Consider the following 144,179-nt stretch of genomic DNA (forward strand, 5'->3'; position numbering starts at 1 on the left):
ACCGAACCGGTCCATGGAACGAAGAACCAAAACAAATACCGAAGCGTCCCATCGGAGGAGAGCCACTGACAGTTTGATTAAAGTAGGCGATAGTGTGCTGGTAGAAGATCGCCACCCAAGGGGAAAATTTCGACTGCCTTTTGAATTGGACCCATGGATCGTGGTCCACGTCAATGGCACTATAGTCACCGCATCCCGGAGGGGTGAAAGAGTCACAAGAAATGTGTCATTCTTCAAAAAAGTCCCAGTGGATGAAGACAGAGAATTCCCGGAAGCAAGAGATAACCGTCAGGACACTCCACAGGCCCCGAGAGAAACATCTAGAGGCGACCACCAGGACACTCCACAAGGTCCAGGGAAAGCGCGGGGGAACGATCTGCTGCCCAGGGCCTCCAGCCCAAGAAACGCCCCCTCCACGCAAGGTTCTGAAGGAGCCCCACCGCCAGGAACACAGAGCAGCGTGGACCTGACAGAGAGAGACTGTTCGGAGGACTTGTTCCAAACCCCGCTGAGCAGGGGCAGTCAGGGCCGGTACCACCTGCGGCCCTGCCCGCAGCCCTCCCAGAAGTATCAAGACTTTGTTGCCTGCTGCCGCCTGTGGGAGAAAGACGATCCAGCCTACCTGCCTAACCTAAGTAAGACTGTTCTAGTTTGTCTATGGAAGTTGCAGGAAGTGAAGTATTTTGAGATGACGATTTAAAGAATTGTTCTGTTCTTTGATATGATGGTTTTTCTTCACATTTCTAGGTAAAGGAGGAATGTAGTGTTTCAGCCTCGTAATGGGCTCACCTAAGTGGGTGCTGTTTGTAGGGGTCTTTGCAACCACACCCCCTCCTGCGTATAAGCAGTGGGCCGACCCTGCGTCCGCGCAGGCGGCCCGCTGGTGTGCTAATAAAAGCCCAGGGACCTGGGCGTGGCGTCAGGCAGCAGCCGGTCACAGTAACTACAACACGTGTGCTGCGTACACTCATTTAAGTCCTAGTCCAGACATCACAGCCTCCTCTGTGGCATACGGGGCCATTCACCTTCAGATTGTGTATGCTAGGTGCCCTACACACAACCCTCGCTCCTTGGCTCATTCAACGCTGTCCCCACCTGGCTCCTATTGCTAACAATTTATATAGAATAGGCTACTTGTCTTCCTCTTTCAACCACTGTCTTACATTGACCAGTCTATTTAAGTTATTGTCTGGAGGCTTTGGCAATCACATCTTGGCCCAGCCAGAGGAGTATTCATCTCTCACTTATGCTATTGGTCACATGGTCGTATTTGTCTGCACCACTCCAATGCATGCATTGAACCGCATGAGGGACTACTTTACAGCAATAGCCCCCTCTACCGACACCTGCTGGCTCCCTCGTGGATGACTCGCTCTAATGTGCTATCGCTGCATGCATTTACACAATCCTATCCTATTCCGCGCTTTGTACTTGGGATTTATGTTTATATTTTAATTCCATTTCCGTTTTAGTAAGCACACAGCAATGTCGTCATGATCCCCGTGATTAAACATTCGTTCTGTGTGTTCTAAAACAACTTTTTATGGTCCCCTTATACACCACGTCATTCTGAGACAACAAATATCTCCACCAATATATATATGGAAATTGTTCTGCCTCCACCATACCATAATTCTTCCTCTTTTAATCGTAAAACTGACGTCATAATCAATTAAGGGAAATCAATATTACATGCATATAGATACAGAGTAACACCAAATGATCAGATATTAGACATAAATTAACGACATAGGTGCCAACCTTTTAAGTGATTGATGAGGAAATGGCTTGGAATTACAGAACTAATTAACTTTTATCTCACAGCTGAAGAACCGTGTAATCGAAACCCACCACAGCACGTGCATTTATTAGGAGTTATTCACAGATCCGTCTCGCTCACATTATCAGATCGTTTTGCTTTTGATGCGCGAAACTGAAATCTAATTTCAAAAGACGGTCAGGTGAAGGTAGCAAGAGGCAGAGCCTTTTCATTGAAGGGCTCGTTATAACGTGGGCGAGCCAGAGCAGACCGTGAACATTGCACATTACCTTCCCCCTGGCTTCGGTTTGAAGCAAGAAGTTCTTCCATTGCTCCACACCAGCATATTTGCTCGATTTAACCTCACACTGTATACTAAATAAATATCCCTCAAAATGTCCCATTTCTTAACTGATACCTACACTATCTTGCTAGGATCATGAGTTCCTTTGATGACACAGGTGGCTTTGTGTGTTCACAACATTCATTTTCTAATCATGTATTTCTTTTTGGCGTTGCAAAAGATGCTCCTTCAGAAACCAGTATTATCTGAATTCCTCTTCACGACCTTCTTATTTCCTTATCTCGGGTTTGAGCACGAGAGCTGTGAAATATCAAAGGACCTGAATCCCTCGCCTTTTAAGGGGAAAGTAAAGTGTATTGTTTGACGTCATAAGATGCAAGAACCAGCTATTCACTGACCCGAAAGAAGAATTCACCTTTTAGGAGTGCTTCTTTTCTGTTTATAGATAACTACCAATGAAGGATTTTCACAAATTAGTCCAATTTTGCTAATTTGACCTGTCGCTGAAACAGTTCAAGCACACTCTAATTAGTATTTTGTTCATCGACATGGTGATTCTAAATTCAACCTTTCTTTTGCCTCTATCTGCATTTCCTACAATGATGACGGTAGAAATTATTATTTTAAATAATAATAACATTGGGGCATATTACCAAGCAATAGCGATATTTATCGCTATTGCTTGGTTAGAGACAAAAATTTACCGCTGAGCTGCGGTGATATTTATCGCAGAAAAACCTTGGTATTACAAAGGTTTATCGCAAATGCGATAAAAATCGCCGCAATGAATGAATATCGCTGAAAAGTCAGCGATATTCATGCATTACTGAGCTAATGCTCTTAGCCATGTTATCCACCTCCCATTGGATAACATGGCTAAGAACTGCTCAGGGCAGGTGTTAGCTTTTGGAGATATTCACGCTTAGCGTGAATATCTCCAAAAGTTGGTAATAGGAGATAGCGATGTTAGCGACTGTTTTCAGTTGCTAACATCTTGGCACGCCCACTTTGCATGTCATTAGTGATAAATATCAGTGACATGCAAAGTGGGGCCCAAGATGGTCGCTATCTCCTACTAGCTGTCGCTAACTGGTGTTAGCGACAGCTAGGTAATAGGGAGATAATTTTATCTCCACTTTCTTGGCTTTTAAAGCCAAAAAAGCAGAGATAAACCCCCTTGATAATATGCCCCACTATTCCTTTTACTCATTTTTTGGGGAGGTTTACATCATGCCTGGACACATAGGATTAATATGAATCGAAGGTGTCAAAGTGTCTGTCTGCTACACGTGAGGTTACTGAGATAATGGTAAAAAAAGTGTGACGCTTAGTGTGTCCAGGACAGAAGTTGTACATTTAAGGGGTTGTTGAGTGTAGATGTCTTGGCTGTCATCTAGATGATAGTTTTGTTAGCTCGTTTTCGAGCAGTCTCTTAAAAAGTAGATATTTAATGGCAATATTATTTCTGGTGGGGAAACTTTGTAAAACTGCGAGCTTCATACTCGTGGGATCTGTCTCCTTGAGTTAGTCGTTTCATCCTTGGTGACAGATTTTCTGTGCATTCTGTAAATTTTTTTAGTTAACCGTGCACGGTGCCTGTCGGTATTCCAAATATGTCTAACATATTCCCTTGTGCATAGTTTATTATTCTCTTTGGTTTCATGGTGGGTTTACACACCTCTGCAGGGGGTTTTGTAACAGAACCCTGAGATCGCCATTAAACCATATCAAGGAAGATAACCCGCTCCTGCCGTAAACCCTTGTGCCTTTAAAATGGCATCTATATATGTATATCTATAGGACACTGTAGGCGTTACAGTGGATCTAGGACATCCTTTTTGTTTCACTGGAATTGTTATACATTGTAACCTGTTAATTCTATTTTTCTGTAGTGTAACCGGATCAGTGTGGCAGACACACAGCCTCTACATAGGTGACAGCACAATATTGCCAACGCCAATGATGTTTCCTGTATAACAGAGCCTGAAATGAGAGGTACTACAGCTATAAACATTGTCATTGAATCTTTGTTCCAGTGTCAGTGATTTAGTTGTTCCCGTACCTAGCCAGAACTTCTCTAGTGTCTGTCCATCATTGTGACTGTTTCCAAGTTTCTCTGTCCCAGTGGGTGTTTCCCATATGGCACACTTATTTGTAGTAGCGCAGAATCTAAAAAAAGAAAGCAATCCCAGTTGCTGCGTTTACACTGTCTGTGCTAAATGGGCTCTCAGAATGTATTTGCTGGCTAGTCAGCCAGATAGTTCATTTTCATCATGGGAGACTTCTGGGACAACTGAAAAGTAGTGACTAATAGAGAACTGAACATTCTTAGCACAGGGAAAGACCTTATCTGGCATAATTCACCAGACCTCTTACCCAGTAGTAGATCATCAACAGCATCAGTGCCTTGCCACCTGTGACTGACCACAAAATTAACACAGCCGCTGCACACGCCGCTCTTTATTTCATTTAGCAGTTTTAAAGAAATTCGAAAGTTCTGGTTTTCATGAGCCCTTTCAGTCCACAGGCGCACTCTTGGCCTTTTCAAGCACCTGATGACGGGCTGAGGAGAGTCAAGGTGCAATCCTTCGGCAAAAACTGCTTAAGAATACAGTACATTGGTAAGTGGAAACTTAGACATAGTCTACCTGGGGGATGTGTGGCGGGGCTCGGCGATCATATAATTTGAAAGCTGAGAGTAGGAGTTTCAACTTGCGGAAACAGAGCAATATAAGTTTATGCAATTAAGACATGCACTTCGCACACATTTCCTTGAGGGGGAAAGTATCCCGGAATATAGTCCATTGGAGGATCATCTTCTATTGGACCCCATCCCCGAAAAGGCACTATCCTTAACATATAAAAATATTGTTAATAATTCACCTGACCCCTTAGGGACATTGAGAGAGGCCTGGGAGTCTGACATCGGGTTACTAGATGATGATGATTGGGTGGAAGGCGTGCAGAGCCCAAGGGAAGTTGTAATTCAGGCACAATTTAGGCTGCTACAGTTGCGGATCCTCCACAGGTCCTACTCCACGAGCACACTTATGCATAAACTAGGACGCATACCCACAGATACATGTATTCGGGGCTGCAGCAGTACAGGTACCTTTTATGAGAATGCCCTCTAGTGTATTGTTACTGGATGAAGGTAATACAAGTTATGTCAGATGTTCTGGGACAAGAAATCCCCAGAGATGCCAGATGGCACATACTGTGTGTAACAGGGGAGCAAGTATAGCCGCAATACCAAAAACCCTTGCTAATTGTGGCGACGATGATGGCCGAAAGGTATATTTCCCGGGCGAGGGGGCGGCTATGCCACAGAGTGTGGATCAGTGGAAATCTGACTTAGATTGGTGCTATATAGCGGAACAAGTCATATATGAGAGCAAGGGCTGCCCCAAGAAGTGGGAGAAGGTGTGGCATCATTGAACCGCTCATAGGGGTTTGTAATGTAACAGGCAGGGAGGCGTGAGTGGGGGGGCGGTAGGACCACCAGGTGGCGCAGGAACTTTAGTAACAGCCTGCACTGTACTGCCAGTTCGGGGATCCAGCAAATAGATTGCTAATGAAGAAGTAATGTATTATACAATGTTTTGGCCATCTATGCTCTTGATTACTGTACTGCGCCCTGTACTTTGTTTAATGTGTTCAATAAAAAGACTTGTTAAGAAAAAAGAATACAGTACATTGATTTCATGACTGTGCATTTGTGAGGATGTACTTCATCTATGTCAACTCACACAGACACAATCCATATTATTTAGCAGACGCACTGTTTACTCCAGCAGAGCAGCATATTTGCTAAAACTGAGCTCCTATGGCACTCATCAATGCATCCATGTGCCTAACTAGAATCCGCAAGGTGCAACAGTGGCGGGACCCCATGCATCCTGGATTTTAAAATTACGGGCGACTGAGACGGAGATAAACGTGGACCATGAGATGCATTATTTCCTAGGTAAATGAACACACCAACACCTGAATCCCACACACACTACCTTAATATTGCAGTGAAATTGAATGGGACATGCTGATGTTTGATGCAACTATGATACCACATACCACTAACATAGCAAGAATGTATTAATATGTTATTGCGTGTAATATGTTCAATCATGGTTTTTTGTTTTATAACTGTCACTCACATGAAATAGTCACTGACAGAATTATAAATAGAATAAGACATGCACACAAACATCAACAGGTATGGACTTCTGTATTTAGAATTTGTTGGCAAATGATGCACTACATTGCTCAAATAAGAAGTGACTCTATTCTATAGCACAGGTGGCTCAAAATGCAGGCTTCAGACATCTGAAATATACCTGGGCCGGAATATAGGACTTTTTTACTCGGGAAACTAGTTCATGACAGTTTGGGTTTTTTACCCATATACCCATATCCATATACGAATAGATGAAATGATATTGACATTTTGGGGGGGACGATGTGCTCAGAATGCTGTAATGGGGTAATTACCAGATTTCAGGACCGTAACACAATACACATCGGCGGAGGTGTAGATATTATTTAAAAAAAAAAAAGGGAAAACAGATAAGGATAGAGTTTATTTATGTTTGATGGAGCGAGAGGATGAATGAAATTTCGTTCAAACTCGCAAAGTTAAACTTCCATAATAAATGTAACAGTACTAATAGCATGCGTTGAAATAAATAACCAACTTAGTTTAAAATTGCATACATTATACACGGGACTAATGTGCTTTTATGTTGCATTTGCAAGTGTGTGAAAAATAATAAACTAATCTTGTCTATTGTTATTGTCAGTATTAAATGCGGCTGTTTTATTATTGGCATGTGCTATATTCGTGTGCATGTGTTTTGTCGTGTCTTTTCTGTGGCAAAGGCTCGTGGAGAATCCTTATGGCCTGAAAGAAGAAGGTTGATATACATGCTACTTTATGTGCTTAGCTAGGTAACATAATTGATGAGTTAATATTTAGCAAAGGGGAGGGTAACAGATTGGGTCTCAATTCTCTAATTAATTGCTGTCTTTTGTTTGTTTAAATAATAGTTTCGGTGAGAGGCCTTTTGGGCCTACAAAAGATGCTGTTTTTGAAACCTGTCCAGAGAAGAGCCTTGCACAACACGAGAAGTGGAAAGTTTTACCACGTTGACAATTTTGTCAGAAATTACTGTTGAATAAAGACGTGCATAATGCGCTCATGGAGTTTTGTCCAAGGACAGGAAGCGGCAGGATTGCCAAAGCAAGGAAGCTGAGAACTGTAACTCGAATGAACTAATTTTGAAACATTTTTGAGGAAACGAAATGACACGAACAATAGGGCTAAACAAGAGCCTGTTCTGGTTTGAAAGTGGTGATGACATGGAATGGTCTGACATAAGCCAGCCAATGGGAAATCTGAATGGCAGAAAATATGAACATTTTGAGAAGATTAGCTAGTTAGAGAGGTATAAAATCTGGCCCTACAGGCAGGAGGGGGCTTTTGCTTCCTGATTCCTGAATGACGTGCTGTTGGACTTCTGTTGCACGTAAGGACATCTGTCTTTATTAAATATTCTTAGGTGAAGAGAGTTATAGACAGGGAAATAGAATTTTGGGAATGGAAACTTTATTTTGCTTTAGTTCATGCTAAATGGTTTTCTTTAAATGTCAGACTAATAAGCCTTTCCTTGAATGAAGCTTTCAATTTGCTAACAAAATAAAGATTTATGAATAAAATGCTCTTTTCCTTGAAATAAATAAAGCTAATAAATTAGATTTTTGAAATGACAAGCTGGTCTTGTTTATTCATGGTCTAGTTATCATTATTAGATCCATTCTCCTTAGTGACTTAATTAAATGTCGTGAGATCAAAACCATGGTAAGAAATGATAAATTATAGTTGTATATATTATTATAAATAGTTTATATATATAGAGTGTTTAATTAGGTCACATGATTCAGTCGCTCACAAATTGTCACATTAGTTATGGGCCTTAGTAGTGATTCATGATTAATGGTGAGTATTGTAGAGATGAGTTGTGTTTTTGAGACAGTTTTGCATTAGGAGCGCTGGATCAATTACTTGGTAGCAGAGTTACGGTTACTATGGTAACTGACATGTTACATGATAATTACATAGGATACATGTGTAAAACTTGTTAAGTTTGTTCAGTTGTTACATGTAGTTAAAAGGTATTTTCCAGCAGTGTGAACATTCCTAGTTGTTCTGGCCAGAGTAGTGTGACAAGTGAGGTTACACAGTGCATTTGTTCTGTTTCAAATAGTGATATTGTCATATATCACTAGTGTTGTGGACGTACAGTACACGTTTAAGGATCTTAGGTATGTTAGGTAGAATGTATAGTGAGGATTGTCTATGAAATTGTAGCTTTTGAGTATAGGGACAACTGTCCTGTTTTTAAAACTCACTGTGAAAAAAGTAGTAGAATTTATCCAAACTTGAGTGAAGGGTAAGGAGGCGTCGTCTATTCTTACTGGCAAGTGAGGATTTTTATGGCAAGTTAAAGTCCTACCAAAATTTCATGTATGAATGGTTAGGGATTCTTTTGTATGATTGCGTATGAAATATTTTGTGAAAATAGCGTCGTCTATTTCACGTGAAAGAATACTTGAATGGTTGAAAAGCTATCACTTTATTTTAGCAAAACAGACAAATGGTTTGTTTTTGTGAAGTTACTAACTAAATTCATTGAAAGTTTTGTAAAAAAATGGCGCTGTGAAAATATTTTGTAAAGGAGGGGTCAGCTTGCGGAGTGGGACACACAGAAGCTGCAGCGGCAGTATACGTGACAGAGTTCGCGCTGTGATTGGCTAATATACGTCACAGTGTTCGCGCACCGATTGGTTCATGTGATTAGACAGACTTGTAGCTGATTGGCTCATCCAGAAATACTGTAATTCTGTTGGCTGAGCAAAATAGTGACGAGGCATAATCTGACTGGCTTGTTGGTGAGTTTCGCGCACGGATTGGCTAGGGTAGCGGAACAACAAGGAAATATTTACGATCTTTTCTAAATAAGCGGAATTGTTTAAAAACATGAGTTATTATTACATAGAAGAGGAAAAAAAGCCTTCATGGTTTCAGAAATTAAAAAATATTTTCAAAAGTGACAATAAAATTGAAACGCGAGGTGGAAAATTACTTCATAAGTACAAAACACCTGCAGCCTATATGGAAGGTGAATTTGGTTATCATACTGGTCTTTGGATGGAGAATTGGATGGAATATACCAAAAATGATTGTGTATTGGCATGGCCGGAAGATGGGTCATTTAACATTAAGGTATTGAAAAATTTGAGAAAAAAAATGATATCTCTTGTACCAAAACCCAAACCTACACAATTTGAGGCTTTAGCTGAATGGGAGGATGAGATGTTTGATTTAGAACAGGAAAACAGAGGAATAACGAGAGGTACTAGAATGAATATTAACATAGAAACTCATGAAGATAGAATGCGTCGTTGGAGACGTGCAAACATGTGTAATGCTTTATATCCAGCAAGATTTACAGCCTGATTCATGAAAAACGGGATTTGCGATTCTCAAATAGCGAAAAATTGCGAATCGCTATTGAGAAATCGCAAATCTGAATTCATGAAGATTAGCGATAAAAAAATGCGATTCGCACGCGGGCGCAAATTCCGTTTGTGATTAACGATAATCGCAGAAAAATCGCTATTTCCGGCTACCCGCGTCGGGATTGCGAACTCACAAATAGCGATATCGCTATTTGCGATATCGCTAATTGTGAGATCGCAAAATTGCGAGATCGGGAAAACGGGAAGTCGCATTTCGAGCACAGTGATGACATCACAACCAGGAAGCAGCCAGTTCCCACCCCCATTCACCACAGTGAGGCAGACCTCGAGGGAGCAAGTGGGAGAGCTGCTGCTATTCTACTGGTGATTTGTACTCTGCAACAACTTTGCTGCCATGTCAGAGGAACCTGTTCCTGGCCCCAGCAACCATGCCAAACTGTTTGGCAAAGACTCCAGGGGGGTCCCGGAGCAGGAAAAAAGGAGGATCTGGCAGGGAATAGCCTCCACCGTCAACTCCGTGGGTGTGGCCGATAGGTCACTAGATGAACTTAAAAAAAGATGGTATGACCTCCGAGGTCATGCCAAAGAGAAGGTGGCGGAGCGCCTTGGAGAGGCATCGGGCACTGGAGGTGGTGGACCTACAGTCCCTCCTAACACAGCCTTGGAGGACCAGGTGGAAGACACCCTTGAGAGGGAGGCGTGCATTGGCTTCACACATCTGGACTCATCCCGCCCCACCCAAGACACCCAAGGTAAGTGGCATGCGACTGCGACCCTGACCCCTATGAATGTCCATGACCATATAGGCTCCCATAATGTCCCATAGTCATGCCATTGTTGCACATCAGGGAATGCCCTGAAGCATTGTGGGAGATGTAGTGTGGCCACAATGTAGTAGTACCACAATGCAGCCAGACAGGTTCCAAAGTACGCAAAGCCACAGCCATTCAGGGAATGTCACCCAGCATTCATGTAGCAACTGCATGTCTGACAGATACATGCAACTAATGATCGTCCACTTACCCTCACAGGTGGCGCTGAAAGCAGCTACAGCGAAAGGCTGCTAATTGATGAGGAGGCCCAGGAGGAGGATTTGCCACCACAAACACAGGCACCAGCCCCTGCCGCTGCAACAACACCAGCAGCCAGGTCCACCAGCAGTGTGCCCCCTGCGTCTGGCGCACCACCTACAGCCACAGCCAGGCCTGCGACTATTGTGCCCCCTGCGTCTGGCGCACCACCTACAGCCACAGCCAGGCCCGCGACTATTGTGCCCCCTGCGTCTGGCGCACCAACTACAGCCGCAGCCAGGCCCGCGACTAGTGTGCCTCCAGTCCCAGCCGCACCAGCAACGCCTGCTGTGACACCACCAGCAGCTGGTGCTACAACATCTGGGCCCGCTACAGCGGCAACACAGCGGCCAGCCACAGTGTCAGGCCAGCAGAGCAGGCGTGGCAGGTCTCGCCAGCACACCACTGCAGCAATCAGCAGGAGGGGCAATGGACAGGGGCTGGCGCGTATGAGCGTCGAAAGACGCATATTGCGTATCCATCAGCGCCAGGCACGGCAGCAAGGTGCCATTCAGCTCCAGCTCTACAAGATTGGGCTCAATGTGGCCGGAGTGGGTGACCGCATGGACCGCATGACGGCGGCCTTGGCAGGTGTGGGGGACCGCATGGACAACATGACTGCAGCCATGGCAGGTGTGGGGGAGGGAATGGCCCGCATGACTGCAGCCATGGAGGCCAACACTGCAGCGATGACTACTCAGCGCAGTGCAGCACGCCGGCGCCACCATCAGCTCATGAGCCGGCTGGCCGCCTACAGCAGGTCCAATTATGTTGCAGCCAATGCAACTTCACAGTTGTCGCGGCGGTCCCTAGCACAGCAGCACCAACTCATCCAGTGCTGTGAGGATATGACCAGGGTCCTGGAGCACCTGACCACGGCGGTTACAGCACTACACCCTCCTGCTCTACCTGCCACTGTTGGGGGTGATGATGTCAGTGAGGGGGCATCCAGCATCAGCAGCCACTCTGCCTCACAAGTCCCGCCACTCAGGCGCAGCACCAGGACCACGGCAGGTACAGGCGCCCCAGAAGAGGATGAGCCTCAAAGGCGCTTGGGTGGAACGCGCAGGAGGCGCAATTGACTACATATGACAATTACAGGCACAGGCTGACTATAAGCCTGCCCTGTCCTTTGACACGCAAGAAGAAGAATTGCTAGCCCTCCCAAGCGTTTAGTCTCTCAACACTTTGCGACTACAAACAAAAATGAGTCATTTGTTTGTGTGGGTAATTTTATTTAACCCTTTTGAACTTATTTTGATAGTATTTATCTTTTTCAAAGGCGAGAAGAACACTTTACAAAAACCTTTACAAAACACAATTACACATATTTGCAACTACTATACAATTGACATATATACAATTAAGCAAACAATTATACACAAACTTCTTTTACAAAAGAATATAGTGATTATGTATCCACAAATAATTACTCTTTGCGAAATTTCAAACCACTATTAAACCCATAAGGTTAAAGAATGGCAACAAGAATTGAATTTTTTGTTTAGCAATCAATTCAGAGATAATGAATAATCCCTTCGAGGGCAGCCCTCCCTCGAAAATAAGTTCAAAAGGGTTAAATAAAATTACCCACACAAACAAATGACTCATTTTTGTTTGTAGTCTCAAAGTGTTGAGAGACTAAACGATTGGGAGGACTAGCAATTCTTCTTCTTGCATGTATATTTTCGGTCCAGCTGACCCTCGTCCCAGGACCAGACTCCGTTGTTTCACAAACTGTCCTTTGACACAGCAGTATGCAGTAATACTGTTAGTAGAAGATAGTTGAACTGGTACCATTTTTGTGATTGAAACAAATATATTTATTTTGCAGCACACATTTGCGTTGTGTCATTATTACATTTTGCATGCATTAGTGATTTGTGGGGTGAGGGAAGAGGGTGCACTAGAAACTGTTCACTGTGATGTGGTTGCGACGTCTGTGGCCTTCAGCTGGGTTCTCCCCGCGTGCATGGCGCGCATGTGCAGGTGGCCGGTTGTCCACTTCAGATTCACTGCCAGAGATGTCGACAGGTACCCGGCGCTTGGTTGCAATGTTATGTAGTATTGCGCAGACAGCCACAATGCGGCAGCACACTGCAGGACTGTAATACATGGCCCCACCTGTCTTGTGCAGTATGCGGAACCTGCTCTTGAGCAGGCCAAATGTCCTTTCTATGCAATTCCTTGTCCGTATGTGTGCTATATTGCAGCGCCGTTGCTGGGGTGTAGCAGGGTTGGGGTATGGGGTGAGGAGGTATTCACGGAGGGCGTTGCCACTGTCAACTGAATGAGAGGAGCAGAGGGTGATTGCCTGTGCTGCGCTGCTACCTAATTGCAATGTGACATTGTCGACAAAGTGTACTTACCAAGTAGGTGTCCTTCCCCGAAGTCTCCCCTGGCCAGTCGTGTGTGGAGGCCGCTGTGCCGGAATATGAAGGAGTCATGGCTACTCCTTGGGTACTGGGCCACAATGTCAGTGATGTATGTCTTAGCATTGCAGACCATCTGTATGTTGAGGGAGTGGTAGGACTTGCGATTGCGGAACATATACTCCGTGGCAGCTGGTGGGCAGATGGCGATGTGGGTACAGTCTATGCATCCGAGTACATGTGGAAAATGGGCTACATTGTAGAATTGTAGCTTGGTCAAGTCCAAATCCTGTTGGCTGGTGGGAAATGTGATGTGACGGTGTAGCTGGGTGAGCATGGCGTCAACAAAAGTCTGGAGGCAGCGTGCCATGGTGTGCTGGGATATCCCCCCAGCAGCCGCTACTATCCCCTGGAAGCTCCCGGAGGCCAGGAGGTGCAGGCTACACAATACCTGCACATGTGTAGGCACCGCATTGGTACGCCTTGTTGGGTGCTGCATCAGGGGGTCAAGGTCCTGTATTAGCAGCATTATCATTTCCCCATTCAGCCTGTATTTTGCATATATCTGCTCTCTGGTTTGGCCCAGCAAGGTGACCCGCTGGCGGAAAATCCTGTCCTGGATCCTGCGTCTCCTCCGTGCTGCTCGCTCTAGCCTTCGACGCCTGACCACCATGTACATTCCTGGCATTGTGGAACTCCTAATGCTGCTGCTGATTGTCCTTATGTGTGATTGGTCAGGCCTGTACCTCTTACTGATTGGCCAACGTTTTTTTAAATGGAAATTTTTGATGGCTTTTATGGTTACCACCTGCTTTGAGTTGTCCTTAATTTGCGCCGCGCAAACTGCGATTTTTGGGTTTTTCGCAATTTGCGATTTTTCATGAATGCCGATTGCGATAGTAATGCGAATTCGCAATTTATTTAGCAGAATCCGTGGATTGTCGCTTTTTCCGATTCGCTAATGCTCTCCTACCGGGATTCTGCGAATATAATTGCGAATTCGCAATTATGGGTTAGCGGAGTCGCTATTTTCTTGTTGGATCCCGATTACGGATATTGCGCCCGCAATTGCATTTTCGCAGCGATTGCGGGCGCAATTTAGCTTCATGAATCAGGCGGTTAGTGAGGAAACAGGTTAAAAGAGTGCTGCTAAGAAAAATAATGTTGGCAAAGATAGTGAATTAAAAGATTCAGTTTTAGAAGAAATCTATTTAACAAAACTAAAACCGCCACCTTATCAACCAGTTTGCTCATGGTCTACCCCGAGAATTCCTCAAGGAACTTCTCCAAGTGCTCCTCCTAGAGACATTAATGATGAAACTCCATTTAGATCAAATCAAAATAATGCAAAATTTCCTGAGAGAGTAGAAACAAGAACTAATTCTAGTACATCTAGAGAAAGTAGAAATTATACTGAAACTCCAGTTCAGAGAAATGATATCCCAAGAGATATAATGAGAACCGAAATATCAAATGCAGAATACATTCGATCAAAAGAAGAATTAATACAGCAGTTAACTAAAGGCATGGAAGCAGTAACGATTCCAGTAACAATTGGACCTGTCTTTCCAGTTTTTGACCAAAAAGAAATCAGACATTCAGCTCTGACTGTCCCTTTAAATGCAGAAATTCAGAAAGTGGCTGAAACATTTTGTTCAGATTTAACAGAAATTCATAGAGAGAAAAAGATGCCAGACTTTACTTTTAATCAAAGTTTTTCAAATGGTCAGACTCCATCTGTTGCAGAATCTGATTCAGGAACACCAGATAGGAGCATAAATAAAATAGATTTAACACAGACACCACAGCCCCCAGAATTTAAATTCCTTGATCTTGCTAAGTTGAAGGCGGATTTGGAGGAATTGATTATTAGCACAATTGGACCTGAGAGTTTGAAGTTATATCAAGATGATACATTGTTGTTCATTTGTAAAAGCATACAATGGAAAACGAAAACCAAATATGATCAGCTTGAAGAAATGGCTGCTGAATTAGAAATAGATTTGAGTAGACAGAAAAATGTGCAGAAACATTACAGAGTAGATTTCTCTGAAAAAGATATTGAAAACATGAACACCACAGGAAGGATAATTCATATAAAAGAATTAATAGTGATTCTAAAAAGATTAGGGGAATTAAGCAAATGGAGAATGAAATGGACAAAGAAAAGAGAGGAAGACAAAAGAGAAAGAGGAGAAATAGCAACTGAATATCCAATGAGAGAAATAGCTGGTGGAGGGTATGTTCATGTTCCGTGGACGAGACAGGACATTTTACTTTTTACAAATTATTTTCCCAGACTGAGAGAAAAACCTGTGGAATGGTATCGACAGGTAGAGAGATTTGTTAAGGTTTCAAAAGTTCTGTGGATTGATCTTGATGGATTCTTTGACATTGTTGTTCCTTCAGATCTTTGGACAGAATGTAACATTTCTATAAATTGGCCTAAAGAAGAACCTATTCGAGATAAAGTAAAAGGTGCACCTTCTCCTGATGTTATAAAGCTGTACGATAAAGTGATTGTGTGGCTGAAAAACAAGATACCTCCAAAGGAAGTAGATTGGGTTAAAATTGACAGAACAAATCAAGAGCCAAAAGAGTCAGTACATTCATTCTATGAAAGATTACTCCTGGTATTTAAACAATACAGTGGTTACAAGAAGCTGAGTGAGAAAGATATGAGCCATATTATATACAGATTTGTTTATGGCTGGAGACCTGAGATTGGTGAGATGATTAGATCAGGAATAGTTGGTTGGCAGTCACTCACAGTTGATGGCATCCTGAGAAAGGCAAATATTGCAGTGATGAGATAGATGCCAAGGAAAAGAAGCTGAAAGAAAAAGCAATGTGGGCACAGGTAAAAGTGGCTGAACAACAAATTGCAACATTAGAAAATAAAAATGTTCATCAGAATCAAGGGAAATTTAAGGGCATTTTTAATAAGCCAAAATTAATGGGTAATATTGAAGAATTAAAGCAGAAATTGCCATGTTTTAATTGCGGCGAAATTGGACACTGAAAGCGCGAGTGTAAGAATCCGCCCAGAAATTTTAAAAATACATCATTAAATCCACAGATGCAGAATGAGATAAATCAACAGCAACAGCTACAGCAACAGTTAAATGAGTTTAATCAGCAGCAACAGCTACAGCGACAGGTAGTGAATCAGCAGAGTCAGATTCCACAACCGCCACTTCCTAATTGTGTTAATGTCCAAAGATACAATACAGAAACAGGATTCTGCGGAGGTGAACAGGAAAACAGATTGCCAAGAGTGAATGTGTCAAATGTTTCTCAGCAATATTGGTTGAAAGAAAATGAAGGAAGTGATTCTGAGGATTACTAATGACGGTGCCTGAGAGAGGACGAAGAGTATGTGCTTGGAGCCACTCTTGAGGTAGATCAGTCTGGTCCGTTTATTAATGGTTAAGTGAATGATGTAGAAATCACTTTTCTTGTGGACACAGGTGCTACCCGTTCTACTGTTAGATCAGTGGAAATAGAAAACCTACCTTTCTCTGGTGACACCATCCAAGTAGTTGGCGTAGCTAATCAACAAATTAAAATGGATTTAACAGAACCAGTTAAAGTTTAAATTGGTAAATTTAAAGATAAACATAGATTTGTAGTCTGTGATAGCAGTCCTGTAAGCTTGTTAGGGAGAGACATCCTTTGCAAAATGAATTGCAAAATATATTGCTCACCGGATGGTATTGAGCTTCAAACTCCAGAAGAAGAGGATGGCCTTTATAAATTAACAATGTTAATGGTTGAAGCAGAAGAAAGTAAATCATTTCCTGCTTTTGACAAAAATGATTTACCTGAAGAATTCAAAGAGACAGTCAATACTAAAATGTGGGACTTATCTGGAGACGAAATGGGTTTGATGAAACATGTAGACCCAGTACAAATTACAGTAAAACAAGGAGCAGATTATCCAAATATTCCTCAGTATAAAATGAAAGCTGAGACAATTGAGGGAGTAATTCCTGTAATTGAAAAATGTATAAAACAAGGTGTTTTAAAAGAAATTGAGTTTTTTATAGAAACAAGGGGAACCCAATAGATAGCTAAGGACCATGGGTATAACTCCGTTATAGGAAACAAAAGGTGCTTAGCTTATTCAACATACATACAATACAGTATAGGAACACAATGGAATGCTATACGGTTAAGGTTTCCTGACCCAGCCGGGAAAGGAATTCATTTTCAAGACACATTGTCAAATATACAATATAAATCGAAATAGCATGACACAAGCCTGTGCCGTACCGAGAGGAAAGAGGAAGGATAGGAATGGAGTGAAAGGGGTGGAAACCGTATAGCATTCCATTGTGTTCCTATACTGTATTGTATGTATGTTGAATAAGCTAAGCATTAAAAGAAATTGAGAGCAGTCCATGTAATTCACCGATTATAGGAATTAAAAAGCCAAACTGAACTTTCAGGATTGTTCAAGACCTGAGAAAGGTTAATCAAATAGTTGTTCCATTTTGCCCAGTTGTACCAAACCCAGCGGTAATTTTATATCAGATTCCGCATGATGCAGAATGGTATACAGTTATAGACCTTTGCAATGCATTCTTTACTGTTCCATTGCATCCAGAAAGCCAACAAATGTTTGCGTTCAGATTCCAAGAGCGTATCCTAGCATGGTGTTCGTATCCCTCAGGGGTATACAGAAAGTCCATCAATTTTTAATCAGTTCCTCAAGAAATCTTTGGAAAATCTAGATTTGCCAGGAAATTCGAAATTGGTCAATACATTGACGATCTTCTTGTAGCTGCAAAAACACAAGATAACTGTGTGACAGATACTATTGCTCTTTTGAATCATTTGGCAGATGAGGGACATAAAGTGTCTCCTGCAAAATTACAGTTTTGCAAACAAGAAGTAAAATATCGTGGTCACAGAATTGCAAAAGGAATTAGACAGGTAACAATTGAAAGAATAACAATGATTCAAGCAATGCAACCTCCAAAAACACAGAGACAGGTCAGAATGTTTTAGGAATGGTAGGTTATTTCGTCAATGGATTAGTGGATTTTCAGTAATTGCAAAACCAATGCAGAGGCTAACAAAAGCAGACATAAAAGACCCGATTACCCTAACAGAATCTGAGTTAGATGCTTTTGAGCAGTTAAAAAAGAGTTTATGTGAAGCACCAGCATTGGGAATGCCAGACTATGATAAGGAATTTGAGCTGTATTGCAGTAAAAGGGAAGGATGTGCATTATCAGTTTTGATTCAAAGACATGGAAAACTGAGAAAGCCAATTGCGTATTTCTCAGCAGTTCTTGACCCTGTTGCGAAAGCATTACCGGGTTGCTTAAAAGCAGTAGCTGCAACAAGTGTAAGTCTGAAAGAAAGTGAAGGGATAATAATGGGGTTCCCTGTAAAAGTATATGTGCCCCATTCAGTTGAGATTCTTCTCACCAGGAGCAAAATTCAGCATTTAACCAGCAACAGATTAACAAAATACTAAAAAGTTATATTGGGATCAGATAACGTTTCCATTTCAAGATGTGTGAATTTGAATCCTTCAACATTGTTGCCTGATGGTATTGTCACAGAAATCGGAAATGAAAATGATATTGACCATGAATGCCTGGATGTTTTAGAATATTGCACCAAACCTAGACAGGACATAAAAGACGTTCCGTTGCTGGAGTCTGATTTTGTTTATTTTTGTTGATGGCTCATGCTTGAGAACGAATCAAGGCGTTCTGAGTACGGCATACTCTGTCTGTACAGTTGCAGATGTGGTTGAAGCTTCTTGTCTCAAAGGAATTCGTTCAGCTCAAATAGCAGAATTGATTGCTTTGATTCGTGCACGTGAAAGAGCAACAGGATTGAAAATTACCATAGTGACTGATAGTCAGTATGGGTATGGCGTAGTTCATGACTATGGCCAGCTTTGGTCTCAAAGAGGTTATTTAACTTCTGCGGGAACACCTATCAGAAATGCAAAATTGATCAAAAGGCTGATCGATGGCATTCAGCTGCTAGAGAAAATTGCTGTAGTAAAATGTACAGCACATAAAAAGGGAAATGATTATATGACCAAGGGAAACGTATATGCTGATGAAATCGCCAAATTTTGCGCTAAAAATAATATTTCCATTAATCGAGAAAAAGACAAAGAACATGTTTTGAACTCACTTATGCTAATATCTGTAGTTGAGACATGGCAAGGAGTGAAAGATTTACAAGATGAGGCAGATGATGTGGTAATAGACACATGGCTAAAAGCAGGTTGCAGGCAGCGAGAAGAAGATGACATTTGGGTATACAAGGATGACAGACCAGTAATGCCAAACTGCATGATTGCTGACATGGCACGAATGTATCATGGTCCAGGTCATATAGGCAGAGATTTGATGATTAGGTTGTTTAGGCAGACATGGTACAACCCAAAATTCAGGATTATTGCAGAATCTTTTTGCCAAAGATGCTTGATCTGTCAACAGATCAATCCGAACAGAAAAAGAGTTGTAAGCTTGGGAACCAAAGGACGGGAGGGTGGTCCTTTTACCAGGTTACAGATGGATTTCATTGATATGCCTCCTCATAACAGATTGAGATATGTCTTAGTCATAATCTGTTTGTTTTCAAGACGGGTGGAAGCTTTCCCGACTCGTCACAATGATTCAGTTACTGTGGCAAAATTGCTTTTGAGGGAGATCATACCTAGTTATGGATTTCCAGTGACGGTTGAAACTGATCGCGGCACACATTTTAAAAACAGATTGTGAAGCACTTGGTATAAAACAAAAGCTGCACTGTGCTTACAGACCAGAAGCGTCAGGTGTTTTTGAACAAGTCAATGGAACAATCAAAAATAGGCTTGCGAAAATGTGTTTGGCTACAGGAATGAAGTGGACTGATGCACTTCCACTTGTCTTAATGTCTCTGAGAAGTGCTCCGGATAGAAAAACTGGTTTAAGTCCGCATGATATACTCATGGGCAGAGTAATGAGACAAGCATTTGCTCCAGTTGAAAAAGTGATTAGTGCTTAGTAGTGCAGTTATGGAGTACTGTAAAAATCTTTCTGATGTAGTAACTTCTATGTTCCATCAGGTGGGAACTGAGGTACTTACAAGAGAAAAAGAACAGGCTCATGATCTTTTGCCAGGAGATTGGGTGAGGACAAAGGTTCATCGAAGGAGAAATTGTCTGGTACCCAGGTGGCAGAAAGCAAGACAAGTGATTCTTGGCACAACAAATGCAGTAAAGTGTAGAGGTCTGAAAAGGTGGATACATGCTAGTCATACCATTCGAGTACCACCACCTGAAAATTCTGATGAAGAAGGTGATACAACAACTGATTGAGACTCTGAAGAAGAACCTGAAAGAAATCCAGATCCTGAAGATCGACAAGAAGGTCGACATCTGGAAGATTCTAATGCGAATGAAGCATTGCATGAAAAAGATCTAGAAATTGTGATAGTAGACTCTGAAAATGATGAGGATTTACTAGAAAAAGAAGCAGAAAAAGAGTCTGATCAAGAAGTGAATCAAGGTCAGGAGAGTATTGAAAAGCAGATTGGAAGCTCTGAAAGAAGGAACGAACATTCTGGAACTGGTGGATTAGAAGTAATTCAAGAAGAAGACGAATTACCGAGTACCAGCTATAAGGATGATGTTCCTAACAGAGTGAAGCTGCCGAGTAAAGAAGTACCCGAATCTAAAGCTGATATCACAGAAAGTGAAACTGATGAGAGTGATGATGAATCAAATGTGAAAAGATCAAGAAAAAGAGCTTGGAGAGTTGAATGCAATCAGACTGAGCCAAAGAAGAAACTCTCAAGAAAAGGAGACAATTGGCGGAATGAGAATGAGGATCTGAAATTCAAATTAGTGAATACATCAAAAGAACAAATTAATGACATTTCGAGTCAGAAAAGTGAATTGGATAAGAAAAATCAAGCAGGGAAGAAAATAGAAGTGATTAGCATTAAAGCAAAAAGAGTGTTAAAGCCTAATCTAAAGTGTAAATCACCTGAGTGGACCTACATTATAATTCCACCAGTAGTGGAAGTAAGCAGTAGTAGCCAAGAAGATATAGATGACCCTAGTGTCAATGACTGATTTTGTTTTCATTTAGGATTAAAAGTTGTAGGTGACATAAGGTCGAAGAAAATGTGTTAGGTGACACAAGGTCGAAGAATTTGTGTTAGCTGGAAAAATACATTGTAAGACGTAAGGTCGAAGAAAAGTTGTTAGTGGATTCTAATAAAAAAAATAAAATAAAAGGGGGGTATATTAATTATTTTAAATGTTTTGAATTTTAAATGTTTGTATTTTTTCTGAAAGGCTCTTGTCTCAAGTGGAAGATGCCTAATTCTAATAATAATTCGAGATGCTCTATTTTAAGAAGATGTTGCAAAATGTCTTCTATTTGTGAGATTCTAATAATTTTGGTTTAGTTAATTTTGGCCGTCATTTTCCCATTTGGGATTGACAAAGAAATGTATAAAGCTAATATGTCTAGTAAAGATGAGGTTAAACAATTTAATCATGATGCATTAGGTAAAACTAATAAAGTTATTGAGCACAAACCAGAGATCCATCAAGATAGATCTGTTTGTGATTTTACTAGTAATACCTTTTCTAGACTCCTATCTGAATACGTTAAAGTAAAGTGATGAATGTAAAGGATTGTTACATTTGTGTGAAATTACCTGCTTCTGTTTCTGAAGGGGTTACCTATAATATGCTTCCTCTTACTTATGGCATTACTTGCAGTGTATTAACTAGTTTGTTTTATGAAACTGGTCGGTTGGAATATTATTATTCTGACTTTGATGAGATTTTTGCTAATCTAAAAGTTGTAAATAGCTTAAATAAGGTGAGACCTGCGAAACAGATGAGGGAATTTTTCTTAGTGTCTGGTGGACTCAATTATGAGTATGCTTTTAAAAATAATTTAACATGTAAGTTGAGAACGGAAGAAAAGACATTGTTAAACATGGTGGAAGAGAGAAGGGCAATTTATAAGAGAAATGTGATGACGAAACATGCTAAGTCTAAGTTTTGGCAGATGGAGGACAGGAAACTTAATGGAAGAAATGAAAATGTTGCTATTAACATAGATAAACCTGTTAGTGGAAAGCTTTGCATTAGGAGAGATAATACACTATATGATAATTTCTTTGTGGGTGCAAGTCAATGTGAAGATACTTATCGTATTACAGGGGGTTGGGGATTTAAACTGGGTAAATATCCAATTTTTCCTGGAATTTATTTCATTTGTGGGAATAAAGCTTATTATAGTCTCCCTGACCATTGGTAAGGGACCTGTTTTATTGGTTTAGTTTTTCCAAACATATTCCATGTAGATAGAAATTCAAAGAGTTCATTTGAAATTGGTAATCAACTGAGTAGATTTAGAAGAGAAAGCTTTTCAGAAATTATAGGAGATATATTTGGTGCAATAATACCTATGGTGGGAATTACTCTGAATGCAAATAAAATCAGAAAAGTATCTACAATTGTTGACAGATTGTCAACAGACACTGCAAGTGGATTTCAATTAGTTGACACCGAACATGTTGCCATGAGATCCATGGTAATGCAGAACCGTCTTGCTCTAGACATTCTGCTTGCAAAAGAGGGAGGAGTTTGTGGTGTATTGCATGTCCAACACTGCCGTACTTTTATTTCAGATAAGAGTAGGGATATAGAAATGTATATAAAGAATTTAACAGAATTACATGCTGAAATTGAATCTGTTGAAGATGAGAGTTTTACAGAGCGCTTGGCTAAAAGATTCGCAACAATCAAACACTGGTTCCAAGAGATTGGTAGTTCAATCATTGGGAAAATACTTTATCCTGTAATAGTTATAGTCATAGTGATACTTTTGTTAAAAATTAGTTGCATGATACACAAGAGAAAGAAATTTGTGTGGGAAAACAAAAGAATTTATAAGCTCAGAAAAGAACAGGAGAAGGAAATAGAACTAGAAGAGTTTCGTAGAGCTCAATATGAGAGTAGTAGACAAACTGTTGAATCTAAGCTTTGGAAAAACTAATACAGTGGACGTTCAAAATATGTTCTGATAATTAAAATTTGTGCTGAAAAATTTTTGGGAGTAGTTTGGTGATTTAGAAATCACCAGATGAGGAAGTTGATGGAGCGGGATGTTGAATGAAATTTCGTTCAAACTCGCAAAGTTAAACTTCCATAATAAATGTAACAGTACTATTTGCATGTGTTGAAATAAATAACCAACGTAGTTTAAAATTGCATACATTATACATGGGACCAATGTGCTTTTATGTTGCATCTGCAAGTGTGTGAAAAATAATAAACTAATCTTGTCTATTGTTATTGTCAGTATTAAATGCGGCTGTTTTATTAATGGAATGTGCTATATTCGTGTGCATGTGTTTTGTCGTGTCTTTTCTGTGGCAAAGGCTCGTGGAGAATCCTTATGGCCTGAAAGAAGAAGGTTAATATACATGCTGCTTTATGTGCTTAGCTAGGTAACATAATTAATGAGTTAATATTTAGCAAAGGGGAGGGTAACAGATTGGGTCTCAATTCTCTAAATAATTGCTGTCTTGTGTTTGTTTAAATAATAGTTTCGGTGAGAGGCCTTTTGGGCCTACAAAAGATGGTGTTTTTGAAACCTGTCCAGAGAAGAGCCTTGCACAACACGAGAAGTGGAAAGTTTTACCACATTGACAATTTTGTCAGAAATTACTGTTGAATAAAGACGTGCATAATGCGCTCATGGAGTTTTGTCCAAGGACAGGAAGCGGCAGGATGCCAAAGCAAGGAAGCTGAGAGTTGTAACTCGAATGAACTAGTTTTGAAATATTTTTGAGGAAACAAAATGACACGAACAATAGGGCTAAAGAAGAGCCCGGTCAGGTTTGAAAGCGGTGATGACATGGAATGGTCTGACATAAGCCAGCCAATGGGAACTCTGAATGGCAGAAAATATGAACATTTTGAGAAGATTAGCTAGTAAGAGAGGTATAAAATCTGGCCCTAGAGGCAGGAGGGGGCTCTTGCTTCCTGATTCCTGAATGACGTGCTGTTGGACTTCTGGTGCACGTAAGGACAGCAATCTTTATTAAATATTCTTAGGTGAAGAGAGTTTTAGACAGGGAAATAGAATTTTGGGAATGGAAACTTTATTTTGCTTTAGTTCATGCTAAATGGTTTTCGTTAAATGTCAGACTAATAAGCCTTTCCTTGAATGAAGCGTTCAATTTGCTAATAAAATAATGATTTATGAATAAAATGCTCTTTTCCTTGAAATAAATAAAGCTAATATATTAGATTTTTGAAATGACAAGCTGGTCTTGTTTATTCATGGTCTAGTTATCATTATTAGATCCATTTGCCTTAGTGACTTAATTAAATGTTGTGAGATCAAAACCATGGTAAGAAATGATAAATTATAGTTGTATATATTATTGTAAATAGTTTATATATATAGAGTGTTTGATTAGACCACATGATTCAAAAATTGTCACATTAGTTATGGGCCTTAGTAGTGATTCCTGATTAATGGTGAGTATTGTAGAGATGAGTTGTGTTTTTGCGACAGTTTTGCATTAGGAGCGCTGGATCATGTTCAATAGGAACGTTGCTACTTAACAGACACAAACCTAAATATAGTAAAGTTTCATATGTAAACACGGCCGCTATCACCATCCATGTAGATTTGTAATGTCTCTTTCCCAGAGTGCCCGTTGGGCTGTGTCAGTGGAGTTGTTAACGAGTTTCTGATGTGTAAGCGAAGTTTCTCTGAGAGTTAAATGTTCTTCTAGGACTCTACATTTCATGGTGACGTCACTGGCAAGGTTGGCCCAAGGGGCATCACTGTCTGCATGGCATGGCAATTATGTAGGTATCGTAAGGTTTCAGTGGGGGCAAGGTTGTGGTTGTGTGAACGATATTATGTCTGGCCCAATGTGAAGGTCACCCACTTGCAAGATCCCAATAAAGTCCCATTTGTCAAATCCTTTTCATGCTCCCATTGCTCCTAGCTGTTTAGATTCCCATAGGGGCATTGCCCAGGTAGTTGTAGTCTTTCATCCTAACGTGGAGAGAGTCGAGTGCCATAGGCGGATTGACAGACCAATGGGGACATTCAGTGTTGTAGTAGCTTTTAAAAAAAAAAAAATATTGTGTGAAACTTACTTTTGAAAATTAATGGATTAGTGATGTATTGAGTCGTAACAGATGAATTATTGATGTTGCACGTGAAACAAGTTTGTTATATCATTTGACAAATTAATATTGTGAGGTAGTATATGCCACATTTTTGTATGTACCACTATTTTAAATGGATGCAGTTTCTTGTGTTCTGCTTTTTCTCCTGCTCATTCTCCCTCCCATTCAGTGTCCCACTGCAAATCTTTTTTCTATCATTTCCACGGAGCACCAAGACAATAACATCAAAGATTCAACTTAGTTAGAAAACCTGTATTGTGAATGAAACTTCCATCATGTAGCCAAAGTATCATTTTCAGGGACTTCTGCTGGTAGTTACATTGTAGGCGTGCTAAATTTACATTCTATTGGGTGTTGTACATCCCCGGAGTGTGGTTGCTGAAGGAGCAGGTGAAATATTTCTCTTAACTTGAGAAATAGGTTAGACCTAGTGAATTAGAATATTATGTTGCTGTTTCAGATTTGCCAATGCAACCCTACACATGATCATACCAAGGTGAATTTGCAGAATCTACTATTAGTATGGGGCTTTTCTTTTATTTATGTGGGCTCATGCTGTTGGGCATTTTGTTTTCCTCCTGGGACTCTGTCTATTTGTTCTTAGTTTTTCTGTTGGGATGCTGTCAGTACTCTTTTTGAGTCTGACTCTTAAGTTTTACCTAGAATTGCCTATCTAGAAGGTTTTTCTAAGTTGTATGGCTTTGTATTTCTGTATTTGGGCCTTCATTATGATCCATACATTTTTCTCTGTACTATATTCATCAATGTTTCTATATTAAATCTAGTTTTTGCTATGTTTCTGATCTAGAACTTACGGCCTCATTGTGATGGCAGAGGGACTGTCACTGACAGGCTGTCCGTGGTGGTCCCTCAGCCATCACAATGCGCTTCCCCCGCCATATTATGATGGCGGGGGAAGCGTGGTGGTCGAAAGACTGACCTTCACGGTCCAGATGAGCAGACCCAATCCGCCCGCCCATCTGACCAAATGCAAATTCCTGCATTGCGGTGTTGCATGCCAGACACTGCCGTAGGGATTATGATATCCCTTTCCCCTTTTCGTTCTGCTGCTGTCAATCCGTAGCAAAACGGCTGGTGGAAGTGGATTTGGAAGCCTGTAACAGGCCCCCCCTTAATCCCTGTGACAGGGACATGTACCCTGGGGGGCACCTTTGGTGCCCCCTACATATCCCTGCACCATTTGACAGGCACGTAGTGCAGGGACATGTCTGCACCCTAAGTTTTGTATTGTGGTGGGGGCTGCTGACCGCATCCCCGCCACAATGCAAAATATAGGTAATGCAACCGCCATAGTGGTGGTCGCATCATTATATATTATATAATATTATTATCATAGGCGGCCGGTACCTAATCCGATACGATGGCAGATGAACTGAAGTCGCCCGCCATTGTAATGGGACCCTCAGTTCTTTATGCATTCATATTTTATTCATTTGTATTCTGATCAATTATGTACATTCCAATGAGGAGTGTAGTTGTTAATGGCAAAAGCAATTGCAGATTTTGGAGTTAAATCTATTAGTTAAAAATTGAGGTATTCAAAATATTGGGATTCATATGATTATTGGGGTCTGGCTTTCATACTGGCTACTGTATAGAAAGCCAAGACATCTCAGTTTACGTGATAATGAATACCAAGCATAAGATACCTGGCTGGTAAATAATTTGCCATCCTAGCAATAATTTGTTATCTTAGGGATGGGAAGAGGGAGAGCTGATGAACAATGTAATGTTTTATGAGTACAGTACCATGAAAACTGATGTTAACCAAAAAAAAGGGTCACAGCGAGGAAATGCCTTTAAACAATGCAGAGTCTTTTAAAAAGAATGTACGTGAGAATGGGTAGCCAAGGCAGTTTGCACAAGTGATAAGAGATCGAAACATGGTGTGGTAAGATCAGAAGCTGGTGCTCAACACCATTCATAGAAGTTAGAAATAAAAGTGCTGGAAGAACGAGAAAAAGGGCATTGGAGTCAAATTGGGCTTTAACTGTGACTTCATTAATGGGAATGTGTGCGTTTTGAGTAAAAAAGTACGAATTTTCATTAATATCTTGGGGTTTTGGAAATATGAAGATGAAACTTTCTTTATTGGAGGATGAAAAGATGCTATTTTGTCAAACATACCTCTATATTTGTTGAAGATCATACTGAAACGGTACATTGTCCAAGAACATCAGGTCACAAGTCCGAAGAAAGAGCGCGCACCATTATAAACAGCTCGGTTCGGTCGTAGTCTATCTTTTTTTTTATGTCCTCATTCGCCTCCGATCTCACTGCAAATCACACCCTAAATGTCTGTGCTCACGCTCAAACAGCTGAGAGGCGTAGGATATTGGAGAGGTAGACACACCATCTAGTACCAGAAAATCTTGGGGATGAATGAAGGAACCACTGAGATCCCTCTTCTGCCAAGCTCTAGGTGCTAGATGACTTTCATTGAAGAGTTGCCATATCCGGCACTCCTCTACTTAGCCCGAAGAGTGTTAATGCATAATCTTAGGACTCAGGGGAAAAAAAATTAAAATTACATCGACTCTACCCCATCTAAATTGCAGAAGGTTCCAAAATGCTCTCTTCTTATTGCTTCCTGATCTGGCAAGATCCATTTTGGAAACCGCCAAGACTGAGACTGCCAGTCTAAAAAGGTGGTAGGAGTCTATTCTGTCCATCTTATACAAATTTGCCTCCTAGCTAGGAGGATAGCATAGAAGAGCAAAGCTCCTGCGGGGCCAGTAACTTTTTATGCAGAGCAGAATATAATTAGGGGTAAACCTATGTTGATAGGGCAACCCAAGGTATTTGTTAAAAAATCGCCAACACTTCCCCAGAAGGCAGCCAGAGATGGACACTCCATGAACATGTGGATGTCAGTAGCAGCAACCTGACCACATTTCTTGCAACTCACTGGTAGCCCCTTGATGATTTTTGACATTTTATGAGGGGTGAAGTAGGCACGGTGAATGGTAAACAGGTGGTTTCTTTTTGACCAAGCTGGTTTCACAACTTTGTGAAAGGTCTTACAAGAATTCATCCATAGTTGAACACAGTCCTGTGCAGGTAGAGAGCAACCCCACAGTTCCTCAGCTAGGTTAAATTCCCCATCTACTTCCTCTAACAGAGATTAGTACCAAAAAGAAACTTCCCTCCTCCCTGGGGGTTTTGTTACAAGCTGGCATTCTAAAACACTACCACAACACACTGTGTTCTTACAATTTAATTTAGGTGGGATTGATAATTGAAAATATTTAAATCGGAAAGGCCTGCACCCACTCTGTGTACAAGATATTCCCAGGAAACAAGAGTACCTCCAGGGAGGAGGTCTCCCCAAACCGTCAGCTTAGCGTCTCTCAAAGATTTTGCCAACATGTCTTTTAAACACTCTGGAGTTCCTAGAGAATCAAAAAGGAGGGCCAAGCTGGAAAAGTACCCAAGCGCCACCGAACCCCTCAGTTTAGCCCAAGTATTAGCCACACCATGGAGAACCTTCAGCTTAACCTTTTTTTAAAACTTGGGATCCCCAAATTTAAACAAAAAACCCTCTTCTGATAATTTGGCACCCCTAAGCATAGCCAGAAACATCCCTCTAGCACCTGTATTCAAGGGCATTTTTCATAAAATGTGTGAGTGTGAGAGTTGGAAAGCCCAGGCATACAACTGAAGATCTGGTAAGGCTAAGCCTCCCTTTTCTCTTCTCTGCCTCAGATTTTTCCAGGCAATCATAGGTAACTTGGATGCCCAAACAAATGAATTACTTTTGCTCTGCAACTTATCAATCATAGCTTTTTCAAAATACAGGGGGATACAGTTGAAAAGAAAAGTAATCTTTGGGAGTATTGACATCTTAATCAAATTGATTCTGCCAAAGATAGATAGAGGAAGTAGGGCCAATGATCTCATTAGCCTCTGGAGGTCTCTTGGCACTATAGCCATGTTGGTATTGGCAATCTTAGTGATGTCCTGAACCACATAGACTCCCAAATATCTCATTTTGGAACTAAGCTGGCTCTGATGTTGGGTCTTTACAAGGTTCCAGGTCATGATCTCCATCTTTGAAGCATTGATTTCATATCCGGAGACAGAACCAAACTCCTGGGCTAAACTGATGACCGCTAGAAAGGCTGACTGTAAATTAGTAGATAAAACCAAAATATCATCAGCGTACAGGGCTAATTTCCTTTCTCACTCTCCATACTTAAAAGGCAGAATATTAGCGTCATCAAGAGCCATTGAGCAAATGGCTCGATGTAAAAGTCAAAAAGAAGAGGGGAGAGTTGGCAGCCCTGCCTGGTCCCTCTTGTGGTCTTGAAAGGGTTTGTGATATTCCCATTAACCAAAAGTCTGGTATTTGGGTTCTGGTAGATCAAGTGGACCATTGTACAAAAATTTTCCCCTAAGTTGAATTTCCTTAAGACCTCTGACAGATAGATCCAGTTCACATTGTCAAAGGCCTTGGTGGCATCCAAAGTCATGGCTGCCAATGGGAGGGAATATGTAGAAGCGAGATCAATAGCACCAATAAAATCTCAGGTGAGGAAGCTGCTGATTCCTGATGAAACCCCTCTGATCTGAATGAAGGACATCCCCTGCCATAAGGCCTAATCTTGCTGCTAAAATTGAAGTAAAAATGTTATAATCTACATTGAACAATGATATGGGTCTATAAGACCCGCAGCTTCATGGAGATTTCCCCAGTTTCAAAATCAAGAATATTAAAGCATCGTTGCATGAAGCTGGGAGCCCAAGAGCGGGCTCCAACACATGATTAAAAAGCAACGAGAGAGTGGGAATGATTTTATCTCCGAACATCTTATAGATCTCTCCTGGGAGGCCATCAGGACCCGCTGCTTTCCCATTCTTACAATGTTGAATGGCTTCTCTGACCTCAGTTTGAGTGAAGACATGGTCCAATTGTTTTTGATCAGACCCCAATGAAGGAAGGGGGATATCCCCAAACCATGTCTGAATACTGAGGTCTCCAGACTTTTGTCTTCACAATAGATGTCCTGAAAGTAGGTCTGAAAGTCCTGACTGATTTCCCCTTCTGAGGAGAATGTATTGTTACCACTAATAATCTCTTTAATATGATTCCTTACCAGCTCAACTTTGGATTTCAATGCGAGAAGCTTTCCTGCACCTTCACCATATTCGAAATGGGCAATTTTACTGGCTTCCCATCTACGCATAAGCCTAGAGTGCAGAATATTCTCTAACTGCCCCTTTAAGCCGTCCCACTCAGCTTTCCGATCTTGCTGTATTTCAAGAGGGGCTTGGAGATTTAAATCAGCCTCTAGAGCCTTCAGCTTCCCTTCTATAGAAGATACCTCCTTCTTATACCTTTTATTTCTAAAACATGCCCTGCTGGTAATTTGTCCCCGCAAAGATGCTTTAAGAGAATCCCATACATTAATCATTGAAGTTGACCCCAGATTCGTTTCCAGAAACCATTCTGTTTCTTGTAGTAAAAAGGACTTCTCTTCCTCCTCCAGGAGTAAGCAGCGGTCAAATGACCTTATCTGGACGGGCCCCGCTAGTGGACCCACCTGAGATAGATGGATCCCTGAATGATCTGAAAGATGCTTGACCAGAAATGAAATTTCATTAACTCTGCCTCTCAGCAAATTACTTATCAGCACATAATCTATCCTAGATTGGTGCAGATATTTATGGTTTCGAAATGATACACCCGGTTGCCGACCCAATCTCTCTCTCCATATATCCAAAAAAGCTAATTGTTCCATTGACTCCAGTAAAAAGTAACGATATTTTGAAGGGACCATAGCCCTACTGTTTGGAGATTTGTCCAACGCAGGGTTCAAGACTATATTAAAGTCCCAAGGTAGAATTATTGGTTCAGGAAGATCTAGTAAATGAGAGGAAATGGTCTTAAGACTAGAGGGATCATCTTGGTTTGGTCCATGATAACCAACCATTATTGTTCCCTGTGTTCAGAAAGCATTCGCTCTTCAGCACATGTAGAAACTCTCGGTTACCCCCTTTCCCTCTTCTTTCTTCCGGTATTTTGACCATCCTGTCCTGTTTTCACTTGTCACTTTATTTTAATGTTGATCCATATAAACTTGCTCTTATACCCAGGGTCCTGTGTAGACCACCATCATGAATGGGCGTGTATAAAGAAACTGTAACTATTGTTCAACTATGCTTTTAGTACATATTTGCGTTGCATTGGTTGTTGATTGGTTATCATTGTCGTAACTGAATGCACACACTCCACGGGTTCTTCAATGATCCACAGATGTCACTTTTGCTCTTTTCCGTGATGTCTAATGTTTTTATTGTACATGTCACCTTGGGTGTTTGGTTGCACTTGAATCACAGTTTTAGCCTGTAAATTACAGCCCCACGCAGTATGTAACAGTGTTTGACACTATGCCATTGTACATCCTTTAGCCCTGAAGAAGTCGTGGGTCCAATACCCTGACAAAACACGTGTTGGCTGGGTATCTGATCTGCATTAAACAAAGAACAAACGCAACATTAGATTACTGTGATTGTTCTGTATTTTGTTGTTTTTTGTACTTGTATAGCGCACAGCTACCCACAGTGGGTTTCCCGGCGCTTGTACGAATACCGCAAGGGAACCCTTCCTGGCTTTCCCTGTGAAGTGTCCACTCCTGGGCTCAGGGTTATCCCCCCACCTGTGGCACCGGCGCCAAATGACATTTGCAGCACACACACGTACACACGAGCAGGCGCCACCGCATACATGTAATCATTGCTGATGTCTTCACCATCGGCAATAACATGAACAGAGATAAGGCAGCGGAAGAGCTCTTCCAAAATTTAGCAAAAGGCCACACAGTGGCAGCTAGTGTGAAGAATACTAATCAGACACAAAATAAATGAAGGATTGAGGGAAAAATGTGTTAAACTAGAGAAACTGAAAAATTAGAATATTAAATGGTGGGACGGCATTACTCTGAGGCAATATCTCGTGTTAGAGAGAATACCTAAAGGGCTACGCGCACAAATCTTTCCCACCTATGACGAACTGGATGATGACTTGTTGAAACTTTGGGAAGAAACACTTACCTCAAATTCAAGGATACTGATAGGCATACTCATAGAGAATGCTGACCGAAAGGTAGCAGAATTTCAGATATAGATGAACAAGCTGGAGGGGGAAATCAAGGATTTTGCCCTGCAGAAGCCACAGAAAAGAACTATGACATCCTTGCCGGAATATTAGCCAAACACGAGTAAGATATAAAACAACGCAAAGCAAGAAAACTTAAAAGGGATGAGATAGACTACAGTGAGGGTAGAGTTTTTATCTACCCTAAGAAGTACGATCAAATTCTATTGAATGACCAGGATAAGATTAAACCGGGAAGACAGCAAACTATTTCCATCTCTTCCAGCTCCACCTCCCTGAGTATACCAGTGACCAGTGACGGTGAGCTAGACAACCCTCCAACCTTGACCGACAAGAGAACTCTTTTTTAAAAGAAGTACAACACATAAAAAAGGGCAGCAGGGTACAACCCAACAGTGGGGAACAGCTAAGAAAACCAGGAGAGGCAATGAGCAGGTCGCAAATAACTACAGGAGAAATCTGAGGTTAGGGGACAGGAAAAACCGACAGACACTCAAGACTTGGGGGTGAACATTATCAACTTATCCGCCCTCACCCTCACTGATGACATGATATCCTTCTCAAGAAAGGTTTAGGACATTGCCCCGTGGATAGGGAGAATGTATGCAAAGCGAAAATTGATCTTATCAAATTCATTAGAAATCTAAAATTTAAAAAAATGTTTGTGAATAATCCTCTTGTCAATAAAAATACTAAGAATATCCCTATGTGCGGTGTGTCGGATGTACTCAGTATACAAGACTTATGTGATACTCAGCTACTATTGTCCATCACAAATCGGGAAGCAACACCAGATGACATGAGCCACCTCCTCATTGACCTCAATGTAGACAAAGAACACACACTAGCCAATGGACTGAAGTCCAAATCCTGGTGGTCACCCGTCCTACCTGGGGGTAACACTATAGATACCTTTAACAGACTTGTCTTACAAGACATAGATAAACATGAGGCCAAGAAGACATCTGTCAGGAGATACACTCAGGACAACTTCACACAAGGGGAACGACAAGCTCTCACACTCCTATCCACAAACATATCGATCATTATCAGGGAGGCTGATAAGGGGGGCAACCTAGTTATCATGGACAAACAGGACTACAACAGGGAGGTCTTGTGTCAACTTAGTGATAACACGTACTATGAAGCCCTACTAACTAACCCAATAGACACGCTCACCCTTTTGTTTAAGAAGCATCTTAGGGGCAGATTTATGTCGGACTTGCACCACGTTTACTCCGCCGTTGCGTCACTACTCCAGCAATGCACCGCCTTTACACCACAAGATGCATCACGCATCTGCCCTTCCTTGCACCATGGTGCGCCGCATTGTAAATGCGGCGCATCTGTGGTGCCGCAAGGAGGAAATTGCGTGACGCATCAGTTCTGGCGCATCCCTGCTGATTTGCAGAGATGCGCCAGAACTCATAAATCTGCCCCTAGGTTTGTGGCACAGAGAGGGAATGCTGAGTCAAGATGAATTTCTTTATCTTAAAGTGGAGAGACTTAGATTCCTGGCATTATACACACTCCCCAAGGTACACAAGAACCTTACCTTCCCTCCAGGAAGACACATTGTGTTGTGTATAGGGGGACCATCTGAGAGATTAGCAGAATATGTAGACATGTTCCTGCAACTGATTGTTCAGAATCTCCATGCATACATTAAGGACACTAAACATATCCTCAGCATACTCACGGATCTCACCTGGCAAAGTAATATCCTCCTAGCCTCACTGGACGTAGTCTCCCTTTACACTAACATCAATCCATGCATTGGCTTACAAGCCATGGCGTGGCATTTCAGTAATAAACCAGCCGCACATTGGCAGCACACAAGAATGCTCCTATACATGACAGAACTCATACTCAGCAACAACTGTTCATGTTTGAGGGCCAGTGGTACAAGCAAACACGAGGAGTAGCAATGGGCTCCAAATTCTTGCCCTCCTTTGCCAACCTCTTTATGCTGTATTTTAAGGCAATATGGATCTGGAGCGACAGAGGCAGCCCATTCAACCAATACATCATTTACGGGGTAGGTCTACAGACAATTGTCTGCTACTCTGGTCAGGGACAGAGTTGCAACTACAGGAGTTCTATCGATACTTGGATACCAACACATTAGGAGTACAATTCACACATCAACACAGCAGGAAACACCTCGTCTTCCTGGACATGGAACTGTATGTCCAAGGTGGCTCGATACATAGCAGGCTGTACCGAAAGCCCACTGCATGCAACAAGTGTGCACCCCATACATCAAATTAAGGCCATCCCCTTTGGGGAGTTCACTAGAGCAGGGAGGAACTGCAGTGAAGATAAAGAATTACACTCACCATGAAAAATAGGCCAGAGGCTATCAACAAGCAACCCTGGATAGGGCTGAAAGACGCATTTTGGGTCTACCCCGCACAGAGACATTAAGAGAGAAGGAAATCAGGAACACACCGCCACAACCCTTGAGATGCATCACTAACCATAATCAGTGAACAGACATTGACCAAGAGCATGCAGAAACATTGGAAAATTTTAAGAGCAGACAAGTCCCTTGACACATTCATGTCACGCTGGCCGCTCATCACCTACCGGAGGGGTACCACATTGAGAACCATTCTGAGTCCCACCATCCACAAAGTCATCAGGGAAAACGACTGGCTCACTAGATGTACACTGGGCTTTCATAAATGTGGGAGTTGGTGTGTGTGCAGATGGGCTGTAAACAATACCAAAGGATTCCACAGCCCGGATGGCAGGGAGAATCAGAATAAACAAAATATCAACCGCATGACACGGTTTGTTGTTTACATCATAGTGTGCAAATGCATAAGCAATACGTGGTTAACACTATTTGCATGCTTAAGGAACATATTAGCGAACATGCACGGGCACTCAAACAAGGTGACACCAGATACCCTATGGCAACTCATGCCATGAACTGTAAGGAACAAGGTCCATACAAACAATTCACCTTCTTTTGAATATAATTGATCCCTCTGAATCACAGGCGTGGAGACAGAGAATTGGCATTACACCGTGCAGAAGTGACCTGGATCATGCGTCTGAGAGGGGTTGAGCTTGGACTCTACACAAACTATGAGCTACAGATTTTCCTGGGCGACTGATACAATATACACATCTCTAGTACAGATCAGTGCATGCATGATTAGCCATTGTTGCTGAGGACCCCTTTATCCATTGTTTATATCCTGTTTGCGGTTCGCCCCATACACTGTACTAGCTTGTACCTAAATATGTATATGATTTCTGTGTCTACTCCATGAAATAATCTGTGTGTTTTACCTACTGCCCCCAAGTATTCCGACTCGAATGCTCCCCTTTGGGGACGTATTTTATTTTCGGATGTGTGTTATATAATGTTAGACATTGTGATATATAATTCATTCTGGAGAGGAGTGCATTATCCTTTTCTGAAGAACAGATAGCTTAACAGCCTCGTCATGACCTCCTCTTGCTTGTGCCTACTGTTCTAAACCACTCTATATCCCTCTTTTGCTATTCTGTTGCATTGCCCGCTTCCCAGGTTCTAACTTCGGATGGCCTCATACTTGGGAACCAGGCTGCAGTTATTTCATTGGTGCACATCCTTTAGTTTTGCGTCTTATGAGTTACTGTGCTGACACACAATGCATGCGCATTACACACACTCACTTCCGGGTTGCAATCGGGAAAGTGAGTTAGCGGTGCAGCCTTTTTTCAATTCCCATGACAAATAGGCGTGTCCACGAGTGAACCAGAGTTTTCATCGCAGGTCCTAGGATTTCCTCCGCGTACTCGCTGTCAGGCAGTTGCACGCACTAACAGCTATGAATCCACCATTGTGTAGATCTGGTGTCCACCTTCATCGTGTAGACAGACTTGTTTCTGCATGCGTCCTGCTCTAAATGACGAACCTCGTACCAGTGAGAATCTTTGGCTTATTTGACTTCTGGGAGGCTGTTTTTATGTGCTCGCTTTGTGCCCTGTATTCCGGGCTGTGACTGTTCACTCTGCCTTTCAACACGCCACTTACAGCCAGCATACCAGCTGTGTGGGATTTTCTCCCCTGCGTATTCACTCGACCCAGACTTACCTGTCCATTGTGTCATGATTTACCTAGTGTAACCTTACAATGCACTATCCTTGGCTTGCTCTCCTTGGCTGCACCAACATGGTTCCCCAGCCTTTATCTTAAGACGCGCGCACCCCTTTACCACTATATCACTTCGTCATAAGTTGGATGCAGTACATGGCACCAGCACTTCTGCTCTGTTCTGATCTGTGTTGTTCCCACCTTGCCCAGAGTGTGCTCATTGGTGGTGCCTACTACCCCATGCTTTGACGTCCATTTTTTTGGAGATACTCACCCACTGCACCCGGAACGGAAGTACAACCGTCGGAGAGGAGGGCCTCCATACTCTTACGCTCTCACCCCCATATTAGGACATTCTTATTGATTTTTAGCAGGGTAGATTAGTTACTGAGTTTTATAAGCTCCTTGAATTACAGATAGATCTCCACTCAGCTCTTCTGTCCAATAGGTAAACTCAATGATGGAGTGGTGGAGTGGTGTGGCTCACTGATTAGAGGCGACAGACCCGGAAGCAGAGAACGGCCCGGGACCAGGGTTCAATGCCCGACGCGGCAGGGTCGTGGACCAGGGTCAACGGACTCGATTATTCTCGCCTCAGTGCCTACTCTAACCAGGGATCACACTCGGCAACTCTGGGCATTAAGCTTGCCTCATCTCTACAATGGCCCCCACAGATGCCGGGGATGCCTGGTTTCACCTTGGAGATACCCAGAAGGGACCATCTCACAGGGAAAGCCAGGACGGGTTCCCCAGCGGTCTTCAGCGCCAGGACACCCCGAGATGGGGTAACAGTGCGCTTTACAAGTATCATCATTGCATCATTACAATTTTTGTTCCCTGTGTCCAGAGAGCATTCTCTCTTCAGCACATGTAGGCACATTTGGTTACTTTATTTTAATGTTGATCCATATAAACTCGCTCTTATACTCAGGGTCATGTGTGGACCATCATCACAAATGGGTGTGTACAAAGAAACTGTAACTATTGTTCAACTATGTTTTTAGTACATACTTGTGTTGCATTGGTTGTTGATTGGTTATCATTTTCGTAACCGAATGCGAATACTCCACGGGTCCTTCAATGATCCACAGATGTCACTTTTGCTCTTTTCCGTGATGTCTAATGTTTTTCTTGTACATGTCACCTCGGGTGTTTGGTTACACTTGAATCACAGTGTTCGCCTGTAAATTACAGCCCCATGCAGTATGTAACAGTGTTTGACACTGTACCATTGTACATCCTTTAGCCCTGAAGAAGTTCTGGGTCCAATACCCTGACAAAACACATGTTGGCTGGGCATTTAATCTGCATTAAAAAAATAACAAACGCAACATTGGGTTACTGTGATTGTTGTGTATCTGTATATCTGTACTCTGGACTCGCAGCACTCGCTCTGCAGACATAAAATTACGTGTGCACAGGCCACCTGTATCAATCGTTCAGAGACCTTGTGTCTAGCTTGGGGGTCAGGGTTATCCCCCTGCCTGTGGCAGTGTCTCCAACTGGCATTTGGTTCACACACACTTACACACGAGCAGGCGCCACCGGATACCGTAACACTTTAAACCCACGCATGATTGTCTAATATATATATATATACTTATATATTCATATATTATTTGATGAGTCTGCGATATTAATCCGGCTTTTATCTCCCGGTAATCAGTTCTCGCAGCTTCACAATCTGGTTGCATTTCAAATCATTTTATTCAATTACTGTGTTCCATGAAATTTGCATCTTTGTAGCTATGAAGATATATATAGTGGGGCAAGCGGTTAATGCCCCCCTTCCTGAAATATCCTAAAACAGCTCGCTGTCAGTAGGTGTCCCTACCCTGCAGGGCGGTCGTGGCATGCGGGAAACAGGATTTCCCGTACTTTAACATCCAACACAAAAAAGCACCATGACCTGGTTCTGGAGAAAAAAGCTTTAATTAAATTGGAGCAGGCAACAACAATGGTGAGGCATATGACGCAGTTCAGCTAATTGCCTTCCTCAGAGGTGCATCACATGTGCAGTGTCCCATGTGTGGATAGTGAAATCACCTGCCTGACTGCTGTCGTACTGCAAGTCCCATAATTCATCAGGAACCTTCAGTGGAATACTTGTGCAGTCATGGTGATGTTTGCCCACTGTCAGTTCCAGCGTGATGTTGCAGGTAGGTATGGCACTTAGGCAGACACTGGTGCACAAAAGCTCTTTGTGTAGCCCAACAATGTCCATAAAGCGCTGTGTCCAGAACCCGCCAAGCAGAGACATCAGCCTCACTTGGCTCTCTTATTCGCCTATCACTGTAAAAATTGCCAGTAATTCCTTAGGCTCACAGTGGGGCAAGTGGGTCATGCCCCCCTTCCTTGAATATCCAAAAACAGCTCACTGTCGTCGGGGGCCCCCAACCCTGCAGGGCAGTCGAGGCATGCGGGAGACAGCATTTCCCGTCCTTTAACATCCAACACAAAAAAGCGCCATGACCTGGTTCGGAAGAAAGAGGCTTTATTTAAATTGGCGCAGGCAACGATGGTGAGGCACCTGACGCATTTCAGCAAAATGCCTGCCTCAGAGGTGCATCACATGTGCAGTGTCCCAGGTGTGGATAGTAAAATCACCTGTCTGACTGCTGTTGTACTGCAAGTCCCATAATTCACCAGGAGCCTTCAGTGGAATACCTGTGCAGTCATGGTGATGTTTGCCCCCACTGTCAGCTCCAGCGTGATGTTGCAGGTAGGTACGGCGCTTAGGCAGACACTGGTGCACACAAGCTCTTTACAGTACGGCAGCAGTCAAGCAGGTGATTTTACTATCCACACCTGGGACACTGCACATGTGATGCACCTCTGAGGAAGGCAAATCGCTAAAACGTGCCAGGTGCCTCACCATCGTTGTTGCCTGCGCCAATTTAAATAAAGCTTCTTTCTCCAGAACCAAATCATGCCGCTTTTTTGTTTTGGATATATATATATATATTCATTGAAAAAACCATAGGTTTCACACGTTAAAGTTAGCTGAACATTTCTCTTATACAAAACCTTTGAAATTCCTCCGTTATAGTTAGCTCAGCTAACTATAACTTGCGAGCCCGTAATGCACTGCTGATGACGTCACATATTACATCACTCAGGACATAGTCAGTGACATCACTCATGACATCACTGATGACATCTCAAATGACATCCCTGATGACATCACTGATGACATCATCCAGTGAATGTGTGCCTTTCTTAAAAATATATATTTTTTTATATATGTATACCTAAAGGTCGAAGGAAGAATAAATGAGTAAATAAGTGTCTAATGGATGTTTTTTTTGTAAAATTGATTGTATAACTGACTTAATAAGTATATCTTACTGAATAGGTGTACTAGTGAGTAATCTTTAAATATTTAAATATCTGTATCAGTGTCTCACTTTGTATATAAGTGGCTGCATGGGTTGGTGAGTAGCTACAGGAGTGTGTATATGGGTTATTAGTTGGTTTTTTTAGTACCAAAATTAGTGTTTGTGTGGTTCGGTGGGGAGTATTACTTAGCGCACAGATGCATGAAGGACTGACTCACTGTTTGTATGTGTTTTGAAGACAGTATGTGTGCAGGACTGTATGGGTGAATGACTGTTTATGGGTGTGTTAGTGAGTGAATGACTGTCTCAATAGTATTTTTATGAGTAACTACATATGTTTTAAACTAGTATATCTGAATATTGATGTATATAAGTGAGTATATCTGAGAGCGACAGATTCTAAGACTTCCTGTATAAATAAGATGTGTTACTATAACTGATTGTTTAAGAGAGTAAGTATGTCTACGATTCTGTCAAAGTTAGTGTAGTGGTGGGTATATAGCTGTATATGCAAGTAAATGAATATTTGATAGTTTATTTGCATGTGTGAGTAACTCTATAGATGAGTGTCGGTGTATAACAGGATATATAGGTGTATGAGTACAGATGATGAGTGAGTACATGTATGAGTGACTATATAGAACTGCTGGTGAATGAGTGGATGTTTATGTAGATTTTGGGATTACTCAATAGGTTGTTCTAACTGGAATTGGTATCTCCATTTTTTTGAAAATTTTAGTTTCTATTTTTGATCGTGTGTATCAAAGGTTATATCACAGTAAGAAGAGGTCTGCCACAAGGATGAAGTCATCAGTGATGTCATCAGGGATGTCATTTGAGATGTCATCAGTTATGTCCTGAGTGATGTCACTGACCATGTCATGAGTGATGTAATATGTGACGTCATCAGCAGTGCATTGCAGGCGCGCAAGTTATAGTTAGCTGAGCTAACCATAACGGAGGAATTTCAAAGGTTTTGTGTGAGAGAAATGTTCAGCTAACTATAACGTGTGAAACCTATGTTTTTTTCAATGAATTTGCATGGTTTTTTAAATGCAAATTCCTAACTATAACCTGTGTGAAACCTATGGTTTTTCAGTGAATTTCATAGGTTTTGTAAATGGTAATTTATAAATGTATTAATTATTATGTCTTTCTTTTTACACTAATTTCTTATATTTTTAATATAAATATATATATTTATTTTATTTTTTAGATTGTATTTCATATTCTTATTATAAAATAATAACAAAACTAACTTGCAAAGTAATTTGTGGATGAATTATTGCTTGACGTCGGTTGCAAGTATAACACAGCTCCAGCAATTCTCTTTGGGCCCTATGCTCACAATGCTGTATCAATCCTTACACCTGCTTCAAGCATGTGCCAGGTCTTGACGCAGCATAAGCTCAAAAGTCACTGAATAAAATGTTATACATTTCACTCAGTCACTTTTAATAGGCCTTGCTGCACCCCCTTCTGCACAAGAAACCCTCTTCTGGCGCAGCGCTTTAGAATGTAATACACCCTCCAGATGCGTCACATTGTTAATACCACACACCATGGCACATCTTTTGCACCACCGCTGTGTCACTAAAGTGACACAACGGCTGTGTAAAAGAGGCACAAGGGGATTGTAAATCCACCCCTAAAACATACAAATTCACCCAGGCACTTTCACCAGCAGCGCAAATTTAAACATAGACTTGTGACATATTTATGTACATATGATACATTCAAGTGCTTTGGACATACTACAGTATACTATAGATAAACACCGTATAGATTTATGCTGTAGCAGTTCCTTATAGTTCTGCACTTTCACATTCTCCATACACTAGTAACATATTCATTCATTCATTTATGAACTACATATTCATTCTGACAAACCTTTACACACTAACATAGAAATCTAGTTCTTTCTTTCACCAGTGAAAGTAGTTCTAAAAAGAACTGTTGTTTTGCTTTGTATTTTTTCGTGTTTTCTCAACAAATTCCAAGCGGAACAAAAAAATGAAAAAAAGAACAACTAATGTTGAAGACAGCAATGATCCTGCATCCTGCGTTTCATCAAGTCTATAGACTGTTCCCCATAACACAACAGTTTATCGCAATAAATGCATAGAATTTTAACTTTAGCAAAGTCAGAATCAATATGTGGGTCTGGACTGCTTGCTGAAAATGCTGCTGCCGCAGTTGATGTGCTTGGTGTAGCAGCAGGTGGGTTCTCGTGCAACCTCCGTCTTGCAGCTCGAGCAAAGTTCTTGGGGTGCAAATTCGTCACGTGTCGCACCATATTTGCTGTGCCAAAGGAGTATTTTTTACATGGATCACCCCTTGAAAGAGTTGTTTCGCAAATTTTACAAGTTACTTTTGGAGCATTAACCTTTTTTTGACCTTCTGGAGAAGTGAAAAACTTCCAAATTAAACCTTCTTTCCTCTTCTTTGGAGGTTCTTCAGGAATGAAATCTCCCTCTGAAGAACTGCTGGAAGATGACTCCATTGCTCTTATTATTGTGATCTTCCTTGTATTTGAGAAGATTCTCAGAACAAATGCTTCTTTTTAGAAAGTCAAAGTCGAATAACTATAATGGGACAGAACTTTCAACAGTCGCAATAGGAAAAGTTATGAACCAATCAAATCTCGACTTTTTAAGTCACATGGCTTTGCGTACGCTTATGATGCGCTTGCGCAACTCTTTCAATACGAGTACGCATGATGTTCTACCGCGATTTGTGTAATTCTTTTTAAAAGTAATATATGATTATTACAAGTATTAAAAAAATCATAGTTATCCCAAATGTCTGCCCTTAGTATGTACATTAAATACATACTTGTTTTAAACCAAGTATAAACCTTGCCACCTTTCGCATACAGAACGCCGTACATGACATCACACCGAAGCTTTAATGCGACGCGTAACGTCAAAGCATATTCGTACTGTATGCGCGGGTACACGCTGAGTATGATAAGCAGTATAAACTATGGTGCGATCACCCTCTCAGTGACAAATCAGAGCTCAGGGCGCGCTAAGGAGAATGATTAGAAAAGCTGACTCATTGCAGATCTGATTCTGGACCTGCCTCTGCTTACATTATAACACCGCGCCCATCTCTCTCTGTTGTTAATTGTTAGTGCACACACTCATACTTGCACATGCACTGTGCACACCCGCCCACACTACAAACATGCCACCATCAAGCATGCTTGCTATCATTTAGCCTGGAAACCAATACATTAGCCAATGGGATGTCCCCCAGGCCATCATTCTTGCAGACCGCGAAAACGCTACCAATGACGGCCCTGGGCTTGGTTTGGTCAGCCCCCGCGGTTCCCATATAATGCGGGCACTGACGTGAGCATGCTCTTTTTTGCCTGCCTCTGCTGCGATGACACACATACTGTCAAACACCCATGACTCAGTGAAACCACAGCCTTTCAAGACACGACAAAAGACGACAAAAAAAGTAAGAGAAGACGTCACAACATCAGCCTCCACTGTAAATTGTATATGCATAATATTATTTTTTTATCCTTCATTTGGCTTTCCTACCCCTCAATGGTTTGAAATTGTACTTACATAATTGAAATATTTCTTTATAAGTCACGAGTTCCTATACACTTCTAATCTTAAAAATTGTGCATGCATACATTTCTGTGTCGTATTTCTGTACTATGCCACATGCTTAGGCCTCTATTATTATTAATTGTGTGTCCATGATAGTATTTTTTTTCTGCGTCACAAGGCCGTCCCAGGCCTCTATTAACTTATTGATCTTCCTTTGTTTGCTGGAGCTGCAACAGTCTTAACTATGGAATACTAAGAACCCACATTAAAATTCACTTTTGATAGTAGTTACGCAACTCCGTTTACGATGACTAATCAAAATGTCCTTTTGTTTTCTTCAGCAAACATCGTTCAGAAGCAACTAGGGCCTATCAAGCAACAGCAATGGAATTCTCTGCAACTTATTGAATATACTTGGACGTATAGAAGCAGAGTTCAAGTGGAGTGGTGAACTCCAGTGGCTGCACTCTTTATACAAGGTAAGCACAGCAGCCTAGATCTACAAAGCCTTCATAGGAATGCATTAGAAATATGTCGCCATAACGGGCGTCAGTAACGCAGTAGTCACTTCCATAGAGACACCACTTGAACGCGGCACTATAACAACTGAAATATACGAGGTACACTGCACTCGTAAAACTGTAGTATTAGCTTTATTTGTGAAACGAGAGAGGGCCATATTATCATGCGTGGGCGACAAAATTATCGCCACTTTATCCTCAGGAAAGTGGCGATAATGGGTTTGATAATATGCACTATAGAATTCCAACTGAAGCTCATGTTAGATGTGAAGGACATCGGACATGAGCTTCGATTGGAATTCCATAGAGCATATTTTCAAACCCATTATCGCCACTTCAGCGACACTTTCCTGCCGTTAAAGTGGCGATAACTTTGTCGCCCAGGCTTGATATTATCGCCCAGAGAGCATACTGTACAGCAGCTTCTTTTTAAATTCTATAATTACCTCCAAGCAGTGACAACAGATAGGTTACAACAGTCTGACAAACAAATCTACAACCTTATTACGCCACTTTTGAGTCACTTTTAACATGGTAACATGGTTAAAGTGATGCAAGGAACAAATCTCAACTCCAGACTCTGCGACACAGTTTTAATGTTGTTTTCTCTCTCTCTCTCACTCTCTGTGAGATCATTTCTCTTTCTCTCTTAAACTTAGACACTGCGGTCTGCTTAAGCATGTAGAAGAATTGTTGAAATCAAGTTGTCAAACCAACTGCCTGAAGTGTTTGGCCGCAAGGTTTCTTCAACGGTTAGCACAGAGGCCCAAATATACAAATCCTTCATAGGAATGCATTAGAAATAATTTGGCATAACGGGCGTTAGTAACGCAGTAGGCACTTCCATATAGACACCACTTGAATGTGGCACTATAACAAATAAAATGTACGAGGTACACTGCACTAGTAAAAATGTAGTGTAACTTTTATTTATGAAAGGAGAGAGGACCATATTATCAAACCGTGGCAACAAAATTATTGCCACTTTATCGGCAGCAAACTGCCGCTAAAGTGGCCATAATAGGTTTGATAATATGCTCTATGGAATTCCAATTGAAGCTCATGTTAGATGTGAAGGACATCTAACATGAGCTTTGATTGGAATTCCATAGAGCATATTATCAAACCCATTATCGCTACTTTAGCGACACTTTCCTGCTGATGAAGTGGCGATAATTTTGTCGCCCGGGCTTGATATTATGGCCCAGAGTTTTAATGTTTTCTCTCTCTCTCACTCTCTGTGACATCATTCCTCTTTCTCTCTTAAACTTAGACACTGCTGTCTGCTTGGACGTGTAGAAGAATTGTTGAAGTGAAGTTGTGAAGTCTACTTCCTTATGTTTTTTGCTGCAAAGTTTATACAACGGTAAGCACAGAGGCCTAGATCTACAAATCCTTCATAGGAATGCATTAGAAATAATACGGCATAATGGGCGTTAGTAACGCAATAGGCACTTCCAAATAGACACCACTTGAACGCGGCACTATAACAAGTAAAATGTACCAGGTACACTGCACTCGTAAAACTGTAGTGTTAGCTTTATTTGTGAAACGAGAGAGGGCCATATTATCAAGCCTTGGCAACAAAATTATCGCCACTTCATCGGCAGCAAACTGCCGCTAAAGGGGCTATAATGGGTTTGATCTATAATTACCTCCGAGCAATGACAACAGATAGGTTACAACAGTCTGACAAACCGATCTACAACCTTATTACGACACTTTTGAGTCACTTTTAACGGCCCACAATAAAAATAATGTTGAAATACTATAGTAAGCTAGTCAAGACTAGGATTGAAAACTACTGAGTTCTACTAAAATGGCGGTGGACGGAGTACGTAATCATCGTTTGGCTCCTCGGCACTAACTTTCAAATAAATATATAAAAAATATGACTTTTAATACTGCACAAAAGTACAGCAGCGGATGACACACGAACCTGCAAAAGAAAGCGACAGATTTACTAACTGATATAAAGAAAGGTTTGCTTGTTAAACTTGAAGAAAAAGAAAACGTGGGCTTCGAAACGACGCTGAGCATGCAAAGACAGTACAACTGCTACACCAAAAAAAAAAAAAGGAAAGCTTTTCATACTATCATTGAAATAAAGGAGCATATTATCAACAAAAGGCGATACATTATCGCCGCTTTATCGACAGGAAACTGCAGATAAAGCGGCGATAATGTGCTTGATAATAGGCTCTTGTAACTTCCCATAGCCGCCCAGGTTCTGGTGTTAACCTGGGCTCCTATGGTTATTCACAAGGGCATATTAACAAGCCCATTATTGCCGCTTTATCAGCAGATTCCTGCTGACAAAAAAGCGACAATAAGGTATCTCCTCTTGTTGATAATATGGCGCATTGCTCTTCTTTTGACCAGTAAACTTAGGTGCATATTATCAAAGACCGGTGTTAAAATTATCGCTGTTTTATTGGCAGGAAACTGCAGATAAAACGACGATAATGAGCTTCATAATACGTCCTTGTTATTTCCCATAGAATATGACTATTAATACTGTACAAAAGTACAGCAGCGGATGACACACGCGAACCGGAAACAGAAAGCAACAGATTTACTAACTGATATAAAGAAAGGTTTGCTTGTTGAACTTGAAGAAAAAGAAAACGTGGGCTTCGAAACGACGCTGAGCATGTGAAGAGAGTACAACTGCTACACCAACAAAAAAGGAAAGCTTTACATACTATCATAGAAATGAAAGAGCATATCATCAACAAAAGGCGATACATTATCGCCGCTTTTATCGACAGGAAACTGCAGATAAAGCGGCGATAATGTGCTTGATAGTAGGCCCTTGTAACTTCCCATAGCAGCCCAGGTTCTGGTGTTAACCTGGGCTCCTATGGTTATTCACAAGGGCATATTATCAAGCCCATTATCGCCGTTTTATCAGCAGTTTCCTGCCGATAAAAGCGATGATAATGTATCGCCTTTTGTTGATAATATGGCTCATTGCTCTTTCTTTGACCAGTAAACTTAGGTGCATATTATCAAGGACCGGTGTTACAATTATCGCCATTTTATTGGCAAGAAACTGCCGATAAAACGGCGATAATGACCATGATAATACAGCTTTGTTATTTCTCATAGAAGCCCACGTTAACACCAGAACATAGGCTTCTATGGGAATTTACAAGGACGTATTACCAAGCCCACCCTCCCAACATTAATAAAAAAACTTCAGACAATGCAGGTACCTGGAGCTGGAAGGTCATTTTACATATCACTGACCCAGAAATGCGGCATTCCCCGCGACGTGTACGGGGAGAGAGAGAGAGAGAGCTGAAAACATATCTTTTTTTTAAAGACCCAAGGAGTGCCGCTCACCGAGACTGCGGGGATTACGACCTTAACCCCCCCCCCGCATACTTCAAAATAAAACCAGAGGAGTTCCGTTCCCCAGTGCTCAGGGCACCTTACAAGCCCCTATTATGCAGATAAATTGCCCCCCTAATTTGCCCCCCCGGGACTTAATGAATAAAACGGACTTCTACTTTTTTTTCACCTTTTCCACCGCGTACAACTACTGCACAAGTACCCCGCCATTTTTTATTTTAAAAAAATGATAATAATTGAACCTAAAGATCCATGTACCACCCCCTGACCAAGACTATAGTATCAGAATGATTCTACCCTGCCCCGTTTCCTTATTTCTCAACTTTGTTTTACTGTTTTATTCTGACTCTGTTCTCCCGACAAACAACATGGCTGCCAACACTTCCTGGTTTGGAGTATTAACAGCCAAACACCATGCAGCTCCTGCTCGTAATTGTACGTATTTCCATACGCGTACGCCACGATTTTTCTTTAAAAAAATAAAAATAAAATAGAGCCTAAACATCCATGTACGACCCCCTGAGCAAGCCTAGAGGGTCAGAATGTCTCTACCTAATCCCCTTCCCTTATTTCTTAACTTTGTTTTACTGTTTTTATGTGACTCGGTTCTAACGAGGCACAAGATGGCCACCAACACTTCCTGGTTTCGAGTGTTGACAGACAGTTCACAGCCAATCAGCATGCAGCTCGCGCTCGTAAATGAACAAATTTCAGTACGCATGCTGAACTCTGTCTCTTGATATCACTATGATTTTACTTGCAATTTTCTCAGAAACTACAGAACGGATTTACACCATTTCACAAAAAGCACAATCTGCCAACAGAACTCTACCTCTCTGCCAAATTTCGTGTAATTCCGTTCAGCCGTTCGGGCTGCAGCCCTGGCTAAAAGTCCCTATAAAAAATTGCATGAGGAAAACACGTTTTGGGACCCCCCTTTTTTCTCGGCCCCTGCTTGATGAATCACCCTAAAAATTTCAGGGATGGAGCAAAACTGAGCAGGCCATTGTCTTGGAGAAATTCACTAATATTCGTCCACCAGCACCAAAGTTATTCCAAATAGAATATTGTAGATTTCCTTTGGAAACTAGGTCCCAACTATAACTACCTACTGGCGACCGCCAGTAGGTAATATATATATATATATATATATATATATATATATATATATATATATATATATATATATATATATATATATATATATATATATATATATATATGCAGCAACCACTCACACCAACAGCGCTAGCAATCCTTGCTCCACCAGGATACTACCAGCACAGGAAACGAGAGCCAACCCAGGCTTGTGGTGAATAAATATTCTTTTAATTTTTTTATATCGCTACCAGCATAACGTTTCGGCCTGCCCAGAGGCCTTGATCACATGATATATATATGTATGTAAAAGCAATTGTCCCTTCTGGGAGGAGCAGCAGATGGCTGGTGCCTGCGGCGAGGCAGAGACAAGCTCCGCAAGAATTTGTCTGAGCAAAGTTCAACAAATACGCCGCACTCTCTTTGGATGAATTAAACACGATTTATTTCACTCTGAGGCTTCCTCCATCACCTACGCATTTCGAACTTTCAGCACTTCCTGATCACGGTAGTAACAAGTCCTTCATTTGTTTCTGATTATTTATACTATGTCACCACTTACATTTAAGGTGCATTGTGGGCTTAGTAGTTCAAGGCGAGGCTATCTATTTCATTAATAGCCTATCTGCGTTCTCATTCTGTCGGAGGATTTTGAACACTCCCCAGGACATATTTTACTGTGTTATTTAAGTGATTTAACAATGTCTCCACTTTATGGTGGCATAGGTTTTAGGCTGAGTGCCTACTTAACCTATTTGCCGCTTATATATCTGCTTCCCTTGTGGTTAGGGGAAACCAAATGTAAATGTAAAGACATTTATTGTCAAATACGTTTTGTTCTTAATCTGTTATTGATTGTTTCTTGAAGCTGAGTGCTTGAATAGGTCCTTTAGGTCAATGTTCTCTTCCCTCACCAACAGAACGGCATTCGCAGATCCAAATATTTACAAAAGATGTATACTATTTAAACACATTGAAGATATCACTGCCTCTATTTACATTTTTCAATAAGCAATTATTTCTATCTAATTCAAAAACTTTTGTTTGAGGCTGGCACAATTGTCGGAAATAATTCCTGCAGAGCACATGAGTCATACGTCAGGCATATTCTCCAGTTGTTTTGCTTGGTAATCGCCTGTAAGTACTATAATAATTTGGTGAGAGTTTTTAAAAAGTTTATCTTATAGTTGTATTCCAATCTTAGGCTTCAATTCTCCATTTACAAGTTTTTCTGTCTGCTTTCTTTAGATTATTTACAAATTACAGATTTTAATGTTCTCTAATCAAAGATGTACGGGCATTTCCTCGTCTCCGTTTAATCCATTCAGGATCTTAGTTTTGAATCGAATGATTAATTTTGATTCTAGCCGTCTTAATTTTTGGAGTCGACTGCCGCCTCTTTCGTGTTCCGGCACCATAGCTATACCAGAGTACTTTAAGTTTAGCTAAGATTTGTTTTTGTGACTCAACATATGTTTAGCTATTGCATAGGTTGTATCCTTATTTTGAATAGCACGTATGTGCTCCAGTACTCTTTTCTTTAAGGCACAAATTGTTGATCCAATATATTGCTTTCCACAGTCACACTCCAATAAATATACTACAAAATATGATTCACAGGTGATTTCGAAAATTTGTCCTTTGGGGTCCTTAATGGATTTGAGATTTTTACCTACTTTACAGGCCTTACATGAAATGCATTTCGTAAATCCTTTCTGTCTCTTTTTACCCAAGTTTCTTTTTTCTTATTGGAGAAGTGACTGTTTACTAATGTGTCTTGAAGAGATGGTGCTTTCCTGAATGAGATTGCAGGTCCATCGCCTATTAGGCTTCCTATGTCAGGGTCCTTTTTAAGTACATTCCAATATTTGGTTATGATGTTTCTTATTTTGAAGCTTTCTTTGGAGTAGGTGAGTATTAGTCGAGGATTGTCTTCATTACTTGCTGACTTGGTTTTCTCGTCACGATTTATAGGTATAAGAGTGTCTGCTCTGGTTTTCATCCGGTTGAGCGTCGTCGTAAGGTGCTGGAGGGCATCAAACGCTTGGGGAGTCTCCCGAGTAAGTTATGTATATACTTAAGTGTACATAAAACTCATAGATTCCATGAGTGACTGTATGGATAATTGTATATTTGTAATAGTGATTTCATAACACACATACAGGTACATGCATCAATCTCGGCATTTGCAATTCCTTAATTGCGATTTTTAAGGAATCGCAATTAAGGAATCGCAAATGCCTATGCATCAAGAAATCGCTAAATAAATTACGATTCCTTAGAATTCCTTATTTGCGATTAGCAATTTGCGATTCGCAATTAAGGAATCCCTTCCCATTCATTCCTATGGGCCTAGAGGCCCATAGGAATGAATGGGAAGACAATCTCAATTTGCGATTCCCAATTAGCTAATCGCAAATTGAGATTGCGATTTCAAGGGTGCAGGGGTGTCCAAAGGACACCCTGTTGCACCCCTGAAATCAAACAATGCACATATGTTGTGTACACACATGCCCTAAGGGCATGTGTGTGCACAACATGAAAGTTAAAAATATGAACAAAATTGCATATTTCTAACTTTTTGCAAAATTACCATGAGGTCCAACCTCATGGTAATTTTTTCTCTCTAATTGCGAAATAGCAATTTTTTTAAGTTTCATGCATTGCTTTTAAGGAATCGCTAAATTGCGATTCCTTAAAAGCAATCGCACTTTAAAAAATCGCTAAAATAGCGATTTCTTCACTTTTAGGTTGATGCATCCCAAATAGTGATTTGGGAATCGCAAACGGCCGAATTTTGCGATTCGCACCGTTTGCGATTCCTAAATCGCTTGATGCATGTGCCTGTAAGTATGATTAACTATTTATATGAATAAATGAAGTGATATTTGTATCAGTGTGTAGCGGAGTAAATGTAAATAAGGTACATTGTTTGCAAAAGTGACTAGGATGACTGCATAACTGAATAGGATGGTCTGTAATCTATACTACTTTTATAAAGAGAGAACACAAACTTTTGAGCAAGGTAACCTCGAAAAGTACACCACCAATCAAAACACCCAAGACATCTTTTAAAACCTCAGGGCAAGCCGAAGGACATAGGCTATTAATGATACAAAATATAAGTTGTTTAAAAAAATTCGAAATAAAAATAAAGTAGTCCCTTGCAAGTAGCGCCGTCCGTGACGTCTGCGTGATGACATCATTTGCGTTTGCGCTCCCTAGCAACACTTCCGAAAATGGCGCCAAATATCGCGACCTGCTGGGAGGACTGCCGCGGCCCTGCTTGCTGCTGGGCGAAGTGGCGGCCTGTGCGGGCGGGGCGCATGGAGAGTGGCGGCCTGTGCGGGCGGGGTGCCTGGAGAGTGGCGGCCTGTGTGGGTGGGGTGCCTGGGGAGTGGCGGCCTGTGCGGGCGGGGCGCCTGGAGCGGGACCAGCGGCTCAGGTAAGGATCAGGCTCTCTGGGACACGGGCGGGAGGGGGCCGGGGCGGGAGGGGGCCGGGGGCAGAAGTGCACGCAAGCCTCAAATGCTGCCCCAGCCCCATTATGCACCAGGCAACGCTGGGGCGGGCTGCTAGTGTTAATATAAGTGTATAAGTATATTTGATAGTGTTCTATTGATCATTGGCAACATGTATGAGTGAATCTATAGGTAAGTGATTACATGTGTGTGTAGATCTAGGAATTACTGAGTGGGTTTTTAGATACTTGTATTGCTGTGTCAATTGATTCAAATATGGTACTCTGTATTTTTCAGTGAGTGATGAAAGGTTATAGTAGTGTATGATGAGGTGTATCTTATTGTCACGTGGATGATGTCAACAGTGATGTCATCAGTGATGTCATTTGAGATGTCATCAGTGATGTCATCAGTGATGTCACTGACCATGTCATGAATGATGTAATATGTGACACCATCACCAGTGGATTGTGGGAGCAGGAGTTACAGTTAGTACAACTAACTATAACGGAAGAATTTCAATGGTTTTGAATGAGTGAAATGTCCAGCTAACTATAACACCCCTGAAACCTATGTTTTTTTTCAATGAATTTCTAAGGTTTTTTAAATATTAATTCCTAACTATAACATGTCTGAAACCTATGTTTTCTTCAGTGAATTTCAAAGGATTTTTAAATGATAATTCCTAACTATAAACCTGCCTGAAACCAATGTTTTTTTCAGAGAATTTCAAAGGTTTTTGAAGTGACAATTCCTACTTATAATGTTGACCACTTCCCCATATTTCGAACAAGAAACCAAGGGGCATATTATCAAGGGGGTTTATCTCCGCTTTTTTGGCTTTAAAAGCCAAGAAAGCGGAGATAAAATTATCTCCCTATTACCTAGCTGTCGCTAACACCAGTTAGCGACAGCTAGTAGGAGATAGCGACCATCTTGGGCCCCAGTTTGCATGTCAGTGATATTTATCACTAATGACATGCAAAGTGGGCGTGCCAAGATGTTAGCGACTGGAAACAGTCGCTAACATCGCTATCTCCTATTACCAACTTTTGGAGATATCCGCGCTAAGCGCGAATATCTCCAAAAGCTAACACCTGCCCTGAGCAGTTCTTAGCCATGTTATCCAATGGGAGGTGGATAACATGGCGAAGAGCATTAGCTCGGTAATGCATGAATATCGCTGACTTTTCAGAGATATTCATGCATTGCGGCCGATTTTTATCGCATTTGCGATAAACCTTGGTAATACCAAGGTTTATTTGCGATAAAAATCGCCGCAGCTTAGCTGTAAATTTTTGTCTCTAACCAAGCAATAGCCATAATTATCGCTATTGCTTGGTAATATGCCCCCCAATCTGCAATGCAACCTAAAAAATCAGGCAATAGTTCCACTTACCACATACCACTAACAAATTAACATCAACATTTAACTAATGTAAGAACGTTGACTATGTACTGCATGAATTACATCCAACTCACACCCATATTTAAAGATCAATATGTGATAGAGGTTCTAATTATACACTTCTGTTATGGCAGAGTTTTTGGCTTTATTTAGCAGTGATATAGATCATTAATCTTGCTCGCATCTAGTATAGGTATTCTTAGCCTGTGTTGGCCCTTTTAAGCCCTTTTTCCAGACCTATAAGAGGATAGCTGCTTAATATGCCTTTATTCTTGACTTTCACCTGTCTATTGCCTATTGGCTTTGACATATTAGACACATTGGTATGGTTTATGTAGGTATTCTGACAGAGCTAAGGAGCATTTCACCCCTTTCAGGCCTACAGGCCTAGAGCTAGAGGGACTCCATCTTGATGAAGCAGAGAGGCTTTTCAGGGCAAAGGCAATGTTTATAGTTAAGGCTGTTTTGTGCTAGAGGGAAATCCAGTTAGGACTGCTTCTTATCCGAGAAATGTGTTTTTCTCTTGGGCCCAGACGTAACAAGCAGATGGCCACTGCGGTTGCGTGGAAGCCTGGGAGCTGGCACAGGAATTCGGTAGGAGACAGCCCTCCGGTGGAAATTTCCATGAGGGGAGAGGAATCCATAATAGCAAGCTACAGGAGAGGAGGAGTGGTCAGTTCAGTTTTGGAGGTCAGTCCAGCGTGGTGTGCAGTTCAGCGTGGTGCTCAGAACAGCTTGGAGCACAGAACTGCTGGGAGCTCAGAACAGCTTGGAGCTCAGAACAGCTTGCAGAGAGAGAGAGGATGTCTGCTGGAGCTGCAAAATAGAGTGCAGTTCTTGAATGGAGAAAGAAGGCAGACGATTGCTGAAGATGAGGAGAGAGAAAGCAGTGCAGAGAGCATCAAAGAAGGCTGTCAGCTGGAGCAACTGAACCAGAGGCGTGGTGATGTGGTGAAGGAGGGAGAGACAGAGAGAGCCCTAATCCCACCAGAGGCAGAGAGAGAGCCCTAATCCCACCAGAGGCAGAGAGAGAAATCTTCCTTCTAATAGGTGAGGTAGTCTGAATTAGTTACACTTACACTTTATGTCCAATCTTTTCCCTTTCAGCGGAGTGTTCCTGTTATGTTTAATCCTTCTCTTTCAAGCGGTGTGTTCTACCTATAGTCTTTGTCAGTTCTGTGTAAAGGTTTATATTGTACTAATAATAAATGACCCCATTAATTAGTGAATTAGTGTGCATGAGTTCTTTTATGATAAAGTTATCCTGGCTTCAAGCCAGTTGCTGTTGAGCCACTGATGGATCAAAAAGGGGGGTAGGAGCGCTTAAATCAAGAAATAACTCAGTCACATAGTGTGTATATCTTTATCCCCATACAGTGAGATTAATCACTCCTGGTAGGTATTACTGTTTGAACAGATGCTACCCCTGATCAGGTAAGTAATAGTGAGGGAGAGAGGAGACTTGCAACCAAGGGACTAAGTTAGTACACCATCCCATAATATTATTGTAGTAGCAGACCCTTAGTGAAGAGACTTCCCAATATATATATATATGTATAGGTGTTCATAGGAATGTGGTCGTCGTTGATATGCGGCGTTAATGAGAGCACTGGGGAGTCGAACCAGTGTGTATACCCACTGGATTGTGGCTTGAATAAGTGAGAGCGTTAGGAGGTCGAACTAACGTGTAGTTTGGCAGGATTGCGAACAGTTTGGAAAAGGGAGCATTGGGTTCTGTAGGCCCGTGTGTAGACGCACCAGATTGTGTGTCATATCTGCCCTAGGGTAGAACGGTCTGGGTCAGGGTGGCCGCGAGACCAACTGATGTGAATAAGTGTGGTGTAGGGTATGGATATCCCTAGTAATCAGTGAGTATTCTTAGTATCCCTATAGATTTAGTGGTGTTCTTAATAATATGAGCTTGTATATTGCGAGTTCCCCATCCTCAGGTAGGTACCAGGTGCCTGGATAGAGGTGGTCCTGAGGAGGGAAGGTGAGTACGTTCTGGCTGGGTTGGAGGGGCCCCTGGGGCCTGATCCCACCTACTCAGAAAATCCAGCCATTACAACTTCCGACACCAAAGAAAATCACAATACCCAATGCCACCACCACCACAACCACCCCCCTGAACCCCTCCCCCCTACTACCTCAGAGGAAGCACAAAACAAGACAACAAACCTTTCCAAAATAATATATCCCCTCAAAAGTACACTAGCTTAATCCACAGAGATGTGGCAACCAAGTATGTATAAGGAAACTCAATCAAAATGTACACAACACTAAGACTACCAGTGAAATTCTATACACAATTCACTATACAAACCTAAAACTTTTCAGTGTGTAGATATACCATTGATACGTGTAGTGTACTGAATAGTAAACGCAACCATATTATCTCAGACACTGTGGAATATTTCGGTCATGTAGCTGTGTTCACCCCCCTCCTTTGAAACAGAATCGGAGTGGGCTAGTCCAACGTGAACAATGTCAACGTTAGACTATAAATATTTAGGCTACGCCTTGGGCGTGGTTCACTTCTGCAAAGAGAAGAGACTGCGCCACAGCGAAGGCCATGCCACCATGATCGCGTGCCTCCTCGATATAGACCCATTGCGATCTCAGCGCCACAGCACCACAGACTTATGTGTCTATTGACTACTGTCTTCGATCAACTCTGGAGACAGCAGGGTTTACAACTTGAATTCAACTTTGGATCTAAATTTGTCATCGGTATCTGTGCTGAGTACTGCCTTCAATCTACTCTGCGGTCAGTAGAATTGACAACTTGATACCAGTTGTGCATCAGCACTACAGAAAACATTTAATTCAGTCTCGATTTATTTAAAGCAGAGACAATTGTACCATGTCCTCAGATTTTGTTAAAGTTTGAACAGTAGGAAATTCAAACCTTACTTATTTAGTGCAGAGACAATGACGCACAGAATTTAAGTTAGACTTGATTTATGTAAAGCAGAGACAATTTTGTTAATGGATGCCACAAAAAACATTCCTCAATGTCTCTACTAAGTACTGCCTTCAAATGTACACTGCGATCAACAGAGTTCACTACTTGATACCAGTGGCCCATCAGCACTACAGACAACATTGAATTCAATTTCAATTTATTTACGGCCGAGACAATTTTACTGTGTCGTCAGATTTTGTTATCATATGTGACAAAAAAGCATTTGTCGATGTTTCTGTGGACTACTGCCATAAATGGACTCTGCGGTCAGCAGGGTTCAAAACTTGAAGTCAGCTTTCCATTGACACTACAAACAGTAGGGAATTCAGCCTTGATTTATGTAATGCAGAGACACTTCTACTGTATGTGTTCAGATTTTTTTTACATAAGTTGCAAAAATTATTTGTTGACATCTGTGCTGAGAACTGCCTTCGATCTACATTGTGAGGACTCACAATTCAGGTGGAATGGCGATTGCACATGACGCATTCCAATAGCCAGGAGACATTGTACCAGTGCGACCCGCCCGAACCACGAATCATCGCAGGGTTTGCACACACTGAGTTCTAGATGTACCACTAACTCACTGCACCACAAGTCATCTCCACATGGCCTTATTAAAGCAGAATTCACTAGGCAAAAAACATTGCTCCTAGTGCAGCCTGCCCGGACCACGCATCATTGCAGGTTAGGTACACGCTCAGTGCCAAAGGGGCCAGTAACTCACTGTACCATAATTCATCGCCACGTGGCCTTAGTCAGGCAGAATTCAATAGAGAAAAGACATTGGTCAGAATCCGGCCCCCCCTTTACTACTTATTATCGCAGGGTACGTGCAAGCTCAGCGCCAAAGATACTACTAACTCAGTGCACCATAAATCATCACAAAGAAGAGTGAACAGTTTTATGTCAGCGATGTGGCATACTATTACTTTTAAATGGAATTCATGCAGAATTCAATCAACAAAAGACATTACTTCAATTACTGTGCTTTCCCCCAACAATGCATCATCACAGGGTACATACACGCTATGCGTCAAAGGTACAACTAACTCAGTGCACCAAAAATCATCGCCACATGACCGTATTGAGTCGGATGTCTTATTTGGAAGAAAATATATCATAGTTTTTAGAGATCTACTGCAACTTACCCCCGTGAAAGGACAAACAATATATATAAGAAAACTTGATTTTAAAGACTTTGCTACCAGTGCGTCCTGCTCGGAGCATGAATCATTGCAGGCTTCACAGAACCTTGTTGCTTCAGGTGCCACTAACTCTGTGCACCACTTATCATCGCTGGCTGCACACACACTAAATTACCAATACTGTGCAGTTCTAATCTTTGCCAGATGGTTGTGGGCTCTTGCTAACCACTGCCTCCTGCCTTCACTGTGGCCATCAGAGCTCACAATTAATTACACTGTTGATTTATTATTTGCAGAGTACAATACCAAACTAAGTATAACATTTATCAAACCCCATGCAATATCCCTTTATTATGCTTCCTTTAACAACTTCTTTTATATCACTTATAGATTTAATTGAATAATAAATTTCATACTGCAAATGCTAACGTACACTTAATGATAGTCTACACTGTGGATAGCATAGGTCACAATTTGAACCTCACTTTTCTTCATTGGAAACATGAATTTCTTTTTTGCAGCCAAAAATGGCTACACCACTGATCCTGATCATTTTGTTGCTGAAGAATTCATAACCATCGATAGTACTTTTTTTTCCCCCTCAAAGTACATACAGTCCAGTATGGAAAGGGGCGACCACTAGGTCCCCCCGAACGTATGGTTGGGGGCCCGGATCCTCCCGGGAAACCATTTTGGGCGGGGGGCGTGTTTCGGCTGGTATGCCCGAAGCGGCGTAGCCGGGGCGCGCCTTTTCCCGCCCAAGAGGGGTTGTCCTAGACACCTACACCGATGGCCACGCCCAGTAGGCGTACCGGCGGAGGGTTCACGCCCTCCCGAAGAGGAATAAAAGGAGCGGGAATCCGAAGAAGCATCCTCTTGTTCCTGTGCTTGGAAGCTGCAACCACTCGATGCACGTGAGCCCTCGACGGAACAAGGAGCAATTTTGAGAACTTGTAATTCTTGTGTTTCTCTTTCAGCGACTTCGAGGCTACGGATCCGGGACTGCGTTGGTCAACTTGGATCGGATACTCGAAAACAATGTCTGGCAAGAAGGCAGGAAAGAAGCTCGAGACTGACCAGGTGCTTCACATGCTGGTAAGCAGAATGACGAAGATCGAATGAAACGTCGTTATGGTCCCGGCGCTTGGCCGAGATATGGCAAACATGAAGAAGCAGATGGCTGCGATGAACAATCCGGGTAAACCAAAGAAGGTGATAGGCCCGTCATTGCCGGGAGTTGTCCCCGAGGGTAGGGGTAAACGGGTCAGGAATAGGGCGGCAGGAGGGGAGGTTCCGGTCCCCGAAGTACCCCCGGCGATCCCTGCCACTCCCGGTCGAGACCCCGGTACCAATCCCAGACGCGGGTCAGCCGATTCCGGTTGTGGTTACGCCCGCTAACGAGGAGGACATGCCTCCTGAATTAGCCGCCCAGTTGGCCGCATGGCTCGGCAAAAAAGCAGGGGGTGCTACGGCACCTGGAGACACGGCCGAAGAGGCCAGGTTACTAATAGAGCAGTTGCGGCAGTCGCGAGATGCCGCAAATGCGAATCTTCCTCTTGTCCCCCCACAGGTGACCCCGGAAGGACCGACAGCTGGCATCGAAAAAACAGCGGGAACGACAACGGAGCCGGGTAAGCAGGCATTGCCAATGGCGAGGGAGGGCTCTTTGCCCTCAAGACGGGAGCGAGTGGTTCAACATATCCCGTTGGCCACAAAAGAATTGATATGGGCTGACAAGTATGTAAATATGTTTTCCCTGCTGACTGACCATCGCGAGAGGGAATATGCTAAGACGCAGAAAGATTTGTGGCACCCGAGTGTATGGCGAGCCAAGATGGCGGGATTCAATGTTGAGACAATCACAAATTGGGCCAAGGCCTTTGCGATGTTTACTGCAATTATTGGGGAGCGTAAGCCTAAGGTTTTGCCTGAATTGTCTTGCTATCAGGCACGAATAATGGATTTTTATGAAACGTATGAGGGCAATGAGTGGATGGGTTACGATATGAAATTCCGCAAGGCCAAAGAGTACGATTCATCTGTGACGTGGGATTGTCTCGACTCGATTTCTTGGCAGAAGCAGCTCCTGCCGGGCGCGACGAAGACGTCCTCGCCAGGCGGGAATGGGTCGGGGTTTTCCCGCCAACAGCCCGCACTGCCCTTTCGAGCGGGCCCCGGTGGCAACCACCAAGCAAAGACCGGTGGGAATGGGGGAAAGAGAGGGGTCTGTTGGAGCTTTAACAGGGGCAACTGCACCAGACCACAGGGGACATGCAAATTCAGACATGCGTGTGCGGGTTGCGGGAATTCCTCGCACCCCGAGAGTTCGTGCAGATCCAAGAATGGCAGGTAGGGGAGGGTCCAAACAAGATTGAGTGGGACCACTGTGTACCGTTACCGACCCCCGTTGATATCATGGCAATGATCCCCTGGCTAAACAAATACCCTGATCATGTCTCCGCTGGGGTGTTGAGGAATGGATTCTTATATGGTTTCCACATCCGGGCGGGGGATTTTCTGGGGGAATCACTGTGTAGAAACCAACTATCGGCTCAGCATAACCCAGCGGTGGTGGAGAGAGATTGCAAAAGAGGTTACCCTGGGCCGGGTTGCGGGCCCATATGGGCACCCGCCAGTATCAAACTTTATTTGTTCCCCGTTAGGAGTGGTCCCCAAGAAAGACCCAGGGGAATTTAGGCTGATCCATAACTTGTCGGCTCCGAAGGGTCTCTCGGTGAACGATGCGATTGACCCGGAAGTATGTTCGGTGCGGTACGCATCCTTCGATAACGCCGTCACCATGTTGAATCGCCTGGGGCCCGGAGCGCTGATGGCGAAGTCAGATATCGAGTCGGCGTTCCGGTTGCTCCCGGTACACCCACGGGATCAGCTTCTTTTAGGTTTTGTTTTCCAAGGGCGTTACTACATGGATAGATGTATGCCAATGGGTTGCTCCATCTCTTGTGCTTATTTTGAGAAATTCAGCTGTTTTTTGGAATGGGCATTCACCGAAGCAACTGGGCATAGTCATGTGATGCCTTACTTAGATGATTTTCTGTTCTTGGGGGCAGCCGGCGACACAGAGTGTGCGCAGGCGTTACAGGAATTTTGTATCCTCATGAAGGAATTCGGAGTGCCATTGGCACCAGGTAAGACGGTGGGACCAGCTACTTCACTGGAGTTTCTGGGAATTGAACTCGATTCTGTGGAGGGTTGTTTCCGTTTGCCTGTAGGGAAAGTAGCGAAATTCAGGGCTTCCCTGGAACTGTGCCTTGGTAAGGAGAAAGTGACTCTGCATCAGTTACAACAAGCAGTGGGTCAGCTTAACTTTGCCCTGAGAGTGATACCAATGGCCCGCCCCTTTTCCCGCTCTATCGCACAAGCTATGGTCGGTCTCAAGGAAGGACATCACCGCACGAGACTGTCTGCTGAGGTTCGCCAGGACATGCGCATCTGGTTGGCATTTCTGGCGGACTTCAACGGTCGGGTAGTATGGAACAAGCCGCCAGCGTCTTCGGACGAGCTGGGTTTGTGGACTGACTCGGCGGGGAGCGTGGGATTTGGCGCCATTTTTGGTAACCGATGGTCGGCGCAGACGTGGCCGCATGGTGGCACACCAGCGGTCTCACAGGTAACATTGGTTCCTCGAGCTATTCCCAATTTTTGTGGCTCTGATGGCATGGCCGGACGAGTTCAGAGATCGCTCTGTGGTATTTTGGTCCGACAATATGACTGTTGTTGAATGTATTAACAATCAGGCAGCACGCTGCAAGTGGATCTTGAGATTGTTGAAGGAAATTGTACTACTTTGCATGCAACTGAATGTGCAGTTCAGGGCTAAACATGTGCCGGGTGTACTGAATCATACGGCTGATGCCCTCTCTCGTTCACATATGCAGGCGTTCAGGGGTTATCTACCGACTGCGGACCTAGCAGCGGCACCGTTCCCCGAAGCACTCTGGCTACTCGGTGCCCCGGATTACAAGACCTCGTGGCAGCAAGCTTAGCCCCCAGGACGAGGAAGGCATACGAAGGAGCGTTTCGTTCCTATTGTGCATTTTTGGGTCCGACTGGGGATCAGAAATGGGGGCAGGAGGATTGCTTCCTAAAGTTTATGGTAGCGTTGCACAGGGAAAACCGATCGGTCGCAACGGCCAATAGGCACTGGGCGGCCATTTCATTCATGGCACAGGTGCATGGCATCAAAGACCCGACATCTTCCTTTTTGGTAAAGAAAGCCCTTCGCGGCTGGCAACGCCTTGAAGGTCGTAGAGTAGACGAGAGGCGCCCGATTGGCTTAGAAAGGTTGTCCCTACTTATGTCGATACTACCCACGACATGTTCCTCCCATTTCGAAGCAATTCTGTTCCGGGCCGCTTTCGCATTAGCGTTTCATGGGGCTATGCGGGTGAGCGAACTGGTTGCAAAAAATAAGAAGGATGTGGAGGGGGGTCTATGTCGGGATCACATCCTGATCAGGGGTGATTCCATGGTAATCACAATGGCTAAATCCAAGACTGATCAGAGAGCTATGGGAGACAGTGTTGTTGTCCAGCGCTTGCGAGGGTCCCCCATGTGCCCGATAATGTGCATTGAGGAATATTTGGCGCTGAGGGCGGATACATGGGGTGGGAGTTTGCTGAGACACATCGATGCCACCCCACTGACGAGGTTTCAGTTTCAGAGGGTGCTAACAATGGCAATCGCAGCGGCGGGCTTGGGCCCGAGCGATTTTGGGACCCACTCCTTTAGGATAGGGGCTGCTACTGAGGCTACAGCCAGGGGTCAGAGTAATGAAGAGGTAAAACTGTTAGGACGATGGTCCTCGAACTGTTTTAAAAGGTACGTACGATTGCACATGTTGTGAAGTCAAGTTACATGCATTCACGCTTCTTGTCTTCTGTTTGATTTACAGTTTCGTGAGCATATTATGCGGGCGGAATTTGCAGTCAACCCGGCACCAGGGGACCAGCGTCAGAGATCACCGGCTGAGGAGAGAGAGGTGTGGGTCGTGGGCCACTCATACGTGAGGCGGGCCGGGGACGTATTCAAAGCAGGTGACGCGACTCACGCAGCTGGGGAATACGGGTACAGAGTGACCTTCCACGGAAGGGGCGAGCTCTGTATTGACCAGTTTGAATCTTTTGTCGAGGGACTCTTAGGGCGGCAGAGGTCACCGCCATCTGTAATCATAGTACACCTGGGGGGCAATGACATGGTGACGCTCGGCAGGCGAGTATTACTCGAGCGAGTTTTGTCTACCGTCAGCTGGCTGGCAAAAAGAATCCTGGGGTGCACGATCGCATGGTCCCACATGATTCCTAGGAAGGTATGGCGGGGGGGGCCTTTCGGTATCAGCATTGAACCATTCAGTAAAGAAGGTCAATAACAAAATTGGTAGGTTGTTTCGCTCGGCGCAATTGCACAGTATTCCGCATGGGTGTATTCGGGGTGATCATATGTATCTAGATGATGGGGTTCACTTGTCCCGGGAGGGGAATGTCTTACTCATAGGAGACTTCATAGCTTGGCTAAGGGGTTTGAGGACGCATGACCTTTAGGAGGAGTTTTGGGGGGGGCCGGATAGCCGGTCAACTATCCGGCCTGTGGCGGTAAGGTCATGATCGGAGAGCAGTAATTTCAAGGTCCCTAGAGGGGGGCGCCACCCACTATGGATGGGAGCGCCCGGGGGGAGGCGGCCATTGGCCCCTCCCACGGGGAGGCGGAACCCACTAAGTATGGATCGCCTAGGGGAAGACGGCCATAGGCCCCTTCCAGGGGGGGAGGCGGCTATATGCCCCTCCTACGAATTTCCCGAGGCCCGGATATCCACGACGGCGGATGTGATAGACAGTGTGGGGTGGGGGGGAGTCCATGCTGCCTTCTTACAGACACCTCACACGGGTCCTCGGACGACCTTTAAGATGGCGTCGAGTTTAAAAGGGGGGCCCACAACAAGACAAGGGAAATTGGAGTTGGCACAGAGGGTACAGTCCTCTGCGCGGCCGCCACTCACACCGTGAGGGCGAGAGTTTTGGTAGTAGGGATCTGACACCGGTTGCGACCTTGCCGTTGGCCCGTAATGCTAGGATGTACAATTTTAATTTAGAAAGTATGCATTTGCAGGATGTTAGACTCGGCTAGGAAAACCTTTGTATTAGAGATTTGTTAAGGTTAGCCAATGTGACATGTCTTCATCGTAATGTAATAAATGAAAATTGTACATGATATGAAACTTTTTATTTAATGTTTTAATTTTGTTTCATATTTTAATAAATACGGCCGGGAGGGTAACTCCCTCCCGCCTTCCAAAAGTTCAAATACTGCGTCCGTCTTCCCATCCTTGGGGATTGTGTTGGGAGGGGGTGACAGGCATCCCGGCCATATGGAAAGGGGCGACCACTAGGTCCCCCCGAACGTATGGTTGGGGGCCCGGATCCTCCCGGGAAACCATTTTGGGCGGGGGGCGTGTCTCGGCTGGTATGCCCGAAGCGGCGTAGCCGGGGCGCACCTTTTCCCGCCCAAGAGGGGTTGTCCTAGACACCTACACCGATGGCCACGCCCAGTAGGCGTACCGGCGGAGGGTTCACGCCCTCCCGAAGAGGAATAAAAGGAGCGGGAATCCGGAGAAGCATCCTCTTGTTCCTGTGCTTGGAAGCTGCACCCACTCGATGCACGTGAGCCCTCGACGGAACAAGGAGCAATTTTGACCCACCCACCAGCCCCTTATGGCAATGTTTGTTCTGCAATAAAGTCTTTTTCTCTGATTAACATCTTCTTCCCTCCGTATTGCGGTATATGAAGGTACAGTTTAATGAGATGTTGTCTGTTTGAAGGTACTCTTGTCTCTTGTAGTAGAGGTAAATATGGCAAGTAGACAGGGTGATGTTTTTTCCTTTAGTAGGTAATCAAAATGTCGTATTTATTTTTTGGTCGGGCGATAAGGTCATGATCGGTGAGCAGTAATTTCAAGGTCCCTAGAGGGGGGCGCCACCCACTATGGATGGGAGCGCACGGGGGGAGGCGGCCATTGGCCCCTCCCACAGGGAGGCGGCACCCACTAAGTATGGATCGCCTAGGGGAAGACGGCCATAGGCCCCTTCCAGGGGGGGAGGCGGCTATATGCCCCTCCTACGAATTTCCCGGGGCCCGGATATCCGCGACGGCGGATGTGATGGACAGTGTGGGGTGAGGGGGAGTCCACGCTGCCTTCTTACAGACACCTCACACGGGTCCTTGGACGACCTTTAAGATGGCGTCGAGTTTAAAAGGGGGCCCACAACAAGACAAGGGAAATTGGAGTTGGCACAGAGGGTACAGTCCTCTGCGCGGCCGCCACTCACAACGTGAGGGCGAGAGTTTTGGTAGTAGGGATCTGACACCGGTTGCGACCTTGCCGTTGGCCCGTAATGCTAGGATGTACAATTTTAATTTAGAAAGTATGCATTTGCAGGATGTTAGACTCGGCTAGGAAAACCTTTGTATTATAGATTTGTTAAGGTTAGCCAATGTGACATGTCTTCATCGTAATGTAATAAATGAAAATTGTACATGATATGAAACTTTTTATTTAATGTTTTAATTTTGTTTCATATTTTAATAAATACGGCCGGGAGGGTAACTCCCTCCCGCCTTCCAAAAGTTCAAATACTGCGTCCGTCTTCCCATCCTTGGGGATTGTGTTGGGAGGGGGTGACAGGCATCCCGGCCATATGCAACAGTCAATGCTTTGAGGCAAGCCCGTTCAGACCACGCATCATCGCAGGGTGAGCACACACTAAACACCAGACGTACCACTAACTCAGTACACCATAAATATTCACCACAAGGCTTAATTAAGGCAAAATTCTGTATTCAAAAAACATTATCCCTAGTGCGGGCCATCCGGACCACGCAACATAGCAGGTTACGTACACGCTCAGTCCCAAAGGTACTACTAACTCAGTGCACCATAATTCATCGCCACATGGCCATATTCTGGCAGAATTTAACAGATTCTTCATTCATTATTTATAAAGTGCAGTACCAAACAAAGTAACGTCCCTCAAACCTACACAAAATCACCACATGGCCTTACTAAGCCAGAATTCACAAGACAAAAAAAATACTATCTGTACGGCCTGCCCAGACCACACACCATTGCAGGGTCCACAGAACCTTGTTGTTTCAAGTACCACTAACTCAATGGAAACCAACCTAAGTATAACAACTATCAAACCCTACACAATATCCCTTTAGTATGCTTCCTTCCAATTTTTTTTATTTCACTTATAGATTTAGCTGAATAATAAAATGCACTCTGCATACATGTTCTATCTTCCACTTCAATCCTAATTGCAGATGATGCACTCCACCCTAAGATCTACACTATGGACAGCAAGGTTTACAACTTGAATAAACCTTTGCATCTACACAGAGACATAAGGAAATTCAACCTTGATTTATTTAATGCAGAGACAATTATACTGTATGTATTCAGATTTTGTTAGAATAAGTGAAAAAAACCATTGTTCTATAACTGTACTGTGTGAAATATGACAACAAAGAATGTAGAAGATTGCGCCAAAATGTACTTCCACCACCGGCAATACCAAGTACCTCTGGGGTATCACCTTCAACATCGCCACCAGACATACGTCCCCAATTTGTGAAAGTTAGAATGCACTGCGTGAAGTGGAATCATTTAATTTGTTATGTAAAGCAATCAGTACACCTAGTTTAAATAGCAAATGATAACCATTGATGCTAGTTCCCCCCCCCTCAAAGTTCATACAGTCCAGTATGCAGCAGTGAATGATTTCATTGCAGCCTGCTCAGACCACGCATCATCGCAGGATGAGCACAAGATAAACACCAGACGTACCACTAACTCAGTACACCATAAATATTCACCACGTGCCCTTGTTAAGGCTAAATTCAACACTCAAAACACATTTTTACTAGTGCGGTCTGCCTGGACCACGCATCATCGCAGGCTCCACACAAACTGCCCCAACCTCAGTGCACCACAACTCATGAACTCTTTACGATAAAATATTCTGTGTATTATTTCACATACAATGCTCCTATCTTTTGTACAGCAGAAGTCATAAACCGTTTATGTTTAAATATCTGTATATGATATCATGATTACTATTCTATTTGTTACCAACAACAACGTAATAAAATGGAGTTGAGCACACGTTCCCGTACCCACTTCAACTATCTATCTGTGTCTGTGTATTTATTGTGTTTGTAAAATGCTGGTCCTCCACCCTACCACATTACATTATGCTATAAATAGTGTATGCAACCATCTTACCTGTGACAGTAAGTGTGGGCTATTCCTCCTTTAAAAAAATCATATTTATATAGCGCAAAACCAACCCAAAACTATATCAGCAATTTACATGAGCACCGTATTTACAATAAATTTTCAGGCATGCGTACATTACGTCATTACTCTACAATAGCAGGATGTGTATGCAACTCCGAGCCTCGAACACTGATTTCCTAGCACCAAGTTCTACAGTGTACCTGAATAACCACATACGTATATATATTAGCTGCCCTTCATGTGCCCAAAACTGCAACTGAAACCTTGCACAGCCTTGTATTACTACAGCTACAACACTACACTGAATGTACATCAAACATTCATAATCTCAGAAATGCATCATGTCTACCATCTTTTATGTGTGCAACTACGAACGAATATAGAGTCAGTGATACCCCGTACCTTCCATGTTGGCCAAGTTGTGGAACTTTACAGATATAATGACACATTTGCTTTTAAGACCCGGGTGGCATCAGCACTACAACACAGACACCCGAATCACTTGATTTCTCATATAGCTCACAAGGGGACCATGCCCATAGCTCCGGAACCATGGTTCAGAGCCTCGCGCAGCACTAGCATACATCAGGCCAGCCCACTCCACTTACGCTACCAGCAAAAACAAAAACAAAACATTGCCCAGATTTCCATTGTAGTGATTTCTTAGTTCCATGTCTAGTTGTCAGAACGGCACACACTCACTCCCTATTGGCTGGTATACACCCACACCACACCCATCCAGCGCATGCGTCACTACACACGTGACCCTACCAATAAAAAAGACGGGGCGCGCGTGTTGTATGCCATTTTAGGGTTGCTCCCATCGCAAGAACTGTGATGGCCCGTCCTAGTGGTTCGGACGCCTCATGTAGGCCCGAACCACCGAGTACAAGGGCCCACCACTACGTGCGTGGCCTCTTTGGTTAGTAGTACTGGAAGGACTGAGCGGGTGAGGTACCTGTGATGATGATGGGAGCACAAGTATGTCGTTAGCCATAGCGATATCAAGACTCAGCACCATATGTGAGACTTCTTGGTGGCAGAGCTGGACTGCATGATGTACAATGTACCCTGTCCATGAAAAGGTGAGCAGTGACGCCCGGGGGTTCATCGGAGGGAGTCGATGGGCAGCAGCAGACTGGATACAAAAAACCGATGCAGCGATTTAGACAAGCGCAGTCCTATATACCGAATCTTATTACATTAATATATATTTTTTTCCAATAGCAGTAACGTTTTTATAATCGGTCAAATGTCCAGAATATAAACTATACAAATAGTTGTTTTTAAATGCAAGAGGGAAGGTGTGTGAAAGGGCGATGTTATTCAACTCCACATTAACCCTTTCGCTGCGGCGGCTATTCCGCCGCAGCGCTAAGTGGGCGGGGCGGCCGCTCGGCGGCCGCATGCTGGTGACAGAACCGCTCCGTCACCAGCCGCGGTTGAGCTGTGCTGGTGACGGAGCGGTTCCGTCATGACCCGCCCCGCTCATTAAAACTGCCGCGCAGGCGCGAAATCAGTGCCACGCAGGTGCGGCGGCAGGGCCATGACGGAACCGCTCCGTCATCAGCACAGCCCAACCGTAGCTGATGATGGAGCGGTTCCGGCATCAGCAGGGGAGGGGTTAAGATAGTAACAAACACCAATCATAACATCTTTCTTTTACTATCTTTTATATGTAGAGCTTCAGGGTGCATTATGTCCCGCTCGTGGTGAAAAACACACCGGTGACAGAAAAGTGAGCTCTGAATATTCTTTTCAGTCACTCTCTCACTTCCTCTCTCCTTTGATAAACAAATGACACACAATGTTAACTTCCTTTTTATCTTAGAGGTTGTGTTTCACAAATTGGTGTCACCCCCCCCCAAAAACACCTACAAAGCTCTACGTTTGTGGATTCTGCGATGATGTGTGGCCATCGTAACAACGTCTGAGAAGCCTGCTTCGACACTTAGAGCACCCTCTTTGAATCACCCCAAGGGCACAAGGTTAGCAAAGAAGCTTATTTCCAAAACAATGACAAGTTATCTGTGAAAGGAGGGAGTGCGTAGTGTGCAGCAGCTTCACTGCATAGGAATGTACAATTACCGCCAGGCAGTGAAAATAGATAGGTTACAACAGTCTGCGGAGCAGATCTTCAAGCCCCTTGCGCCACTTTTGTGTCACTTTTAACATGGGAAAAGGGGCGCAAGGAGCTTGTAAATCTGCCTCTGACTTCCCAAGAAAAACACTCACCTCCGGAATCTGCTAGTCAATGGGGTGCAACAGTCTAGGTACACAATATTGAGAACTCACCGCTATGCAGTGGGAGTGCATGGGATATACTACTTTGGAAGAAAATCAGTGCACACACACCTCCTTACAGTGGATCTTGATGAAATACATTATCCTGAGAGTACAAATAAATAAAGCAAAAATATACGTGTGCAGTTGTATGTTCTAGTCTATTACTAACTCTAGATACTATCTTTCAGATCACTAAACTGGAGGGTGCACTAGGAACCAGCACATGCTTGGACATACAACGGAGGCAAAAGGTGAGCTACGGGTATTTCTCCAGTATTAACTGCTCCATCCATAACTTTCTCTCTCTCACATTTTTAATGTCGTTTTTTCTCCCTTTCTCTCTCTCACTCTCTCTCACATCATTTTTCTTTCTCTTTTAAAGTTATGGATGCTGCTGTCCGCTCTGCCGTGTACAACCAAAGCTGAGTTCAAGTTGTGAACTCTGTTGGTCACAGTGTTTACACAAGGTAAGCAGAACGGCCTAGATATAAAATGCTTCCGATTAAATGCATTATAATAAAATGAGCTTATTTACAATCCCCTTGGGCCACTTTTGCATCACTTTCAACATGGGAAAAGTAACACAAAAGTGGTGTAAGTGTCTAGTAAATAAGCCCTAAAGAATGTTATCCTGCATAATGACTTGATCTCTCACCTAATTTTGTCTCATTCACTTTAAAGACCTGTTGGTCCATAGTGTAAGTCTGACACAGTAGGCACTTCCATACAGACACCTCTGGACCGTGGGCCTATAAGACAGGTGAAATGTATCAGGCACACTGCAGACATGCAAATAACCAAATATCGCCAAGTGTTACCTTAACTTGTAATGTTTGACCTCATTTTGTTACATCGATCTAATTTTGAACACTTATTTTCATTTTTGTTTTGCAGATTACCTACCCTGCTTCTATTCTATATCACATTTTGTTTAATTGTTTTATTTAAAGCTATGTTTCTAGTTATTTATTACATTGTTATCTTTAAGTTATGTTTCCAGTTATTTATTATTGTTTTAATAAAAGTTAATTTAAAAAAGTATATACGTTTTCTTTTTGTGACAAAATTTCACTATTATTTAGTGAGATAATGATATACTTAGGAAACATTTAAAATAGAAATGATATTTTTTAACTTGAAGTATAATACTGAGGCTAACTCTTTACCAGATCTTTACCAGAGTCTATAGCTCTGACTAACGGTTCCTATGGAAAAAATTAAACCTCCAGCACAGTAACTGTTTCAATTACCAACATACTGTGGTGAACTTCTAACCTCTGTGCTCATTTAAGTGTTCCATGAACTGTTACTATGGCGTAGGGTTGAAAGGTACTGGCTGTTCAGAAACCGTTATATTTACCCAGGATCCTCTACATTACAGAAAGGAAAGCAAAGTAAAACAGAACACTGTGTACCAGATTTACAACCCCCTTGCGCCACTTGCGTCACTTTCCCCGTCTCAAAAGTGATGCAATAGTAACACAATCAACTTATAAATCTACCCCTATGCACATTACGAGCAAAACAAGTACACAACTCATTCAATTCTTTATCGATCACAATTAGACTGTGTTGCTTCATGATTCACAATGAACTTCAATAAGTACTTTGCGCCTATTTAAAGTGAAGATGAGATTGTCGACATTACAAAAGTTAATGGCAGATTTACAAAGACAGAGTTAAAATTGTCAACGCTTTAACACCTGCAAACTACAACACAAACGCAGAAAATGGACTTCAAAATCCTTTGTTATCTTACAGCAAGATTTTCGCAACATTGCTGTTTCCTATACAAGACTGAGAGCCACCCCCCGTGGTTATAAAATAAATGGTTGTGGGGAGCTCCAAGGCCCCCCTGCAAAATTAAAAGTATGGGGACCACAACGACCCCCCTCAAGCCCTGGGAACCACCACCCCGGGGATTTGTGTATTGTGGGAGGCAGACTGCGTGGCCCTCCGCATGGAGCCCTCGAGGGACCTGGGGACCACCACGCCCCAGGGCCGGGTCCTGCAGTTTACCGGGGTGCCTACCCCCGGGACACTGCTGTTTGCTATGAGAAGGTGGGAGTCTCCTGGCTCCCGCCCTCCCATAGTATACTTAGTTTGGATTTTGAAGACACAGCAGTGAAATCTGTTCTCACTTTCAAAATCCAAACCAGATTGCTTTTCCACATGCAAGTTAGCATCTCCCCATGTGGAAAAGTAATGCCGGCTCCCGAAGGACTTGGGGAGCCGGCAGGACCGTGGGGGCATTGTTGCTCCCCCCACAGTCCGCAACATTTTTTATAAGACCCGGGGGATAGGGTCCCCGGGGATGTTAGAAATTATTGATAGGGGCTATTTCTTATAGTAAAATTAAAAGTCGCGCACCCAGCGCAACACTCAGTGCTGCTCCCTGGTGTGCACGTGCTGGATGCATGACTCATAATCTGTAGGCAGCGTGACTCGAGCGCCTTTGGTGCACAACTTCTATGCGTTTGGGAGCCGGCATTGCTCTTCCACATGGGGAGCTACTAATATGCAGCTCGCCATGTGGAAAAGCAATCTGATTTAGATTTTGAAAGAGAGAACAGATTTCCTAGCTATGAGAGGGCGGGATCGACACCCCGGGACACTGCAGGAGCCAGCCCTCCCACAATACATAAAGCCCCGGGGAGTGGTGGTCCCCATGGCTTTGGAGACGTTGCAGCCCCTCCAACTATTTTTTTTAAGCCCCGGGGGTAACGGGCCCTCAAGTGCTCAAGGAGGGGGGACATGCAGTCCTCCTCCCACAATACATAAAGCCCCAGGGTGTGGTGCTCCTTTCAGCTTTTAGGACCTTGGACCCCTTCCCACACTATTTTTCTTTTAGCCCCCGGTAGTGACAATCCCAGGGCTGCGAGGCCCCTCTGGGCCCCCCATAAAATTTAATTATTTTGCCCCCGGTATTTAGCCCCCCCAAGGGACTAATTATAAAAAAAGCTCTGTTTTATTTTATTTATTTTACGGCAGAGTACGCGCACTCTACATGCACCTGCCGGGTCTTTTAAAAAAAAATAATTGTGGGCCCTGGGGGTCCTTCTACAGGGTAAAATTATTTCTACCCTGCCCCCTTTCTACGTTTTCCACACATGTTCCACTGACTTCCTCAGCCTCGCTTCTACCGAGGCACAAAATGGCTGCCAACAGTTCCTGGTTTTGAATGTTGACAACCACTTGACAGCCAGTTATCATTCAGCGCGTGATCGGAAGGGTGCGCTTATGGTACAAAGAGGATGCGCGCAGACTCTGCGGATCCACCGCACCCATAGACATATAAATGATTTTAACTGTAATTTTCTCAGTAACTACTGAACAGATTGACACCATTTAAGCAAAAGGCACAAGTCTGAACTGAGGACTACCTCTTTGCCAAATTTGGCGTAATGCCGTTCAGCAGTTCAAGCTGTAGCTTTGGCTGAAGGTCCTATGGGAAATTGCATAGGGAAAACACGTTTTGGGACCCCCCTTTTTTCTCGGCCCCCACTTGATGAATCACCGTGTAACTTTCAGGATAGGAGTGGACCAGAGCTGGCCAAAAGTTTGGAAAATTTCGCAAAGATTCCTCAATCGGCGCCAAAGTTATTGGGAATAGAATGTTGCAGATTTCCTATGGATAATAGGTCCTAACTATAACTACCTACAGGCGTCGGCCAGTAGGTAATATATATATATGTATATATATATATATATATATATATATATATATATATATATATATATATATAATGTGACCAAGAGCCTGTGCACTCGAAACGCGTCTTTTTTTGCCCTGTAAATAAATCGATTTGGAAAGTACCTGGTTGGTGTGGCTCGATCTTATTTTCAAACGAGAGAAGTCTGTAATATATATATATATATATATATTTATCATAAATACAGTCCGCAGTAATGTGTCAGCCGACACAAGCAGGAGCACAACGCAAGTTCGTGCAGAATGTTTTTATTTTGTGAATCTAACAGCCCCCCTCCCAGCCTTGACAGACGAGTTTCGCCGCTCTGGCTTTGTCAATGTCAATGACATTGATGAAGTTACACCATTTTAAAGTATATAAACGATCGTGCTGGGGAACAAAGCTTTGTCAGGCCACGCAATGAATAACATCACTTTGGAGTATTTGCAACTCACCTGACTGGCTTCAACTGAAAAATCCAATGGAATAGGGAGTGTGCCAAGTAAGAATTGAACTCATGTTTTTGAAAAATGAGAACTTTCAGTATGCATTTCGTTTTAAGAACTCACAATGCGCTATGGGAGCTGAAGTTTGTAAATTCCAGTCATGTGACCCAAATCCTTTTAAAGCACGCATGAATGCACTTTGTGGAACTACTTCACCCTGTGATCAAGGCTACCTGCGCCGAAACATTAGGGAAAGGAAGCATGCTGTGCTGTTGGACCCTGAGTAAAGCCACGTCCCCAACAATGGGCCTCAATGTGCTTTTTTTGTTGTCTTGATGGGCTGTTCCGTGCCCATTTGATGAGGCCGCCCTGTAGGGTCGGGGGCTCCGGAACGAAAAAACTGTGCTTCGATATCCATACTAATATAATGAAGAGAGAGCCCAAACCTTTGAGGCGGGTAATCTCAGGAACCACAGCACCAATCACAACACCCAATACAGCGTTGGAAAGGGCAGTTGCAGCAAAAGGACATAGGCTTTGCAGACGCCCACCATATACATTTAAAAGTTAAAGAGTCGTGCCAGCAAAGTAGTCCCTTGTGGGCGTGTCTGTGTTGTGCTGTGGGCGTGTGCTGGGGGTGTGACAAACGCTTGGGGCGTGTGATACGTTCCGCCCTTCATGCCATGTCTCATATCGTGTGCTAATCCCACCCTGCTCACTTTAAGTACCCCTGCACCCCATAATCATAACCCACCCTTACTCCTTAAAATACCCCAACACCCTTAAACACTAATCCATCTTAACTTTATCAATATACCTTGTACCCCAAAACCCAAACCTATCCCTAAAGCCTATAAATACCCCTGTAACCCAAACCCAAACCTAGCCCTGATTCCTATAAATAACCCTTTTTTTCCTCAAAACCCAAACCTACCCCTGAACCCGAAAAATACCCTTGTACCCCAAAACCCAAACCTAACACTGAACCCTAAAAATACCACTGTACCCCAAAACCCAAACCTACCCTGAACCCTAAAATACCCCTCTACCCCAAAACCCAAACCTAGCCCTGAACCCTTAAAATACCTATGTACCCCAAAACACAAAGCTACCCCTAAACCCTAAAAATACCCCTATACCCCAAAACCCAAACCTAGCCCTGAACGCTAAAAATACCCCTATACCCCAAAACCCATACCTATCCCTAAACCCTAAAACTACCCCTGTACCCCATAACCCAGAACTTTATCTGAACCCTTAAAATACCCAAACACCCCAAAACATATACCTCAGTTGCCCAAAACATATACCCCTATACCCATACTTACCTTATCCAAACATTTTATAAAAACATGCTTTTTCCATTCATGCATTTACAACGAATTTCGTTGTAAATGTATGCGTGGTAAAAGCATATAAAATGAGATGCCATGCGTTATAGTGGCATTGCGGAGTCATGGTACTTTCGTAATGAAAGTATGCAGAGTGATGGTATGCGGAAAGAAAGTTGCGGAACAATGGGTGTTTACCCTCCCCCGGTAACTACATTGGTTGCACGGCGGCCCACATCTCCAGCAACATACTCATATTTTTTCACCACCCATTTGAAAAATGCACAGGTCTCTCTTATTGATGGCCAGCACCAACATACACTTTTAGACACACCTCCCGCCACAAGTTCTAGAATTGCGAACTTTAGAGCTGGGGAGCAACGTTCGAATCTCGGCATTAGCTCAACATCCTGTGATTCGAGGCAAATCGCTTTGTCTCCCCATGCCTACCACAAATGAATGTGTTCTTCTGTAATGTAAATTGTGCTCATGCCATGTTGTCGAGTTCGCACTATATAATATTGCAAGGAAAAATAAAGTAGGAAACTCGAGTTCACACACTACTGAACACGCACTCTTAAGTGCATCAGCAGTGCACTGTGAATCGGAGCGTTTCACAGGCCTGTCACAGATAAGAAATGCTATCAAAACGAAATCCTACAAAACAATATACTACTGGCCGGCAGGAATTCATACCCGGACAACATCGGGATGGGCTGGTAGTATATATATATATTTATATATATATATTTATACATATCATTACCTTAAAAAACAAAGGTTATAGGGATGTTACAGTTCGGAAATAAGATTTTTAAAAATTGAAATTTGCTGAAGAAAATGGTTATAGGGGACATTATAGTTAGGCAAACATTTCACTTCTACTAAACCATAGAAATTCAGCAGCTATAGTTGCCTCAGCTACCCATAACTTACGCCCCACAATGCACTGCTTATGATCTCAAAGTGGCGGTATGGGTGAGTAAGTAGTTGTGTGATTGCCTGCATGGGTGGGTGAGAGTGTATGTAAGGGGTGAATGAATGGGTGAGTGCATTTTTGAGAGACTCTATAGATATGTGAGTAGTTTTCTGAGTTGTTGTGTGGGTGAGCAGGTGTGTGAGTGCCTGTAAGTGGTGAATGAGAGTGTCTGTATGAGCGAGTGGGCACGGGTATGAGTGTCTCAATGGGTGAGTTTAAGAGTACATGAGTTCCTGAATGGTGTGTGAATGAGTGTGTAAATGGGTGATTTGGTGAGTAAATGGGTGTGTGAGTGGCTCTAGGTGTGAGTGAGTGGATGTGTGATTGTATGGGTAAGTGAGTGTTAGAGAGACTCTATCAAGACAATGTGGTTGTCTCAGTGATTGTTTAGGTAACTGAGTGTATGTGTTAGTACCTGTATGAGTAAGTGAGTGAGTGTGTGAGTATCTGTATGGGTGAGTGATTGGTTGTTTGAGTGCCTGTACAAGTGAGTGAATGGGTGTGGTTCGATGCATGAGTGAGTGGATACATGAGTATTTGTACAGGTTTGTGAATGGGTATGTGAGCGGTTGTGTGGGTGTGTGAGTGAGTGAGTGCGTGAGTGGGTGTTTGAGATTTTCAATGGGGTTGTGAATGGGTATGTATATGGTTCTGTGGATGATGTTATCAGTGATGTCCTCAAGTGATGTCTTTTGAGATGTCATGAGTGATGTCACTTACCATGTCATGAGTGATGTAATATGTGAGGTCATAAGCAGTGCACTGCAGGGGCGTAATTTATGTTTAGCTCAGGTAAGTGTAACTGCTGAATTTCTATGGTTTTGTATGAGTGAAATCAGAGCCTGAGTACAAATTCCCTGTAACCTTCAATTTTTCCACAGAATGTCTATATTTTTTATGTTATTTCCTAACTGTAACCTGTAACCTTTGAGGGTGAATGTGTGAGTAAGTGCATGAGTCTCTCAGTGGGTGTGTGAGTGTGTGTTTGAGTATCCCACTGGGTGTGTGAGTGGGTGCATGAGTGTCTCAGTGAGTGGGTGGGTGACTGTCACAGTGGATGTCTCAATGGGTGTGTGGGTGTCTGAGTTGTTCTGTGATGGGTACATGAGTGCCTCGGTAGGTTCTGCTTGCTTTCAGATCGTTCTCTGCCTTTTTTATGCTCACTTATGACCTTTATTTGGCCTCCTTCAGCTTGTTGCTTACCTTTTATTCGTCCTCTTTCTGCTAGACCCGGGTGGAGCTTGCTGAATTTCACTCCGCAAAATTCAGCTGAGTAACTGAAAAGCAGTGAGCGGGCGTATTATTGCTCCACCTCCCTCCTAATTAAGTCCTCTTGGATGCTGAGAGTAGTTTGGGACCAAGAACCACTCCTGTTACTACCAGTAAGTTCCCCACAGGGTGAGTGCTGAGATCACATAAGAGAAGCTCCACCCCCTTTTCAACCATTCTTCAAACGCATCACCTTGGGCCCTAATGGTTGGGGGCTGAAGTCACCTTGGCTGCTGACGGTCATTGGGGGCCTCTTTCTGCTCATATCTGATCCCTATTTTTCCTCCTTCTGAACATTTATGATTTTATTTAGCCTCATTCTGCTAATTTCGGATCTCTATTCTGCCTTTTTCTCCCTTTTCTCACCTTTATTTTCCTCCTTCTGCTCATTGCTGACCTTAATTTTTCCTCTTCATGCTAATTTCCCACCTTTATTTTGCCTCTTTCTGCTTGTTTCTCACCTTTATTGCATCTCTTTCTGTTCATTTCTCACCTTTATTTTGCCTTTTTCTGCTCATTGTTGATGTTTGTTCTGCCTCTTTCTGCTTGTTTCTAACCTTTAGTCTGCCTCTTTCAGCTTGTTTCTCACCATCATCTTGCCTCTTTCTGCTCGTTATTGCCCTATATTCTGGCACTTTCTGCTCATTTCTGACTTTTATTCTGCATCTTTCTCCTCGTTTCTGACCTTTAGTTTGACTTTTTCTCCTCTATTCCCCCCGGGACCGCGGGAGAGTCTCCAGACCCCCGCTGTCCCAAGGGAGCTGGCATTGCTCTCACAGACAGTGAGCTGCTAAACATGCAAAACAAAACTGTGAGAGCAATCCTTTCATATGTTTCCCTCTCCGCTTGACAGCAGGCAGGAAAAGAGACAAATGCTTCCAACAAGCAAGATAATTTAACAGCTCTCTCTTGCTGGATGTAGACTGTTAGCTGTGATTTGGTGGGAGCTGTTAAAGCCACCATGCAACAGCAAACAGCTATTTCTCGTATATGGCCCCGGGTAGGTGGTGGTCCTCGGGGGCCCAAGGGGGGTATGAGTGGCCCCTCCTAGACTAAAAGATAAGCCCAGGGAGGTGGTGGTCCCCGAGGCTCAAATGAACCTCAGGAGGGGGCCCCATGTACCCCTTCCTTTTTTAAATTTCACATGCTTCTGGGATCTGGCCCATCCAGTGACTAAACATTAGAGAAGTGCGGGAACCTGCACCTTTTTTTTTTTTTTTGGTGAGAGCTACGGATCCATTGCGACTCCAACTGAAAAATAAAACAAAATGCTTTTTTGCCCCAGGACTAGGGGGTCAGGGTATTCTTATCTCCCTACAACTCTCTGAGGACTTGGGTTTCTATGACATGCATACAAAGTTGAAACGGATAGAACTGGAGACGCAACAGGGGCTCTGAAAAGTGGTGAGCCCAGTGTTCCAGCACAAATGGTAGGTTAAAACTAAAGAAAATGGTGCATAGAATCAGAAAACAGAATGAGTGGTGCAATTTTAAATTGAACAGGATAGACAGATTTCAATAAATTGTTCACTAGGGTGGTATTGTTGATGGCTTTAAAAGTGGCAAACAGCCCCGAGATGATCAAAGATGTGCCCCTGCTGTTGTTAGAAGCCCTCGTTAACTGATCCAATGCAGAATTTTTTTTAAATTCAGTGCTGCACAACACTAAAAGCTAATTTGAAAGTTGACCACGCATCCCCTTGACAAAAGGAATTTAAAAATTAAAATAGAAACCACGTTCTTCAGGATAATGCCCGGAAGTGGCAGAATAGCATCCACACAAGGCGAGGCGGGACTGTAGCATTTATTAGAGCACATTTTAAATTCCTTAGGATGAGGACATATTTCTGAGACGAGAAGGAAAAAAAAGAACATGGCCACAATCTGGGCCCATGTGTAAAGCACCCTACCAGTGCATGGATGAAACAAATACCTACATTTGCGGCTGTAAATGAAGCAGTAATCTGCTGCAGTGGGAACACGCATGGCGAAATTATCTACATAGTTAGCTACTAGGTCAGATTTGGAGAATGAGCGCCCATAACTAGAAATATACATGTTTTCACCTGATAACTTAGTACATCGTACTAAGAAAGGTAAAATCATTATTGTTTTGCTTGGTCCTCTGCTTCAAGGGAGCAGGTGACTAATAACTAAAAATAAACTTTCCTTAAAACAAGTAGTCATGCACATAAGTTAGTCTAAGGAAGCAGGTGCTTATTGGACAGAAATACATTTTCCTAAGTAGGAGTGATCAAGTCAGTTAGGTCTACAGGTGCAGAGACTCTCATTACAGAATTAGAAGTGTTCTGCTTTGCATGTTGGTGGAAATGAGGGTCTCTAGGGAGCAGAGGTATTCACCTTGTCTGAGTAGGGATATTTGCTTCTATTCAGGATAAGGAAGTTACACACTTTGGATAATCCCTGGTCACCACCTTGGTAGCTCGGCACGAGCAGACAGGCTTATCCTAAAGGCAATGTGTAAAGTATTTGTGCGCACCCACACACAAACACAAAAAATGGACACCACATCAGTTTAGAAAAATGAGTTATATTTATCTAAACCAAACAAGACCAAAACAACAAAAATCCAACATACACAATTCAAAATATATAAAAACCAGAGCACTACACAAATACAGTCATTTTGTTCTGTCTATTTCATATACCAACTTTTATTTTTTTCATTTGCGCGTAAGAATGCTATGTTCCAACACATGCCTCTCTTTGCACGTTTCTACAAAAAATGTATGTAAATAAGCAATTTTCTACCATTATGTAATGTATGTATTTTAAATTAATTGCCTTGAAAAATTTGTCATAACGACGAAATATGTGTCAAGTTTTCGTCACAACGAGACACATGTCGGCGGAACCATTTCTTCTCTGACCTGCGTGTCAACAACATTTTGGATTGGATTAATTTGTGAATACAAGTTGTTCTGTGAAATATACAGATAGCAATGACTGTATTTGTGTAGTGCTCTGGATTTTGTCAATTTGTTTCTATATGGAAACTCTGTTTCTATATACATCTGTATACCCTATTTAGGTGGCATAGTGTTGATTCAATTTTTCACACAGGACTTTTGTATTCTTTGTACCCACCTTTGACTTTATTGGGAAGTGCAATCAGTTTGCTTTTACCATTGACATTGTGTTCTTCCTACACAATGCAAAATATGGCCTTTAAAAGGATTCAAGCAATTCTGTCCATAGAAAACTATGGATGCATGACTTTTACCCAAAGTACTTCAAATGCATCAAAATTCACAAGGCCAAACTGCTGCAGAAAAGGGAAACGTGAAAAAACACAGCATTATGTCAGTTACTGAGTTCTTGGTGAGGCGATGCGAAAGTTCTCCTGCACACAGGAGAAGTGATGCATTGAATCCTAATTGTAGGGGAAGTGATGCTTCGATTTCAAAACTGTTCTGGTTTACGGCTGAAGCGTCAGAAAACTTGCAGTACAGGTGCGATTTGTGGAAATATAGGATGTCGATGCAGCGGCCAAAAAGAGGCGCTGCATCGGTTTCTTCAGCCCCGGTCCCACAATGCATGGGGTCTTTCAGACGCACAGCAGGGCCTGCATTGGAGTTGGTGCGGTGATCTTGGACTTCGGAGATCGGTGCACAGGACTTGGCATGCAGCGCATTCTCCATCTTGTCCCAATGGAAAGTTACACTTGTAAGATGTTACAATTCAGCCCCAATGTTAACCTATGGGACAGGCAGCCTTTCAATAGCGAAAAACGAAATGCACAATATTTCACTATCAGGATATGTAAAACACATGACTACATTTATTACCTTTCACATACACTGCACCCTGCCCATGGGGTGCCTTGGGCGTACCAGAGAGGTTCCTTACATGTAAGAAAATGGATGTTTAGCGCCTGGCAAGTGGTTGTACTGGCCAGGTCGACATGGCAGAATATATTACACTCTGTTTAGGAAGACAATACTGAGAAGTACTCGAAGGCAGGGATTTGTTATCGCTAACAATTGATTCATAGGAAGGAAACCCAACACTCCCAAACATGTATATCAGCTGAATTGGAAGTAACTGATCCTCCTAGTACAAGATCCTCAAAAACATGGTGACAGAGACTCAGCCTTGTTCATCCAAACAAAGCAGTAGAACTTGAAGAAGCCAGAAGTGTCTTGTCACATCTTCCCCCATTAACCAAATAAAAGAATGAAAACTTAGAGAAAGCTACTATAAAATTAAAAATGCAACCATTCACATTTAACAGAAAACTTTAGATATAATATTTCAGATATCCAGGTTTCCTAGAAATACTTTTGTTGAGCATGAAGCCATGTGAGGTAGAGGCTTTTCCGTTCTTATCACACTCATCGAAGAGATGGGTTGGCCTTTTTTTGTTCAGGATTTTTTTGTCCTTCAGTAGAATACGATTGAGTAGACACAGTGACAGCTCTACTGAGATTCAATTTAACTATCATCAGCCTTAAGTGTATTTCTAAAAAACATAACTTAACAAATTAGAGAACAAAATGTTATTGCATATAGATAACACATCCTCAAGGTTTAATTAACTCACCTACACCACTCTACACTTGCCACCTTTGCCTCAAAAACACTTCAAAAGCACCATGTCCTTCTCCAGTTCCACTTCCCATTTCTCCTGAACAATGCTTCCACTCATAATGACACACAAACTTGCATCATTCCACAATGCAACAAGAGCCATGTCCTCCTTACTCCCAACCACCACCAACCTGGAAAGACAGTCAGCAAAACTATTCTCCATATCTGGAATATAGTCAATAAAAAAAATGAAAATGACTGCAGTTCCACAATCCATTTACACATTTTTGCTGAGGTCAACTCGAATACCTTTTTCATATAAATTTCCTTTAAAGGTTTATGGTCAGTCCAGACATTAAAGTGAGTACCTCTAAAAATGCCCAGACTTCTTGATAGCCCAACAAACAGCAAGAGTCTCCCTTTCAATAACAGAATAATCTGCCTCCTACCCTACTAATGCTCAGGAGACACAGGCAATCAATGTCACTTGTCCCCAATCTCTTGGATCAGTACCAAACCCAAACCTTTATTACTTGCACTTGTAAAGAGTATAGTTTTCTCCATGAAGTGAACACACTCAAATCAGGAGCATCTTTCAAAACAATTTTGATTTCCTCAAACCTCTTCTCACACTCCTCAGACCACAGAAACTCCATATGCTTCTTACACAAAATCCTTATAACATTGGTACTGGCATGACAACTTTTCTATGAAGCAAGCACAGAATTTGACCATACCCAAAATGACGGGATCTCATCCTTATTTGGCCAAGCACAAACATTGCAACCAACTCCTCCTTGGGTCTGAAACCCATCCTTGGTTATACAATGCCCCAAAAACATATTTATTCATTTTCCAATGCACATTTTTTGACACACAATGTTAAAGCTGCCTCCTTGAATTTCTTAAGAACAACACAAAATCTTTTATTATGATCTTCCCAATTGGCAGTAAAAATTAGAAAATCATCTTGGAAGTAAATTTTCCGGACAAGATTGCATCACCCTTTGGAAGACTGAAGATGCTGTAGCCAATCCAAAAGGCGTTCTCAGAGATCTAAAAGAGCCCATAGGTGTAGTGAAGCTCCTGACATCTTGAGAGTTATACATTAATCTACTTTCGTTGGAACGCCGACTTTAAGTCTAATGTGGTAAGGATTTTGGCATCATCTGACATTTTAGACAATATTTCAGTGAGGTCAGGGATTGGGAATTTATTTACAAGATTTTTTTGTTAAGTTGTTTTAAGTTCACATAAAGTCTCATAGCTCAACTTGCATTTCTAGCTACTACTATTGGAGCTGGAAAACCAATGTCCTTATCCAGGTGCCCTATATTACCTCATCTGTCTCATTGACCTTTAATGCTTTGAGTGCCTCTCACAATCTCACTTTACCCAACAGCACATAATGCAGTGCCACTCACACACCCTCTATCCCTTTATTGTTTTTCAGATTCATCTAATCCATCATATGCTCAACTCTTTTGTCTGTGGTTATGACATCTTCTGAAGGTGGCTCATCTTTAAGCCACAGTTCATCCCAGATTGTGTTGCTTATACAATTCAACAAAAATTGCTCTCTTATTATTACTCTAATTTTCAAAGTGCAGTCAGAAGACTATCTTCCACAGATTCATTCTCTTTTTGAACTCAGCGACCAAAATGATACTTCTCTACGATAGTACTTGTGTGTGGCAAATAATGTAAATTCAATTTTTTGATTGGCACCTCAAATTCAATTAATCCATGTTTCTTCTCTGTGACAACTCAGGTACATTATCTTAAACTTCTTGCCACTCCACTCCTAATGTGTGTATAAGAAATCAGTTGAACTGGGACTGTACAATGTAAGCAGCAGGCAAATAGGAACAAGAAGCAGCACACCAACAGCTGCAGAGTGTGCACGTTAGAACCACAGCAAACAAATTGTAGAATGCTGTTGCACAGTGTAGAATTTTATGATTAGTACTCTGTGTGCAGAAAGTACAAAATTTCACTAACAACTTATAACTTCCCAATGTTTGAAATCACTTTAACGCTTAAGCCTAAAAAAAAAAAAATGTTGAGCTTGTCCAAACCAAAATGGCCACCACAAATAGCAGGAGTGTTTTTCATAGAAATTAGGGTATGATAAAGCAATTGATTAGTTCAAGATTGCCGACAAATCCTCAAATCATGTTTCTGCATGCAAATATCTGAGCTACAATGACAATCCAAAAATGGCGGTATGTACACTAAATGCATCTATTTTTAGAGGGAGAGAGTCTTGTTGTTTTCCCCTCTGGCCTGACTAGTTGTTTTTCCTGCTCCTGCTACTGACCAGACCTTGCAGATTACTGAAGAACACTGCCCCATTCCAACACAGAATGAGGAAAGGCAGCTCACCAGTCCCCAATGCCAACAGACCTGTGCCATAACCTTCCGAATCCAATCCCATCTCACGTCACCAGAGAATTGAAGATAAGTGTAGCATCCTGCCACCACAGGTACTCGCCAATAACTATGCCACATATGGAAAGTAATTTTACATGTCTTCTTTCCATTGTGTGCAAATCAGAACTCAACATTCTGCCCTTCACTCATCTCTCCAATGCTTACTTCAAAGGCCTACGGTGTCCACTGGGAACCAAAAGAGTTTCAGCATTCTTTTAATTACAGACACTACATCTCACACTTTGTTAAATATAAAAAATGACAACTCTTTCAAGATAAATAAATATACGAATAAATACATGAATCAATACATAGATATTCAGGTAACCATAATTCTTCAATTAAGGGTAATGGCGCCTGGATCACACGTCCTGATCGGGTCACTAGAAACCGGGATCCAGCATTTGAAGTGTCAGTGATCTGAACAGGTTAGGTGGAAGCATCAGCAGACATAGAGACAACACCGAGACCGCCCTCATCGCAGCCATCGATGACATCAGGACCTTGATGGACAACGGAGAGACAGCCGCACTCATCCTCCTCGACATCTTGGCAGCCTTTGACACCGTCTGCCACCGCACCCTAATAACCCGCCTCTAGAACACTGGGATCCAAGGAAAGGCCCCAGACTGGATCACATCGTTCCTCTCCGACAGAACCCAGAGAGTCCACCTCCCACCCTTCAGCTCCGAGGCCTCCAAGATCATCTGCGGGGTACCCCAGGGCTCCTCACTCAGCCCTACCCTCTTCAACATCTACATGAGCCCCCTCGAGGCCATCGCACGCAAGCACAACATCAACATCATCTCTTACGCCGATGACACCCAACTGATACTCTCTCTCACCAAAGACCCCCTCACCGCCAAAGCCAACTTCCAGGACGGAATGAAAGATGTCGCAGAATGGATGAAGCTCAGCCGTCTGAAGATCAACTCGGACAAGACGGAAGTCCTCATCCTCGAACAAACACCATCCGCCTGGGACGACTCCTGGTGGCCCACGACGCTAGGCACCGCACCGATACCCACGGACCACGCACGCAACATGGGATTCATCCTGGACTCCTCCCTCACGATGACCAAGCGAGTCAACGCAGTCTCGTCCTCCTGTTTCAACACCCTGCGCATGCTCCGAAAGATCTTCCGGTGGATCCCCACCGAAACAAGAAAGATGGTCAGCCAGGCCCTCGTCATCAGCCGGCTGGTCTATGGAGACCCCCTGTACGCAGGAACCACAGCCAAACTTCAGAAACGCCTTCAACGCATACAGATCGCCTCCGCACGACTCATCCTCGACATCCCTTGCCACAGCCACATATCTGCCCACCTGAGAAACCTGCACTGGATTCCCATCAGCAAGAGGATCACGTTCAGGCTGCTCACCCATGCACACAAAGCGCTCCACGACTCGGGCCCAGAATACCTCAACAACCTCTGTCGTTCTACACTCCCACCCACCAGCTCTGCTCCACCAGCCTCACCCTCGCCACCGTCCCTCGGATTCGCAGAACCACCACCGGAGAAAGATCTTTCTCCTATCTGGCCGCTAAGACATGGAATTCCCTCCCCGCAAACCTACGACTGACCCAGGACCGTCTCACCCTCAGGAAACACCTCAACACCTGGCTATTCGAGCAGTAGCGGCACCCCCCCTCCTTTCAGCGCCTTAAGACCCTCATGGGTGAGTAGCGCGCTTTACAAATTGATTGATTGATTGATTGATTGATTGATCGAGTTACCAACAGTCTGTCTGTTTTTTTTTTCCATATTTTATTGGAGTTCATGGTGGAATGAAAAAGTACATAAATAACCACAAGCAAGGTATGATAACATCTGATACAATTACATGATCACTCGAATAAAGCATCCAAAAACACGTTATTTGTCGTGGGGGAAAAAAAAAAAAAAAAAAAAAAAAAAAAAGATCTATCAATAAATATAACAATATAACCATACAATGCTTTTCAAGTTCTTATTCTGTCCTCCAGCCATTTCTTAACCGGGGCCCATAATCGTCTTCCCATCTCTCGTTTTTTAACACCTTTAAATTCATAGAGACACGACTCAATATTATAAATACCCAAAAATCTGGACACCCACATTTGAAAAGAGGGGGCTGTAACATCCTTCCATCCGGCCGAGATTAAGATTCTAAGCACAGCGACCGACATAAAAATCAAAGCAGCCTCATCCTCTGTTAAAACCAGTTTTGAATCTGAGCCAAATAACATCAGTGTTGGGGATAGGTCGATCTTATGACCTAGCAGCCCCTCCCAAAATTTTGTTATTCCATCCAGGACAGGGGCCAATCGCACACAAGTAAAAAACATATGTAATAAGTCTGCTTGCCCCTTATTGCATCTCGGGCAGCAATCATCATTCCTAACACCCCAAGCAAATAGTTTGGCCGGTGTATAATACAGATTAAAAACTGTTTTAAAATGCTGTGCCCGTAGGTTGGACGCCCGAAAGATCTTTTTATTTAACGATAATGCTAGGTCCAAATCTACGTCCGGGTTTCCCAGCTTAATTGCCCAGTCACTTTCTACTTTTCCTACATCATCCTGTAATCTGGATGCCAGCATATTATAGACCTCTTTTATCTTCCTACATCCTCTTCCAATGCCCTCAACCACAGGGAAGTCTACCAGAGGTTTAAGTTTAGGCCTACAGGCCTGTATGATACCCGAGATTTGGCCATGTATAAGCCACTGATTTTCAGGTAGTCCATATCTTCTTTGCATATCCTCAAACCCACCTATCTTGTCTCCTACTATTAGGTCTCCAATAGTCTTCACCCCTAACCCCTTCCAAATTTGTAGATTCCCATCATTTTTTAACTGAGGAAACAGACTCGAATTTTCCAAAAGAAGCGAAGGATTAATTTTAGGTACATGAAAGAATTTTAAGATTGATTTCCATACTTGCCATGCCCCCAGTAAAGTCTTAAATCGTGCCTTCCTATAAAACCTATATTCCAATTCCGTCAACAATAGGCCTGTTGCTTTCTCCCCCATCAATAATTTAAAGATTGGAGGGGGACCCTGGCTATCTGCGATAATCGCACCAGTGTCGCGTTGAAACAGAATTGACATCTGGATCAGGAGACAAGCCCAGTGGTACAATCTCAAGTTCGGGAGTGCCATTCCACCCCTTTCCAACGGGAGGGACATGAGGGTCGTTGATCGTCTAACCTTACCGTACTGCCATATAAACCTAATAAAGGTAGACTCTAATTTCTTCAAAATTTTCTCCTCAATATATAGGGGAATGGCTCTAAATAAATACAACACCCTAGGAAACATCGCCATTTTTAATACGTTTACCCTCCCAACCAGAGAGAGATGAAGAACGTCCATCCTTTTTAGATCTATCTCTATGGATTTAATAAGGGGGGGGTAATTTTCCTCCACTATCTTACCCACTGAAGCATTAATCTTTACCCCTAAATATATGGCAGAATCGACATACCTTAAGTCGGGTCTTGGTATATTCCTGGAACAGATTATCTGTGTTTTGGATTCATTTAAAAGGTATCCAGAGCCTTGACCGAAAACTTTAGCCATCTGTACCAATTCCGGGAGTGCCAGCTGCGGGTTTGTTGTGATAACCGCCAGGTCATCAGCGTAGGCTAAGATCTTATTTTCGAAGCCATTATAGATCACTGGAGATATTCTAGGGCACTCTAAAATTCTCTGAATAAGAGGATCAATATACAAAGCGAATAGTATGGGGGAGCAGGGGCAACCCTGCCGTGTCCCTCTACTTATTTTAAACTTATCAGATTTCTCCCCTGTGAGAAGTTGGCCTGGTATATAATGCTCACTAATTCTAGTGATCACTTTGTACCATGCCAAGCAACCCTTATGATGATGGTTGTAATTCAACCTTGTAGACCAGTTATCCTAGTGGTAACGTGGACAAAGCAGTCTTAGGCTAAACTCTGAAAGGCATGTGAAGCCAACTGTTATACCATACACAACCCCCTTGAATACCAAATGAAAGGGACACCACACAGATATATTGAAAATATATATTGATTTATTAACTATAAAATCCCCTGGACTCTTTATGAGCACAGAAGCACAAGCGTTAAATCACAAGACAGTTTAAAATACACAAAAGTTGCACAATATGGATGAGCCCTAGGGGCCGCCTAAACCATATACTAAGAAAGTGGTATAAGAGATACCAATAGGAAAGTGAAGAGGCCTAGGGCCTTGGGAATCGCTGGAGCTATTCGAGACTAGCAATGACTAAGTCGGGAGAGGCCCACGGGACTCGGGTGCAGTGTTCAAAGTGCACGCACTTTCCAATGCAAAGTCTATGGTGCGTAAAAAGTACAAAGTTAGAAAGTTAGGAAACTTCCGAGTGACCTACGGAGTTAAAACTTGAGACACAGGCCCTTGAGATGTGTACCAGTGCAGGAGCACCGGCGGAGCTGAATTACCTCACCCACAGGAAGCGGGTGCACAGGGTCGAAGTAGTGTCGGGTTTCGTCACGCTGATCGATGGTGCTTGGAGCTGAAGATGCTGCAGGCGGCTCGATGTGAAGAGTTCCGGTGGATCCAAGGGTGGATCTGAAGATGTGAAGACCTGAAAGCAGAGGGGACAGTGTTCAAAGTCACTAGCCAGTGACTACCGTGGAACCAGATTGGAACCAGGCGATGTCGGGTGCAAACAGGCGTTGTCGGGTAGCTTCTTTCTGCAGCCACGTGGATACCCAGGGTTGTGGACGTCCAGGAGTCGGTCACAAGCTGTCCCACGTAGGCTTCTCGCTGTTGGCGGTGTCAGCGACCTGATTGGAGCAAACAGGCCTTGGCAAATGCAAGCCACGCAGAAGTTGAAAGATGCTGTTCACTCGGACCAGCAAGGTCAGAGCGGGTGCTCCTTTTTACAGGAGCTTGGGTAGGTCTGGAGCAACCAGACCTGCTGTACAAATCGTCGGGTTCGTCGCCAAGATGGCCGCTGACCACGTGGCTAGTGGCCGGGATGGCGCGTCGAGTGGCACAATGCAAAAGGGCCCCACGCAGATCGTGGAGATGCTGGAGGGCTGATCTTCGGTGCAAGGGCTGCTCGGTGGTGGGGGTTCTCAGTCCCCAAAGCACAACGTCGAGGATGCCTCAGCTTTACGAGTGTCTTCCAAGAGGTCCGGTCCCACGTCACTCGGTGCCTCCACGGGTCCCTTCTTTGCAGGGACTGTGGATCGGGCTCTGAGAGGTCTGGGAGTCTGGTTCTTGTCGGGCTCTGGGCTCGGGCTCCGGCGGGAGGCGGCGGCAAAGCAGACGTCGAGTTGCTGGTTGGTACCTGTGTTAACAGGGTGGCCACTCCTAGGCCACAAGGGAGATTCTCTTCAGTCTTCTGTGCAGCAGAATGTCGAAGTCCAGTCTTCTTCTTTGTTTAAAGTTGATTCAGGATGATCTGCTGTGCAATGGCACTGCTCCCACTCTTATTCCCAATCTGAGGGGTGGATCACCTACTAGGTCCCTCCTCTGGGAGGAACCAGGAAGGGGGGCGGTTACACCCCCTTTCCTTTGTCCAGTTCCGCGCCAGGCCTGGGTCTGGAAAGTCCCAGGACCGGTTTGGACTGGCCTATGCACGGGGACACCTTGTGTGCCCCGGGCATGTCTGATTCTATTCAGCCCTGTCCTACCCAATACACAAAACCCTGTCTGGGGTGGTGCTAGCACCTCCCCAGGCAGGAAACCCTTTGTCCAGGCCACCATCTGCTGAGTTTCGGTCAGCAGCAGGAGGCCAGACTCGTGTCTGTGGTGGCAGCATCCATTTTGTGATGCTGAGGCTCTGTTTAACTTTAACCGGGGTTAAGGCTACACACATGTCGTGTCCCTCTAGAAGGGTGGAATGCTATCCCCGTCGCCAGGACTGGCGAGGGGATAGTATTCCAATTCGTATGACACCTTACTCGACATGTTTTGATAAAGCCAAACCAAAGTTAGCATTTAACCGCGAGGATTATAATGCACTTAAGAGTATATGGTATGGCAATATCCCGGAACAGCTTAGGGAGTGGTTCCCGACAGTTGCAGACAGGCTCAGCTCATGCTAGAGCACCATCTCACATATTTCCAAGCACTCTGCCTCCAGGATTGATGAGGCCTTCCATAGGAGTGGCTGATAGGAACATATGTGTCCAGTTTAGGGTTAGGCACAGGCATACTGTACCTAAGTAAGAGGTGGTTACACCGACTTACCCCAGCTGAGTGATCAGCCAGTTGTGTCAAATATGGAGGCCATGCCAGGGGTGGCACAATACATGCTGCAGCCCCCGGTAGGCCTTGGATACACCTATGCCCTGGGTACCTATGGTACACTACTACAGGGGCTCATAAGGTGAACCAGTTCCAATTCGTTATGCACCTAGAGTGCATTGGCAGTAATTTAGAGAGAGAACAGCAGGCTGTGGGTCTGATTAGCAGGCCCACAGCCACATTAAGTCAGAAACCAGTGAAGCAAAAAGCAAAAATTTGGGGTGACCATAGGATAGCAGACCCTACTCTCCTACATCCCCCATAACCGTTATTGTAGCCACTGGATCTATATACATAGCTTTAATAGCCCTAATGATATTCGGACCAAAACCTCTCCCGGCCAAAATGCTCCAGAGGAATCTCCACACCACCCGATCAAAGGCTTTTTCTGCATCGAGCAGGATCATGGCCATCTCTCCCCCCACGGCTTCCTGGGCATCAAATAAAGTTATCGCTCTACAGGTATGATCTGTCGTACCGCGTCCAGGAACAAAACCGTGTTGCCATGGAGAGACGAGACCGCCTATGACCCTGCCCAGCCTCTTCGCCCAGATCTTTGAGTAAAGTTTAGTATCGGCATTTATTAAGGATATAGGTCGATATGACCCCGGTTTCTCGACTGGTTTACCTTTCTTATGAAAGATTATAACATTTGTTTCTTTCCACGAATCTGGGACCACCCCCGAATACAGTATCCCGTTAAATAGATCTACTAAAAGAGGAACAATCACTTTTTCCATTACTTTATATACCTCCAAGGGGAGGCCATCAGGGCCTGATGCTTTCCCTGATGCTAACTCTCGCAGAGCAGATAAAACTTCATCAAACGTTATATCCTTATCAAGGGCTGTTTTTGTTAAATCATCCAGACAAGGTCCATTATCAATACAACCCTCCTCCTGATCATTATTGAAGGGATCCTCCTCATATAATTTCTGGTAGTATTTTTTAAACACCAGCAGAATATCCTTTATCTCTGTATATGTTATCCCTTCCTCTTCTATACACACAATCACATTCTTTGATCTTTCCTGTCTAATCCGAAGAGCAAGTGCTCTACCAGCTTGCTCTCCCGTTTCGTACCTCTTTGCCCTTGAGGATTGATACTCCCAGATTGCTTTCTGTGTAACCTCCTTCTGCAATGCCGCTTTTACTGCCAGCAGAACACCCTGACTAGCCTCACTATTACTACCTGAGGCAATATCCTTTATATGTTGTTCTTCCGCCTTAACCAGTTTATCCATTAATTTTTCTACTTCGCTCCTATCTTCTCTTCTAAGCCTGGCGGCACAGCTGATTGTTTCTCCTCTCAGTGCAGCTTTGAAAGCCTCCCAGACCCCATTCCGAGATGTGCTGTATCTATTTGCCGCAAGAAATTCACCAGCCCAAACATTCAAGTGGTCAACAAATCTACTATCTGCCAACAGCCTTCTTTCAAAAGTCCAGTTAGTTTGAGAACGTTCTAACCCTCCCATAGCATAATTTAGCATCAGAGGATTATGATCTGAAATAACCCTTGGGAGTCTTTTTCAGATTCTAAAACAGAGACAAAAAAATAATCCAATCTTGAGTATCTCTGGGCTGGATTAGAAAAATATGTAAAGCCTGCATTTAAGGGTTCTTTAGCTCTCCATAGATCCTGAAGCCCATGAGAAGCTAACATAGCTTGTACCGCCTTAAAAACTCTGGGTTTCCTCCCCTGATATGATATGCTCCTCCCCCATTCAGATGAGATATTTAAATCTCCTGTAAAAACCAAAGGGGTGGGCCAATTTGCAAGCTCTATTTCTAGAAAATCGTAAATTTCAGGGTCGTCCTCATTAGAGCCATATACTGTACAGATAGTTAGACCCAATTCCATCTCGATAATCACCCATCTTCCATTGCTATCTACTTTCACTTTCCTCGCTTTCCCTAAACTTTTCCTTCCTAGAATGGCGACCCCCCTAATAGTTGATGTTTGAGTTGTACAGGCTAGTAATTTAAATCCATTTATTGAAAGCAAATTTCTCTTAGACCAATGGAGGTGGGTCTCTTGTAAACAGAGAAGATCTATTCTATTATGTTTTACCAGATATGCTAATTTCTGTCTTTTCCTCCAATCATTTAATCCCCCCACGTTCATTGTACAGATATTAATGTGTGCCATCAAATTGAGTATAGAAACCTATATCAAAATTCTTTTCAGAAAACTTTTTCCTTGCTGGCATCCTTTGACCATTACTGATTCTGCACCATTCCCTCAGTTTTCCATTTTTTACCTTATTCTCACCCACCCTTCCCCCTCCCTTTCCCCCTCCCCCCTCTCCACCCCCATTCTCACGCCTCCCTCCCCCCTCCAATCCGTGAGGCATCCTGAGGCCAAGGGGCCCCAGGTGTGGGTGACCGGGTGATCCGGGCATCACCGCTTGCTCGATCGCCTGAGATATCAAGAATCTTTAACCATATATCATTTCGGCTGGTTAACGTTCCCCCTCCTATTTTCTTAGTTCAGAGAGTTCATGCAGGTAAGCTTCTGCTTGAATCTCGCTTGTAAAGTTCCTTGATGTTCCTTTGTAGAGTACTCTTAAACGTGCAGGATTTAGCAGATAGACGGTTGCTCCAATCTTCTCAAATGGGGCAAAGAGTTGTCTCAGCCTCCATCGGCGTTCAACCGTTGCATGGGCAAAATCCGGGCGGACAAAGAACTTATTTCCTTGGAATTCTTTTCTGCTCGTTGGTCTAGCCAGATCATAAATTGCTTCTCGTAAAAGAAAATTTCCGAAGCAGACCAGAATGGCTCTTGGGTACTGATTCTCTTTTATAGGTCTCTTAGGGAGTGTCAGAGGAAAGCGGTGAGCACGATGAACTTCTCGTTCCAATTCCCATTTTGAAAGTTCGGGCATGGAAGACTTCAAAAGGTTGACAATATATCCCTTGGCATCACTTCCCTCTGCCCCTTCTGCAATTCCCAAGAAGCGGAGGTTATTTCGTCTTCCCCGATTCTCAAGGTCCTCCATCTTTGTCATTAGGTCTTCGATAATAGCAGTTTGAGACTTTTCTCTACCTTGAAGTTTGATGACATCTGCTTCTAGGTTTTCTGTGCGGCTTTCCACTGTGGCCATTCTATCCACTATCTCCATACAGGTATTGTCTACCTTCTGGATAGCACCCTGAAGTTGTTGTATTGCGTCATGATTCCTTTGACTATCAATTTTAACATCCGAATGAAAATCCTTAATGGTCCTCAGGACCTCACTCAATAATGGTTCTTCAGAACCTCCTACTTTATCAGTATCATAGAATTGTTGTTTCTCCTTAGTCTTTTCAGCCGCCCCATTCTTAGGATTTTTCAATTCTGTGTCTCCTTTAAATGTAGGGGTCAGACTTTTCCGGAGGGGTCTAAATTTTTTCTTTGACTGCTCCTGATTACTCCCCTGATCCGTTGTTTCGTCATCTAGTGGTTGGTGGGATTTTCTGAATTTGGATTTCTTCTTCTCCACTTTCTTTTTCGAAGCCGAGTTTCGACCCGGTTCAATATTGTTCTTTGTATCGATTGCTTCCAAATTGGCGGTTGGTGAGTTTTCGTCCTCGCTGACCGCACTTACTCCTCCAGTTTCGCTATCAATTTCGCTAGAGATTGAAACGCCGGTTTCATAAATTTCAGAATTTGTTTCCTCTGACGAATCCTCGCCCCCAGCTTCTAGCACTTTATCTTCAGGTATGATTTGTGCGTTAGTGCGCACACAGTCCCATTCTTGATCAACCGGATCTGTAGCCATTTCTGCACTTGTGCTAATTAGATTAGGATTTATTCCATCGCTGGAGATCTTGTTCTTCATTACATCTTTTAGCTTTCCATTACTCCTATCATCTCCCTTATCTCCTTTTTCCAGGGATTCTTTTGATAGCGGTATAAATATGTTAGATATCCTTGGTTGTGTTTCATCACATAAACCCGTTAGCTTTGCTGCGGCCTTCAAGCTTTTAATAATTTGCACTCTTTTAGCTTTTTTGAGCAGAAGTTCCATTTTCTCATCAACTTGGTCATCGGATTCCTCTTCTTCGGGGTTGCATTCATTTTGATGCTCATTTAGCTGCTCTTGTTTCTTCTGTTTTCCCCTTTCACCCTCTTCCTCTTTTCTTTCTCCTTCTCGACATCTTTCAGGGCATTTTTGCTTTGACTTTTGTTTTTCTCCAAATTATTTTTGTATTTTGCTTTGCCGGTAGTAGTGCCCTCTGTATTTTCCTTTCCATTTTTGGCCTCCTTAACTTCTTGTGCCTTCAACCCTCGTGTTTCTGGTCTTCTAGTGGAGCCATTACTCTTTTGTTGATGAGTTATCGGTTGTTTTAGGCCACTTTCATGATCTGATGTTCCCGCGTTTTTTGCTGGTGCTTTAATCGCCTCATTACATTCATTTACTTCATTTGCCTCATGTACCTTGATCGTTTCCTTGGCTTCATCCTCTGGGAGCACCTTGCTCGCGGTTTTGGTAGAGCTTATCTCAGACATTTTCAGTACAATCTGCGCTAACTGGACTAAAATTTGAAACTGTGGTGCTATTGCCGCCGTAGAATCTTCAACAATATCCTTGAGGTTGGGAAGATCTGTATTGGTATAGTTCCACTCTTGTATTCCCTTCAAGATATTCTTTATCGCGATCCTGTACTCGGTCTGTTCAGTCTGCCCAGTCTGTATTAACTCTTGCAGCAGTCTATGCTTATTTTGTTTTCTTTTATATGTTTTTATGTGTGGATTCTCCTTAAGCCTGCTGCTTCTCCCAGATTTCCTTAATATAATAATAATTCGCAGTGTGCACATGTAGACAAATGTAGACAAATCAGGGGGTTTTTTCCCCCTCTAGAGGAAGAGGAGAAGAGGGTGTCTTACTCCACACCCCTTGTGAGATGGAATGTTTTTTTTTGTTATTTAGTTATTTATTGACACTCCCTGGCCCCGTGTGCAGAGGCATGGTTATCCACCTATTAGCAATCGGCAGGCAGTTCTCTGATGACGCCCTGCACACCTCAACAGAGCTGCCGTCTATGCGAAGGGACCGCTGGTACAATGTCCTGTGCAGGGCAATGCACAGACCAGAAACTTCGAGCGACTGGAGCCTCACAGCAGGCAGAGCGGCCACGAAAAACTCCGGCACTCTACACCTCCATTCCACGGAGCACGAGGGCGGGAGGGTCCAGGAGACGAAGCAGCAGGGGAAAGTGAAAAAAACAGAAGGTGCCGTCTGCGCCGCAGGGCACACACCAGCGCTCAATCGCCGCTCGACACTCTCGACACTCTCCCGTTGCGCACAGCACCCAGGTCCGATGCAGTGTCCGACCCTCAGCTGCCCGGCCAACAGCCCAGTAATCCAGCTGCGATCCACCTCTCGCTACGGCGCCGCCGGTCGCTGGTAAGAGTTTTCCTTTTCTCCCACAGATAATTTCAGAATATGCACGATACTCGGGGGTATTACTACTCTTCCAAGTCAGCCATCAGCCATCAGCCATTCTAGAGTTGCTCTCAGGTCCTCAGAGCAAGAGTGGTGCGACTTCTCACACTGTCGCCATATTGCCTACTAACATACCAACAGTCTGTCTGGATGTAGTCTCTACATTGACATTGATGTTTGGTGAGTGATGGGCCACATTTCGAAAATTAACGGAATCTCTTGTAAGGGACTTACCAGGACGCCGGGAAGTTACCATGTGCCATTTGTTGTTAGTCATGGTAAAGGGCTCAGCCACAAAAGGAGCATCAGACTTTCTTTATCTGTGTGTCTGACATACGCTCAATCTCCTCTTGTAAAGGTGACATATTTTACATGACATTATCTGTCCGCATATATTTTCATCTTCTGTTTGCAACCAAAGTCCATAGTATGAATGTCTTTCTCATTCTTGTCTCTGAGGTTGGTCCTTTGGGGTAGCTTGGTCATCATGGCTCTTGAAAACATGAGAGTTGCAGGGCTTTCCCCTGTCATTGAGGGAGGGGTTAAACAGTAAGCTCAAAGAGTAGTGTTCAAAACAACTTTGAGGGTCGAGCTTCTCCAATGCAGCACGCTGAACAGTTTTCTTTAAAGTACTCATGAACCTTTCTACCAGACCATTGGCCTAGGTCCACAGAGGAGTCCTTTTAATTGCTTTTTATTGAGGTGATTTCGAAAGTCTTTGAATTCTCCACTATTAAAAGGTGAGCCTTTGTCAGATTTTAAGATTGTAGGTACACCCTGTGTTGCAAAGATGGCATATCATTTTTGAATAACCTTTTCATGTCTAGTGGACAAAAGTTCTTCTACCGAAGGAAAATGGGAGTATTCATAAACAATGACTAGAAGATGATGCCCATTCTCAAGAGGGTCAAAGTATTCAATAGAATTTCTCTCCTAAGCATGAAGTTCTAATTCTAACATGTTCAAAAGGTGCGAAGTAACGTGGGATCAAAGACAGTTGCATATATGACAAGCCTTTCATTCTTTTTTGACCCTTTCATTGAGGTAAGGAAAACAGACTAGGTCACGGAGAACGTTTTGGTGGTACCCATTCCACCAGGCCTTCTTGAGTCACTGAAAGTTCATCTCTTACATTATTGATTCAAAACCTCACTGTCATTAGTGATAGGTCTAAAGTGCTGCTTTCACGATTTATGAGCAATAATGTATTTTAACTTTTACACATCACTATCTTGCCACCTGGCAGTGGCAATATTTTAATGGCAAGTCATGGCAGCTGGTGTGCTTGAAATCACAATAAAATTGATGTAGGCCTTCGCTGTCGTTGATGTGGTACCAGGGTACTGCAAAGGCACTCTTGAAAAATATTCAGCAGTATTCAGATCTTTCCTTGGATGATAAAGAATTGCATAGTTAAATTCTTACTACCTCAGAGTCCAAAGCTCAATTCGAGGAGGAATATTACCTTTGGTATTGCCAAATATCATTAACAGTGCTTAATGATCAGTCACTACTGTGAAATGCTTTCCGTACAAGAATGCATGAAACTATTCACAAGCCCAAACCACTGCCAAACGTACTTTCTAAGGCTGCAAGTAACCACGCTCCATTGGTGACAGGCTTTTACTGGCGTATGTCACAATATCTCTCCAAAGGAAACACAAGGAGATGATGGACGGAGCACTAACAATTTTCAAACACTTGCGCCCAGTCACAGATCTGGGTTGAAGCATCATCATTCTTTAGCTCACATGGGTACCTCAGTTCAGACCCAGCTATGTGCAAATCAGTCTTGACCAGGCATAGGGTAAAGACTGATCTGCATATGGCTGGGTTCAAACTGGCATGGCATGGTGAGCAAAACCACAATGGATTTAGGCCCAGATCTCTGTACTGGGTGAATGTATGGCATTATTCTGCGTTCTGTCCATCAATTGTTCTTTTTGAATCTGTCACCCCGAGTGGGACGGGTATGCCCAGACATGGGTCTGGTGCTCTCCATGCCACTGAAGTCAAGCTATCCTGGCTGATGAGGGGTGAACTGTTCCCAAGAGGCACAGGGTCAAGACTGATTTGCATATGGCTGGGTTCAAACTGGAATGGCATGGTGAGCCAAAAAACAATGGATTTTTGCCCAGATCTCTGTACTGTGGTGAATGTATGACATTTTTCTGCATTCTGTCCATCAATTGTTCTTTTTACAATATCTCTCCAGCATTTGGCTGTCTTTTGTGCAGTACAAGGAATGTGCCTACCCCAACAGGGCTAAGGTCAACTACAACCTCTGTATGAAGTTTGTGATAAAAGTAGGCCATTTCAGTGGCATATTCAATGGCTTGCTTGAATTTTAGGAAGTGCTTCTCACATTCACATGACCAAGAAAAAGAGACATTCTTTTCCGTTAGTTCTCGTAACAATACACTGACCATAGCAAAGTCTTGTATGTATCTAGAAAAATAACTGGCCATTCCAAGAAATTATTGTAGCATAGAAATGTCTTGTGGGGGATTTGCAGTAGACAACACTTGTATTTTAGCTGGATCAGGTTTCATGCCCCCATCAGAAATGCCATGACCAAAGATTTTCAAGCTTTTCATGTGGAATTCACATTTGCCATCATTCAGAGTTAAGTCTGCTTTATTCAGCAAACAACAGACTTGCATGAGTGCTTTTTCCTGCTTTTTCTGTGTGACTCATAAAACCAATATGTCATTACTATACTTAAATACATTTACTAACGGCTGTATGATATGTTGAATCATGTCTTTGAAACGTCCAGCAGGAGAGGATACACCAAAACTCAATTGCTTATAGCAAGACGGGCCAATATGCATAGAAAAGGTTGGAATGTACCTGCAATTTCGTCAAGTTTCAATTGGTAATGTCCTTTATTTAAGTTCAGTTGAGAGATGAACTTCACACTTTTCAATTGAGTTATCATATCAGCAATGTGTGGACCAGAATGTCTCTCTCCCACAATTGCCTTGTTGGCCTGATGCATGTCAATGCACGTGCATACAGCTCCTACACTGTCTATTTTAAGTACTACTACCATGGATGAAACCCATGGTGTTGGGCCAGTGGATCGTTTAATGATGTCATGTTTAAGCAACAAATTAAGTTCCTTTTCAACAGCTTCTTGCAAGTGAAACATGATTCATCTGTTTCTTTGAGCAACAGAACCAACATCCTCATTTATATGTAACTTTAGTTTCATTGCTTTTTAGTTTTCGTAATCCATGAAATAATGAAGGAAATTAACTAACAATTTCATGACCAGCATTCATATTGTAATTCACTGATATCAGTCTCATATCAGGAGCAGTGTTGAAACTCAGCAAACAGGCACTTGAAGCTGTTCCTAGAAATACATGAATAGGTACTTGTACCACAGTTTTTTTATGTTTCTTTTTTTTAATATTTATTGAGAGTTCATACCAGTAAATTACATATTCATAAATACATACATAGATACATACATAGATACATAGAATTATACCATCAATAAAAAGAATAATAGACAGGTTAAATAACTACAATACCAATAAATCATTCATTTGTACTTTTGCTGTCCTCCAAGCAGCTACTGGGGCCCAAAGTCGCATACCCATTTCCCTTGTCTTGGCTCCCTTTAATTCATATAGTGCTTCCTCAATGTTATGGATACCCAACATTCTACACATCCACATTTGAAAAGTAGGAGCTTCTGTATCCTTCCAAGTTGCACTAATTAAAATCCTAAGGACTGCTACAGAGATAAAAACTAAAGCTTCGGCCTCAATACGCATATTTAGTTTCACATCACATCCAATTATTATCAGGGTTGGGGATAGATTAATTTTGACATCTAGCAGCCCCTCTAAAAACCGCTCTATTTCTGTTTTCATGCTTTTTAGTTTTTCACAGCCATAGAACATGTGTATGATATCAGCTGGACCATTTCCACATCTGGGACAGTTGCTATCTGCCGCTTTCCCCCAAGAGAATAATTTTTCCGGCGTATAGTATAGATTAAATAACGTTTTATAGTGTTGGGCCCTGAGATTCGAAGAGCGCAGAAACCTTTTATCCATAGCTAGCGCCTTATCAAGATCTACTTCCGGATCCCCCAATTTTTTGGACCAGGCAGTTTCCATTTTACCCATATCGTCCATTGATGCTTCAATAAATATTTTATATATATCCCTAATTCTATGGCCCCCGACTTCAGATACTCAATTAATTCATATCTCCCTAACAAAGTGATGCGTGGCCTAATTGATTTAATTCTATTGACAATCTGTAAGTATTTAAACTCTTGATAACCTTGTAATGAATAGTATTGCGTAAGTTCTTCAAGTGTTCTAGTTTTCGAATATTGCCAGTCCATCAACCTATCCAAGTAACTAATACATACATAATACATGATGGGAACATATCCTTAGTTTCAAATTTACTCTTACATTCAAGATCACTTTACCAGTACGAACTCTCTTCAATTTTTTGATTTCTCCCCGCACACCCGCCACCCAACCCCCCTTTTCCCCCTCCCTGCCCCACCCCCTAACCCCCCCTCCTGCCACCCTTTGAGGCAACCTGGGTTTAGACTCACCCAGCTGTTGGTGGCCATGCGGTCCGTGCGCCTGGGCTTGCCCCTGGCCTGATACTATTCAATCCTAGAAAATGTCAACCATATACCAAATAATAATAGTTTGTCAGCACTAAATTCCCTCTTCTATTTATTTGCCGTTATTTTGTTTCGCTCTCGCTTCAACCTCTTTAAGATAGGCCTCCGCCTGGATTTCACTTGTGAAGCTCCTCGTTGAGCCTTTGTAGATTATTTTTAGGCGCGCCGGATTTTGCAGATAGACTGTTGCTCCTAGCTTTTCAAAAGGGGCAAAAAGTTGTCGCATTCGCCATCGTCTTTCTACAGTTGCATGCGCGAAATCTGGTCTTGCAAAGAACTTAAAACCCCTATATTCTCTTTTAGCCGTTGGCCTGGCCAAGTCATATATAGTGTCACGTACCAGAAAGTTTCCAAAGTTGACTAGAAGTGCTCTAGGATATTGTGGAGATTTCTCTGACCGTTTTGGTAATGTGAGAGGGAAGCGATGTGCTCAGCATACTTCTCTATCCATTTCCCAAGAGTTGAGTTCCGGGAAAGAAGATTTTAGCAGATTGGTCATGAAGCTTCTTGGATCACTTCCTTCCGAGCCCTCAGGAATCCCAAGAAATCGAAGATTATTTCTCCTTGCTCGATTTTCTTGGTCTTCAACCTTTGTCATTAGGTCCTTAATTATTCCTTCATGCTCCTTTGCTTGAAGTTGTAGTTTGCCGACGTCTGATTCCAGGTTTTCCGCACGAACTTCTACCGAGCACATTCTGTCAGAGATCTCCAAGCATGTACTGCCAACTTTATTGATAGCACCTTCCAATTTTCGGATAGCGACATGGTTCCTTTGGCTATCTTTCTTTACATCCGGATGAAAAGTTTTTATTGATTCGAGGACTTCACTTAGTGAGGGCTCTCTATGCTTCATCTGCTCATCTTCATCCGGGATGTCAGAGATATTCTTGTTTCTTTCAGATTCGACGTTTGATTTTCGATGAGGGCTTTTACGTGAGAGTTTAGTTCTCACTATTGTATGTTCTGGGTTGCTCCCAGGATCTGTTGTTTCATCATGAATTATTTTTGAGTGCCTTTTATGTCTACTTCTTTTTTTCCCCATTTTTTTTGTTGGTGTGTTGTCGTATATTAGGGCATTTTTAGTTCCAATATCTGTTGGAGAAGGTGCTTTCTTGACCTGTTCCTCTTGTCTGGGATCCTCGCCAGGATCACTCTCTTCACTGGATTTGCTGGATTCGCTGGAAATTGATACTCCCGTCTCATAGATCTCTGACTCAGATCCATCCGAGACTTCTGCTGAAACATGCCCTTCCGTCGCTGGGCTTATATTTGAGACTTCTACTGAAGTGTGCCCTTTCAACACGGGACTTATGTTTGTAACTGCGTCTATGTTGGGGCCAGAACTGCTTTCTTCCCTCATATTGGCACGTTCTAGATGCTCTACTGGGGGTGCAGCTTGAGCTGCCGCAGCGATGGCCTTGTTTTGCAAGCCTTGTTGATCCATTTTGATTAATACGGTTTCATTGGGAGGGCAACTCTGTGGTCTATCTTTGATTGCTGGGCTAATTATGTTTGAGATTCTGGGTTGGGAACCTATTGAGTGACCAGTTATGTTAGCTGCAGCTTTTAAGTTTTTGATCGTTTGTAGTCTTTTGGCCCTTTTTTCCAAGAGGTCAACATTCTCTCCCGTTGTCGGTTCCTTTTCTGCCTCTTTCGCTCTCTCTTTTTCCCTGGCTTTCTTTTTTGATTTCTCGGTTTCCTTGTGGAGTTTCTGTTCATTCTCGATGTTTCTATCTCTTCCATCCGGCTTGTTAGCTCTTATTTTGCCATCGTTATTTTCGTCATTATTTTCCGTTGCCTTGTAGCCCCTGGTTTCGGGTCGTCTCTGTGTCTCTTTTATTTTCTGAGGTCCTTGTAGATTATAAGTCTCTTTAGTATTTCCTCTGCCATCTGAACTCTCTTTCTTTTCTTGACTTTCTTGATTTTCTTGATCACCCTCACCTCCCTGAGCCAGGGCCTTTACTTTTGCTTTTGTGTCAGTCTTTGTCTGAGTCTCAATTTGGTTCTGTTTTTGGATTTAAGCTTGATTATCACTGTCTTTATCTTTATCTTTATCTTTAACTTTCTCCATATCTTTCTCCATAATTGTATTCAACTGTGAGATCAGAGTCAGTGTAGTAATTTCTGCAGTATTTGTTGCTAGCAATATTGCACTGGCGTCCCTGGCCTCGATTCCACCGCCTCTAATCCGTCTAGTAGCTCTGAGTAAACTTGAGACTCCAGTGCACACTCTTTTTCTCCCAGAAATCCCAGAAATCTTGGTATTTATACATATATTTTTTCTCAAATGTAAGTCTGAGGAGGCTAGATAAATTTTTTGACTGACAACCAGAAGGCCAATATGTGGTTTCTCTTTTTTTTTTTTTTTACCTTTTTTTTTCCCCTTCTCTTTTTCGCAGTTTTTTTGTGTTGCAAGACTCTGACTTGAATCCCTTTTTCTGTTCTACTATTTTGACTCTTTGTCTCTTTATCTATTTGCTCTTGCTTTCGGTTTCCCCACCAGTCTGTGCTGTCTGGGCCGATGACGTTGTTTCCCTTGACAACGCGTAGTCTCTTGACTATTTACGCTTAACCGCCGTGTTTGCAGACGACAGAAGGCGGGGGCGGTGATCGGAGAGCGGAGAGCAGAGAACGGGAAGCAGAGCGTGAAGCAAGCAGACACCGCTGCTAATGAAGGCGATCACAGCAGAACGAAAGGCAGGTAAGAGGTCTTTGAGTCTCTTTTTTTTTGTTTTCGCCTATTCCGCCTATTCTGCTGTTTCTCCTATTATACCGCTCGAATCGCTTGAAATCGCTTGAATCGCTCACAATACTGCACTCCGCCTTGTAAGCACTCTACGGGACTCTAAGAACTGCGTGAGCCCCCTGAGCCCCCCTGAGTCTAAGCGCGTGGAGTGGGTTTAAATAGGCTTAAGTACGCTTGTATCTGACCATTCCTCTCGAGAGCCCGATATCGAACTTCAGGCTTCCCGACATCTGGTTAAAGCTCAATACGCCGCTTATAGCCTTTCCGTAGATCACTTTCACAGCATATCGCAACCTCCTTACAAGTACCTCTGTAATAGTCCTGGCAAAGTAATTGCAACAGACGTAGGGCAGCTAACAATGTGCCGATCTGCTCACCATCAGTTCAGTGTCAGTCTTAGCCATCCAAGAAGAGAACACAGTGCATCTGGGGGCAGCCTGTAAAAACCACAGCGTCAACTCAGCTTCACCTCGCTGAGATAAATATCTGCCGACAAGCTCAAACGAAGAATTTTGGTTGGTAATATTATCACAATGTTATCTCGGGCATTCTCAGGCCACAGGAGCAAGCACTGCAGCTACCTCTCACACCGACGCCATCTTGTCTCTCTGCTCGTGCAGTTTTTTTATGTTTCATCGTAGATACAGATGAACCTTGACTCTGTAAGGGCATCGGAGCAGGCCCATGTGTATGCTTTCATTTTGACTTTGTGAGTTGCGGTAACCGAGACAATTCTTGATACTTCTGCTCAAGTATGATATTTATGGATGCACCGCTGTCAATTATGAATGGTATTGAATACCTTTTTATCATTAGAGTGATCTTCGTACAATATTTGAATATTTTTGGTGCTTTTTCTATACCTTAGACTTTTTCCTCACATTCAACTAGTCCAACATCTGCACGTCTTTTTGAAGTAAACAGTGGCTTGCACCATTGTCACTGTCACTTTCTTTGGAAACTGATACTGAGGAACTCTTTGTTGATTTAGACGATGCTCAACTTCCGTTGTTGTCGATTTGCCTCAGATGGTGTGACCACTTGGCCTTGTGAGAAAGGGTCGAATTTTGCTGAGGTAGCGTTTGGTCGGCCATTTTTTGTTTACACTCTGACGCACTTACTTTTCTCTTTGCCTTCCAATGAACTCAAAATAGTTTGCTTTACCACAGCTGATGCAGATCTGTCCATTGGAGGGGCATTTACCTTAATGTGGAAATGATAGTCCACATCTGTGACATATTTTCTTTTTCTGAGGAGACATCCCCTTGTTTCCTTCGGCCTTGAACCTTGGCTTGATTTTCATGCTCATGACTGATGCACTTTAGGTGTCTCCAGACTCCATGTCAGTCGCTTGACGATCAGCATGCTCTCTAGCACAAGAAGCCTTGAGTACTTGTTCCAAGCTCAGAGTTCCCTTCAGCATTCGGGATCAAAAGCAATCTGACAGACATCAATTAATTATTCTGAGGTGGGTAACTTCCTCATCATTAAATTCATCAATTTATAGTGCTTCACTGGAACATCCAGTCTCTCAACAAACTCTTTGATGGATTCACCTGGTCTTTGGCATTCTTGACTGTATATGTATCTTTCATAATATATATTTGGCATTGGATTAAACTTCACACTCAAGACTATTTTGATTGGAACATACGTGACTTCGCCACCTTGTGGTATACAGCTTCTTTCACTCCTTCACCAGCCATGTATCCTAGCCACTTTATAATCTTTTTCATCAATTGCATCAATGAAATCTTCAAATGTCTCTATCCATACAGTCCACCTATTGCCAATATGTTTTTTTTTTCAGTATCAAATGCAGTTGGTGCTTTTAAGAAATTAGCAGCCATATATACATTGGTGGATAGTAGAGGTCTCTCATTGCTTCTTGTGCAACTAGATCAGGCAGAATACCTCCACTGCTTTCTGACATGCTGGCTTCAGGGTCAGACTTAATGACTTTTGGAGCTCGGATCTTTCCCTGGCTCTCCATTGGAGTACTTTCTTCGAACTGTCTAGAGAGTTGTTCTTGGCACCTATGTGACAGCTGTGGTGAAGGTCATGTAGTTGTCAAACAAAACCTCTTTGACTCTTCTTCTAAAGTGGCTCTGCAGCACGTTGTGGAACGATGATTCTTTAATGGTTTCGGTAAGTAGGTAAATCTTTGTGCACTACAAGTCCTTGAAAATAGATAACATTGGTTGGCTTTGTGCTTAAATGGTTCTTCACAAACACCTGATTAATATCTCCTTCACAGCACATGAATTTCAGTTTATTTTGTGCTGAACTATTGCTGTGCACTGCTTTTGTATGTTGGCTACATCTGCCTTTAGCATTCTTACTCTGTATAGTATATGGCATTAAATTGCATATTTGTACACTACCTTTTATTTGTGGCCGTGTCATTCAGTTCCTGTCCACCAACACATAGACTTTCAATGTTGCTTTCTTTATCTTTAAGCATGTTACACAGACTGGCATTGTGCTGAGACTCCAAAGGTGCCAGCATTGATTCTGCACTTTGATTGCAGCACCCGTGGCACACACAAGCAGTTTTCTGGACCACATCAAACTCTCTGGAAAAGCGCTTTCAGTGTAATGACTTTGTATCCTCTATCTCGTTGCATGTTTTAGTGTCCTACCAGCCAAGGTACTCGCCAATAACCATGCCACACATGGAGAGACATTTTTAAAAAATGTATTCCGCTGCATGTAAGTCAGAACTCAACATTGTTAGTTTGCCTTCAACTCATCTCTCCAATGCTTACATCACAGGACTACAGTGGGAACCAAAAGAGTTCCAACATTCTTTTATTTACAAGATACCACAACAAGGATGCCAACAGGTAAGTCGGATGTCTTCTTTACTGCTGCCTCATCCACCCATTTCTTCGACCCTCCTCTTTCCAACTGGCAAGTGCCACTCAACATGCAGAACTCTAGAACTTGCAAATATGCCACCACCACTTTGCAGAAAGGAAATGAAAGGCAAAGGACACATATACGCAGATCATTGTAAGGTGTATGTGGTACAAGACAACTTCTACAGCCCTGATATAAAGGCTGTATTAAGCAATAGCTGACTTAGATCTCTTACTGCTACAGGGATACTATAATAGAAATGGGGATTTCCCTCTTTAAAACAATATGCATGCCTCACTAAGGCAGCTATTCAATTAAAAATCATTGTCACCCACTATGAATGCTGGTTTACTTAGCAATGACTGCTTCATATACTGTGAGTTTGTTGGTGTTGTTTATCTCTCACCTTTAACAGTTAGGTCATAATACATTTGAGGAAATGCCTAATCTGATCTATATTTATCTGATGTGTACCTTGTCAAGAGAGTGGGCTCTTTAAGGACCGCACAGTCTAAAATAAAATTAGTGAATAAGTATTAAATGCCAATCAGTATTATATTCTTGTTTAAACTGACATTTAGAGATTATTTTGTGGAGGGATCAGTGCACATATTTTATGCATTGCTGCTAAAATCAATCTTAATGCAACCAAATTGAACAAAATCATTTTCTCTTACTGTGTCTAAATATTGCTCAAATTATGCTTTAATATTTGTTCTTGCTTGATAAAAATATCATTAAGCATGAGATGGAAATGTTACCCTTTCTGCATTCTTAATAGTTATTGTGCACTTTGGTAACAATTTCATTTTGTTGGTTGTGATACAACATATTGATAACTGAGATCTATTTCAGTATATTTTTTCTTTAGTATGTGTTAGACCTGGCATCATTGGCATGAGTCTCCCTTCCATTTTGACGAATCACTTCCTCTGTTTTGATATGTTTTTGCTGGTTATATGCTTTGGGCACTGTGCCACTGCTATTCAGTGCCACAGTGCAAGTGCTCCCTGTGTTAAATTGATGTACTAATTGGTGTTTCCATGATTGGGTTATTTGATTTACCTGTCAGGCCCTAGTACAGTGCATCATGTGTGCCCAGGGCTTGTATATCACATGCTGCTAGTGGGCTTGCAGCACTGATTGTGCCACCCACAGAAACAGCTTGTAAAGTGTGTCTCAGGACTGCCATTGCAAGGCGTGTGTGCAGCCAAGTAATGCCATGTCGACTTGGCAAGTGCACCCACTTGCCAGTCCCTAAACGTTCCCTTTGCTTCATATTAGACACCCCTATGGTAGGCTCATGGGCAGGGTGCATTGTAAGTATAAGGTAGGACATTCTCTGGTGTGTGTAGCATGTCCTCATAGTGAATTACAGCCATTTTCGTTTTTCACTATTGCAAGGCTACCTGTTCTCCAGAGGCTAGAATGGGCAGTTAGATTATTACATTCTTATAATCCTGACTGACTCAGGGAAAATGGTAGAAATTCAAATTTAATATGCCCGAACTCGGAATGAGAAAATACATATTTTAGTAAAGTTGGTTTTAATAATCTGTGTTTGAAAATACCACTTTTAGAAATTAGGTATTTTCTTGCCTAACTGTCAAGGCCTGCCTATGCTAGGTTGTGTATTACTTGACTGGGTTTGTGAATGACAGGCCTGGGGGATTCCAGGAGACAGGTTGGGGCAGCCCAGTGGTGAATACAGAGATCTGCATTTAGATGGGAGGCAGGAGTTGCACTTGGGACCTGAATAGGGCTGATCCTTCCCTCTGTCATGCTGGCTCCACCTCCTGTGGCTTGTCTGCTGTCTCTGCCCTGCACTGTGAAAGGAGAGAAGGAATCTTGTCAACAAAGTGCTCCAGAGCTGTACCTTAGCTCCCCTGTGCTGGCTCCACCTCCTGTGGGGCGGCTTATGTCTCTGCCCTGCACAGTGAAAGGAAGGAGAGAGTCATGTAAACAATGTGCTCAGGAATTGGTTTGTACTAGGCAGAGGCTTTTCTGCCATCAGAGAACAAAAGATTTTGGGGTATAAATATTGGGCCCCTGATCTCAAGAAATTAGATCACTTCTGGAACTAAAAACCTTTTGCCAAGGAGAAGAACCAAGGAAGCTGCAGGAGTTTTACCGCCCCTCTGCCAGTGTGCTGTTTGCTGGGTTGGCCTTCAGTGGTTGCTTTATTGCCAACGAAAGGAGAAAGAACTTTTTAAGTACTTTCATCATCTACAGAATATTGTCCAAGGGCTTGAACTGTACTTGCCTCCTGCTGAAGTCTCAGGCACAAAATAACTCATCTCCAGCTCCCCCTGTGAATTTCCTTGCTGGGAATTCTGTCTACAGACATTTGCCTGTCGCTGGGAGCTGGAAGCGCGATGCATCGAGAGGAAGCGTGTCGCCGCTGCAGCTGAAATCGCCAAAGAAGCGAGCCTTCGTCGCACCTCCCTGGAAGCATGTGTTCATCGAAGCTGCCTGCTGTTGCATCACCGGAGAAGTGCGACACCACCGAGAGAGTCGCCATCGCATCAAAGGAGAAGCATGTCGCAGGGCCTGTAGCGGCTCGAAAGTACGGAGTCGTCGCAAGGCTGCTAGGGTGCCTACGCATCATCATCGCAGCGTCATTGCATCATCGTATAAAGGGCGCCATCTTCTCGCATAGCAACCGATCATCGCATCAAGGTGCCATCTTGTGCCCGGCAACAGGCCGGTAGGCCGAGAATCTACGCATCACCTCCGCACCGGTAAGGATTACGACGCATCCCCTACTCTGCGCAAGCATTGAGGCATGACGCATCCTTTCCCCCGGATCACGGATCCAACGCATCTCTCCTTCTGCGAGCCTTTTGTTTACTTTGCGTTACTCATCCAGGTATTTTTTTTAGAACTTTGTTGCATTTATCATCCACTTCAACTAATTAACTTATATCATCTTTTAAGCAATCTTAAGTGTAGTATTGTGAAATTTGTTGTTTGTGGTCTTGTATTAAGTCTATATAAAGAATACTTATTTTTATAAAACCTGAGTTGTGTCCATCTGTAGTGTTTTCACTGTATTACTGTGTATATTCACAAATGCTTAACACACTGCCTCTGAGATAAGCCTGTCTGCTCTTGCCAAGCTACCAAGGGGGTGAGTAGGGGTTATTAAGGAGTGTAATCCCCTTATCCTGACTTAAAAGTAAGGGTTCCAATTTGGACAAATGTGAATACCATTGCCAACTAGAGACCCCCAGATCTAACAGTATGTATCAAATTCGTATTTTGCAATTTATCACCACATTCATTCATGACCATTTTGAAATTATGTATAACTTGTACATTATGAAAGAGCTATTCCACCAACTCCAAATATTTGGATTTGTCTAGTGTAAGGATTATTTTAAATGGATGCTCTGCTGGCGCCCGTCCCCTTTAAAAAAATATATTATTAATTGAATACTTCTGGCTTTTCTACTATTTATTGTTTAGTGAATTAATTTTAGGTGTGGTTGTGCTGATTGTTGAATTAATGAATGAGAGCGTGAGTCAAATTGCCAATGAATGGACCCCTGAGTGTCTGGATGGATGAATGGATGAGCATAAGAACGGATGAATGAGTGCATATACTAAACTGTGCGTGGAAGTATTGATGATTGAATACATGGTCAGGTAGATGGATGAAATGATTAGTGTAAGGATGAATGAATGGGCAGGTAAGCAGATGAATGACTGCATGGGTAAGATGACTAGTGAGCACATAAATGCCCACAGTCAAATCGCCTTTGAAGCACTCATTCATGAGTTCCACATTCATACTGGTACCTGTTCCACACTTCTACTGCTGCTACTCATGCACCTAATCACCCATCCATTGCCCAGTTATTAAACCATTCATTCTTCCTCAATCACACACTTTCACACTCTCACAAAAGCACCACATTCTGTGACCTGGCAATTGATTCAGCCTACTCAAAATACACACAAACCATGCAGTGCCTCTAATAAAATGGCAGATCTATTGGCTTTGCTCATGCTTGTTTTCTGATTGTATTCACACGTGAAAACACGTTTCAAAAGTCTTGAAAGAAAGACTATCTAACAAATTATGGAATGCTGTATGAAAAAGGCTATGAAAAAAACATGGAAGAGGAATACCATTGCTAATAGATGGAGTATGAATTCAGGTCTCACTGTACGTGGCAAGAACACTGTCATCTAGGGGTGGAAGAATAACGCCTTTGACAAGGTGGGTTGATCTAAATGTCTTTGTACTTGTATAGCGCACAGCTACCCGCAGTGGGTCTCCCGGCACTTGTACGAATAGCGCAAGGGAACCCTTCCTGGTTTTCCGTGTGAAGTGTCCACTCCTGGGCCCCCCCATGGTGAAACCTGGCATCCCCAGCACTGTGGGGGCCGTTGTGGAGACTAAGCAAGCTATTGCCCAGAGTTGCTGCGTGGGACCCATGATTAGAATAGGCACTGAGGCGAGAATATCCGGTCAGAGGAATTTATGAGCCCAGGACCCGCAGAGGCGGGAATCAAACCCTGGTCCCTGGCCGGAGCTCTGCATCAAGATCTGCCTGCTCTAACCATTGAGCCACACTTCTCCACATCTAGAGTGTGGAAGGGCTTTTCGGAGAGCCCTATTGCTGAGAGATGGGTAGTGAATTAAGGAATTGCTGTAGGTGGCCTTATGGACTTTCAATGAGGGATAGGTGGACTTTGACAAGGTGGGTTTACTGACTAGGTGTATATTGTGGTGGTAGGGAACTGTAAATGGGTGAGGTGGACAGTAAAAGGGTGAAGATTGTCTGTGGATGAATGGTGCAAGCTGTAGATGTGTCGAGAGGTTTAGGTAAAGGGTCTGTTGTAGGTTAAATGGGCTACATCTATGCTAAAGGAGCTCGGTAGGTTATGAACCAGTATGATGAGAAGGAAATATGATTTCTAGGCGGGTGTGGATCACTTAGGAAATGATGCAGAGGATCAAGAACAGTGGCTTTCAAGCTCTGATTAGAAGCAACATATTAAACTTTGTGGTCATTTGATTCCATGTGGCAGGCTTTCTTTTCCCAGTCACAGCCAGCATTATGCCCCATGTTGCTTCATCTAGTAGCCTCCACCTCTTCACAGGCTGCCACATCTTCCCAATACATTCTCCTGGAGACTTTGGTGGAAAGTAAATCATCCCTTAGAGCCCAGGAGGGGGCAGTATCTGTAGAAGGGACAGTCATGGAATGCAAGACGCAGTAAGCTTCTTCAACCTGTGCCCCATGCTTACAGGTTAAGTCAGATATTTTTATAGAGCGCATAAATCACCTATCGGTCTCAGGGTGCTGTGCAGTAAAGAACAACAACCATGACGTAGGCTGGGGCTGCTAGGCAGCAGTTATTTCGTAAAGAGCCAGGGTTTTAAGTTTTTTCAAAATAGATCGTGGTTGGTAATTGACAGAAGATGGGGGGAAGTTTATTCCAGAGATGAGAAGCCACATAGGAAAAGAACCGACATCCATTACGCGACGTCCGGGCCCGAGGTTGAACTAGGAGGGATTTTGAGCTAGATCTTAATGATCTGGTGGGACGATACCAGGCCAATTTGTTAGCAAGATATGCTGGCCCGGTACTGTAGAGAAGTTTGTGAGTCAGACTGAGAACTTTGAAATGGCTTCTCTGGCGGATTGGCAGCCAGTGTAGATGCTTAAGACTCGGCATGGCAGCTGATCTGGGGGGAAAGCCAAGCACCAGTCTCGCGGCAACATTCTGCAGTGTTTGTAATTTAGAGAGTAAGCCCTCATTGATTGTTGTAAATAGGGCGTTGCCGTTGTCCAAGCGACTTATGATTAAACCTTGCACCAGTGGTTTTCTGGTTTCCAGAGGTAGCCATTTAAAAGTGTTATGCAATTTATGCATGATACCGTAGCAGACGCTGGATACTTTGTTAATATGGGTTTTCATGGAGAGAGAAAAGTCTATCATGATTCCTAGGTTGCGAACCACCTCCTTGGGTGCGGGGCAGGGTCCCAGTTCTTGGGGCCACCAGTCCTGTGACCAAACTTAATTTGCCTTACCGAACAAAACGATTTCCGTTTTGCTGTAGTTCAGTTGAAGCTTGTTTTCACACATCCATTTGCTGATGTCAATCATACACGTTTTAAATCTAATACATGTTTCTTGAAAATCAGCCTTACAGGTGATAAGCACCTGAGTGTCGTTGGCGTACTACACTGTTGTGAAGCCATGGGCTTTTATTGTATTGGCTAACGGAGTAAGGTATATATTGAATAACATGGGGCTTACAATTGACCCCTGAGGGACTCCTACAGTAAGCGGCAACCTACTGGAAACGATAGTGTCAACCTTAAGGAAGGTGGAGCGATCCGCCAAATAATTTTCAAACCAGGATAGGGCCTTGCCTCTGACACCTATCTCCCACAGCCGATGTTTCAGAATGCTGTGGGAGATGGTGTCAAAAGCAGCCGATAAATCCAATAGAACAAAAATTGCGGAATCGCCTTTATCTAGGGTGAATCTGTTAATGTCCACATTCTCCATTACAGCTGTCTCAGTGCCATGGGCAGCTCGGAACCCCGACTGAGAGGGGTCTAGCCGCTCATGTGTTTTAATGTAGGTAGTAAGACGCTTGTTCACCAAATATTCTAATACCTTCCCAAAATAGGGAAGTAAAGAAATAGGTCGATAGTTAATCGAGAGAGTAGGGTCACTGGATGGCTTTTTTGAAATCAGTTTGGCCATGGCGTGCTTCCAACATCTGGGTATGAGGGCTAGCTCAAAGGAAGTGTTAAAGATGCTAGTAAGGGAGCTAGCCAATTGCGGGGAGACAAGAGGTCGGTGGAAGAGCCGGATTTAATTTTCCCAAGGTCTTCAAAAGCTTCAGAGGGAGTGATGGGATCAAATTCTGTAAGACATGGCATATCTGAGGCTACATTGATAGTGAATATGAGCGAGGGATCGTCATCAACAAGAGGTGATAAGGCTTGGCCAGTGTCCGGAAATGTGCCATAGATCAACTTAATTTTATTATCAAAATAGGAAGACAAAGAGTTTACCCATTCCACCGTGGGAGTAAATACTGTAAATAGGTTGCTTAATTGTTCTTTATTGGCTTACCCTCAGGCAACATGCCAAACAGGGCATAATTCAGTGTCATTTAATAAATTAACAAGGAGCCAAAAAGCCTCCTCTGAGTTGGATTAATTGGAGCATCAGTTTTGAAATGTCTGTTAATTATATGCCCCCTATCTCCCCTAACATTGAGAGTAAAACAATACCATGTCAGTCCACTTGTAATGATCCAGGAGAGTTGTAATGGGAATGGACAATGCATCCTCTATGTCTATTTCTCTGTACACATCTAGTGGATAAGAGATTTCAAAATTAAACTTTCTCTTATTCAAGAAACAGTCATCTTATACCTTGTTGAATTATTCTGATACCTAGAACGAGTGTAATCACTGAATGGTAACCACATATTTTTTACTTACTACTACAGATAAAATAAACCGTATACCTTGAACTCAATTACTTAAAAAACGCATAGTTCCATGCACATGCACAGTCTACTACTATACGCAGCAGGGCTACACCATACATAGTGTTTCTCAAAACTAAAGTAGCAGGGGTACTTGTAGACAAATGATGTTTTTTTTAAATGTATTAGGAATTCCATCTGACATCTGAAAGTATTTCCCTATTTATTGACATTTCGGAGGGACTTTGTTATTCCTCTTTTACTGCACAGTGCTGTGAGTACGTGCTGGTGTACACAGAAGAAGACAGTAGATTTAGAGTTTTCAAAATTCATTCACAAGAAAGTAAAAACATACAGACACAAGATATCCAACTCCTCCACCCCTCAGTGTACGTTTATTTCTGGAGATCTTAACTTAATTCTGACACAGGGTTCAATTCAATACTTAAATGTCATCTGGCCATACTACGACTTTTATTAATGCGACCTTTATCATTACTCCTGTGTACGTACCCCAGGAGTCTTTAGGTGTGCACCTCTGTCAGAAATGGAATTATTCTGCTACCTCTTGATTTATATGGGTTGTAAAATGTGTTTGTGGCGTTATGTGTAGCTAAGGGGTGTTGAGTAATGTAGCCTCCTTTTTGTGGAGCCGTTTGAGCACAATAGATTGTGATACTAGCAACATTTTAAGGAAGAGTGCAAGAACTTGGTGCAACAGGATTGATGGTGACTCTCTGAAAGTGCATGTGATACATTGTTTCATAAATTAGATTATTAATTTAGGAGCGTAGTATTCCTACCAATCTAATAAATCCACTCTGGTTAAGTTTAAACACAGTCCCTTGGGAACCTCTGCTTGATCCCTGGTAGCTGTGGCACGAGAAGCGGGAAAGTGCGCTGAGAAATACAAGTCAATTTCAGGCAATACCAACAATTTAAAAACTTCAGAAAGCAAAAGAAACAAAGTCCAAACTAATTTAGAAAAAAAGAATTATTTATTGGGAAAAAATTAACTAAGATCCTAAAAGTTGGATAGGGTCACTGGGCACATGATTGTTCAAAGTTTTGAGGCAAAAAGCACCTAGAAAAAGCAATGCGCTGACACAGTTTTCAGTTGATCGGGACCTAGGCATAATTTCATGCCTTGCTGCAGCATTTCACTTGAATTGCATAGCAGCTGGTGAGAAATATGAAGAAATAATACTGCCTGATTTAAGAGAAAGAGAGCTGTTAGCGCATTTGATAGTGATGCATGATATTGTAAACTAAATTTGTTGGCCTATAAATGTTTTGACTTGAACAGAAATGGACATTTCTGTGGAGCGAGTTTCAGATGCGTTTGCACTGCTGCTGAAAGTTGATACAGAACATCTGCTGAAATCAATACTACTGAAATTTTGTCTTTTTAATAGAACTGCAAGAAGTGCAGTGGAGGCCTCATTCACACAATTCCCACCTTCTGTTTACCCCTACTGCTGTGGCTGACGCCTTAGTAAAATGAGTTATGATTTTAATGTGTAACATGCATCCACTGACCTCCTGGCACACAATGCAACCAATTTGAGGGGAATAAAAAAACCGCTGCTGGGTAGAAAATGATTTCACTAATGAACTTTGCATCTCATTACGCTCACTTTATGATGAATTAAGTCGTTCGCCTGATTGCTGCCTGCGAAGGTACCTACGGAGTGCGCAGGATAACGACTGAACCTGCTTCCAGGGCACTCATTTAAGCTTCAAGTGCGAAACTAATTAAAACTTGCAAAGCAGAACGCTAAGGGGCACACTGACATTATGCCTCTCCAGAATGGCAACTTCAGCAAGAAAACCTGTTGTCATTTTTAAAAGGGCTATTTTTCTTCTGAGTGACCCCTCTTTGCATGGCTCGCAAACTGTTTTCTTCCTAAAGGTCCGTTCGTTATCAAAGTAAATGTATTGAACAAAACACTGTTGCTTGTCTAATTTCGAAGTAATGTTTGGAAATACAGCATATTCAAGGAACAGACCGAACGGCACATTTTTCGTAACAATTTCATAAACCACGGGTCATATATACAAGGGACTATCGCCACCAGAACATCACTTTTAGTGACGTTTCAATGGTAATATCCCCTTCTCCTTATTTACAAGGCGACGCAAGCCACTTAACGTGGCTTCACGTCGCCTTGCAAATATGGGCCCATTTTCACGCTTCACTTAGCGTGAAAGGGCCGTGCAATAGGTGTAGCAGTGGGAGTTCTGCTGCAACACCCATTGCTTTTTGATGCTGCCCCATATTTACAAGGATGGGGCAGCACCAAAAAGTAAGACCAGGAATACCCGGTCTTGGACTGGCGATACGAGGAGAAATTATGAATTTCTCCTCGTATTTTGCTCTTTCTATGTGTACTGCATTCTGCAGCACACATTGAAACAGCAAATCACCTTTAATGATTGTTTATGTGCAGGAAGAGTGCCTGTGTTGGCGCTAGGCCGCTTTTGTTAGTGCCAGCACTAGAGGAAATGCAGGGATATGCTGTATTTTTATAAATATAGTGCATCCCTTCATTCAAAAAATGTCAGAGCGCGGCATTACCAATTTTGGATTAACACAGTGCTCAGACATTTTATTGCAAATATCCCCCTTAGCACTACCTCTATGGTATGAATGACAGCAGATTACTCTCGCAAAACTTAGATAAGGCAGAACCCAACAGCCCGATTCATGAAACGAAATTGCGCTCGCAAAGGGCCAGATTCTGAGAATCTGGCCCTTTGCGAGTGGGATTTTTGCATTTGGGATTCATCATCCCAAATGCAAAAATCGCTATTTGCGAAATCGCATATTTGCGAGGAATTGGATTTAAGGAATCTCTAATAGAGATTCCTTAAATGCAATTCATCACCCTTTTTCAAATTGCGAATTCGCAATATTTGGTCGCAATTTACCACAAAATCTGACTTCGTGGTAAATTGCGAAAAACAAGTAAAAAGCACTTTAGTGCATTTTTTTCTTTTGCATGTTACACACACACATGTCCTTTGGACATGTGTGTGCGCAACACCTGTTTGAATTTGCTTTTAAGGGGTGCTACAGGGTGTCCTTTGGACACCCCTGGCACCCTTTAAATCGCTATCTCATTTGCGATTAGCAAATTGCTAATCGCAAATAAGGAAAACTCCCTATTCATTCCTATGGGCCTTTTGGCCCATAGGAATGAATGGGGAGTTATTCCTTATTTGCGATTAGCAATTTGCTAATCGCAAATAAGGAATGTGTAGGAATCGCATTTAATTTTGCGATTCCTACATGAATCCCATTTTGCGAGTCTGTAATAGCGATTCCTTATGAATCGCTATTACAGACTCGCAAAACGAGTCTTTGATGAATCTACCTGTTAGTCTTTGTTTAAGGCAGGCTGTTCAGCGTTGGTCTGGGTCGAGAATCAGGCCCAAGCCAGAATTTCAGGATATCCACATAAAATACATTTACAGGCAAGCTTGAGTGTTTGTATTGCATATGTTTACCATGTATAAAGAAGACAAGTGTCATTATCAACTAGCCTCCCAGTTTCCTAATGCCCTAAATCCCCTTTGTGCTACAGATGTCGTGTATGTAGAAGAAGTGGAAACAGATTTAAGGTAGGTGGAGAAAACTACATTGGTCCAGCATTTTGGGTAAGTAAGGCACACACCTCTACCTATAATGGCAATCATTTATTAATACCACAATAAACACTCACATCATTCAAAGTAACTCAAAAGTATGCAGATTTACCACCATCAGTTCAGAGTGCAATGTGGACCTGGTGAAAGATGGAGATTGGCTTCTACTGGTAAGACTGAAAGAATACCTGGAGAGAGTTAAATAACAAGCAGTTACACAAGAACACGAAGGGGACATGAAAACAGAAAAAGGTGCACACAAAGGAAAGTGGCCACGAGAGCATCCTACTCAGCAGATGAAGAACCCATCAACTGCAGACGTTGTCAGACATAGACTAGAAATCAGCACTGAATTATATTGTATCAGAACCACTTGCACACAGATGCGAAGAATCATCAAACTGTAAGTCAATGACAGTGTCAGTGCCCAGAATTTGGGGGGGCAATTGATTACCAGTGCAAACCCAAATCACTTTCAACAATGGGCTCCTATTTTTGGAGTCTCGCTGTCTTCAGGCAAATGGATCTTTACCACTGTGATAGAATGAAGCTGTAATAAATTACACTTCAATTAGAATCATCAACTTTCAGGTTCTTAATATTCAGTGAATGATGCGTAGTTTGGAATCAATTGGAAGCTTTATTTCTCATTTAAGAGATTAGTATGGTTTTTGTCATTAATATTCAGATTAGTCAAATTACAAAAAAAAACAAGAAAGATTTTGTTAAAGTCAGAAAAATAATAGACAGAGTCTAGGAAATTGTCCCTATCTTAATCTAAGAGTCCCAACCTAAAAAAGAACACATAAAAACTTCTATCAGAAAAAAAGCAATGCTCTGGACCTTCTTGTTAGTCAAAGAGTGAGCTCCTCATAAAGAGAAGTTCCAAAACTTCAGCCGAGTATGCCCAACAAGTTATGGTAGCAACTGCCAATATATCATAGAAGCTAATCACAGTAGTAGCTATGATCAACATGAGGAGAATGACTCCCTGCAGAAAAGAGTCAGAGTAAAAGGAAATTGCTTTTAGCAGTAGCTTACAGCAATCCAGGGAAGAAGAAGGGGAAATAATGCATAAAGCATTGATGGTAGGATGGCATGGAAAGGAATGGATTGGAATGGAATAGCCAGCTCTATAACAGGGAACATGTTTATATGAAAAAACACAATTCATTTGCAATATTCAGCACAGTTAAGTCATCCTTGTACGAGTAAAACTGTCCTTCCATTGATCTGTTGTCTGTCCTTTTTCCACAGTAAGCTGTGGTCTAAAGCAACACAACAATTATTTCAGTAAAGTCTTGATTATACGATGCAACACAATATCTTCAGTAAGTTTAACATTACTAATACTCTATTTATTCTAAAACATAGAGAAATTCACTGTTTACAGAAATAGCAAAATCAGATGTGTAAGCAAGCAAAAATACTAAAAATTTCTATTGGAACTTCACATTTTAAAGGGATGAATGATTTTGCAGTCAGGTTATTAGGTCAACAGTTCTAAAAAGCATTTAATTTAAATGTTAAACAGAAATTGAAGGAAATTTTCAGGTTTACCTGTATAAGCTCATTAGGTATGAGGGTCTATTACTTTATTTAAGCTGCACTTTAATTTTACACATTCAAGAAAACATCTTCTACGGTTTAAAGCTGCATGATATATTTAGCACACTTTAAATAAGCACTTTCTATGGTTTTTGCTATGGTTACGGCAAAGTTTAAAAAAAAATTCTAATGTCAGGTACATTTTCTTCAACGTTTACCGAGGTCAGTTTTCATGGAAATATTTAGGCTTTAACAGTCCCTCCTTTCTGATGATTTTTAAATCATCACTCTCTAAGGATTTACATGTGAAGTTGTTTCAGAAAGCACTTTCTTCATCAGTTGAATCCTGTCGTTTTCTTTTTGTCCCCTTAAATTTTAGAGATTTTATGTAGTCATCATTCATAATGCCATGCATTCTCATATCGCTTTCAAATAATTTTTTCTGGAAATGTTCCTGTCTTTTGTGTAAGTAATATTTACAACTCAGTAATAGAGCATAAAGAATCATTAGACAAATGTCCACTATCACTATTGGCATTTACTTAGCTTTCAATATACCTTTCCCTGCTGTTGTAAACCACTTCCAAATTGTGGTTAATCCTTTTCCAAAATTTTCATTCAAACTTGGTATTTCCAATTCATGTAATTTGGGTTCCAAACCTGAAATGTTCTTTGAATAAGTCTCTATTTCTTTGCTTTCATCAGGTATGTATGATCAGCAGTGAGTTAGGGTAAGCATCTGGCAGACTCCTCCTTTTCTGCAAGTAGTATGTCTAAAGCAAGGCGGTCTTGCAAAACAATGGACCTTATAGCAACTAATTCTGTGTTAATTACAAGCATAGCTCCAAATGTGCTGGTCACCATTTTGTTAACGACAGTTGCTAGCTTCCGGATCTTTTTATCATTTACGATGATACCTACAGGTGTTCCAAATATGTCTCCTACTAATTCAGTTCTGGGTTTTGTACTATGTTTCTGTCTATGTGCTGGTGTTAACCTCAGTGCATCCAAGTTTGTAACATGATAAGTCTTCGGGATTAAGATTCCTAAATAGCAAGTTCCCTCCCAATTAGTTGGCAACAGGAAATAAGCATTTTGGTCACAAATATAGTAAATCCCTGGAATTACATTTTTGTCTCCCTGTAATATCGGCCAATATCCCCCTTTTGATTTGAATGTGTGTTCACAACTCCTAATCTCTACATGACTTGTCCTTTTTGGTGCTCTCTCTCTGTAAATGCAAATCTTGCCCTTAAGTCGGCTGTCTAGTCTGAGGTTAGGATAAACCATCTTCTGTCTAAATTTGTTTTCTTCTTTCTTCCATGCGTTCTCTAAGACATCACCCTTTCTGTCTGTAGTTCTTGTCATGTGATGTATGTCTTTTCTTCAGATCGCATCAAAAAGGTCAAATTGTTTTTATAAGCCTTTGCACTATTTATAGGTGTATGTGCAAAGAAATAATACCAAGCGGTGCCCATCTCGTTGGCTTGCTGGTATAAGTTCATCCTTTCTTTCAAGCATATTCCAGAAAGTACTAAATCATTGTTAGAATGCAACAATTCAAAATGTCTTTGTCCATAAACTAATGATGGTAAAATACTACAGGAAACATAATAAGACAGAGGTATGTGATAGTATGTAACCTCCTCAGAAACAGAAGTGGGTAAACAATCACAAACACAGCAATCCTTTTCATCCATAGCATTAGTGTATTCTTGAACTAATCTAGAATAAACGTTAGTGGAATGTTCATTCTTTTTATAAAAACAAAAGCATTGCTTTAAGATCTGACTCAGGTGTCAAATAAAACCTTATTCGTACAATAGTGATCATTATTACTGTTATAAAAAAAATAGATCCCATGATACTTTTGCACTTATTTCGAATGCAACACATTCTCTGTGAGTCAAACGAAAGCTTCATTCAGTAGTTTTAGTGAATGTCTTCTTTGATACAGTTAGTGTGTTTTTCTCTTTCAGCTGTTCAAATTTCTAAATAGCCAATCGTTAAACCTACTCTGTGTTCTTCTAAATTGTTATCCCTAACTCTTCTCTAGCCTTTTCTTGGCTGTAGGTTAATCTTATGTAAAACAATAAAATAAAATAATAAATCTATCAGTAATAGTTCAAAGTCTTTCTCACTGTCTTTCCGACTTGTTTTACTTAAAAAATTTCAAATTTGTTTCTGATATCTTTCGGCTTTCAGGGTGGCTCTCATAGTTCAGGATTTACATTGCACAAGTCTTTTAGTGTAAGATTCAGAGCCGTGTTCATGTAATAGGACCATTCAGATGCATAGTATCTGTGACAAGCTAATCGTGCTCTTTTGGATCTCCGTATTACTTATTGATTTGGATCCATACCACTGTCATTGTCTCTTTTGACTTCTTCAGGTATATGTCTTGAAACCGAGCTTTTGAGATTCTCCTCCTTGGGTTCTTGTGGTAATAACTTTTTGGCCAATCTGCTTGTTGATTTATACATGAGCACTCTGAACTTGTTTCCCAATCTCTGCTTCACTTTTATTAGTGATATCAATGCCACTTTGTGTCACTTCAAGTACTTGCAGTTGTCTCTCTGTTTCCTGATCTTCACCACTTTCTTCCTTTTGTGGCTGAACTGTCACTGGGTGGTCTCTCTTCAGGTAGTGTGACCACCAAAGCTCTTCTTCCAGGATCAAAGACCAAGGGCATTTCTTCTGGATTGGTCACTCTTTTGGTGTGTGAGGCATACATCAATTTTCAACTCCAGCACACCTAGGAGTGTTCACAGCCAAGATCACTTGAAAGAGGCCTTTCCATCTGGGTACAAGACAGGTCTATTGAACGTGCTTCTTGATCACAACCCAATCTGTGGGATTGAGGTTATGGAGCCTTTCTTTGTGGGCTATGGATGCTAACACCTGATATGAGACAGAACAAACCACGTCAGCCAATTCTTTGCAGTAATCGAAGATTATGTGGTCTGTAATATTCATAAGGGCATTTGCAGGCACAGCAGGTAGTCTGATTGCCCTGCCCTTAGAATTTCATGTGGTGATAGTCCTGTCTTTCTATCTGGAGTACTTTGAATGCTTAATAACACCAAAGATAAAGCATTTGACCACTTTAGGGAGGTGGAAGCACACACTTTTGCCAATTCAGATTTGATGGTATCATTCATTCGCTCCAAGATACCTGATGCTTCTGGTCTGTAACTGCAGTGTAATCTGTGCTCAATCTGTAAGGCTGTACAAATCCTCTGCATCACTTCATTGTTAAAGTGTATTCCTCTTTCTGACTCAAGAGAAATCGACATGCCGTACCTAGGGATCAGTTCCCGTAATTACAACTTAGCAACAGTCAGACTGCCATTTCTTCTCATCGGCTAGGCATCCAGCCATCTTGAGAAAATACAGACAATCACCACAATATATCTTAACCGATTATGTACAAGCATCTCTATAAAATGCATCTGTATCCTGTTAAATGGACCACCTGATCTCCCTATGTGTGTAAAGTGATGTGTTCTTTTCCCTGCATTCTGTTGCTGACATATTGCACACCTGTAACCATGGTCGGACTGGCCATATCAGGCACTGGGCATTCTCCCGGTGGGCTGGAAGGGTAGGGAACGATTTTCAAGTGGGTGGGGGCCGGGTATGTTACAGGGGGCCAGTTTTGCAACAGTGCTGTAATATCCCACTCTGTAACAAAATCGGCAGCAGTGCTAACGCAGAGGCTGTGCTTCTCCTCGCTAGCAACAACCCCCCAGGGGCTGGGCTGGCAGAATTGCCAAAGCTGGTTTGTGTTCCCAGTCTGGCCCTGCCTGTGATAGATCTCTTCTGCAAATATTTAAAACCTGGGGTTGTACCAACTCTGTCTGAATTGTCTCACCATGGCATACCTTCCCAACTGTGTGTGCCTGTGATTATATTGTGTCATTGGAAACAACAAGCTATCGGGCAACACTGGGCTCCCATCACCTGACCTCCAAATGTCATTTGCATCTTTCTGACATCCTCCTCTTACCCATCCATTCTGTTCTGCAGCTGACGCATTTTCCTGTACTCGTTTCAGTTCTTCCCAAATGTTAAGGACTTTCATCAACATGGCAAAATAACATTTTTCTTCAGATTCACTTGTGTAAGCTCCAATAAAGGAACAAGCCAATAGCGCACAATACCTTGCTACTGAGTCAGCGTATTGGTTTCCCATGGCAACTTAACGTCTTCCATTTTGGTGACCTGGACATTTAGCTATACTAATTTCACCTGGCAATTGTAGTGTTTCTAATACGTTCTTGACGTGGATTCCATACCATATTGGCGTTCCTGCAGAAGTAAGAAAAACAAGCTGAGACCATAGCAGCCCAAACTCATGGACTACACCATACCTGTATTGGCTGTCACTGAATATTTTTAACTCTCATTTTCACAGATAGACTGCAGGATCTGGCAAAGGGAAATTAACTCTGCAACTTGTGGGGAGAACATTGTTTGAAGCCATGATGCTTCTATAACATCATTTATAGTGCACATGACATATGTTGCTCTCAGTTTGCAATCATTTCCTCTTAGGCATGAACCACCCACAAATAGCACATGGTTGGGCTGAATTTGTGGTTCATCCTTAATATCAGTACGGGGTTTAGTGCATTGTTCCATGAAATCTAGTAAATCATGGTCATATTCATCGCATTTATCATCAGCTTCATTTACAGGCAATAACATTGAAGGATTTAGGATTGTACAACATTTTAGTGTGAAATGGCCTGCAGACAAAATTCTCTGCTCATAATAGGTCAATCTGTTCTAAGTCATCTATTGGGTTTTAGTTCTTGTCATTAGTAGCTCCACAGAGTGTGGGAGCACAACAGTTAAAGAGTATCCCATCACTAGGTTCTCACTCTTTTCCAAACTAGTACACACAGCGGCCACCGCTTTAAGGCAACCAGGAAGACCTGCTGCTACAGGATCAAGTGTAGTGGAAAAATAGGCAATAGGCTTTAGAGCTCCTACATGCTTTTGTGTCAACACTGAGAGAGTACACCCATCCCTCTAGCTGCAAAATAAAGTGAATTATTGTGTATAATCAGGCATTCCTAGTTCCAGGACACAACACAACACAACTTTTCTTTCAGTTCCAGGAATGAGCTTGCACATTAATTGCCCGATGGATTCGGATCTGACACATCTCTCTGTGTCACCCTTAGTAGAGGGTATGCCATTAAGGAAAAGTTTGGTATCCACGGTCTGCAGTAGCCAACCATTACCCAAAACTTTCTGACTTCCTTTTGGGTGGATTCATATGTAAGATGGCTTCCACCCTTCCTGGCGACATCTTTCAAGCTCCCTTCACGATAATGTGTCCGAGATATTGAACTTCTTTTTGACAGTACTGCAGTTTTAGCATGAGACACTTTGTGTCCATTCTCAACCAAGTGATTCAAGACTGCAGTGGTGTCATGTTTACACACATTATGTGTTTCTGATGCCTCAAGCAGGTCATCTATGTACTGAACAAGGGTCGACTGACAGGGCATCTGTAGAATTTCCAGATTTCTTTTCAGAATCTGGTTAAAATGGATGGACTCTCTGCATACCCTTGTGGGACATGACACCATGTTAATACCTTCTGCTGGAACTCAAAGGAGAAAATATACTGGCTTTCTTCATGCAATGGCACTGAGAAGAAGGTCTGGCATGAATTGATGATAGTAAACCACACTGCAGTACATGGTATTTGAAGCAATACAGTGGCTGGTTTTGGTACCACGGGACAACAGGGCACTACTATCTCATTCCCCTTCCTCAAATCTTGAACTATCCTGTTCTTTCCATTGGGCTTCTGTAAGCCCCCAATTGGGGAATTACATGGACCCCCAATTATTTCCCTCAAGATCCCTTTCATATATTCAATTATTGGTTTTATTCCTGCTATGGTTTCTGGAGTCAAATGATATGGTGGCATTCTGGAGTAGACAGCACTTGGCTTTTCATTTATTCAGTCTGGTTATACACCTTTGATAAGTCCAATGTCTTTTCCTGTGAATTCTCAAACTTCAGTATTCCCAGTTTCTCTCGGTTCTACAGGTAATGCATCAGTGGTCAATAAAGGAACATTCCTATTTCAGCTTGCTGTTTGATTAATTTGAAATCTATGTCCTCATCACGTGTTTGAAAACACATCACCATCTGGTGTACAGCTCTCTCCCGAACACGTTCAGAGTACCAGTATCACACACAACAAATTGATGCTTTTCTCTGAACATGCCTCTTTTTACTGGGGCATTCTCTGACATTATCTGATATTGGATTCAGTATTTGTTTATTTTGAGCTCCGACTACTTGGGTAGTTTTCCCCGAGAGAGGTTTGTCTGGAACTTCCACTGTTTTCACAGTAGAACATCGAGTAGCATCTGTATTGATGAGAAAAAATATGGGGTGGCCATCTCCATATGAGCCACTAAGGCAGCGCTAAGTACAGAGTCTTCTTCCCCCTTTCAGGCACCGTCATTGGGAATTATGAGAACCCAAGCCATTGCTTTCAAATAAAGAGAACTATTTGTAGTGAGTTCTGGCTTGGACTTTGGAATTGCTGTAAAAACTGTGGTAAATGATTTTTAAATTGAAAAATGGCATTGTCAGGACTCTCAGGGCTCTGGGTTTTGGCTGTCTAGTTCCATTTGTATAAACATGCATTGTTATGCCTCTAAGTTGGTGCCTAAAATGTCTTATGTCATACTCTGGTTATTTGTTATACAAAGTGCTATTCTGCAACTGTTATTCAAAGTACTATTATGCCACTAAGTTGTACAGCTTCAATGTTTAATGACATGCTCAGTCATTGTTTCCCATGAAAAAACCATGTGCGCTTTTTATCAGTGTCAAGCAAAGCCTATTGAACTATTTCTGCTGTGCAAACAAGTTTTCACGCTATTTATCTATCAGGAACACTGTTTATTAATATTGTTTGTTCTATAACCTTGTTTGTTTAAACGCGGTAAAAGTACACGCTGGCATTGTGTACTTTCGCGGCTCCCATAGGGCACCCAGCATCTTTAAAAAGGACCACACCCATCTACTCGGTGCAGATTATTCTGGGCTCGTGTAGGAGTGGTTCCTTTTCCTGCTCTCCCACGCTTCTGCTGACAGCGTTTCCTCCTCTTCGACTCTTGCTGGGACATCAGTCGAGAAAGTGCAGGTAAGATTGCTTGCATTCTTTGGAGTAAAAGTCGGGCGATTTGTTATTGGAAGCCCGCATTCGTCATTGCTTTAATAGTGATTAACGATCAGTGGGCAGATGTATCATCCGTTTTTTTGTCGCAAACGCTGCGATTCGCAAAAAAGCAGCGTTTGCGACCAAAAAATTGGCAAATGCGATGTATGAAGAAAATCGCATGCGATTCCTTAATTTTGCCCAAGCATTTAAGGAATCACGAAAAGCGATTCCTTAAATGCTATGTAAGAAACAATAAAGTTTTGCGATTTCACACTAAGAAATCTCAAATGACCACCAACTTGTAGTTGGTGGTAATTTGCAAATTATTTTACAAATGCACTTTTTGGCATTTGTAAAGGTGCCATGTGGCTTTCATACATGCCCTTAGGGCATACATGTGCGCCATATGCGCACACATGTAAATTTCAGGGGTGCAGCAGGGTGTCCTTAAAACACCCTTGCACCCTTGAAATTATTCTCAATTTGTGATTAGCAAATTGCGAATCGCAAATTGAGAATAAATTCCCAATCCTTCCTATGGGCCTCCTGGCCCATATAAATGAATGGGAAATTATTCCTTAATTGCGATTAGCAATTTGCTAATCGCAATTAAGGAATTTGAAGAAATCCCTAAAAAATAGCGATTTTCTACATACATTCCAAATTGCAATTCTCAAATAGTGATTTCTAAAAAATCGCTATTTCAGAATCGCAAATGATGGTGATGATACATCTGCCCCCTAGTTTATTAAAGAGTAGCAGTACTTAATAAGAGCACATTTGAACGTTTGCCAGACATTTAATGACAATAAGCAATGAAAGTGTAGAAAGGTGCTTCTGGACACTAAATTGGTGATTTAAGGCTTCAGAAGACTGTTGAATTCCACGGTGGAATCCTTGCTGTTCTTTTAATTGAAAAGGTTGTTTGATGCTTCTCAAGATATTTGATTTCTAGAAAGACTTTCTATGCCAGGAAATTCGAACAATTAATCTTCCATTTGTTTACCTGAAAGATGCAAGTTGTTTAGCCTCTGGTGAAGCTTAACCAATGGTTACAACATTTAAGTAAGGTCTTGATTGTCAAGATTGGGACTATAAAGTGAAGGAATGTTCCAGAACTGATTTATATGATTTCTTAACAAAGTTATCTAAGGCAATTTATCCATTGCTACAAGTTTCTTTTCACAGGTAACGATAGTCTTTGTCAAGCCATGTTTTACCAATATTTCCAATTATAAGACGGAAGGTTATGTTCTCATCTCTCATGGTGTGTCATTACTGATCTCCCTCCCCGCAGTACCCTCTTTTTCCATCCCCTCATCTGGCCATCCTGAACCTCTGGAAATATAAATACAGAGTTGGGGCTGCCAGAAGGAGGGCCATTTGAGGGTACTGCTCCTTAGGAACTTGGAGTCTTGACAGGCATTTTGAAATTGTTGTTGTTATTGTTATTGTTATTTGCTATTTGTAGGTATGTCGGACTACTTATTTAGGAAATTACAACTGGTCCAAAATGCCGCAGCAAAAGCTGTTTGCAACAAAAAAAAGTACGATTCTGCCACAAGTTGTCTGAGAGCTTTACACTGGCTGCCCATGAGACAAAGAGCTATGTTCAAGATGCTATGTATTGCCTATAAAACGCTTCACAATACAGGCCCTTACATTCTTCGAAATAAAATTAAGTTCTATGCCCCAGCGCGGAACTTACGCTCACAAGCCTCTGCCAGAGCTGCCACTACTCGGATTAAGCTTTCCAGAATGGGCGGAAATGCCTTTTCACATATTGCTGCGAAAAGCTGGAATGAACTTCCGATTAACCTCAGACTCACGGACTCCTACCCCACCTTCAAGAAGAAACTAAAAACTGCACTATTCCCCACTTCAGAATAATTAAATTGCTCCCAGGTTTCTGCCTCGGTTTTACTGTTATTTTTTGCAGCGCCGTGATATCCTTACAGGATGAATGTTGCGCTATACAAATACAAATAACAATAACAATAACTCCTTGTATATTTCCCCAATTTCCCACAAAAGGAGGATTTTGAAATCCTTTCTGATCTAGCCTAGTCTGGGCTCACACTGGGCGAAGTTCGCGTAGCCGCACTCCGCGAAGCTACGCGAAGCCGTTCTCGCACTACGCGAGCTTCGCGAGCTTGCGTAGTAGCTTGCTGGTCCCGTTCGCGAGCCGTTTTTCTTGCTCGGGAGCGCGTAGTGCGTGGTCGGGGCGCTGTCTGCGTGTTCCGGGGATTGTAGCGTGCGACCTTACCCAGGTGGTTGGACTATGGGCGCGGGAATCTTGTTTTTTCAATTGTCCCGCCCACCTGCGCCCCCTATTTCCTCTTCCAGGTCGCGAATAACGCGTTCGCGCGGTGCACGTCTTGTTCGGGAACACAACTACTTGTTCAGACTGAGAAAGTGCGTGTTCGCGTGAAATCTCGCTCGAACTTACCCACGTGGTCGCGATGGGCGCGGCCATCTTGTTTTTCACACTGTATGCTATGGTTCTGGGCCTAGTTTTCTATCAACCTTATATCTGTTCAATCTTTACCTATTTTGACAGTTTTTCTTACTTTTTTTACTTCTCATCTATTTCTCTCTGTCCCTAAGTTTAGATTTTGCATTTTATTTGTACTTTCCACCCTTTTTTTAGCTTTTCTACTGTTTTATTTTACTTCTTTATTTAAGCTCCTACTTCTTCCCCATAACTTTTTTTCCTTTTGTTCTAACTTTTCTTTTCCACCTCCATCTCCACCCCAGAACCATGGCAAAGGGGAGCAGCAGAACCGGCTCGAAGGGCAAGGTGCCTGCGCCCAAGAAGAGCCGGCTGCCTTGCGGCAGAATGCGACCTGCAGGGGTGCAGGCCCGGAATCTTTTCGGGGAGGCGAAGGTGGCCGCCCTGGTTTTTTTCATCCAGCGCCACCTCCCCTTGACCTTGGCAGCAGGCGGCAGGCCAGGGTCTGGTTACCTCCCAGAGGAGCGTCACCGCCGGTGGGCGAAGGCGCGCCGGGCAGTGCACCATCGCTCGCAAATCCGGCGCACCCACCAGCAGCTGGCCTACCGGTGGGCAGACATTCTGGACAGGGAGCAGGACCTGTTGGACCTGCTAGGTGTTGAAGTCGTGGGGCTTGGTGAGTAGCTAGTAATATTAATAATTTTATATATATTATAGTAGTATAAGTATTGTGTATAATTCTTGGACGAATAAGTAACACGGTTACTGGTGCGCTTAGTTACATTGCAGATGAATTCCGTCTCAAATTCTTCTGTTATTGTATGACACAGGTGCTGCTCGCCACTTTTCTTACTGGTTTGTAACTTAGCGCTGGCTTGGGTTGCTGATTATTGATGTTAGAGTTTTTATAGAACTGAAGTTAGTTGATGCTATTGCTAGAGTCTAGTCCTTACATTGTCCTTTAGTGAAATAGTGGTGGATGGATAGTATTAGTTCATATTTTTTTAACGGTCTGCATGACGCCTCCTCTGTCACTGAATGCTTAGTTAGTTCTTATTTACCCCACCCCTTCATAGAACCGGTTTGAGTTTGTTTACTGAGTGGTAGGCTTAGCAGCACAGCAATAGCATGGTCAGGTGAGTCAGTAGCAGTTCTGATGCAAGCAACCAACAATTACGTGTATGTACAAATTTATGCATGTGTCCTCCATGTCATCATCTATGCATGTTTGCGGGCAAAAATAAAATTGAAATGCCGACTTACTGAACAATTGGCCCGTCTGGATTCTTGAATAGGTGGTGTAGGTCAGGTGGTACTGGCTTTCTTAGTATATTCTGCAATCAGAATGTTTATGGCACATTTGATTAGTGTTCTACAAGTAGACGGTCTGTGGATCTTGCAAGCCAGTAGTCATTTATACTTTGAAGTCAATTGTATTGGAATTGTTGTTCCCAAAAATGTTTGAGAGGATTTTTGAATGAGGTCTTTGTTTCACAGCACTTAATGTTTCTCTTTCTTTATTAATTCTTACATGATCAGCACCACCCAAGGGCAAGAAGACGGGGTCCGAATTGGCGGGACAACCACAAGAGGAGCGCTCCTCTACCGCGGATCCTGCTGCTGGCCCCAGTAAGTCCTACATTGCTTTTGTTAACAATTATATTTCCTTAACTTTTTAACGCACTTTATTTTTTCCAACCGATTAATCCTCCTTCCTAATTCAATGTTAGCAAAACCTTCTTTGGTCTTAAATTTGTTTTCCAAATTTTGGGTAACTAACTATCCAATGCCATCCCTGACTTTCAGTTCCTTCAAACTGCCTCTGCCCCAAGACTCTCTGTGCTACTACTATTAGACTGTGTGTAGCTCTTTAGTTAAGGTATTCTTTTGAATAAAGCTGTGATAGAATAGCTGTAGGCACTGGGTCCACTCCTGTCTTTTGCATTGTCCTCTGTAATCTCCAGTCTTTGTCAATTCCCACCAACAAAAATGCACAACCAGATGTTTGCCTACTAATTTTTGTTCAGTTAGTATACTTCTACTACTGTTGTGGTTATTATTTTCTGCACATACACATACAGAACTATGCACAAGAAATTAGGATGTTGTTGATGTTGGTGATAGGGAGGTTGGACCTTACACCCTGGTCACAGAACTCAGTAAGAACAACCCATAATCCAATGACCGTCTAGTCTACTTACCTAAGTGTCTCGGTCATAGTCATTTGTCCCACTCCCGACCCCCACACAAAGATAGTTAAATATACCCAATGATTTTATTACACAACCCAGGCCAGAACAGAAGAAGAAGAAGACCCTTTCGCTCACTCACTTGTTTCAGTCCACAACACCCCAGACACTGAAAATATACCACAGAGTCTACGTGCAAGTTCAAAAACTTTATTTTTTTTTAATAACAAGCTTTGTATTGTTGTAACTTGTAAGTATTTCCATGAAAAACATCCTGCTCCACCATGCAAAATGAAGAAGATTAAATACTGTACATTTTGTACATCTAGTGCACGATAGAGAAATGTGTGAATTGTGGGAGACCTCTCACCGTTGACCGTATACTGTAAGTGGTTACACGTGCATCTTTCGAAATCTCTGCAAATCCCTTGTTTCGTAGAAGGCAATCTTCTCTTCTTATCTGCCTATGAGAAAAATGTTTCATGTTAGACAGTGAATAAAACTATGCCAGTTTTTAGCAGTCATGGCAAAAAGTGCAACATTACATTATGGATAAGCAACATGGACTAACAATACTGGTTTGTCAATTGTATGCGACACTCATGTGGCCTCAAAGGTGTCTTTCTTACTGTGCAACAAGCTGCGAGGTAACATGGGCAAAGCAGTAGATACGGATCTAAAAATGGTTATATGGCTCAGGCTAACTTTCCAAAGACTAGAGTAGGAGTAGATTAGATGACCCTAGGGACCATCTAATAAATTAAAACGAAACTCTGTCTAATGTGACTGCTGTACATTAGGACGCAATTTGGACTAGTTACACTGTCACAACGATTCATGTTGTACGTAACTGTTTTTTCAATCTTCCTTCCTGGTTAAAAAAGTACAACTAGTAAAATAGGGGGAGGTGTGCAGGTATCTAAAAAGGTGTACTTGCTTTTATAGGTGCACAATCAATACTAACCACCAGTGCCTACGGGGCCAGCGGCGAAGAGATTGCCATCCAGGAGGGGACAGAGGATGCGGCACCTGCAGGAGCATCAGTGGGGGAGGAAAGTTCAGCGGTGGGCGGTGGTAAGGTGGTAAGTTATATTCATTACTTATTTGCATTACTAGGTGGATGGGGGACATTTTTTTCCTCACTGTGCTATGAGACTTATTAAGAAAGTATGAATTTGAAGTTGTACTGGACAATATACAATGGTTGAAGACACCCTTTGTAGCATTACCAGTTTTAGTTGAGTAAACAAGGCCTCTTCCATCAGACTCCAACTCAGCTGTGAAACTTATGGAGAAGACTAAAAGTCAGATCAGATGACCTTAAGGCATGTGTTGAACAAAAAGGGAAAGAAGTGAACTAGGGTGGAAGGAGGAAGGGAGGACTAAGAGATGTAATAATAAGACTAACTACCATAGAAGGATACTTTGGAAGGTTCATTCACATGGCTGATATGAATCGGATGCATGGGTTGTTAAAGGATGGGTAGGACTGTAAGGTCAAATAAAATGCAGGCCTGGTTGGGCAAAAGAATATGGGTGCATGGATACAGTGGATAGCAAGAATCATGAGCGGAGTTTGTGTCAATGAAAGCCAAGGCAAGGAAGGAGTGGACACATGGGTGGTTGGTTTGCTGGTGAAAGTGAAACCAGCTAAGCCGATAATGAAGAATGATAGACATTAACTTTTAATGGGTGGATGCCCCCTAAATAAATTTGTATTGATCATAGGTGAAGACTGTCACTGGAAGCAGAGTCTTACTTTGAAAAAATAAAAGGAGATACAAAAAAGACTTTTGTTCCTATGTGTACTCAAGCCCACCCAGTACTAGGGCAAGTATAATGTCGGAAAAAACTTCAACAAATGCTACAGGCAGGGGAAGCAGGAGGACAGATTAGATAGATACTAAAAGTTGACACCAATTGTATGGACTGCGCTTGATAGTGCTACAATGCCACTATGTACTGTTGAATTCATTATGAAGAGTTTGCTACAATTCTGTTTCTTTTTTTATAGATACTCATACTCCTTCCTCAAAACCATCACGGAAGGAGTTGGCAGCCAGGGCCCGGCAGAGGAAACTGCAGGCCATTGTGGAGGAGTACCGCAAGCTGGTGGCTGAGGCTGAGGAGGAGGAGGGAGAGGCGGCGGCAGCAGCTGCTGCCTCTTCCAATGCGTCTGGCCCCAGCAAGGCTCCACCTGCAGGAGTACGGCGCCGCGGCCAGGCAGCCGCTCACCACCGCCATTTAACATCTACCACCCCCTCACAGCATGGATGCAAATGTAGGTGCAGTGCATTTCGGCAACAACTTCTCCTCTGGGTGGCCAAGCTGGAGGACCAATTAGAGGAGCGTGTAAAGATTTTAGTGGACAAACACCTCAAAGCCCGCCAATTGTTATGGACCCTGTTGATTTGCCCCCTTTTTAATACTTTTGTTGGTGCGTGGGAATTGGGTGTTGGGGTTATTTTTGTGGGACATTCTTTGGACTTGGACTATGGTTGGGGTTAGGGTGGGGATAGGGGTAGGATAGGAGGATATTTTTATACATGAATACATTTTATTTATTTTCAACTTACACAGATATGATATGATGTTATTTTGTGGTGGGGTTACTGTTGTACGTCACAAGGTTTACTCTAGATGCAGGGCAGCGGCCAGTGTTTGATTGAAATACTTTATTAACTGACCACATGTGTAACATGCAAGCATATAGATGCTGTGCCCCTCACTCAAAGTAACATTTGTCCTATTAGTACTACCAGCCTCTCCTCCATTATACCTCCCAGCAAACTGCTCTTCTTACCTGTGATTGATGATGATTATGTTTGGCACCGCAAGGGCTGCATGGTTTCCCAAGACAACGGAGAATATGCCGTGGTTGTGTGATAGTAGTCGAGTAGACTCCTAGACACTGGCACTAGCATTGGAAAACAAAAACAAAGAGACAGTCATTTGCCTGAGAAAGAATGTGAGAGAAGTAGAAAATTACAGTACATAATATGTACCAAAAATACAAACAATATTGCAACTGCTAAACGAACTCAAAGAAATCAATTGTGTCGGGGACTGAAAAAGTAGAAGACGATAACTGTAGTTGCGTTGGAGTCATTAAAACACAATACAAATCATAAACGTACATGCTCTAAAATTAAATTCAAACAATGCCAGCAATGATTAACATTTATTCGTTGGGTCACTTTGGGAAATGAATTGCCTTGTACACTATTACATAAAGTTAGCTTGGGTGGGCAAGCAAAAGAAGATCCTCGCCCTGCCTCGTTGACATTTGATTTTATTATTGTTGGTTTCACCACATCTGCCCCAGCAAGCGTGTGATCAATTGTTGGTGTATATATTTAATGTAGTAACATCACACCTCAATATAAAACCACACAGCCCGGGGGAGGAGGGTTAGGGTTTGATGAATGGATGGGAACGGGGGTTTGGGGAAAGGTTTGAAAAAGAAAAACAGTACGCATGGAGACAACAAGCAAAACAATGAAGACGATGATTGCTGATCCACAATTCCCCAATAAATGTAAAGTCAATTAAGAACAACGAAATGGATGCATGATGAAGGTTTTATTAACTGGATGGTTAATAGGAAGTGGTAATTACTTAACTACTACTACACAATTCAAAGGAAGTACTTCTTATGATATGAATGATATGACTTTTGCCTAGGCTGTATGCCCTCTGTGAGTGGCCCAGTGGCAGTGGGCTGGCTCCCTACGCTCAGAGAGCAACCTGTGGCATTTCCTGCCTTATGCCCCGCTGATTGCGAGCGGGTCGCGTTTTCTCGCTTTGCTGAATTTTACTTTGTTTTAATGACACCCTTTTGTTATGCAGGCTAAATAATTTTAATACTTACTCTCCCAAGGTAAGCTGCTGGCTGGGGGCTGCCTGGAACCGCCGGTTCCCAGCGCTCGCGGGCGCCATCTTGGATTGGGCTTCCTGGTTCCTTCGGAGTGTAGCCCTGACACTCCACCCTCGTCCCGCCCCTATTTAGGAGCGCTTGTTGACTCCTGCTTCGTGTTTGTGAGTGGCCCAGTGGCAGTGGGCTGGCTCCCTACGCTCAGAGAGCAACCTGTGGCATTTCCTGCCTTATGCCCCGCTGATTGCGAGCGGGTCGCGTTTTCTCGCTTTGCTGAATTTTACTTTGTTTTAATGACACCCTTTTGTTATGCAGGCTAAATAATTTTAATACTTACTCTCCCAAGGTAAGCTGCTGGCTGGGGGCTGCCTGGAACCGCCGGTTCCCAGCGCTCGCGGGCGCCATCTTGGATTGGGCTTCCTGGTTCCTTCGGAGTGTAGCCCTGACACTCCACCCTCGTCCCGCCCCTATTTAGGAGCGCCTGTTGACTCCTGCCTCGTGTTTGTGAGTGGCCCAGTGGCAGTGGGCTGGCTCCCTACGCTCAGAGAGCAACCTGTGGCATTTCCTGCCTTATGCCCCGCTGATTGCGAGCGGGTCGCGTTTTCTCGCTTTGCTGAATTTTACTTTGTTTTAATGACACCCTTTTGTTATGCAGGCTAAATAATTTTAATACTTACTCTCCCAAGGTAAGCTGCTGGCTGGGGGCTGCCTGGAACCGCCGGTTCCCAGCGCTCGCGGGCGCCATCTTGGATTGGGCTTCCTGGTTCCTTCGGAGTGTAGCCCTGACACTCCACCCTCGTCCCGCCCCTATTTAGGAGCGCTTGTTGACTCCTGCTTCGTGTTTGTGAGTGGCCCAGTGGCAGTGGGCTGGCTCCCTACGCTCAGAGAGCAACCTGTGGCATTTCCTGCCTTATGCCCCGCTGATTGCGAGCGGGTCGCGTTTTCTCGCTTTGCTGAATTTTACTTTGTTTTAATGACACCCTTTTGTTATGCAGGCTAAATAATTTTAATACTTACTCTCCCAAGGTAAGCTGCTGGCTGGGGGCTGCCTGGAACCGCCGGTTCCCAGCGCTTGCGGGCGCCATCTTGGATTGGGCTTCCTGGTTCCTTCGGAGTGTAGCCCTGACACTCCACCCTCGTCCCGCCCCTATATAAACGGCCCTTATGTGTCAGCGCAGCGGACGAGCGCAGCGGGCGCGACGTAGGCGCGCCGGAGTTGCGCCTGAGTTAAGCCCGTCTGCGCCCGTCCGCGGCCGGCCGGGGCTAGGGGCATGTTACTCTGCTCCCCCTCTTACCTACACTCGCACAGCCCTTGTCTCCGCCCACGATCCCGCCCTTCCTCCCCCCCCATCCGTCCCTAAATTGTTATTCCACAACCTGTTCACGACCAGAACTACCTTTCCGGAAATCCTTCCCTCCTTTCCCGACCAATGCACTTCCCCTCCGCACTCTTTGGCTCGGACCCCATCACCCCCCGGCCCCTCCTCCCCCCCACTATCCTTGGTGTATCTCAACACCCGCTCTCTGGTGCGGCACCAATCAGAAATATTCTACCTTCTGGATTCAGAACAGCCAGACGTTTTGTTCTTGACCGAGACCTGGCTCACAGATGATTCGTCCCCAGACATCTTGGCAGCCATCCCCCCAGGTTACTACATTCTGCAGACCAATCGCCCTACTGGTAAAACGGGTGGCGGGGTTGCAGCCATCATCAGACACCCCCTCAGGTTTTCTCCAGTGCCCTTTCTCAGCATCTCTTCTACAGACTGCCTCGTACTAAGATTGGAGCAGCCTGGGTGCTCGCTCATATGTGTGCTAATCTACCGCCCCCCTCAATCCATGCCTGACTTTTCCATTCAGTTCGGCAATTTGATCACCCAGCTTACCATCAGCAACTCCAACGTGCTGGTCCTAGGCGACTTTAATTACTGGCCGGCAGACACTCACGAAACCCCTGACTCACGCGCTTTCTCTGATCTTATGCTGAGTCTCAACTGCACCCAACACATACATGTACCCACGCATGTCAAAGGCCACACTTTAGATCAAGTCTGGACCACCTCTCTTGTCATTTCGGCTCCCCTCGTCTCTCCCTGTCTTTGGTCAGATCACCACCTCATTACCTTCTCCTTGGCTATACCCCTCCCTCCCACTGTTGCCTGCCAATCCAATTTCCTGGCACGTAATTGGAATAAAGCTGACCTTAACAAATTTACGGCTCTTCTCAGTTCCTCGTCCCCACCCATCACTGGACCCAACACGCCCACCGACCTCCAGTCCAAAACCCTCACACATTGGCTTACCAATGCGGCCGACTCTGTGGCACCTTTAAAACTCATCAAGACAAGGCGCAGACATGATGCCCAAAAGTGGTTTACCGCTGAGCTTGGTGCACTTAAACTTAGTCTTCGCCAAGCAGAGCGACACTGGCGCCGGGATTATTACCCTGCATCCAAAGAGCTTTTTTCGCTTCGGCTGAAGGAGTACAAGAAATCAATCACTGCGGCCAAATCTTGCTACTTTTCAAGCAAAATCATGAACTCCTCCAACAAATCTAAAGATATTTTTTCCATAGTGGACGAACTATCTAACCCGGAAAGAGTTGCCCTAGCCCCCCTCCCTTCCCAATCCCTGTGCGACTCCCTTAACCAATTTTTTGTTGAGAAAATTATCAAAATTAAAACCAGCATCTCCATTTCTCCACCGGCTCCCACATCCTTCTGTGTTCCTAGTCACTCTCACACCCACACTCTCACTCACATCCCTCTCATTTCAAAGGATAACTTTTTGTCACTCCTACACAAAGTTTCCTCTGGCTCTCCCAGCGATTGTTGCCCTCCCCCGGTCCTCCGAGAAGCCTTCACCTCTTGCCCGGATCCCCCCCTCGCTCTTTTGAACAACTCTTTGACCAGGGGGGAGGTTCCTGGACCCTTTAAACAGGCTGAGGTGGTCGCCATTTTGAAGAAACCCTCGGCAGACCCCTCCATCATGAGCAACTATCGCCCAATCTCCCTTCTCCCTTTTCTTAGCAAAGTTCTAGAATCGCACGTCACTCAGATTCTCAGTTCCTTTGTGGAAGACTCCGGTGTCTTGGACCCCCAGCAGGCTGGATTTAGACCCGCGCACTCAACAGAAGCCGTCATTCTTTCTGTTATGGAGGAATTGCGCAGGGGAGCGGACGGAAACATCTGTCAGGCTCTGGTTCTCCTGGACCTGTCGGCCGCCTTTGACACGGTCGACCATGATATCTTGGTCGACCGTGTCAGGGAGGCTGGCATCCAGGACACCGCCCTGGACTGGGTCCGCTCCTTTCTGACTCAACGCCATCAAGCTGTCAGACTATCCCAGTTCTCTGCTTCCCAGGTCAAACTTACCTGTGGTGTCCCGCAGGGTTCTTCCCTGTCCCCCCTCCTTTTTAATTTGTATCTTTCCCCACTTATCCGTGCCCTCCGGCAGTTCAATGTCACAGCGTTCAACTACGCTGATGACATACAACTTATTTTCAATATTGATTCCTCTGCTGATTCCATCTCCACCTTCCAAAACACCCTCTGCTTTATCAGTAATTGGATGAGCTCAAACCATCTGAAGCTCAACCCCGACAAGACCGAGCTGGTTCTTGTCGGGGGCCCTTCCAACCCCTGGGACTCCTCCTTCTGGCCGGTCAGCCTCGGCAGCCCACCTCGCCCTGCCAACTGTGCCAAAAGCCTGGGAGTCGTCATCAGCAGCGACCTTTCCATGACGCCCCAAATCAGTGCGGTAGTCTCCTCCAGCCACTTCCAATTGAGGAAAATTAGGAAAATCTCTCGGCTACTTACTTTCGAGGCCCTCACCCTAGCTTTGCTAGCGTTAGTAATATCGAGGCTTGACTATGCCAACGCACTTTATGTTGGCATTCCAGCCTACCAGCTTAGGCGGCTTCAGCTCATTCAGAATCAGGCTGCCCGCCTGATACACTCTCTCCCAAGAGATCAACATGTTCGCCCCCTCCTGAAGAGCCTCCATTGGCTCCCGGTGGCCGCCCGCTGCAGGTTCAAGCTGGGCTGCATCATTTTCAAAGCCCTTGCCGGTCAGTGCCCCCACTTCATCTCTTCCCTCCTTCAACCCTATGTTCCCCCTCGCACTCTCCGGTCTTCCCATCTGGCCCTGCTATCCATTCCCAGATATAAGAGAAAGAAACATGGCGGGCTTCAGTTCTCCTATCTGGCCCCCACTCTTTGGAATTCCCTCCCTCTGCCCCTCAGACTGTCCACTCCGTACCCCAAATTCAGATCTTCTCTTAAAACTTTTCTTTTTACCGAATCCTACCAATAAAACGTCCTCTGTTGCTTCTTCATCTGCTCTCTTCATTATGGCGCCAAGAAACCTAATGGTGTTAGATGCGCCCTACAAATTCCTTTAACATAACATAACATAACAAACCGTAATACCTGTTGTAGCCGGCTGAAAGCTAGCAAACAAAATTTAGATACTTTAAGTGAACATTCAATTACCAAACACAAGCATAAAATAAATGAAGAGGTAAAAGGAATCAAAGAAAAATATGAAAATGATACTAAAGTTAATGTATTATCCAGGGCCAAATGTGTAGTTGTATCTCGTCATTCATTTTTTCCTCCCTTCCATGGACACTGTTGTGACTGATTGATTGATTATATCATTCTTGGGCGCCTCTGGCAGAATGATGATGATGAGGAGGATTGGTAAGGTAAGTGTGAGTTGTTTCTCCATGAATAATATAGTAGCGCTGGGTGAAAGGCCGGCCTGTAAGTGTTGATGAAAGAAGAAATGGGATATTACAAAATAGGTTAACAGAATGAAAACATAGAAATCAATTACGGTGTAGTGAGAAAAAGACAAGACTCGTGAGCGAGAACATTTTCAGACTGAGGCTAATTGGATACATTGAATAACTCTACTCGTCTAGTTGCACAGCAGTCATCAGAAAGAACAACAAGATAGGAGCCAGCACAGAACAGTTACAGGGCCACACCACAACACCGGGACGTGAGTCTGTGGCCCAAACTCCATTTACCTATATTTTTCAGAGTTTCAGACAAAAAGCATATACATCAACCTAGTATTTCCAAAACAAGTGATTAATGTAATTGAAAATCAATGCGCCAATGTCAATCATACCACATTCCATTCCACCACTGCACACACATGTAGCCTAGGTCTGCTGTGCTTCTTCTTGATTGGTTGTGTGTTTACCTTGTATTCCACTTCCTGAACATATTCCATCATTCATCACTGATCAAACTGACGGACAGCGTGCAAAGACGGTATGGTGGTCATCATCATGATCATCATCCAGTGTGGCACGTGTACGTGTTCTCCAACTGACCAAAAACAGCAACTAAGTATGTATTGAGTGACTACGATTAAGTCCAGACTGCACCTGCAGTAGTAGGAGTACAATTGGATACATATTATTAAACAACATGTAAACACTGACCATCACTCGAGACACAAGCACTTTGAAACTACTAGTATACTTCGACTTCATGCACATTTGCTCTGAGTCAGCAAGCAGCCAATGCAATGTATGGCATCATTTATTTCATATACCTGTCTTTCTCTTCTTTGTGACTATCAGATCACAGATGCAGCAGAGCCTTTTGAAAGTGATGACGAGTTTACTTTAATTTCGGAGCCCTGTTCAAGTTCTGACATTGAAGATTTGTGTATGCCTGCAGACAGAGGTGTAGCCTTAAGACAGTGATGCATTTCAGATTGGAAACAAAACAGAAGAAGGCTGTAGTCATGTACGTTTAAATTGTTATGGAGGGACTGTTAGAGGCTACATTATTGCACTATTGTCCACCTCCATCCAAAGTATGGCAAGATGGAACATATTTAGGGTGAGTCAGGAAGATGGAGCAGGACTCTGATGAGTGGAGTGCACAGTAAATACTAAGATGTGCAACTCCAATAGGTAATTAAAAGAGAAAGGAAGATGGAGTTGGTTTTCAAGTTTGAGTCAGAAAGACAGATACACAGAAATAACTAAGGAAGGGAGAAATAAAGGAAGGGAGAATGTAACAATTTCCAAGCCTAGTTGTCAGGGAAGAGGAGCTCGTCCTCAAACCCTGGTGGTTCTTCTGACAGAAGTAGGTCCTGTAACCCAATACTTATTTCTTCCGACTCGCTCTCCTCTTCCAGCTCTGATTCACGGACTTTGTAGTCTGGTGGTATCAAGTGCTGGTTCATTTTTATCATGGTTAACCTCTCCACGCTTTTGGGCGAGAGACTGGTCCTTCTCACAGTCACAATGGCACCAGCAGCACTGAACACACGCTCAGAAGAGACACTTGCAACAGGGCAAGCTAGATACTTTATCGCCAGCCTGCTGAGCAGTGGCCATTGGCTTCTTGTCCTATACCAATACACCAATGGGCTTTGCTCCATGAACACCTCTGTTCTGTCATCCAGATAGGCCTGGACCATCCGCTCAATGTTCATTGGTGCTCTGGTTTGCTCGTCCTCTTTTTGCTTTGCGACAGCAACGGACTTCCCCATCCCTTTCGGTAGAAACCAAGCAGCTATTTTTTTGCTTGTGTCTGATGAATCAGATCCTGTTGGTGCGGTTGGTGTTCTTGTTTGTGTTGGTGACTGCTGGGAAGCAAACGCACTGCTCGCATGCTGTGAAGAAGAACTTGACTCTGTAGGATGCTCAGTAGTACTTGCACTGTCCTGGGCTGGCACTGGCAGGCCTCTAATTGAGAGACGTTCATTTTCTAAATCAGTGGCTTCTTTGGCTATTACAGTTTTGTACTTGGAAACATCCTCTTCTGAAAAAGGAATTACTGCATTACTGTTCACAAATAATTTGTACCGTGGATCTAAAATTGTGGCAGTAATGTAATGTTCATGTGACAAAATCTTATTTTGAATCCTTGTATTCTGAGATAAGCGGCTTGCCAAGGACTTCGCAAAATTAGATGCTTCACGTTTTCCTTCCACACCTTCGTACGTTTCAGACACCTCCTTCAGCTCTTGCTCAAGCATGTACAACAATGGGATTGCTTGGCTCATAGTACAGTCCTCCCTGCTGACTGCACGTGTGAAGACCTCAAAAGGAAGTAGCATCTCAGTCAGGCATTTAATGAGGTCCCATTGCCACATCTCAACGGTCATGGCTTTAACAGCATTATCCCTGATCTTCTTGTCATGACATAAGCATTAAGTGGTATGTACTGCTCAAAAAGCCGTTCGAGCATGTAATACGTAGAGTTCCAACGTGTTGATACCTCCTGAATGAGTGCTTTGACTGGCATGTTACACTCACGTTGAATGACCCGTAGCTGCTTCCGGGCTTTAAAAGAATGATTGAACCACAATGTTAATGCAGTGTGCCAAACATGGGACCCTGAAATAGCCGCCATCTTCCATGGCCTTAACTACATTACTGCCATTGTCGGTGGCAACAAAACCAATATTGAGGCCTCTTGGTTGCGGCCATTCAAAGACCTTGCTGTTGAACTCATCCAAAATGTTTGCAGCAGTATGCGATTCCTCCATAGCAAACATGGCTACAGTAGCATGTTTGCGAGTATCATTAAAAATCTCAGTAGTGTCAATGCCTGTAGATATCTTGTCTCTAACACCTGAAAAAGAGATCCAGTGTGCAGTGATGCACATGTAATCTGTGGCTTGGCTACTGCTCCACATGTCTGTTGTCAGGTGGATACTATGCACAGCACTCTGCTGCAAGGCTTTTCCAAGCAATTCCAGCACGTCGTGGTGTAGTGCTGGAACAGCAACTCTGGCAAAATAGTAGCGGCTGGGAACATTCCATTTTGGGCAGAGGGTTGACACAAATTCCAGAAAACCCATCCCTTCAACAAAAGAAAAAAGGAGAAGGTCCAGAGCTAACATTTTAGCAAGCTTAGCATTGTAAAAACGTGTTATTGGGTGGTTGCGCTCGTACTTTCCCTCCTGCCTAAACATGCTAAGAAAGGTACGCTGCTTGGTATTTTTTTCAGATATGCCAGATGCAGTACTTCGTGTCGCAGACTTCGCACCCGTACTCCTTGGTGTCTCCGGGTTACTCTTACTCTGGTGCCACAGAGATGTTGCTGATCCGGAGGATCTGGGTTCTACCACTGCAGTGCTGGGGAGTGGGACAGGTGTACTTACTAGTGTACCACTACCAGATAGAATGTCTCCCTCTTCATCCTGTCCGGTTACCCGTGGACCTTCTACTGCTCCCCCACCAACATTAATGGTTCCAGCTTTTATGATACGTAGGTGGTCCTCCCACTGGATTGGGTGGTGTTTTTTCATATGGGTCATTTGGCCTCCGGTACCATAGTTTGTGCCAAGCTTACCACGACTAACAGAGGAATGACAAATGGAGCATATAGCAATGTTGTCCTCATTTGCGCTAACTGTAAAGAAGTCCCACACTGGGGAGCTTAACTTTTGTCTCCCGCTAGAAGTGCCACTTCCAATGCCCGATGAACTGGAGGTTGTGTGGTGAACTGCACTATGTGGCGGAGCAGTAGTACCACTACCTCCTTCTGCTGAGGTGGAACTTGTGCTGGATGTAGGACGCTGCCGGCTTTGTGCAAATGTAAAAATGGAAGCTGGAGGTAGTTTTGGTGTGGCCTGTGTTGGTGGTATGCGTGCTACTACATCCCTAGTCGCAGCCATTCTTGATAGGGTTAAAATGTTGATCTCCATGTCCTCAGGGCCAGGAGTAATGCTTATGATGACTGGGTCTGACTCATCATTACCATCATTATCATTATCCGGCTGCTGAACATCGCACTCCATAAGTGGTAGGCTTTCAGGAACCTTCCTTTTCCCTAGCCTGGTCTAGCCTGGTCTTCTTGGGATGTCTCTCCCTCTCATGCTCAGATCGTTCTGGCTCCCAAGTCAAGTCAGGCTCAATTTCCTGAACTGCCCCGACTTCGGGAGGAACAACAACTACTATTGCCAGTGGTGGTTCTTGAACAACTATTGCAGGCGGTGGTTGTGGTAGTTGTTTTTGTTGAACATCTACTATTGCGGGCGGTGGATGTTTAACATCTACTATTGCGGGCGCTGGTTGTTGTTCACCACTTTTCTGCTGTGTTCCCTATTGCCTGGAATGTGTACTACTTTGAGATTGAGATAAGTTCAGGTCATGCTCAGTATCATTGCTTTCCACCATTAGGCTGGCTACCTCTTCCCCACTCATCTGCTTGGGCCTGGGGTGGTGGCTTGGGCCCACTGATGCGGAGGTGCTGGCCCCAGCTTGGACCCCGGTCGCTGCTGCAGGCGTACTTTTTTTTCTCCCAAAAAAGGTTTTCGGGTCAACACCAGACTTAAGTGTCACTTCCTTCTTCTCAGCAACTTTCTTGGTACCTGCTTTCTTTGGGCCCATCTTCTTCAGATGTCAGCAGCAGCACTCAGTTGCACAAGTTGCTGAGAATGATGTCTGGTCAGGTTAGTCACTCACACCACACGTGACGTAGTACAGAAGGACGTCCGTCTGGCAGTAGAACAGGCGATGAATGATGACAGACACCTCCTCTTCAGTCTTTTGTGCACCTACAAGCAAAGAAGGCAGAGCAACATCAGTCGAATATGGATTTATTTTAGCTTTAATTACTACTAGAAGTATAAGTACATCCAGTAAGAGTAATAGTAGCAAAGAATTAAAATGCAAATGTAGTGGAAGTGGAACTTGTTTATCCATAATTTGTGCATCATGGTTGCAGCATCAGTGACCTGCAGCCGATAGCAATGGGGATGTGAACAGTAGTAAGCCAACAGGAACAATGGCAAGACACAGGTCAATTTGTCAAAAACGAAATGGCACACTACTACTACCACCACAGCTCCACATGGGCACTCATCACAGTCAAAGGCCAGAAAAAAATAAACTCAACCAGGCCTATATCCCTCCCTATATGGCCAGAAAAAGGAGGATACATATATCACAGCTTAATGCAAAAAAGAAAATCCCCATGGCTACAAGGTTTGAAAGTTACACAACAACACAAACAACAAAGGCATTTGGAGTTTTCCCCCAAACAGTTAACTACACCCCAAACACCACATTTGAAAATTCAATGCATTGCCACCAATGCCATAAATGATGTTAAATTCAACAGACAAAATGGAAACCGCTACATCAAGCATCCCCGCTGACTATCTCTGGGACTCTAGGCCTACTGGCAGCAAAAAATCACACAAC

The sequence above is a fragment of the Lissotriton vulgaris genome, chromosome 3_1 (genome assembly GCF_964263255.1).
Source record: "Lissotriton vulgaris chromosome 3_1, aLisVul1.2, whole genome shotgun sequence".
NCBI lineage: Eukaryota > Metazoa > Chordata > Amphibia > Caudata > Salamandridae > Lissotriton > Lissotriton vulgaris.